Below are 136,922 nucleotides of genomic sequence, written 5' to 3' on the forward strand. Positions count from 1 at the left end.
AACGCCTTGGAAAATCTATTTTTGTTAGGTATCACAACATTGTCTGAGCTAGTTCACGTTATGGGGCGACATCGCATGAGTTGCCGACCAGTGTGAGAAGGCTCCTGGAAGTTACTACAGGAATGTGATTGTGAATGTGACACTTTGAGGCAACAGTGAAGATACTCACAAGTTATAAGTTCATGTAGAGGAGCTTTAACACATGTTCTTCCATAAGGGTGCATTCAAAGACCCACAGAGCTGTATGAGAACCACAAACATCTTCTACACAATGATACAACTTAAATTGATGACAATAATTGGGGATATTTCCTGAATATCATGAAATGTATTAAAATCACCAGTGAATCACTTTAAAACGCTTCTTATGGCACACAATACAACACACAGCATCACAATAATTAAGTAAAAATCGGCCAAAGTAAGTGTGTGTGTGTGCGTGTGGGTATGCGTGTGTGTGTGAAATCAGGGCTGTGCTGCTGTTGGTTAAGTCGTTGGATGTGTCTGGTGTATCATCTGAAGGAACACACTCAGGCTGAGGTAGAAAGCAGAAATCACTGACAAGCCCTCTGATGCTGACAACACAAAACCTGGGACCAGGTGCACAGTGCGTTTAAGGACATCCTCAGAACAAGACAGCATCATAAAACACCTCACATCAGATTTCAGGTGTCAGGAAAAGTAGCCTCAGATAGCATTCTTGTTATTTTAATGTCTGCAGCAGGCAAAGAAGGCACTTCCAATGCGAAAACATTTCAGAATAAAAGCACCATATCTAAAAACTGTCACAAAAGGAGGGAAAAATGAGTGCAACCGTACTCACAATCAATTATCTTTACAAAAATTGTACCTGGAACACAAAGAACTGAATTGGATTTCCTTATGCTACTTTACACACGTAAGCCCTTTAGTTTTGCCGAACTCCAGAAGTGTTTTCTAAATTATTATCATGCAGACACAGGGGCGACCAGAAACCACCGAGACAGTAATTCTGGTATTAGCTGAATAAAAACATCATCTCCACGATAGGAATATAAATATATAAAGTGAATATAAACGTAATAAAGAAATCTGAGAGCAAAATGCGACCTGAGGCTGTTTGTGTTCTGCCTGACACCTGACCACGATTCCTCTCATGCCTGATAGAGATGCTGTTATGTCATAAGAAATAAAGTGTGAACTGTAGTAAGGCTTGATAAATGGAACACACACACACACACACACACACACACACACACACACACACACACACACACACACACACACACACACACACACACACACACACACACACACACACACACACACACACACACACACACACACACACACACACACACACACACACACACACACACACACACACACACACACACACACACACACACACACACACACACCTCTCTCAGGAAATGACTTCTGGACAGCAGCGACAAGTTTCTCCAGAGTGAAAAACACTGATAGAAAGTGTGACTCAGTCTTCAAATTGGCCATTAATCAGCGACGAGGCGCTGATTCTAACTTCTTCCTCCAAGCTTGGCTGTGGAGGCGGCGTGCCCGGGCAGCCTCAACTGGGCGGCACAAGCAGCGTGTAGCCTCTCCCTCCTCATGTTATATACTTGCCGCTCTCCTGGTTCCACGAAGTGTGTGGAGCTAAATTCCTCGACGTGTCTTTGACAAGCACCAAACCGGGGACAGAAGCTCGTCTCCATCCGTCCTCCCTGTGCTCCAGCATTCCAGCACCACAGGGTTCTTGTCTCTTAGTGTGCATCCCCACCCCCGACCTGCTTCCTCTGTCACAAGTCGGTGACCTTGTTCTCCACGGCGGCAGCGATCTGCTGAAGCCTGTATCCCAGCTGCATCTTCTGGGCCGTGGGGTCCTCCTCCAACGCCGTGATGATCTGATGGAGGAAGAGCGTGGATGGAATGGAATGGAGAGAGAGAGAGGTGAAAGGTGAAGAGGAGGGAAAGTTGAGGGGATACAGGATCAAGATACAAGATCAGTTTGCATTCGGCAAGGCGACCAACAACAATCTCCACATGCAGCCTGAGTCACACCTGGTCATAGTATTTGTTGATGTACTTGTACAACTCGTGCAGCGCAACCAGGTAATTCAGCTCTCCAGAGTAATTCTGAAACACAGGCACATCCAGGTCAGACATCTGTGTGTGTGTGTGTGTGTGTGTGTGTGTGTGTGTGTGTGTGTGTGTGTGTGTGTGTGTGTGTGTGTGTGTGTGTGTGTGTGTGTGTGTGTGCGCGCGTGTGTGCTGCTACTAAACGAGTCCACTCACCCTGGACAGTTCAGCCAGGGCAGAGTTCATCTCCTGGTCACTGGCTGAGATGGTCTGCCTGATGTCAGCGTAGTACCTGCAACCACAGCAGCAACCATCACGCTCACACGCAAGCTCATAAAACGCAGATTTTAAAGATGAAAACTTAAAAAGTTGTGATGAGACTGTGGCCGACCTTTCTACCATCTGCTTGTAGCGTGGTATGTCTCTGGCGTACAGCAGCTTGTTGATGGGGGAGTCCTGCGCAAAAGAGAGAGAGAGAGGCCCAGGAGGGCACACAAAGGCTTGCTAGAAGCTCCCTACTGCTGGAAAATGACCCTCGCGTTCCTACCCTAGTGATTGTACACACGCACGCCCACGCACACACACACACTCCTCACCCGTCCCAGTTTATGTTCGGCGATGGTGCAGGAGTCCATGAAGGTCTGAGCAATGACGGACAACACAGCGTCCACGTGGTCCGACGCTTGGACATCAAAGATGAACTGAGGGTTTTTTACGATGTTGATCCAGAAACGCAGGGGGAGGCTGAAGTAAGAAAGAAGATGAAGAACAAGTGATTTAGCGGACAGTATTGGGGTGGGGTAGTTATGGACATTTCTTGCTCGTTCGGATGCTATTACAGTCAAACCTATAGACTGCATTTTGTTCATCAGTAAGGCAGGCTTCTATTTATTTTGGGCCCCGGACATTGACACTTATCTCCTCTAAAAGCCTACCTGTTGGTCTTCCATATGTGGATGGTCTCCGGGTCAGAGATTCCGTGATGCCCCGCCTGGTCGTCCAGCAGGTCAAAGAAGTATTTGACGGCCAGCGGAACAGGACGACTGGTGCTGAGGATCACTGTGAAGAGATCGTCCACAAACTTCTGCAACGTCCCCTGCATCGGCAAGAACAGACAGACGAGTGAGGGAAGGCCACTATCCACACAGGGAAGAATTCATTCTTATCGTGAACCAATAATGCCGTGATGAAGTGTTTGTAGAATGTGTGTTTCCTTTCAGGGTTATAGAAGATGCAGACTACGATTGTGAAACATTCCCTTTAAGTTATATGTGTGCGTGCGTCTCCCCACCTTCATGGACAGTAAGCGGGTCAGGTAAATCTCAGGTATGGCCTTGGCCCTCTCTCGCTCCCTCAGGCTGCCCCGGCGGTGTTTGGGCAGTTCAGGCTCCTCGCTGGCCTTCACCAGATGCCACAGCCTCACGCCGCCCTCGTCCGCATCCTCCAGCATCGGTGTTTCTGTGCGGGTTGAAACAAATTCACCACCAGAAAGGATAAAAAAACACCCACTGATGATGATGTCACGTTTCCCACTTCAGGCCCCAATATTTTCCAATGCTCACAGGGAAGAACACCTTTCGGGCTCCAGACCCAATTATTTCTTGTTTGAAATGCTCAGAACAGTCAGAAATAAGGTTCACAAACCAAAAAGAAATCCATGCCGTGCTGGCAGAAATGACGTCAGTGTGTTCTGTGATTGTACATTTTCTAAAAGGGACTCACTCTCTCCTGCCACGTAGTCATGGTTGTCATGGTGAATGTGTTTGGTGTGGCGAGGGACCAGTGCTACCGTCGCACCATCAGGAACCTAGTGAACAGCAAAACATCCTGAACAGCACATCACCACAGCCGCTTTGTGTGTGTGATGTGTTTGCGTCTCGTCAGAGTGTGTGAGGATGAGAATGAACCTGACCTTGTAGTGCTGCAGCGTGTTGAGGCGTTTCCAGCTGCCTTGGACCACAGATGTCAGGTCTTCGTCTGACAGGATGAGGTGGCCAGCGACACCAGACCTCCACTCTGAGGCAAATGCACAACAGCACACAGTCAACCAGCTGTGTGTGAACCTGCCCACATCTGATCAGTGTGTGTGCGCTCATTAATCAGTATAGTTAAAAGTTGTTAAATTAACACGTTCACAGTACAATCAAAGCTTTAAAGTGCATGTTAAAGTAAGTGGGAGGCAGCAGAGCTAAATGTCCATCACACTGAGTTTTTCTCTCAATTATGTCACATAAACCAGCGATGTGAACAGTGAAAATGTGCAAGTCATTTATCTACAACTAAGCATCAATAATCCATAGACTTCACCAGAGGCCAAAGCGAAGTTTAATAACAGATCGTAGCAAATCTTCCCAGCAACAGTAGATTTAGTATTAATTTGGAACAAATCAACACACAATACAACATTACTATAAACAGATGTTTGAACTTTTTACTTTACAAAACAATTAATTTATTATCATAGATTGATAAGTTCTCTAAATTGACTGAATTTCAGCAACAGCAGACTTGGATTTAAATCTCTGAACCACTTCAGCCCAGAGGGCAAACACAGCTTTTATCCTGACTGCAGATTTCTTGTGAATTAATAAACTGAGATTTCTTGTGAATTAATAAACTGAGCTCATTCAAGCAGTCAGAATTGCATATAATAAGCCTGTATGCCCCAGGAGAGCTGCAGTGATCAATCTGGAACATTCTCAGTGACAAATGTTCCGTCTGCCTCGATTTATCAGCAAAAACTAAGACGCTTTTGTGCTTTTGTGTCGGTATTTGTGTAGATGTGACCTTTTGCTTACCCAGGTCCAGTGAGTCGGCGTGGGGCCGGTGGGAGAAGGAGGTGCCCTTATATACCTGATCCAGCAGCTTCTCTTTCACCTGAGTGATGGTATCACAGTCCAGCACTTTGGAGGGCACCGGCTGGGTCTCATTCGTACCGCCACCCTGCACCAACACGTTCAGCGTCTGGACAACACAAAGAAACCAGCAGTGTGAGTATTTAAATGTACACAGAGCAACGAGTTTCTGCCTGGTGCGGTGCCCTTGGCTTTAGAAAACGTGTTGTGTTCAGGGGCCAAATGTTTGCCAGATGACAACATCATGACGTTAAACCTGTCATGGCCGTGTTCTCCTTACCAGGGTTTTGTACTCAACGTCCTCTCGTAGCAGACGGTTATCATTGAGTGTGTACTTGGCTTTGCCCGTCACGGCATCCACTGGCCCTTTGTCCACCTGGTGCTTTATGGCCCTGAACAGCATGTAGAGAGACTCCCCTGCTGAGTCCTGCAGCAAAACACGCAAGGAAACAAAAACGCGGCCACACACACACAGGGAGGGAGAGGGAGAGGGAGAGGGAGAGGGAGAGGGAGAGGGAGAGGGAGAGAGAGAGAGCTTTTTAACCTCCATTAACATTTTTCAGCAACTTCCACAACTTTTATGAACTTAGAAACCCAGAACCCTTTTGCCAAAAGTCTTTGCCACTTAAAATCTGAAGGTGCTCATTGTAAGTAAAGTTAAATTTTGCCACCATGATTTTCGAACTTTTCAGATGCAAACTTCCTTTGACTATCCTGGATCCTCACACCTGTTTGCCATTTAAAAGTTGCACAAGCTGACAAGTGACTTGTTGTGTGGACTGACCCTGAGAAAGGTGTAGAGGCAGATGGACATCCAGTTGGTTAGCAGCTTCTCAACCACCGTCTCTGTTCTATAAAGAGAAACGAACACAGTGTTATATCAGTGCAATGTAGATTTGAAGGAAGGCAAGAATCTAAATCAATAATAATCAATAGTGACTGAACTGTTCTGGATAGAGCTCTTTAGCTACTGAAGATACATTCAGTGTGTTTGTACTCTACTGAATCAGCAAATTATCTCCTTTAATCAGTCGAAAAAATCAAAACACACACACACACACACACACACACATTCCTTTTCTTACCGTCGCAACATGAGTTTGGGGTTCTTGGCGACGTACTGCTCCACCAGATCATTCAGCAGTGTTTTCAGGATGTCAGTGAAATACTCTAGTTTTCCGTGCAGTGCTACCGTTAGCAGAGAGGCCACATAGGCCCGATCTCTGGGAGAGAAGGTCCTCTGGCTCTCCAGAGTGTGGATGAACTATAAGGAAGAGAAGAGGAAACAAGCGTAAACATATATGCAGCTTTACAACTAGAGACTATTCATCAGATTCAGATTTAGTGATTCTGCCTGTGATTGCATCACTGCTGTAACATTTGCTTGAGCGGGCAGGTGTGTCTGGGGCACATGATGATGATACCTTGGTGAGGAAGAGTTTACTGTTGAGCAGGTTGGACAGCTGCACTAAGCCCTGCTCCACTGTCTGCCTACGACACTCCTGAACGTCCAGATCTCGCCTCAGTGGCGACTCCCTGTGGCCCGGGAAGAAAATGCGCTCAGCGTACATCCGGTAGTCGAGGAAAGGGATGCCGGAGCCCACCAGGTCGCTGGACATGTCCATCATCTCTGTCATTAGGTCTGGATTACAGCAGATACATTGTCAAATTTTTGTTTGGGTACACATCTCCATCTATCTCATCCTGAGCTCCTCAGTCATATCGTGTTGTCCATTCTGTTACCTGTAAACTCCTTTTTGCAGCGGTCTCTCACACTGGTTTCCAGGTTCTCCAGCTGGATCTGGACCTTCTTGTAGTCCCTCAGGGCCTGTTTGCTCTTCCTCCTAATAAAACCACAGGAGAGATGATTGAAGAGAGAGGACAAGTGCTTATCAGGAAACGGTTGACACAAGTCACACCACGACTTGTCTCCCCGATCCTGTCTTCCCCCCAACCTGGACCCCCACCAATTTGCTTACAGCAAGAACAGGAGCACAGAAGATGCAGTCTCCATAGCGCTGCACTCTGTCCTATCACATCTGGACAATAAGGACACATATGCAAGAATGCTGTTCATAGACTTCAGTTCAGCATTTAACACTGTCATCCCTCTAAGCTGATCACCAAACTTGCAGATCTGGGCATCACAGCTCCCACCTGCAACTGGTTACTGGACTTCCTTGTTCGGTCAGACCACCACTGCTCTTCCACCCTCACCATAAACACCGGCGTCCCACAAGGCTGTGTGTTGAGCCTGTTCCTCTACTCCCTCTTCACCCACTACTGCAGACCTGGACATGGTACCAACACCATCATCAAGTTTGTGGACGACACCAGAATGATTCGCCTCATCACAAACAACGATGAGTCAGCCTATAGGGAGGAGGTGGATCGCCTGGCTACGTGGTGCGACGCCAACAACCTTCTGCTCAGCACCACAGAGACCAAGGAGCTCATTGTGAACTTCGGGAAGAATGCTGACACTCATCTACCCATCCAGATCAACGGTGCGCCGGTGGAGCCTGTGACCAGCTTTAAATTCCTGGGGATCTACATCTCACAGGACCTAACCTGGACAACCAACTGCTCCAATCTGGTCAAGAAGGTTCACCAGCGCCTCTTTTTCCTGAGGACTCTGAGGAAAAACCACCTCTCTTCAGAGATCTAGGTTGGCTTGGAGATATGCGCGCTGCGATTGAACACAAAACTGTTGTTGACAGGGGTGCGCTTCAAAATTTGCGATGCGATCTGCCGCTGCGATTGAACACAAAACAGCTGTTGATGGGTGGGGGGGCGGTCCTTTTTAAATCCATCAACAGTTCACAATTAATAAAGAAAACATACATACACACAAACACACACACCTGTAGATCAGCACAATAATGAGGACAATGAGGGCCACTATGGACGCTCCCACTCCAACTCCTATCTGAGCCTCCAGGGGGAAGGTGGACAAGCTGAGGTTATCATACTGGACCTTGCCCAGGGAGAAGTTCAGGTTACCCATCTGGACCTGAAACACAACACAACACACACACACTTAAGCAGCAGATGAAATTAGCCTTTGTGTGGTCATTGGTCTAAAAAGTCCAGCTGACTCACAGTGAATTCAGGCAGGCTGTCAGAGCCCTCGCGCTTCTTGCCGTTGGGCCCCGCCGTGGGCTGCTGCGGCGGCGGCTCGCAGTACAGATGGTTTCTGGTCAGGGTCTTCACAGCACACACACCATCTCCCACCAGCACCACCACCTCGTCCTTAGTGATGGCCAGGTCCAAGTTTTCCCCCTATGAGCAGACAGGAGGAGAGGTCAAAGACAGGACGGTTTAGGTGTTTAGGTGGATACAACTGAGCAACTGAACTCAACAGCGGAAACATTATCTTTTATCATCATCATCATCATACAGCAGCATCCCATGTCTTACCTCTAGCTGAATGAAGCTTCCCGGGTTGTAGCGGTAGGCCTTCAGGGGGTCTTGCTGGTTCAGAGGTCGTAGGATGGGGTTTGGCTCGTAATTGAAGACCTGAGGGTTCAGACTGTTGAAGTCAAAGCGCAGGTTGTCCAGCAGAAACTCCACCATGACCTTTGATCCCCAGACAGAGGAGTCCACCGTGGGAGAGCGGCACAGGATGAGGGAAGAGGAGTTCACCTCGCAGCGCTCTGTGAACTGATGAAGAGGGGGAAAGGCAGCAGAGCGATTTAGCTGCTAGATTTGGAGAGGACATAAATATAAACTATACACCGACACACACACACACACGCGCAGACCTTTTTGATGGAGCATTGTGGGTCTCCAGGACAGTCGGCATTACGCACCATCCTGGTCTGACTCTCCAGCGGCCTCATCCCACCGTACGTTCTCTCTGTGCTGCTTCTCCTCCTCCTCCTCCTCCTCTTCGTCTTGCTGATGGACTCCAGCAGAGAGACAGTCACCACCATGCGGGGCTCCTGCACCACGTCCAGGTTGTGTCCCAACACGGAAATCAATCGGCCACCGCTGCAAAGACGAAATAAAGTTGACAAATTCATATTCATGGCGCCACCTGAGTCTCTAGTAGAAGGTAAAGTAGAGTGAAGATGAAGATTATGGTATTTGTTCTCAGATGTAGATTAAGTCTTAACCCCTTATGCCAAGAGACAAATATGCTACTATTACACTGTCTGCATATTCTTGTTCTATTCTTGTTCAGCATCGCATATCATCCTTTTTCCCAAGAAGACTGTCAGAAATACATTTGGAACATCCACAGTGAAGATTGTTCAGTATGTCTTGATTTAGCAGAAAAAACCGAGACATAAAACTTCATCAGCGGTAACTCAGCATCAATGAAATATAACGACTTTAGTTCTCTTTAAGCAAATCTTGTTGTTATCATTTGGGATCATTTACATTATCAGGCTACAGGTTGGACTCTCAGACTCACTCGAGGAAGCTCTTTGCCGGCGTGGCGTAGGTGATGTTGGGGTTGGGAGTGTAGCAATAGGTTGAGGTGTGGAGGTGTCGCAAGCTGCTGCCGTAATGGACGGTGACCTGCTGATCTCCCATCTTATTACTGCTGCCGGTCACACACAGCACTCTGGACTTCTGCACCTCTGACACACTGGGGGATGAAGAGGACACCCATGAAGGTAGGAAGTGGAATAGGTAGAAAGATATGATGATGCTTCATTGACACCACATAGAATACCACAGGGAGGTCAGAGGTCAGACGGGCAAAGCAAGAACCATAATACAAAGTGAACAAGATATCATTTGTTTTTGTTATCTGTTTTCTGAAGTAGCATAGACATAAGTTGTAGCATAGTTGTGTAGGAATTTAGTGTCTGTTTGCGCATGTGTGCCCCTCTCTCACATGTTGCAGGGGACACCTCCTACAGTGACACTGAGGTCTGTGGGACGGCCCGTCAGCAGGTTGCGGCCGGTGATGGTCAGTGAAGTTCCTCCAGCCTTGGGTCCCCTCTCAGGTGACACGCCCATCACAAACGGGTCCTGGGGGATGAAGAGAGTTCACTTACGTCATTACTCAAAATAGATTTGATCAAAGTCGATACATTTTAACCACTTAATCCAAGAGGAAAATGCTATAGAAGGTCATAGGATTATAATGTCCAATATCAGTGCCGGCTCTACAAATTAAGTGACTTATGATGCAGCTGCTTAGGGCATATATATATATAAACATATATAAAATAAAAAAAGGGAGAGAGAGAGAGAGAGCGAGAGTTTTTGATATGTGATATCTTTAGAATATTGAATTCCTAGGAAATATCTGACAATTTAAAAAATAGCAAATAGCAAGGCCCTCTTTTTTCACCTGGTAGCTGAACATCTGGCTGGACAGACCAAACTCTCCTCTGCTCACTTTGACAGACACCTGGCCCACCTTCTCTCCTCCACTGGCTTTGGTCTTGCACACAATCCTGCAAGACACAAATGAGCCTTTGAAATAGAAACATAATACTGGCGAAACGATGGGAGTTGCGAGTGGAGTTTGTTCACTAGTTGTCTAAGGTGAAGTTGTGTACCTGGAGGAGATCTCGTAGAGGCTAGGAACCACCCAACAGGGAACCCCGGCCACTGACACAGAGTGCAGGATGTCTTCTGCCTTCTGGCCTAAGTTGGAGCCTGAGATAGTCACCAATGTGCCCCCTTCCAGGAGGCCGGAGAGCGGTTCGATCTGAAGGAGATCAGGGCGTGGACATTAATTCATTTGTTGTAGATAATAAGTCAGGATCAATCGGAAATAGTTTAATTCAGTGGTTCCCAAACTTTTTCTGCAGGGCCCCCCTTCTGTAAATAAGAATAACACCGCCCAACACAAACACACACACACACACACTATGACACATGTACACATCTTTCGCTTCCAAACCCCACTTAATTTATTTTAAACATTGTAATTTATAAAACTGCAACTTATCATTTAACAAAATAAATATTGTGACAAATGACCTTTACAGTGGAATTACTAAAAGTCCAACCGTGTAAGACTTTGTAACTTAATTTCAAAATTAAGTTATTCATTGCAAAGATACACTTTTTATCAGCACCTCTTTTCAGTGACTGGTGTGGGCTCGCTTTGTGCTGCAGATCTTTTCAAATCGGGGTTGCAAGCTGTGAGACTGACACTTTTTAATGTCCAGCTCTGACCTATATTTTGTCTTTACTGAGGCTCACATAGGGAGGATGTGGCAAAGGAAGTGTGGCCATGGCTGTCCTTCCTAGCAGCGGGTAATAGCTCATTCTCATGCTGCGTTGTTAATAATAATAATTAGTTAAATCCCTTACAACTGGGCTTGTAACGCTAAACTGGCGGCTAGCCAAGCTAACGAACGTCAGACCAGCTCATCAGCGCAAACTGTGAAGCAGCGCGGATAAAAACAAACAACCAGGGCGAAGAGCCGCAGAAAAAACAGACAGTCAAACCTGCTAACAGAGGATACAAATACATGGAGCAATGTTATCTGGATGCTCATTTTCCTGCTGCGATATGAAAAAGTATCACCTCATTCATTTGCCTGGGGCGATACTTATTCGGATCGCTCCTCTTCCCATCGCGCAGCGCCCTGCCCGCGCCCCCCACTTTGGGAACCACTGGTTTCATTTTTAATCTATTATTCATAAATGTAAATAATAATAAGATAATAAGTCCATCCAAGCAATGCCTTCAACCTGGTTGTTTGTTTGAGCACAACATTAGAATTAAACTTTCAGTGTTGAAAAAGACGATATTTACATTACATTACATTACATTTACAAAACTCAGCTGTAAAACAAACGTTGTGATGTGACATCTAACGTTTCATTTCCAGGTTGGAGGTGACGGATGATTCCAGAGACATGGCGTGTTTAGTTTGGAGTGAAGAGGAGACTGAGCTTATCTTGAGCTTAGTCAAAGAACAAGAGGTTGCAGCTGTCTTGGATGGAAAGCAGCAGTTGAATTTATCAAGAGCTAAAAGTGGAACATTTGTGCCAAAGGCTTTGATACATACGTTCAAAAACAACTCCACTAAAATGAAGACTGAAGACTCCATGCTTTTCTTTGACCAGACAAAGTAAAGTTCCTTCACTCAACTGTGTCATCAACACCTTAGATGGGATTAATGTTTGTCTGGATGCTGTGAGTAGAACATGATGTCATGATGAACCTGCCCGACAGTCATTTCTCTCATTAGAGGTCAAACATTTGGTCTCGGACAAACACCAACAGATGTCAGGACAAAATCATTGTTCATTCGCAGAGAGCTGACCATGTTTACTTCTCATCTCAACATTGTGGGATGGTAAGAACAAACTTTATTTGCATAACGTCATTTAATTTACAACCAGCTCCGTTTTGACCTCAAAAGTTGTTCTGTGTGTTTATACAGTAGTGTGGGGTCACGGGGGTCAGTACTCACGGCGTGTATGACAGGGGCGGGGCATGTCTTCTCTATGGGTTCACTGCAGGAGTCTGAGTACAAGCAGCTGGCTCGAGCCCCTCCACACCACACACAGCCGTACTTTTGGTCTGCTGTGTGGCAGCGGCTGCAATCCAAGCGTCCGACCGAGCAGTTATAGAGCGTCACTGAGGGTAGGAGACAAGGAGACGAGCGCCATCACATACAGCTCTATGTACTCACTAAGTAACACTGAGCTAACATCAATGACAAAAAAAACCCCTTTCATCCAAACAATTTGATAACATAAAATAAAAGAATATATATAATAATAAAATGAGATAAATATGTTGAGGGGAGCCTCATCACTAACACGTTGTTGTAAGGTCATGAATCATGACTCCCCCAAATTTACAACTTGGACGTAGTAATGGAATTGCTGCTGAAGTCATAAACACAGCATTCATGATTGTACATGAGTTTACCAGCTGTGACATATAAGTATAAATCCATAAATAACATAAAACATAATAGTAATGCACATATGATAAAAAATATTTAACAAATTATTTGATTTTGTTTATCATTATGTTGTTTCTTGGCTTTCACATTCAACATTACAAACTTGTGCCCCAGTTTCCCAGCAGCAGATTAGGGCACCGGAAAGGCTGATGTCACTCTCTCATTCCCGTGGCAAATGTTCAGTAGACGTGGAGTGAGAGAGTGAGTCACAGCTGGGTCATGGAGGACTCACTGCCGCAGGAAAGACTTATAAAAAGACTCTCAGGGGAACGTGAACTATCGGTGCAGAAAATCAACAAGTGACTGACCGAGAGCAGAACAACAGTGAGACGATCCTGGACTACACAGACAGGAAGATGCATTAACCCTCACCATACAGATGAGGAGAGCTGTCCACGTGGAAGGTGTCCCTCCTCTTCACGTACACCATGGCATTGTATTCTTCCACTGGGGCCGAGTACGAGTACTGCACATACAACAATGGCAGGTTTACTTTAAATACTTTGCACATGAAGCTGATGCTTGCTCGGTCACAGTAGATCTTATCTAATCCATCAGTTGGAACCAGAGAGAAAAGCTTCTTTTACAATGTCTGCATAGTTCTTGTTCTACTGAGACAATTCTGACAGTCAGCATAGCCTATAACTATATTTTTTCCAAACAGGAGCAATAATAAAAAATATAATAAAGGCATCTGCTCAATGTCTAAATGTAAATAACAACTTTAGAACATTTAGTGCGAAACTGAAACTTTATGTCCAAATTTCAGCACAAAAAGTTTCCTATTTTGTGCTTTTCTGTCAGTGTTTGTGTAAATGGGACCTTTACTGGTGATTTCTAGCAGCCTGGTCCAGAGCAGAGCAGATCTCCAGCCCTGTTTACAGCTCTGCCTGTGAGGCTTTATTTCTGGGTAAGGTAAAGGGAGCTTGATGCTCTACTAAAGGCTTTACAGAGCAACCTCGACCTGATTAGAGAGAGAGAGTCCCACCTGATGCAGTTGACAGGTGATATCGAACAGAGACGGATTAATCTCGTCAATCTCCACGTAAGCGTCCACCACTACCGTCTGCCCCTCGATCACCAACACACACTCGTAGTCCAACTCTTTTTCCTACACATGGTAAACAAGCTAAAATGAATCTCTGTCATACAGATTATATGTCAAACGTGTGTGTGTGTGTGTGTGTGTGTGTGTGTGTGTGTGTGTGTGTGTGTGTGTTGTACCTGGTAGAGGTGCAGGTTGCGGGCCAGTAAGGTGATCTTCCTCTCTACTTTGACAGGTAATAGTGGTGAACCCTGGACCTTCTCTACGCAGGGACAAGCTGAGGACCCCCAGCTGACAAAGGAGCCTTCGTCCCCCTGCATTGCACACATGCACACAAACACACACAATGGCGATGAAGAGTAGGAAGCAGCAAAGCAGCTTAACCAGTCAGTTCCACTCCTTGCCAGTGGATGGCAGTAACGAAACCTTTTGTTGCTTCCAAACATAAAAAAAAATAAAAGCACAGAGGCCCATTTCTATTGATTTCACAGTTTGTGTGAGAAAGATGAAACACAACACATCTGAATGCCGCATGAAAATCATATTATTGTCATTTTAGTGTGGAGAGAAAAACTACTGAAAAATAAAAGCATTAAAAAAAGTCAAGGTTTGGTGAATTTAAGAAAAAAAAAAAAAAAGAAGAAACTAAACTGAAGTGGCTCAAAAACTTTAACTAAATTGAAAAATGGAACTAAAACTTTGTAAGTGACTGGATCAGATGGTTCTCATGCCTGACTCAGTATGACTTTAGTCTTTTAGAGAATGACAATTAACTTTATGGCCTGTTCCTCTCACTGTTAAAGTGAAAATGAACATGAGCCAAGTATTCACTAACAGATCACTAAAATGCTCATGAGGTCACAAGAAACTGAACATTTTACAAGTTAAGATCTTAACTTGTAAAATTAACTTAAGATAAGACAGAGAGACAGACAGTTATAACATTTACAACAATGCAACACCGATCCAGTAAACTCAAACAAACAGGGAGACATGAGGCCTTTTCAGCCTCTGTCTCAGCTGTGGACTTCTGCAGCTAACAAGAACGGCGGAGCGGAAGAAAAAAATGGAAAGGTGACAGATTGTACAGAAAAGAGCAGTGAAATGAAACTCGGGATCCAGCTGCTGTTAGACTTTTCAGAGTCCAGTCAGGAGCGTCCAGAAGAAGAGGAAGACAAGGGACGAGGAGAGAGAGGGAGGCAGCGGGAACTTACCGGGAGGAAGGCGTCTGCCTGGTCATACTGGTAGTCCAGATCAGAGTCAGTGTCAGAGAGACGGGGGTACTCAGGGGGGGTGTGGTCAACCTCACCATCACCTGAAAGCACCGTAGCGGCAGAGAATGTGGCGGTGTCGTTTTCCGTGGACTTGGCGGGTTCAACCCCTTCCTTTTCCGGCCAGAGGAGAGCCTCGACATCGGCAACCGGGCTGTCCGCCTCTGTTAGGGGGACCTGCGGGGGCGGCAGAGAGGGCACCGAGGTCAGGTCAAAGTCGAGGGGGGGCTCGGAGTCCACTGGTTCACCCAGCGGGAAGGGAGTGGGCAGGGGGAAACCGGACGAGGCCTGAGTTGGAGGGTCTGCCAGGCTCTCCACCTCCTCGGCTTCCAGGGTACTGCTGGGGGGAGACTCTGTCACAAGCTCCAGAGGCAAGGACTCGGGGTCAGGGGCCGGTATGAGCGGGGACACCAGGGGGTTCAAATCCTCAATCTGATCATCAAGCATGTTGGTGATGGTTGCCGAGTCGGTCTGCGTGGCAACATCCACGGCACTGAGGGTGACCACATCTTCCTGGGTTGTGGGGATGATCTCTTCTGTGTCGGTCTGCTCTTCCTCCTCTGCTGTGGTGACCTCTGGGGGCCAGGATGTGGTGGGTGGTGGTGTGGTGGGGGGCAGAGTGCTGAGGGGCAGAGGGGGCAGAGGGGGCAGGGTGGCTGGCAGGGCAGTGGGCTTGGAGGTAGTGGTCGTTGGAGAAGTTGTTGGAAAGGGAGTGGTGGTCGGCTCGTGAGTCGTTGCTACGGTGACGGGGGCTTTGGTCGTTGTGGTGGCGGGGGGGAGGGTGGTGGTTGCCAGGGCAGCCGTTGTCGTTGCAGTTGTAGCAGTAGAGGTTGTGGCAAGTTTGACAGTTTTGGTTGTGGGAGGAGCTGAGGTGGGGAGTTTAAACTGAGGGAGGGAGTAAGAGGAGACGACACGAGGAAAAGTGAGAGAAATAAAACAAATGGAAAAATGAAAACCAAAAGTGAATCAACTCAAATGTGAAGTTAAACACAAAACCTGCTATTATTGTGTTAATGTTGCTCATGAAACATGCACAGGTGGAATGGAAGGATATTCTTACAAACAATAACAAAAAAAAGATTTGTAATTCTAAATCAATCAACATGAAAACTTCTTGATGGAAGTATGCTGCATCCAGGTGCATTTCCTCAGTAGGAAGATTCGCTGGCCGCAGAAACGCTGAAAACTCTTGATTTTGTCTGGCATACTCATACTTGCCTTTACTCACAGTAAGATCAAATACTCTAAAGTATTAAGCATCTGTAAACATACTGAGTGACAGCTGCCCACACAATAGTTCGCATTAGAATGTGCTGATTTATCTTGAGCCTGGGTGGTTAAATTAAGTAATAAATATAATGGATCTCTTTCATTTACACCAGAGAGCAGAAGTAACCAAGCGTATACGATTCCTAAGTGGTTGCGAATCAGCTCAAACAAATTCGTGAAAAGACAGAAGATCCTCAGCCACGTCTACTAATAACAACAATAACAACAATAACAATGGTTAAATTCCTGTCGGCAAATATACATATGTACATTTGTGATGTGACAATGTGAAAGCAAACATGCTGTAGTCTGCAATTAAAGAAGATCAGGTGTATTAAACTCACATGTTGGTTGTAGATGATCACACCTTCCTCACAGGTGGGTTTGTGAGTACATGAGTGCTGGTGAACACACCAGTTACAGCCCCACCGACTCAACACACAACCACGGCAACTGGAAAAGGACACACTGTAGATTAGAGGATGTGAAAAACAACTGTCCCTGACTAAAGCACTGAAGACGAAATACAAAAGGAGGAAAGTTTGGAAATACAAGAAGCGAGGTCCAGAGAAACCGATAGAATCAGAAGTACAGCTGTTTTATCTAGAAATAGGAGAGAATGGCAGAGAGCTTAAGATCAAAATAGCTAGGTGGGACGGTGACCAGGGGATAGCAACATGTCAGCCATCAATCGGGCAAACACACAAGGAGTGAAACACAGGACTATACTATATATGAGGCAAGCATGATATTAGAAAAAACGATATTGATTTTAATAAATCATCCTAATTTTGCAAATTAATTGGAACATATGTGCAGCATACTGTACATTCAGATGTATTCTGGGCATCTTTGTAGTTGTGCTGTTGTACTAATTCACCACCAGGTGTCAGTATAAAGTTAGCATGCTTAATTTAAGTTTGCGTATTAAACATGGCATGCCGGCTAAAGGGGTCTTCTTTGAATGAAAAACTGTTCAACTTTGAACATTAAAATGGTAGAAAATGTTCCCACTGAATACATGTAATAATAATAAATAATAAAATTTAGTGGGCAGAAAAAAAACCTCACTGTGCATACAAACTCTCTCTCTTCCTTAATGATGGCAGCAGACGGCACAGAGAGAAATCAAATTCTGGCAGCGGTGGTAAGAAAGGTCAGTGGCGAAATTGAATTGAAGCTCAGTTTCCTATCAGAGCAGTCCAAAGCATGAGCAAGGCAGCAGACCGCATGAGGATCAGAGGAGATACTCAGCAACCAGCTTCATGTAAATGTCCGAACACGACACGACCAGAATGTTCACCGCCGGACCAGATTCGGACATTGTTTAGAAGATTTCTAAGTCAGTGTAGTCTTACCACAACCCAGTAGTGGCGCCAAGTGTCCCTTCTATTTCTTTATCGGTGAAATTACCTGATGTAAAAATGTTGGGTTGTCTGTGTTACTGTTTGGGAACGCGCTATAGTCAGAAATCTCTCCACACAACATGAATCCTTCGGTCGGTATTGTGTCAGGCAGAAAACATTATGGTGTGTGTCGGGCCAGGCTGGAAACTGAATTGGACTCCAGGTTTGGAAGAATATCTCAGGCACGATTGAGTCAAGATTCAGGCAACCTGGAAGTTTTTTAGACACATCATTTACTTTTTTTAGACCGATTAGTCTAGAGGAGCAGGTGGAGTCTTGTGATGGGATGTAAAGGTCATCAAAGAGCAGAGAGGAGGAATCAGGTGTCAGACTCTTATTTTCCTTCTGACTGAAGGATAAGGGGTGTATCTGTCTCTGTTTGGTGTGGAAGACCGCAGACAGAAAACAAGAACAAAGGTGATAAATCATCAGCAGTAACTTACGGCATGCTACCAGACAGCTGCTTAACAGCTGTACAGTCATAGAAGGTGAAATCCCTCTCTGTGACCATGACATCGCCAAAACGAAGAGACAAGGTGACCACCACAAAATCTGAAAAACAATAGGGACACGGAATCAGGAAAAAGCATTGAAACAATCCATCCTAACACACACAGCGAGCAGGGATCTGAAAATATTTGGCCGAGCTTATCTTTTTTAATTCAGGCTGCATTGGTGTCAATCGGCAGTTTTCCATGCTAAGCAATGGGAACTTGGGAGATGAAACGTGGGCTTTGGTTTGAGGCAGCTAAAACAAATACAATCCTAATAGAATCCATGTGAGCCCCTTCATACTCGCCGCACTGCCCCAATACGTAAACAGAGTTTGGCTCAAGGCTCTGTGACTCACCTTTATCCAGCACAACATGCAAGGAAAAGCCAAAGCAGCGCATCGAGGTGTCAGACGACTGCACCATAAATACAGAGAGGCATTCATTCTTTGTATCACAAATAGTAGCCGTATTCCAACTGACTTCTGTTTCGCACAATTGGAAATTGGAAATGTGGAATGGAATCCCTCAAATATCGTGAAAAATGTTGTTATGCTAATTTGAGGTGGTTTCTGTGATGAGTCCATGATGATTTCATTCTCAAAATGGAAATGGAAACTCCGGTCTGAGAGAAACACGGAGGGATTTGAGGACGTAATGGCAATGGATTCCCAGAGAGCTGAAAATATGCTCCATGTTTGCCGGGTTGGTGTTTACCGCGAAATGAGAAGGCAAGCAAGCAAGATAAGGCTGCAACTCCTACAATAGTTCTTTAAAATAACAAAGATCATCATTGGGTAACTTTTTTCAGTAAACATTTGCCTATTTATATACTTGTTGACTTTTATGCCGTCTTCTGCAGAGCGATTCTTTGTTAGGTGGCGCTCGGATCTTCCAGGCCTTCCGCTGTGTCTCATTTTATTAACCAGCGCTACCGCTAACCCTCTTTAAGCTCAGGTAAGCCAAAGCTAGCTTCTGTAATAATGCCTCTGTGTCCTCTCTCTGGAACCCCTCGAGCTGTTTTTGCCTGTTTTGCACAGCCTGAGAACCACAACAAGCCTGGAATTTCAGGGATGCCAGCATGGTAACAAGGTCTTGTGCGATGGTAACTGCGATGGGGAATGTTTGGGTGAGCGCAACGTCAAACACAACCTTTTTTTTACTCACCAGCTGCTCTAATCTTCCTTTTTTCATCAGCACCGACTTATCATAATAATCAAGCTGCAGCACTAAACAATCACACAATCTCAGAACAACACAGTGTGTAATTTCGCCTTACTGAGTGATCCAATTTTAGAAAAACACATGGGGTCAGATCAGGGTTCCTGCACATTCTACATTTCCATATTAACAGACCAACTACAACACGACTTTTCAGATTTTTATGATGGTTTGGAATATTTTGAAATCCAAATGATACAAACTATATAATAACAACAAACAATTATGGAATATTCAAGGTAATAGAACTGGAACTTACTAATCGTGTATGAGAAACAACAAAGAAGATACACGTTACATTATTACTTAAAAGATATGATTTATTTAGCTTTGCCACAATTCTTCAATTAGGTTGGTCAAAAATCAGTTGCTGCATGCTTTAAATACGCTGCTAAACGTGTGTGGACAGTAGCAGGATGCACCAGTGTCTCCTCACACATGCTCCATTCACCCAGGAATTATGGAAGATCGATCTCTGCGCCTTTAGGTCATTGTGACTACAATTAATCTCAGAATGACAAGGTCTCCACGGTGAATCAATATAAAATCAATCAGAATAAATGCCTGGAAACATTACAGAACAACTTTACACAAAGTTAGCATTCAGCTTTCCTTTCAGCTAGTAAAGTAAAGTTTAACCCACATATTCCACTCAAGACTTATTAGCTTTGTGAGGCCTGCAGTTACATGCAGTGACCTGCATAACCTGCTGCCCAGGGAGAGAGACTCTCAATAATAGGACTGCACTGAACAGTGCTTAATCAATCTCTCTCTCACTCGCCCTTTGAGACATTGTATGCGATATTGGGCAATACAAATAAAATTGACTTGACTGACCCTGTCCTGGGGGGACCGCTGGCACTCTGCTGGCATCCGGCGCCTGGCAGGTAACCCCAGATTGGGATACAGTAGCCGGACTCTGGCTGTCCTGAAAGAAGCAGGAATATGACTCGGCCTTCTCCAACACAGGAAGTCCCGGCACTGACAGGGAGATCTAAAGACGAAAAGAAAGGGACAATACAGTGAGAGCTGATTAACACAAGTTGTGAATTGTACAGTACAGTAGCTCAGATATTTCTAAAACATTGTAGCTTCACCGTTAACTTTATATCATTCCTCACAAGTAGATGTGTAGCATGTCGATGCTACAAGGGGGAGTCAATGGTGAATACTGTTCAAGTCAAGTCAAGTTTATTTGTATAGCCCAATATCACATACAATGTCTCAAAGGGCTTTACAGACCCACGACATCAGGACAATTCCGGACCCAGCCCAAAGATCTCAAGGAAGACGAGGAAAATTTTCAGAAAAAAACCTCGATGGATAAGGAAAAAAAGGAAGAAACCTCTGGAGAGGCAATTCCATGAGAGATTCCCTCTCCACTGGGAATGGATTCCATATGACCTGTGCAGATATGTGGGCTCAGTGTGCCACTGTTTTTAGGCATGAACAAGGACAAACTGTACCCACACAATAGTGATTTCATTCCTTTTGTTGAGTTATTCTAATGAAATGGGAGGTTTACATGTAATCAAAATACACCAATACCAATAATAATTAGTATTAAACATAATTAAATATTATCGCCATATTGAACATACTGAGGTCCGGTGTCACTATGTCTCATCCATTAGCAGAACAATAAGTTGGTCACAATTATTTTCTGATATAATTAACTGTGTTCCTTCCCGTCAGTGTTCAGTGAGTTTACTGCGACTGGCAAAGACAAAGCCATACAGAAGAATAAGCTAATTCTGCTTTAGTCCTATAAACACTCTACAATCTAAGACACCACATAAATAAATAATACAGGATTGAAAAAGATGGTCAGTGTCCACCAAATGTACCTATATGGCATTTGACATTGAGTGCGTCTATGGGCGATATTCATCCAAGTTGCCATCAGCTTTAACTTCACATTCCTCTCATTCATACTAGGTATTGGTGTCTTTCCGGTGTTTCCGTTTGTGTTAAATGTAGCATTCACACTCCTTGCTGTGTATTTCCCTCCTCTTCATGTCCCGTGAATGTTACATGTTACAGTGTTAGTGTTATCAACACTGGTTGGTTGAATTGACATAAATGAGGTTCTGGTGACTTAATGAATGAGCTGAAATTACATGGGCTGAGGTTTAGCATGGCACAACCCATTTATACAAACACGTTGACTTTTATGAACGTGCGTATATACATGTAAAAAAACAACAATTGACAAATCTGCCGTAGCGGATTATTGGTTTATTCTTGGATTCATTAGTCTAGGTGGACTCCGTGACTGAATCCTTTGTGTCATAACTATATAATTGTGTTGTCACTTTGTGCTGCATTTGCAGCTGGCTGAAAAGCATTATAAAAATAAAGTGTGATTGTTTGATCGATTGATAGCATATATGTCCCTTACTGTCCTGCTCTCCTCTCGGCTGACGTTGAAGGGGTTGAGGTTGTGTATGGTCAGGCACTGCTGCTCCATGTCGAAGCTCCACAGCCACTGGCCGGGTTGGACCCCACGCGCACACTCTGACTGCAACACACACCTACAGGAAAACACCATGACACCGCATATTGAGACTGAGGAGCTCATTTACCTATGAGGTAAAGCACGAGAAGCAGAATTCAGGCAGGTATTCTCTCAGTATTGTGAACCATATTTTGTTGTTCCACTTGAAATCTAAAACATGTCAATAACCAAAGGAGCTGGTAACAAATATGACGACAGACACACAAACGATTCCAAAGTAAAGAGAACTGAGAGGAGAGGTGGTCTGAAGGGACAAAATGAAAGGAAATGAAAGAAGGAATGAAGCAGAAAATAGAGAGAGACAGGTGAGAGGAAGGAGGGTAAAAAAGAGGGACGGGGGTTTAAAATTTTTGTACCCAATTATTGACTGAAGGCCATTTTCTGATAATTAAATTCTTATTTGCAACAGCCTCACATCTTCCCTCTGAATAAAGAAGAGAAGGTGGCTCAACATAAATGTGTTTGAGCTTTAAATGCAGGGAACAGAGTTGCTTGCGCACTGACACACTTGATTTTATACCAAACAAAGTACCAGAGTGTCTCCAAATTGCAGCTGTGCCCATAAAATATGTAAGGGTTTATTAAAATAGCCCTTGTGTAGCAAAAAGGAGCCAGTGGTTTGCTGTTCTTGGTCTTACCTTCCCTCCAGGACACACCAGCCACAATAGGGGTCGTGGGCCAGGAGACAGGAGTGGCAGTCTGGATGCTGTTGGCATTCGGCCACTGGCCTCTTCTGCAGCTATAAACAGACCCACACAGTCACTTTCAGTCACTTTCAACTAAGTGACTGGATTTTTAAATACAAATCACAGTGCAGTTATTAAGTCAATTCTGCAGGCTTTAATGTGAACAAATTACATAGAGGTTCATGATCTTTTCTTTCTTCTTTTATGCAAACTACAATTAATTCTGCATTTAAGCGGTTTGTAACATTAGTAGATGCAGAATTTACAATTTAGAAATTGTAAACAAACGGCAGCCCAAGTCGTACTTACGTAAGTACGACCTTAAGTCTGAAACTTAATTCTAGGTTAAAGAAGATGTATAACGTGTCTTTTCAACCTTTTGGGCTTTCAAAGAGCACTGATGTTAAATAAAACTGTAAAGATAAATAAATAAATAAACCTGCTGTGTTTCTGTCCTTGTTGTTGCAGAGCAGACGACGCCATCATCATGTAATGTTATTTTATATGCCAATGCAATAACAAAGAAAATAAGCTACCAACGAAACTTTAACCAGTAATGATGTGTGAAAACAAAAAAATTGTATAAATCTTAAATAGCTCATGATCCTTGGAGGGAGCGTTTGGAGAGAATAAAAGATGATGTTCCAAGCTGAGAAATGGAGTCTCAAGTAGTCTCCGGACTTGTTTATTATTCGTTTCTCTTATATACCACTTTATCACTCGGCATTTACCACCTTATGACAAGCGCCTAAATGCATCATGAGGCATAAATGCAAGGAATATGTATGCATGGAGAGTATTAAAAGGTTTCTGCTGTCCTCTGACTTTACATGAAGCATTGTGGAATGAGAGTTGTAGCATTCTGGATATATCTGTTGTTCACTCTCCAGATCTGTGCATTTACTTGACATCCATGTAAATGCACCGATGATTACATTTGAATAATCCAAACGTACACAGCATTAAATCTATCAGCACAGCATCATTGACTCAATTCTCCATTCTACTACCAATAATAGCATTCTTATCTACCCATTCCATTCTATGTGATTTCAGAAGAAGCCTTTTTAGTAAAATGTCTGCCGGCAGCAGATAATGTTCCTGCATTAGCATTATGGCACCAAGTGTGTTCAGTCTATTAGTGCAAGTACCATGCTGGAGGTCATGATGAAGAGATGCTCCTCCCTCTGGTCCAGGATGAGGTCTGAGCTGATGGCTGCGTTTTGCTGAATGGAGGTGACGGAGTACTCCTCCACCTCACCGTTGGGCCCCAGGAACACCTGAGGACACAAGGTACAAATTCAAGAAACACCCTAATAGACATGTAAGTGTTCACCAATTAATATATAACCAAACACGCAGGACAGAGGACAGCGGAATTATAAAGTCTACAGTATATATTATACGTTATACGTGTTCAGACAAAGAGCAGTTCCACAAACTGAATACAGATAAGAGTGTCAATAAACAAGCAAAGACCATTTTAGGGCTGTTTGAGATCCAAAGCTGCTGTAATGTGGGTGAATGTAAGCTACAAAATGCTTCATATCAACCTTTTTGTTATTTATAAGGGGCCTGAACATCAGATCCACTGCACAACAACACCGTTAGTGTGGCATTCCACTGACAGCAATCATCCTAATGGAAAAATCCAGCACAGGTCAGAGGGGAACATGGATTCCCTCATCAGCTCTTCTGGTTTGCGTGTATAAGTATGTGATGAATACAATACGGCGATGTAGGCCAAGGATTCTCCCTGATGCCCGGCTAATCTGTTCCTGGATTTGAGGCCCATCACCCTTTGATCTCGCCGCTCCTCAAAGGCCGACTGTCCCAGGAAATAATAACGCTTCATTTAGCTCAGAACACCTTTACGATAAAAGGAAGACTAAAGACATTCCTCTCTTCAAAGACACAAAGGAAGTGGAAGGTTCTCTTATGTGACACAGACACGATCACATAACGCATGTCTATTACTCTGGGGACAAATAAAGTTAAAACGTACATGCAAACATATTGACTGAACACATCAAGGGATGGAGTGAGTAAGGGATGGATTGTCAGCTGGCGATTGACATGACAGGCAGATCCACACTCTACTGAGTCTTACTTTAAAATGAATTCAGTTCTTGTCATTTTAATTTAATTTGCGACTAGTTACTCTGCTCCAGGTCCACAGTGTCACATCTGTGTCTGCTGTCTGAAACAAACATGCAAAGGCGGTAGAAACACACTAATAGATCCAGCTGAGAGTTATTTAGAGACGTCCAACACAGCAAAAGCTTTCACTTTCACTTCTTTCTGCAGAGCAGTGACACGGAGGTCACCATATGCACTTTCACACCTCATCACACACGCGCCAATCACTGCATTAGGCAAACATGCCAGCCCTTGCCCAGGGGGAGAGGTGTTTCCATCCATGTTCACCATAAAACCAACTGGTGGTCTGGTGGCTAAATACATCACACGTCCAAACACCCTCAACATGTCCCCTCACTCTGCTTCCTTGTTCCCGACATTACGTAAGTAATTTATTTACGTAGCTTCTACATAGTTGACGAGGACTTGGCAGAGAGGACAATACCGGAATATATCGGCTTATGGTGAGAATGAGACACTACAGCATACATACATACTGTATATACTGTATATATATATTATATATATGTATATATATTATTTTGAAACATTAGGGTTCAGGTTACCCAGAAATTTGAAAAAACACTAAACTAACCCCATAACATAAAAAATCCTACACTGTCTAAGTTACTTTTCTTAACTCCCTTATTCTTCTGATACTGAGTCTGTGTGTGTGCGTGCGTCTTGTTGGAGGTCCAATCCGGGGATAGATATTGACATTGTGTCTATTAATGGCAGTGATAGTGACACTGACAGTGTCTGGTGTTATGACTTATTGGTTTCCATAGTGCTGAATGGGTGCCTGTGTTAGGTGGTGCACGTTTGCCAGTCAGCGATGACTGAGCACAACAAAGAGCCAAACTATGGCTCTCTGTGTGACTTAACTATGCAGAAAACACTGATGAAGGTTGTCATTGTGCCAATCATGCAGGGGCCTCGACCACATGCAACCACTGAGGAAAAAAAGATGACACAAAGACACGACTGTGTGTAATCTGTATGACGATCAGTAAAGAGCCCAGTAGCAAGATGCTTCATAACAACGCCACTTTCACTGCAATGCTACGGCTGAATCTGATAAGCAAGACAGTCCAATATATTTTCAAAATGTTACCATAAAGTCCTCCTGTGTTGTGCAGATTTGCTTTGTGTCCAGCATTGGATGGTCAAACACAACTTAATTACAGTGATAAAGCCGAGAAGAAATCCTACACTGTCCTCCAGGGCAGCGACACTGACATATTGGAATTGACAACATAGCGATTGGCGATGCACTGAATCTGCCTATGTAATAGTTTTGAGAGACATTAGAATAATACACATTAGAATACTTTATCAGGAAAACCAGCAAAATACTCAAATCCTTAAAAGAGTCCCCAGGCCTAAATATTACTAAAAGGAGCTTACCAAACTCATTTCATGCAGAGGAACTTGATTCGTTTACATTGCGGTCATTCTGCCTCTCAGTGTAACTTTTGGTTGTGGCTTTAATCACTCACACACAATGTTAAGGTCCACTTAGAGCCCGGTTCTGCCTGAGGTTTCTTCCCATTAAAGCAGAGTTTTGCCTTACCACTGTTGCCAAGTGCTTGTTAATGGGGGAATGTAGGGCTTCTTTAAATGCTCTGAATCTTAAGTGCTTTTAAAAAACCTTTGTTGTGATTTGGTTCTATATAAGTAAAATTAGATTGAATTGAATGGGGTTTGTACCCTCTACCAAACGACTTACTTCCTGGAGATCTTTCCAGTTACAAGATGTAATATTTTTGTAAAAACAGTTTAAAGCACTCATTGAGGAAACATCACCTTATTACTCTTGTCATTATTTCTCCCTGTTTTCAGGGGCGACACCTGGGCTGTCATACTGCGTTAATGTAGAGCAACTTTCTATGTAGTGTAACGCAACCTGCTGGTCTCTTGCACTGCTGCATAGCGCGGGGAAACATTCCCATAATCCAGATAACCAGGCCACATGTTAATGCCAGTAAATGTTTGCAGAATGCATGTGTGTGTGTGTGTGTGTGTGTGTGTCATAATTCACTAGAAAGCAGCAACGACAAGTCATAATGCCTGTCCTCTGTTCTGTCACACATGTTCCTTTGGTATTTTACCTTGTGCAGATTCCCCTTGGAGTCTCCCAGGAAGGCGATGGTATAGCCCAGCCTCACGCTTACGGCCACAGCAGTGAGACGGGCGGACGGGCTGTCCAATATGGTCTCGGCTTCCACGGCGATCCGGCTGGCCATGGGGCTCGGGGTGTGGTCGGAGCCACAGGGGTAAGCGTCCAGGGTGTTCTAAAGGGTGGGGAGAAAAATAACCGCCATTGGGCAGGACACATAAAGACATTAAACTAATGTCTATAACTATTTGAAACATACTTAGAAATGTGAACTGACGTTATAAAAGCCTTATCCACAGAGTTCAAGACAAAGGCTTTTAACACTTCGCCCATCAAGGGCTCTTTCTCTCTCTTGCTCACACACAGCGTGTCTGTGTGACCCACGTCTCTGAGTTAAAACGAAAATCCTTGTTAAACACGCATGCATGGTAATGTGAATTAAACCTCCGAGTTAACTAACTCTAGTTGTAGCTAGTTCAAGAATATGACGAATATGGCTTACTATACACGTTTGTGCCCGACCTAATGGGGACGGGGACGCATGAGAGAATTAGTTATCTGGCCGGTAATGTATTCTTGGGATATGTAAGTATTCTCGGGGCGAGCGAATAACATAATCTTAAAGTAAATAAGAGCGTAAATTTAATACTAAATTCATCCCGAATTCCCGCACTAATAGAGTAACCGAAACTAAGACTTCTTATTCGAAGCAGACAATTGGCAAATCTATTTACGGAATCAACCGATTAGAGATTAAATTATTACTAGCAAACAAATATTTTATCTTATGGAGTGAGATAAACGAGATCATTAAACTACAACAAATAACAGTAACATCATGTTGCCAAGTCTGGAAATTCAACCGCCCTTCCCAGCTACTATTGGCTGCCATCATTGGACCAAAGGGCGGGACTTCCGGGTTTACACATTGTTTGTGAATGTTGTTTGTTTCAGGTGTAAACACAGGTCAGATATAGACCTGATGACCACATCTCACCAGATCAGACCTCAGGTGGTTTATTTAATTTATTTTCTTGTATTTCTGCATATCTTCTGCCTCATTGTAATTGTTTTCTTTTCCCACCTGTGGCTTCTGTCCATTTGAGAAAAGGGAACATATCCTAGAATATCCTCCACAGGTTTCTCCCTTTTCTCCTTCATTCAGGTTTTGACAGACTTTTTCCTTGTTTCCCTCGAGATCTTTGGCTGGGGTGGGAACCATTTGGTGTGACAGATTGTTTGTGATATTGGGCTACAAAATATACCTGACTTGAATCTGAATTGGGCATCAAGACTGGCAGTGATATGTAAATTTGGAGCCTGCTTTGGGCAAAAAACAATAAAAGAGGACATATCAGAGGTTGCCTGTTGTGGTTCTTAAACACCAGCAGGATTTTTAGTGGAGGGTTTTGGACCTGAAATAAAATAGAACTGTTTTACTTGCACAGCTTGGAGACCAAGAACATTTGCTCTGGCAGTAATGCCGTTTTATGATCCATGCAATCAATTTTCCGCCAAGGCTGAGAGACAGCGAGGTCATTGCTTTATCTTTGGCAATCTTAACAAAAGAAAATGGAAGCAATGAACTTGAGAATGTAGTCTCGTTGTTTTGATAGATTTCATGAGATTGATTTTGTTGATGTTATGAGAGCGACTCCTTACTTAGCCAGCTGGAAAAAATGAGACATCACTGCTTAACCGTGAGTGCAAAGTGAAAGAGCCAGCAAGAAATTAAGCAGTGACAACTACATACAGTAAATATGGTATAGAGGACTGGGTGCATCTTTCCGTTCAACAGAACTCATTCTGTCAGTCAGCATCCCATATAATACCTATTTATTTCAGAGAGCTACAGTAATAAATCTGTAACATTTACAGTGACAATTGTTCAGTACATCTTGATTTAATTGCAAAAACTGAGGCTGCTAACAAAACGGATACTACAAAATGTATTTGTCATGTCACAGCACACAAAATTTCCATTTGGTGTTTTGTGCTTTCATGTCAGTGTTTGTGAAGATGTGACATTTACTAGAAATGTTCTGGTCTGTTCCAGTCAGTGGACCGTCCTGGGAGGTTTTCTCTAGAGTTATCCCTTGTCTTTGGGTGGGGACGGGAATTTTCCTGATGTTGTGGGTCTGTAAAGAGACATTGTATGCGATTGGACTATAGAAATAAAGTTGACTTGACAAGTCCTTCTCCTGATCGCAGTGATTATTTGTGTTAGACCCTGTGCGTGTCCACTTAAGTGGTCAAGTAAATGTGTGGAGTGTTGTACAGCTAAAATGGTCAGCTTTGTCCACATCATAACTTAAACATTACAGGACAATAAGTAGGGACGACTGCTTGCTAAGAATAGCAGCAGAATACATTATGACTACTGAAAGAGTTATGAACTTATGATGTCCAGTCTGACAAACATGGCCTGGACGTTTAAAGGCTACCCCTGTCCCGGCTGATGGGAGGCGACGATTAGACTGCATTCACACTGCCAACAACAACAAACTTGTTTACGAGCTTTCTGCACACTGCAATCATCTGGATATTCAGCCAAAAATACTGCCGGGAGTAACGCAAATGAAAGCTTCACAGACACCACAGACTCCTGTACCCACATGGAGACTACTGGGGGGTTACTGGGGGTCATTATACCTTGAAATATCATATTTAAACTACAATCACCCTTCTTAAAACTACAATAGCTGCGAACGCGCCGCCTGTCACAGCTTTGGAATCGCACTACCTAAGTTACAACATCAACTTAACATCTTGTCCCCACGACCATATTACATTTACATTACGGTCATTTAGCAGACGCTTTTATCCAAAGCGACATCCAATAAGTGCGTTCAACATAGGTAGATAAAAGAACTTCAGGTCACAAGAAATCGTAAGTGCATTTCCTTCCAAAACCAACAGCTAAGAGCATAACTAGAGCTAGAGTAGAAGTGCAATAAGTTAGGTACAAGATGAATGAGAAAAAAGGACAAATTAGAAAACAAATAATAACATAACGCAGGGGTCTCCAACCTTTTTGTCTCTGAGAGCTACTTTGACAAAACAAAAGTGTCCGAAAGCTACTCATGTTTTACATTATTAGTAATATTTATCCACATGGCTGATGCTCCACCCAAACTGGCTGAATAAGCGTCTTTTGTGTGAACATTTACAAAATGTTGAAATCCAACACTTCAATTCAGCAACATAAGCTTGTTTTTTTCTGTATACATTTTCAGTGTCAAGCTCACACTAATAAACTCACTCATCATATTCATCTTATAGAAAAACAAAACAATGTTTTAATTTCTTTATATTACTTATTTTACTATTTTACCAATACTGTACCTTTCATTTTTCACATTTTGTCTGTCCACATGTCACAATTTCTCTTCACATTCTCTGTAATTCAGGGAATTCCCTGTAGTTCCCATATCATCTGTACTTCACATGCATTCAGTCTGTTCTGATGTTAGTGAGATGACAGAGAGTGTAGTACTGCTTTCATGAGGAATTAAAATAGTTCTGGAATGTTGTTGCAGTGAAGCAGGTTCTCTGCTGTACAGATTTGGAGTGTTTTCCTGTTTGGAAGAACATACACTGGATTGAGAGTCTGGGTGGAGCAAATTTTTTCTTCCAACTGAACTGGTGGATGCACGGTTCTCATGTCTGTGAAGGGTTTTTGTGGACCCTGCTCAATGTGACGGCTTGATTCTGCCTTTATGTTGTCACAATTGTTAAAATGCATCCAAATGCTGCTTTTTTTCCAGCAGTCACTCATCTCTGTTTCTCTCTGTTCTGCTCTGTACCTGTAGTAGACCGTCAGCACGCCCCGCCCCTCCCTGCTTGATGTTATGATTGTTGTCTGTCTTCATGTGAATTGGTCGAACGGCACAACATCAGTTCAAACATTCAGTCTTCCCCGTGTTCATGGCACGGAGAGACCATCCTATCATTCTGTCTTGTGTGAAGTTGCAAAAAAAATAAAAACGGCTCTCGGACAGGAGCCGGCTTCCATCGTCCTCCTAAAAGCCCCGGCTTTTTAAACCGGCCTGTTCGCGAACGACACATAACGCCCTGCTAGCAGCCGGAAAGTCCTGTGAAAAGTTGCTGTGGACTGTGGTGAGGTGGCGCTCCACAGATGCGTTCACACCCAAATGAGACACGCACACACTTGACATTCGCATTTGTAATTTTTTCCTTAATTCCTCATGAATTCCTTCCTTGTTGCCTTTCATCGGGCTATTTTCGGGGCGGTCATCGTCAAATCCGGCCTGTGCTTGCTAGCCGAATGTTACGGTGTCTCGTAACCAAACTTGACAGCTGCTTCATGTGTTGGACTGACAGCTGAGTGGTTTATAATTGTTTTGTGACAAAAGGGGGTGGAATGATTGTGAATTTGATTGGATAGAAATTTAAACAGCTTTACCAAGTGACATTGTCTTGTCAAATATACGTATTCTTTTACCTTTGGCCAGCTACTCAAAACCGGGTGAGCGACGTGTTGGCGACCCCTGATGAAACGTATTAACATAGAATTTCACCTCTTCTCTTACACTAGCAGGTGTCTTATAGAGGTTGGGGCTCAGTGCAACTTGAATGTGTGCAAGATTTCCATCAAAATCCGCCATTTAAGTAAATTTAAATCTCACAGATTCCACACCAATGAAAATTAGTCAGACTGAGAGAGGGGGTCTTCATATTGCCTGACCATGTGTTTTATAGGCTCCTATAAAACAGTAATGCCTTACGCCGCAAACAACAGATGTTTATGAATAAGGGAAAGTGGATTTTGCCCTTAATGAGACGTTAAATTTGCCATTGTGTTATGAATTACCCCATTATCAACATCTGAGATATAAATCACACTATTAAACACATTTTAGCTCCCTTTCGCTTGCTCATAGCTCTTTCTCTCTCATTACATGCTGTACTGATTTCCCTTTTACACATCTTCACATTTGTCCATTTCACTTTCTAATCCATCTATTCATTTTCTTAGTCTTGATTCCTCTGTATCCAATCATAACCCCCCCCCCCCTTTCTGTACGGACTTTATTTGTCCCTGTCAGTTCTTGTTAAGACATTGTGCCCCCCCCCCACCCCAATTCCACCACGTATGGCCAAGGCTGATAATCAATCCCAACATAACAAGAAACCTATTAGATTAGGCTGCCCGGCATGTACTCGCCCTCCCTTTCAGATCAATCTGCTGTAAAAAGCAGGCAGGTCCAATAGACGATGCTCGCGCCGCAACCTCACAAAACAAAACAACAATCAGTGTGTTTACAAGCACTTTACAAGCTGGTCCCTGTTCTCAAACTTTAAAAAAAATTAAATCTGTAGGTATAATTTTTTATGTCCCCAAGAAGTGATTGGTCAGTGTTGGTCAGACCAGCATGTGTTCCATATGAGAAAAGCTAGCGTAGTGTGGTTTGTTGAAGGACTATTCCAGCTTCAAAATGACGAGTGTGCAAATCTATTCCATAATTGGACAATGTTATGGCTCAGAAATTATATATATATAATTATATATATTATTATAACTATGTCAAAGTATAAAGGGAAGTTTTGTTTGCCTTTGTTTGTCCGGTGCCTCTACTGGCATGTGTGTATGGTGCTAAGCTAAATGCTACTCAGTGTGCTTGGGGAGGTTGGCAACTCGTTTGTTGTGGTGAAATAAGTTGTTAAAACACTTTTATAAAGCACTTAATGGCTGTTTGAAAGTTAGTGCGTTTGTTGTCATAACTTGTGTACGAAGATGACTTATTTATTTCAAGAGAGCCCCAGCTGGTACCAAAGCGCACTTTGTCATGTGTTTTCTTGGTCCTACACTGGTTATTTGATGCAGCTTTGGCAGTGTTGTATGGGTTATTAATATATTGATTGTTAGTCGTTGATGGTTTCACGCCAAGACTGAGGGCCAGAGCAGCGCGTCTGCCACAGGTGGTGGTAAAGACAGGCTGGGTTAATGCATGGACAGAAAATGAACTGAAGTTATAATGAAACATTTGAGTAGTTTTGTCTACTACATTGGTTCAGTCATCGCATGAAAAATAGTCTCCAAAAATTTTGATTTTAGAAAGCCTTACCATCATTTTGGCATTACACAGTTCTATTTGGGAATCAGCATGACTTTTATTGTGGCGTGCATAACCTCTGTTGAGTGGATGGTGCTGGGTTCACTCACAGGCCTGGTAAGTAAACTGGTAACACCAATTATCTCCAAAATGCTCAAACTTACAAAAAAAAAAACCCTGCACTAGAGTAATTGTAGGTTATCCACTGAAATAAGCTGAAACAAACCCATTTACTCACCACTGGCAGGTTGGCACAGTTGGATTTGACTTCATATTCGATGTAAGCTGCCTCTGCCCCGGCTTCTTTACCCATCTGTGTGTAGCAAAGGTCTCTGGTGGAGTTGATCCTGTAGTCCACATCCTCAAGGTTGAACACGCATAAGGCAGAGTCCTCACTGGGGTGAGATGATGAAGTCATGCGAGTAGAGAAGACACCCAGCAAAATCTCCGAGCCTTCACTTATGACACCGTCCTTGGAGAGGCCGAGTTGGACAGCTTGCAGGAGGTTATAGGATTTACCTGTGCTGGAGCGGCACGCCAAAGGCACCTCTACATAAGAGTAATAGGCTTGATCATCCAGACACACACGAGAGACATAGGTGCGGTACTCACGAGACTGTGACTTGAGGTCTCGTCGGTAGAATAGGAAGTATACATGTTGACGGTGCGAAAAGGAAGCCACAAAATGATGGTCATATTCCGAAAGACGCCCAGCAACAGCCAATTTGGCAGTCTCCTCGTAAGAAAAGACTGGTTCCTGGGCAAGGTTTCGTGTGGAAATGGGTGGCTGACTGCTGGTGTAACCCCTCCCGACAAACAGTACAGGCTGTCTGTTAGGGTGAGAGCGTACCACAAGGCCCACAGTGCTAACATTGGGGTGGTTTGCTGCCACGTACTGAGTATCCACTGGCCGCTCCGTGGAAAAAAGTACCACATCCACAGAGTCTAGACTGCGTTTCTGGCAAATCCCTTGGTTGACGCTCCCGCAGGTAATAAGTTCCATAGAGAATGGATCCACCAACAGGAGCTTATTGTGGTTGCTGGTGACCTTGGCCTGTGGGCAGTTGCTCTCGGTCACGGGGGGCAAGCACTCACGGCTGTCTGTGACAGGGCCGGTGTTGTCCTGGATCTCAGGATGGAGGAAACGGTCCAACTGAAACAGGTGGTCTCGGGCGCCGACATAGATCCGACCCACGCTGGGGTCAGGATGCAGAGCCAAGTGTTCGAAATGGGTGTCATTCCGTGTGAAGGTGGGATAAAGGTGGGAGGCGTAGAAAGAGTCAAATCCTTCAACGAGACCACTGGGTAAAGAGGTCAAAGGCCAGTCGACAGCGATTAGCAGTAGAGACAGCAGCATCTGCACTGCTGAAACCGATAGATACGCCATCCCCGGAGGCATGGCAGCAGAGCTGAGAAAACACAAACAGGGTGCTACAAATTAATCATTTGTTAGGGTTAGTTTTAATTTAGAGTTAGTTTACATTTTTACTTTTGTTGAAAATGCTTCCTGATTTCTCAACTTTTTCAGAGATCAATTCATGTCACCGTTTGTGAAGCCGGGTCAGCCATGCATCTCAAACTCGACACATGTTTGAAATCAAAGGTGTCGACATCGGACATTTTCAGAAACAGCCCATATATCACAACAAGCACTTCTGCTTGTGAGTGCAGTGAGTGAGTGAGTGAAGGTGTGCCCCCATAAGGTGAATGTATCTTTTATGGCCACAATTTAGGAGTTTCTGCAGTTCATAGTTTTTGTGCAGTTTTTGTCTGACCCTTCTGCAAGGCCTTTTCCTGTCTTTTTAAAAGCTATTACCAAAAATAAAGTACGAAAAAAACTGAACTTCAAATGGTCAAAAACTCAAAATTGGTCGAAAACTTAACTGAGGGATGAACCAATTTTCAATATTGGAATAGACACTGAGAAATGGAACTAAAATGAATTCGAACCAGACACATGTTGTGCTTAGAACCCCTGAATTATCACTTTAACTCCTATGAATCCATAGTGGTCTGATCTGCTTGTTCATCTTCTATTTATTAAAAGTTTAGAGCAGCGGTCCCCAACCACCGGTACTTGAGTCATGGTACCTTTACTCAGGGCTCCCACTATCAACGTAATCATGAGTTGTAGTTTTTGTGCACTTTATATTTGTTTATATACCAGTCGTATCATTGTATTTCGTCATATTTATCCCCCCACTTTGAATGCCAGTCCGTGAAAATATTGTCTTACATGAAACTGGTCCATGGCCCAAAAAAGGTTGGGGACCACTGGTTTAGAGGAAACACAAGCAATTTTAATATATTCCTTAAATGGGATTAATAAAATCAATTCTATACCTTTTGGCACCCAGAGAACCACTTCAAAAGAATAACAATTAAGTCTTTCACATAAACCAAATGACCCTCCATCTAAATTCTTCTGCACTGTGACTGAGCAGCACAAGAACTTTCACCTCCAGCCTTTAACTTTGGAGGCCTAGGTGAACCATGTAAGGTGGCTGCATTAAACTAAACATAATTTGATAAGAATAATAAAGTTCTCACCATTTGTTTGCAGCGGCGTTTTACAGAGGCATGTCACCTCTCGACCTTGCAGCAGCTCGGGTTTAGAAGACTGGGCGCAACCTGCAACAGAGCGAGAACATAGGGCGAGTTAGAACGACTGTAAACTCAGGCTACTGTTTGACCTTTTGTTATCAGCTTCCACCTTTTTTTTGGTTTGGGTGGTTTTGACGTTGAATTGAAGAGAGCTTGCAAAACTGTGGGTGTGGGTTGTAGCATTTAGACTTTGGAGGAAAAACGCATATTTTTAAAAATAATGCAATAAATAAGCACAGAGATGTAGTTAACACAGTTACAGTCGCAAAGAACTCACTCTAATGACCCGATACTGGAAAAACCCACAAAGCCTATAAATTCCGGTATTTTGCTGTTTTCTTTCATAATTGCTTTTTTCAACTACAATGGAACTCCACTTGCGTTCGCTTGGACCCCGCTCTCACCGAGGAGGTTCATCACCTGTCCAAATGGGCTGCATGGAAGGGGTAAACACACCAGAGTGCGATTCAAATGTCAAAATACGATCAGGTGACAAAATTACAAATCTCCCCCACACATAAGCCTCTGACCAAACACCTTATATAGGTATATTCTTTCCCAGGTCCCAATGTGACAAAGAGTTTACTAGTTCTGATATGAGATTGATTTGATTCAATTATCCTGAATTGAATACAATAAGGTATGATTAATATCCTCCCGAATTAATCAATGTATTTACCCATTGGGGGGTGGTTCCCCAACAACGAGTGCAAATACAGAAGTATAGCTTTCTTTCTACTACAGTATATTTAATGTTTGGATTTAGTTTGTTGTTGGCAGAGTGACCTTATGCGTTTTCAGGCTTCAACAAAGCAGCCACATGACCAAAACAATTTTTTTTAATAATAATTTTGATAAAAAATCCAATGGGATAATTGGGCTGAATCATACAGCCCTACCTGCAGGGTGTCACTCCAACCCCCTCAGAGTACCATGTCAGTCAGGTCCCCGCCATAAATTAACAGGCCAAAGAACAAAATAACAAAAAATATTCTGATCTATAAAAGGGGGCCTAGCAGAAAAAGTTTGGGAACCACTGCATTAATGTTTTCTCTGGAGTTTTTCCTCATCTTCCAAAGGAGCTCTGGACAGGGTTCGTAATTTTCCTGATGTTGTGGGCCTTAAAAGCCATTTCAGACATTGTATGTGATATTGGGCTATAGAAATGAAATTGACTTGAAACAATAGCTTGGTGTATTTAGGAGTGTCATTTAGCATCATGATCAGTGGGTGGTGATCACTGCATGTTGTTCAAAAACTCTTCCAAATGCATCAGAGCTTTGTCTACACAAACTACGTACGAGGTCATTCAACAATTACTCAGATCTAACAGTACAGAGACGATACAAAGAATCTAAACAAAAGTTCAACTATAAATTCACATAATTTTTGGCCAAAAAAATTTGTTGTTTAAATTTTGAGTTTGTCACTTTTTATTGTCACTTTAAACCAGATAAACTTCAAACTCAACATATCTCAAAAGTATGACAGTTGTGGAAACCTAAAGCAGATGAACTGTCGCTGTAGGACCAACCAAACTCACCCTCACCGCAAATGGACGGAAATGGCACAATGGAGCATTCCTGAGAACCACTCATTAAGCCATCATGTGCTTCATTGAGTGCGCCCGTTCATTCACTCTGATTCAGATATCCTAAACTCTGGGGGAGGCAGAGACGGACAACGGCGGGGGATGGGGTGGGGGGTGAAAGAGTGACATAAGCAGAGAGAAATGAGGTTACAGGGGGAGACTAGGGAGCGAGCTGGGAAGCAGCAGTAAACGGCAGAAACAAGTGCTCGCAAGCCTCAGTGCTCTGCAAAAACTGATGGAATGTGACTAACAATGATAAGAAAAAGCAGGGAGGGAGATGAAAGAAGGAGGAAGTGGAGGATGAGTTGGCCATTAATTACAGTGCTTATAATGTCCCATTCAACACCCACTCAGAAGCAGAATGAAGCGGGGGGAAATAAAGCAAGATTGTAATTAGTGACATTACTGTGAGCATAAACACACAGGTTTATAATGAGACGTCCTCCCGTTTCAAACAAACACTTTTTCCCACACACACACACACACACACACACACACACGCACGCACACACACGCACGCACACACACACACACAAGGCCTCGAGTGAATGGAGCCATCTGCAATCAGTCATTGCCTTTGCATCAAAAAGCAGCATTTACAGAGGACGCTTTAGTGGCTGTGGGAGCTGGCAGTGTTCAGTTACACAAACATCAGCCACCAACATCCTGCTGCCGACTTATCCACAGCTCAACATGTTGCTGCCACTCTGTGGCCGTCAACCCCATCAAAGCTCACGAGAAATCCTAAAATCACAAGAGGTATTTTGAGATTCAGATTAGATAGATCCTAAAACACGCAATCACACAAAAATCCAGACCTGTGTCAGTCTGACGGAAAATTATAGCAGTATGAAATGTATTTAAACTGTATTTGGTTCACACAAGTGATGAATGCATCTGATATCCAAGCCCTCACAGTTGATGAATCAGTTTATCTATATGGGAAGCTTTGATATTACGCATTCCAGTGGTGCCAATTCGTCTCTCTTTCTCTGTCCATGTCCCTGTACAGCAAAACAGACACCGACACAAAACACCTCACTTTACTGGCGTTTCCTTTGTTAATTTGAAGAGTTCATTGAGCTTTTACACTGGAGAGAGCAATTTCCATTGTGGCTCTTAAATATGAATCGAGCTCATGGGCATACCAGTTTTCATTGGCTTTCACTTGGTGCACCATGTTAAGCTACTGTGATCATTGTGCCACATTTGTGTGTGGTGTTTGGTTTAAGTATGTGGGAGATCACTCAAAACATTACATACAGTATCTTTGTAACCTGTGTGCCTGTGTTGCAGGTCAACAAAGTTTTGTCAAAACTTTTTTTCTATTTGTTCTTATTGAAGCAAACATTTTACATGACAATGCGCATACAGTTATAGTACATTTTGGAGATAATTTTTCATACAGAAGAAGGGGGAAAGTAGAGAGATAGAGAGAAAGAAAGAAGGTTGTATCATTATTATTATTGTTGTTCAACTTTTTTTGTAGACCCTGAGGTAAAATAGGCAATATGAGATACAAGTAGATTGAAATTGAAACAGCAGGAAGCCACGGCCACGTGCCAATGAACTTTATCGTAGATTTTGTAGTGGAACTGGATCATGTTTATTATATGTTGTGTAAAATAATTTTCCAACCTTTCAGACTGCTTGTCCTGTTCTGTGCTACTGCTGTATGCTGTTGTTTGAGAGAAATGTTCATTGCACATTTTTTTTTCCCACGATGCAAGTCGAGCAAGTTAGTGTAACACAACTGTGCCTTCAACTTTGTTGAGAGCAGTCACACATTTTGTTTTAATGGCATCACATAAATCTCCACCGTCTCCCCCTGTCTGCTGAAAGACTTTGAAAGTGCCGACAGGTGGTGTGTCCATGGTTTTATTGTACACCGCCATGTGCTCCTGTTTAATCCACCCTGCTGCTGGGCCCTTTATAGGGACTATTAATAACCCAGCCAATCATAACATCAGGGCCAGCCATATCGCTCGTCAGCTGTATGCCATCAAATACTGTAGTTTCACACTAGACATTTTATTCACACACAGCACGAAAGAACCTCCATTCTAAATGTTACCCAAAAATTACAAATCTGCGTGATAAAAACACGGCTGTCACACAAGTTCATAGATGATCTTTGACTGAAACAGATGGAAACACCGACTTGTGAATTTCATGTGGCAACTGCTTTCCCTCATTGTAGATGTGGAGCATTAGCCGTTGTCAGTAACACTGCTTACTGTACGTCTGAGAGTACATATATCACCTGTCAGGCGTCTGCTCACAGGCGCTGTAGCTGGACAGTCTGCCTGGCTCACTGACAAGTTATTTATAGCAAAACCTTCCACAACTGCTGCCTATCTGAGAGAACACATTCCCCTCAGCTGATGAACTTCGCAAACAGAGGACAAGGAGGAAGAGGAGGGGGCGTCTGCATATTACTGCCCAGTGCTCTTCTAGAAAAAAAAGCAGCCAAAACATGAAAGTCCCACTGTTTCCATGATGAAGCCCATTTAAGGGATGGAGTCATTCAATGACACAAGGTGACGTGGCTTTTTTCTGGACATGTTTCAGTGCTCAGGCAAGGGGAGCTGGATGTTCCCGTGGCTGTTAAATCTTAAGGGCCTTTTCAGTGGAGCACAAAGCTTTGATTCACAATGAAGCAAAGGGAAACACATGCACACATTTGATCATCTATTCAACTCACTTCAATGAAAATGTAGTGCATTACAGGGGAAGAGCGCATAAACAAAATGCAGTTGCCACTGTACTGATGTTGGAGAAGACTGCATATAAAAAAAGGAGTAAAAATCATAATACACACAGCTGAGTTGATATTGGCAAATAGAGGCACAATTACAATTTGACTGCTCCAGAACTCCAGAATTAATTTCAGTGTTGGCTCCACTGCGTGAGTCTCACTCTGCTTGACACTTATTTGTTCCATAAAATTGTGACAAATTGTTGCACCGAACCGTATTCAAACAAGAGGGCGGGAAGTGTAGTCAATTTGGAAGAACCATGTCACCTATAAATCGTAAGGAAACTCAAAGTTTAGGTCACCTCTGAAAAACTGTGAAACAAAAGCACACTGAAGCCAAAACACAAACCACAGTTAAAACTGCAGTTTAAGTTGGTACACCGAGACAAATAAGCATGTTTGACGTGGAACCAAATGTCAATAAGAGTCAGGAGAATCATAAACAAAAACCCTTTGCTGCCAGAAAGGAAGCTATAAAAGTCCTCCGATTTCATATCTGATGCAGACGCTGCCTTTGGCCGTACACACCCCATGAAGTGACCACAATGGTTGCCAAAACCTTTTGAGTGCAGTACAGCTGAGGAGTTATAATGACATGAATACAATTATTTAGTTCTACTTCGGTGAATGTAGTGTTAGTGTATAATTCCATTGTTTTGGGCAGTTACTTAGGATGACATCTGTCCGATGGTACACTCCTACTGAGACTAGATGGGTTCAGACACACACACACACACACATACACACTCACACAGACGGTCATTACTAACTTAAAATGCTGCTGGACGGCTGTATTTAACTACTTAAGTGCCTGCGCAGCTCAGTGGGAATCAGAGTCCAAAGATGACCAAGCGTCCTTTCTCTTGAGATGCAGTGACGAACACTTGACCCGGCAGACGGCGAGAGGAGCCAAAGTGATCATTAGATGCGTTTGTTTTCACAGGTGAGCCATAAAAGTCAGACAACGGGGCCCTGGCCCTGATCGCCCTGTCCCATCAGCGCCGCAAACAGACGATAACACAAACTCAGTCCCGAGCCCAAATTTACAGTGCTTTACTTCTTCTTCAGTCCAAGTCATGGTCACCATACCATCTTTGATTGCACCTGCAACAGCTGAAAAATAGTTCATTTGGAAGCCAACCAAGACTATCGATCTTGTTTGGTGCATACTGGAACACCAGTAAGGGATCTAACTTGTTGGTTAGCCTGAACCAAACAGGAGTCATGATGCTCTTGAAGCGGCCCCAGTGATCGACCTTTTGTACCATGAAAATAAACCAGAATGCTGCTTTCTTGCCTGTCCAAACAAACCACACCGAGGGGTTAAAGCATCCAGACTAAACGCTGTGAAGGCAACACGGGTTTGGCTTTATATTCCGAGAGATCCTCGCCACCAGAGGATCCCATCCATTACTGAAAACTACAATAAACACTTATCATAACTGCCGGAAACTTGCCTTGTAGCAATAATAAATAGCTTTAATGTTGAACAAATCAACACTGTTTTATGATAAGCAAATATAAATCAGTGCATGGCTTGTACAATGAACCAATGATAACACTTCAATCACTTCAGTGAGGCTGAGGAACAACTAGCAAATCAACACTGGCAGCAGTTAAAGCAAATGATGACTGAGACCTTATGGCAAACAGAAGCTGCAGCGTGTTTCTGATAAAGCTGCTATAACCAGGATGACATCGCAGTCTAGCATGAATGTGCAGTTAAGGGCAAAGTCAAATGTCAATGTGTTTGCGTTTGTGGCACATTTGTGTTTTCATGAGATGCAAAATTACAGTTTGTGTTTTTACATGCTGATTATGGCGAGAAGAACTATGCACGGATTGTGGAGAAGTATGCAGAAACTTTACTGTCAGAGGCTTAAGTGGGATGGACTTTTCCGGTTTGGTCATATTCAGCAGTAGTAACGGGCCGTAGGTGCTGCAGCCGCGAACAGCAGCCGAACACATGTGAGAACAAGCCAACAATGTGGACGTGAGAACATTCTTTTGTGTTGGAAGTGAGACATTGAAGCATGAGAGAAGCTCCACGCCCTGTGAGATGTACCAGCATTTTATCCTATTAATTTTGCAATTAATTGTGATTCAAAGGGTGCAAACATGGGGCTGTGTTGGCTTCCTCTTTCTGCCACATTAAACTCTGGAAAATATGATGGTGTCCATTTTATTTTCCACAATTTGTAGACAAAATGAACAGCAGGTTATTACTGGTTTATTATTCCCAAAATGAAGCTTTAATTGGAGTTGGGGGAGGCACTGGGGGGGAAGGCAAATATTGTGATGACCCTGGAGCAGACGTGACCGGCAGCAGTGCGACACAAAAACAAACTATTATTAGAAGCAGTGGGAGCAGCTTCAAGCCAACAGATGGACGATGTTATGAAGGTTTCACTGCAAAGGAAAGAAGATCCAAAGAGAATATGGAAGAACGAACCGGAAGATCACAGATAGAAAAATATTTACTCACATATTTGCGAGTGAAGTGATTTTTTTTTTTAATTTTCTTTCCTTTGGCCGTGACAATTTTAATTACTGAAATTATCATTGCTCAGGAGAACCACTATGGAACTCCCAAACACACCAACCCAGCAACACGCAACACCGAAGTGTGTGCGCAAGGAAATCTCATGCCACAGCCATTTTGTTGGTAAACAAACAGGAGACCAAAATGTCAGTGGTAAGTAAAACAAATAGCCTGAGAAATGAAAAAGGGACGTGTAGATGAGGTTTGGCTCAAAACAGGAGTTAGGCTAGACTCTACACCGCGTTTCCTATATCACATGAGGTGCAAAGACACCTCTCTGTGCTCGGCAATGTGCAGAGAGAGCGAAGGGTAAATGTTAGTGGGTCTGCTGTGTTGTGTGGTCCTTTCTGCGTGCGTGCGTTCGAAACTCGCTCAGAAACAAAGAGCCTCTTCATGTTGTTGTGCAGCTAATGCCTCTTGTCCATAGTGGTGCCTCGATAAAACATTGGGGTGTGTTGTGCAGCAGCCTTGTGTAATGCACAGAGGTGAAAAGTGAGTGCGACATGGCACAGAAAGAGAAACTGCACTCCTCTGTAGTTACCAAATTATAAATTCTGCCGACTCCATAGGTTAGCGGCAGACTGAAGTGCATCACTACGCGTTGGTGTGAACAAACCAAGTTGAGCCCGGAGACGTCGGACAGTGCTCGAAGCTATGTGAATGTATGATCCCACTCCACCGATATGAACATGAAAATCAGGATTTTAGCCCAGATGAAGGATTTATTGCAACGTAATCAACGGCAGCGATTTCATTTTCAGGAGTTTTCTTCTTCTGTACTTCCGTTTAGAAGCTAAAACAAAACAGGTCAGTCTGATGCCAGGATGTACACAGACAAGCAGGAATCGGCTGCTACATTGATCCTTCTACCTCGTACCTTCGTCCTTTCACTGGACGATGTTAAATGCCAGAGATTCCTCCTGAAGGTGTTTGTGGTCACGCTGCTCCTCTACTATCGCTTTACTGCCACAGGATTTGCTACCAGCTGCTTACAATGCAAATGTAGTGGATGTTTCTGCCGGTGTCTTTGGGGGAGGGGGGTCATACCGATCCATGTGCTCCTTGAGAGAGATAGAGATAGAGCAAGACAGAGGGATGATGGCGGCGTTCATGGTCATGCTTTCACCTCTGCCTGCTTACATTAAAGGTGCTGCCTGGCTGGTTATTTCACCGTTATTGGGTGGTGGTTGTGCAGCAGGATGGAGGTGGAGGTGTAAACAGAACTACCCGTCAACTCATTTCCTTTTGCAAACAATACGCTATTAAAATACTTTGGGTTCATCGCTTCAGACACTGTATTGTCTGAGCAAAGCCACGTTGACCTTTGCCAGGGAGATATATCTATGCACGGGGGTCTGAAATGAACTGCCTAATTCCCTTGCCAACACCTGGAGCATCCCCCTTCCCTATTTGTATAAGGCCTTGGCCTTCTGCGGCTACAAGTTTTGAAAATGTATTGCAATAAATAACCACATATACTTAAACACAAGTAAGTTGTGGGCCGGCTTTGGAACGTTCGGCCCACTCTCACTCCTGGCAGTGAACGCACCGCATTTAATACTGCAGCGCCTGTGAAGCGCTCCTGAGTCTAAATGCTCATGCTGGGAACATTTCACTACGAGGCCAACAGCAGCGGCGTCCAACTGAGCGAATACGCTGAAAATCTGCATTGTGCAGCAATTTCTTTTTTTTTCTTCTTTTAAAAAGGTGAACCAAAGAAAGGGAGGCTCTAAATTATATCTTTTACGTGGCACAATGGGGGAACATAAACATTTTAAAAGGTCTAGCAGATTTATCTACGTCTGCAAAGAGCAGGGATGTCTTTCCTCTGGGACACCTGTGAGCGAGCACAAAGGCACAGCTGCAGGCCAACAAAAAATACCGTACACATGAACGTGTTGGTTGGTATCGTTCATCTGAAAAACGTGAGGCTAAAAACATAACAATTTCACAGACACACTGCCAACCCACAAGTGAACTCTGCACATTAAGTTCCCCTGCATTTTGCACAAAATTGCGAAGAAAAAACAACTACTTCAGACAGCAGAGAAATCCAGCATCACATCTCACACCTCCAACATAACGGCGTCATTCATCACAGAGCTCCAGACAACACAGAGGTCACCAGCAACACACACTCGCCTCATTTACTGGAGAGCCACGCCTCGCTCAAAGCCCCATTCACGTGCAAACAAGGTCTGATTGACCTGACCCGTGCTGGTATGCAAGCGACTGGAGCTCGCCTTTAATCCAGTGGCGCAGAGGCACCGCAGGTACGTCAGCAACCACACTAACCAGAGCTTTGGTCGCGATTTCGCTGATCTCACCCTGGCACTTTTTTAAGCTCAGCCTGGTCTTAGGAAAACCTACTTTTATTTAAAATCTATGACTTGAATTACGTCCGAACTCACAGACGTTATTTTGGATATGTGTGGCGTTCTCTTACACCTCTGTAGGTCTATGTATGGACCCTTATGGGTCCATGAACACGTGTTATAAGCCTTTCAAAGCTCCTCTACATGAGGTTAGAAGCTAATTCAAATATGTTCACCGTTGCACCAGGAAGTGTTTTCCTGTGACCTTTGACCCTGAAACAGTTTGGAAGGAGCACAAACGCTGTGGTTACCAGAGCTTTGGTTTGAAAAAGGTTGCATGTTAGCAAACAGGATCAATAGGGTGACACAGTGTTAGGTAGGCAGTGATAAGCAAGGGGGAGGATTCAAACACACACCCACACACATCCCATTCAGTGTTGTGACAGTCTTCCCACTCCCAGCCCCAGGAGGATACACCCACAGCTCTCTCTCATTAAGGTAGGCCGAGCATCAGTGCAATTCCCAGTGCATCCGGGCCAAACAAAGCCAGGCTAAAGTAAACTTCATTTGTGTGTGTGTGTGTGGGGGGGGTTCAGGTTGAGACATGTCAGCTTTTGATTTATAACTCATCCCAATGGTGGCGGTGTAATCAAAAACGCACCAGTGCTCCAGTGGTCCCATTCTGTATTCATGTCCTCCTCCTCCCCCATTTGCCGGAGGTGTGTGTGTGCGTTGGGGGTGGGTTGTTGAGTGTTTCCAATACAGGGGATGGATAGTCACATTTAAACACAATGGGCACCTTCCCTGCTCTCATCAACCCCCCGCAGCCAGTGAGTGGATGTACTGTATACTGTGAGCAGACTGATGATATATTTCCATACAGAATTTCCATACAGAAGACAGGAAAGAATCCAAAACTCTGTGAAAGCTGCAAGACGCAAGTTTGACTAAGTTAAGCTAAGCTAAGCTAAGCTAAGGCCTCTCCTCAGTGACAGAAGCACACTTTTTCTTCTTTGTTGGTTAGTTCAGCTAAATGCATCAATGATGTACTGCATTGCACACTTGAAGTGAGACAACAACTCTTATTACCTTTTGCAACGCTTTGAGTAGTTAAGGTGAGAATCCCACGCCCACATACTTTCTACCAACCCCTGCTGGAGTGAATATCAGACCTGAAACGACGCTCAGGCTTTTATAACTCAGTTCTTATACAGTGCAGCCATAACATGCCGATAAGCTCCCTGTGCTGCTGCTGCTCTCTTTACTTTCCTCACACTTTTTTGGACAAAATGGTTTACAGTCACAGGTGAATTGTGAGGAGCTCAGCGGCGTTATCGGCCACACAAAGAGCAGCGTTTTGAAACCAGCGCCCGCCTGCACCTTGCTGCCATTTTCAGGCGTTGTGGTGCAGACGGACAGCTTTTCTCGCCTGAACAGAGTTTCTAAAAGAGTCCCCACTGGAGTGAAGGCATTAATACAACCCAATGAGCAGCGGTGACCATGACCAGCTAATCCACTTCATGAGACTGTGTGCGTTTGTCCTACATATCCTAGATATGAGACAATAGACGAGCCAGTGTATGCGACCACGCCCCGACTCTACCACAGACGACAACAAACGTAGGTTTTTCTGTTTGCTCTCAGGGGAGGGTTTCCGTACCCATCAACAGTTAACAGACACACATACTGAAGCTTTAAACTCCTTTAAACTGTGGAACAACCTTACCAGGAGAACTCACACATATGTAAGAAAATAAAAAGAGAAACCCACTTCAGTTAGCTTCTAATTTCACTTTATTATGCCATAAAAATCATTTTGGGATTTCAATTTTGCCTTCATTTTTAAGGAATTGTTGCAAATTGGTTAGCATCTTAATCCGTTTTGCTGTCCATCTTGATCGATGTCTTTACTCTAAATCAAAGTATGCTTACTCTGATCAACAGAGGCAGACGTGTTTGCAAATTCATTTGTTCCGGTATTTAACCTCTAAATTTGAGTGTGACACGGGAAGACTTGCATCCTATTGTAGTTATGCAACGCATATAAGCATGTGCATACTCAGAGTCCAAATATGTTGCTTAATCGCAGTAAGAACAAATACTGTTTGTTTTGTGTTTTGTTGAATATGTTTGCAGTGACTGAACAGCAGATGTGGAAACAGAACATATTCTATTTCACTGAGGACTCCTCTGCCACACTTCTTCTGTGGCTCTGTGGTCTCTTCAGGAGTGAGGTAACAGATGCACACGCTGGCAGCAAAGTAGAGACCAATTACAACCCCTAACACGTATGCACGCCCCAAACGTCTTCCTTACTTTGTCTCATTGCAGTCCGTTCTCTCTGAGCTCTGCAGCTACAACAAAAGCAATGCTGTAACTTCAAAGCAGCCACTGCAAAACAAATTGGTCGTAATAATCAGGTTCCTTTAGACCAGCTGGTTGCTGCTCCATGGGAGGTCCTGATTGGACACCTCAGTTGGGTGTATAAAGCCTCACGGGCCCTCTTTCTCGAAGATAAACTAGAGGCCTCAGTATACGTTTGACTAGATTTGTAGCTTTTCCCGATCTGCGCAATTATGCTCAGTCTTTACAAATAAAGTTTTTTACGATCCCATGAGGTGGACGCTGTGGTGAGGCGATAAAGAAGTAATTCGTAGAACTGCAGCCGAAACAGAGGGAAATTTAACCTGCATGACTGTGGGACCCAGTGCCCGGGGACACGATGCAGCCAGACCAACCAGTGGTCCAATACCGTAACCAAAAAGGTGCAGGCAGGCATCTCCTTCACGTCTCTGATGTGTGACTGATGCTGTGATGTCGCCCCATGACCTGAAGTTGCAAGAGAATGTTGTGGAGATGAACATGCAGGCCGTCATGAAGAAAAAGTAGTAGAAGAAGAAAATAGATGCACAGGGAGTGCATGAGATATGTTTGGGTTTATTGTGTCGTTGCGTAATTTCTATCTTTGTGAAGAAATAACATGGATCCGGAAAGGTCCATTCAAAGATCTAAAGAGCTGTAAGATTACCACAAACATCTCCACAATAAGACTACTTACAGAAACAATGACGATGACTAAGTTCGGACGTAATTTTTCCCAATATCATTACATTTTGTAAAATTGCCGTCGCTTAAATTTGTCTCATAGCAACTGATTTCATCTGTTTGTCCTTTCACAATTTGTTCAGTAGGTATACAATACATGGCCTTAATAAACCCTGCTCCTTTTGGTTCCATGCTCGCGACCGAATTGGATAGTGGTTTATAGCACAGAGGGGCTGAAGGAACAAGCTGTATATTTGTCAAAACACGAGTCCCTTGGCGACTGCTCAGGATCTTCACGGTGTGTAAAAGTGTGTGTAATAGGGTGAGGGGTGGACACAATGGACATGTTGTACTTTCATCCCGAATGCATCTGTGCGTGTGTGTGTGCGTGCGTACTTTATTGATCAAACTGGTGTGTTTAACTGCACCATTGGGTATCATTTGGTCTCTATCCCTCATCTACCCATTGTCCCTTTCAATCTATTATTCTTCATCTTCTACACTCCATCACAGCAGCCTTTGTTCCACCCGCTTGCCCGTCGTCAGATCGCCTTTCTGTGTCTCACCATCCAATTTTGCATTCAGTCTCCGCTGCGTTCGCCTCTCTTGCCTTCTCTATTAATTTTGTCTGCGGAGAAGGGCGGAATGAGAGACGTGAGGGCGTGTTACAAGGTGAAGGATGGAAGAGACACACCATCCGTGTTCACTAATTCCTGGAATTCCTCTTCACTAGAGACATTGTTTCGCTGTAAGGTGTATCATTAATTAGATGTGGACGACATCACACAAGCTACAGACTGATCCGGAATCCATGTGTTCATAGATCCATAAGGGTCCGTTCTATGGACTACAAAAAGCAGTTGGTGACTGAGTTTGGATGTGATCTTCCCAAAAACAATAACGTTTTGTAAAATTGCTGGACTATCACTTAAAAAACGCAATCACACAGCCAGTAAACCCAACAAAGAACAAGCAAATCAAGTAAACTAAACAACACAACCACAGAAGAGTGAAACCCCATAGATGTATTCCTAACAACTAATAACAAAAAGGAAGCACAACAGCTCAGTCCTAGAGGGGACTCTAGCTGGGAACCAGAGGGTCACTTGTTCAAGTCCCCGTGTGGACCGAGAAAGTGGACTGGCAGCTGGAGAGTTGCCAGTACAACCTGACCTGGCTACATTTAAGATGATTAACTTTGGTAGGAAACCAGAAATTATTAGAAATTTAAGATTTTACCAACACTTTTAGGACATTTTATCAATTTGTAAAACATTTTAGGGCCTGGGAAACATATTTTAATGGCAGCCATGTTACATTCATGTAGCTCACCAGAGGACAATGTAGTCAGAAAGAGTGGACCACTGAATGACATCATTCAATTATGTTGTTCTGCATGCTGCGAGCGTTCGTGCTGCCTGGCTGGAGAAAAGGCACCTTGTCTGTCACAGGGTATGAAGATAAGCAAGGTCGACCACACTTTACGTCACTCGTTTGTTAACGCTTTCATACACCGTCGAGCTGAGAGACGACGAACAACAAAATCACCTAAAAATGCTCAACAATTTGGCCATTTCCCAGTGAGATACACAGACAAGAGACCATTAAGTGAGGCGCTTAGTAAGGAGCCAAGATTGGACTCAAACACTCTGCCACTGGATTAGCCTACATTCCCTCGAGGAACGGATTTATGACGACCAGCCACTTTCTGAGATGACCACGTCACTTTGCACACATCCTATTATATACACACTTACTCCATGTGATAAAGGATTCAATATAGATAGCTGCTCATAAAACAGTGTATGTGTTTGTGTTTTCACAAAACTGATTGTCCATAAAGTGAAATATTTGCAGCTGCATTAGTTTAATTGCATGGAGCTCATCTTGAACGACGAGAAAAAGAGAGAAAAGGGGTTTTTATCAGAAGTATGAAGTTGTCTGGAGTTGAAATAAATCCGAAGGCAGCAACTCGTGCCTTCTGAATGGAAATATTTACTGTTCTTTAACGAATTACACCATCAGCCTGGGATTGGTGTTGGACAGCAGCACCACTTTCACATTTCAACTGGGAGCATGAAAAGCAGTATTCATCAGCCTTAGACGTCAGTGGGCGAAACTTATGTCATTTTAAATTGGCAAACATGTGTATTAAACCACATGGAGTGCACAGGTTCATGCAAGCACCTAGGATTCCATATGACTGCTTTTATTTTATAGCAAAAACAGAAGGGGGGGTGAAGAGTAGAGTTTTTTGGTACGAGCAGCTGATGAAATTTAATCAAATGTATGTGTACTTAGTGTACTTAGTGTACTTAGTGTACATACACACAAATCTGCTATTTTGTCCTCCCAAAGTAGTTTATCAGTTTCATCATTTAGCGTTGTAGCTTTGGCTGTAGTATAATTGTAAGTCAAGTCAAGTCAACTGGAGAAGAAGCTGAGACAGGGGAGGGGGGGTGTTGTGGGGAGGGGGGTAAGCAGATGGCAGCGAGATCCACAGAGGCCTGTAAGTGGACACACCCGGCACCCCTCTGGGGAAGAAGCTGTCTATTGTTGAGCAGGCTCAGAGCCACGGAGCTGGAAAACAGCTAACAAGCCAGAGACGTGGTCAGCTGAGTCACAGGATATAATATTTAGGCGTTAGAAGGATAGAGAGAGAAATCAGCTGATGGGCCACATCCTTCCACTACACTCACACCATCACTGACCAAGAGTGGACAGAGTCTAAGACCTGAACTAATCTGGGTTGGCTAATCACTCTCCTGCAAAAAGGAGACTGTGCTTCGTGTTCATTGGTGAGTTAGCAATGGTTAAAGTATCCTGAGAACAGGTGGGGTTTACACATTTCTAGGGAGCCGGCCTCTTTAACGATTGCAGGAAATATGTTCAGTATTTTTGTTGTTTGCGGTTTTTTTTTTCCAACATGTTCTGCCCGTGCGATTGAGCGAATTGATGACTTTGTCGCTGAGGAATCCCCAGGAGATGAAACGTGGACGTCTGCTGCCTCAGTGTTCATTTCTACAGATCAATGACTGGATGTGCCAGAATATTCTTCAATTAAAAAAAGACAAAACTGAGGTGGTTGTTTTTGGAGCGATTAAAAGTCAGTGCCCAGCTTCAATCAGTAATGTTAAAAACCGCAGATCAAGCCAGAAACCTTGGTGTAGTCATGAACTCAGACCTGAATTTCAACAACCACATTAAGACAATTACAAAGTCAGCCTACATCACCTTAAGAATATATCAAGGATTAAAGGATGGAGGATTTATGTCTCAGCAGGATTTAGAAAATCTCATCCATGCATTTATCTTCAGTAGACTCAACTACTGTAACGGGGTCTTGACGCTTTTAATTGTATTAAGTGTCCTTTTCTTTTCCTGATGCTTTTAATATTTCATTGTAAAGCACTTTGAATTGCCTTGCTGCTGAAATGTGCTTTATAAATAAAATTGCCTTGCCTACTCATTCCTCTGTTTTCACCAGTTCATTCAAATTAGCTAGCTAGCACTAACTGCTTACACTAGCTAGCCACCCCATTGCCTATTTCACACATTCTGTGTATCACATACCTGACAGTGTTTCTAGAAGTTCTGGATAAATCGTTGGCAGTGAGTGTGGGTTTGGACAGCCAATGCCAGCACTTTAAACGCGGGTACACAGACCAGGCAAGTGATTTGTGGTACCAGAGTAACTTCACGCTGCCACTTTATCAGGATGCCTCCTTTGAGCGATGCAAACAAATAAATAGAAGGCAGAACTTTCAGACTTTTGCTCTTTGTTGTCTTGCCCCATGTGGGTACACCGCTACCGTCTGTACCATATATAACATTGCGGTCCAGGAGAAACCAGACTTCTGTCCTCTGCTGGGTTAATTTAATCAGGTTTAGTCGCTATCACTCTAGATTCCTTATCAAACCCACCAATAAGATGTCTGATGTTCTTAATGGTGCATTTCGCTGCAGCCTCTCTCTGATCCAAGTCTGCTAGCTGATAACACAGCAGATACAGTATTAGCAGCACATGTGCACACTGAATAGGGCATAGGGCACATTACTCATCCTGAGGCCCTTTTGTGGAAACACGGTTTGTTTTTCACTAGTTTTTATTAGCTGCAGTAGTTTCTGGAAATTCAACCAGTTGTGGAGAAATCAAAACATGAATGTCCATTTTGAGCAAATCCATTAAATTGCATACCCCCATGCTTTCTGAAAGAGACAGTCCAACTTAATACAAAACTCAGTGGAAAGATCAAAAGCACCAAAGCAGACCTACGTTCACTTGAGTCGTTTGCCTGCATTCTCTCTGTTAAACTGTAACATGCGTGTTAAACTCTTGGTTGCGTCTGGTATGAGACTGCACCTGCAAGTGCACACACACACACACACACACACACACACACACACACACACACACACACACACACACACACACACACACACACACACACACACACACACACACACACACACACACACACACACACACACACACACACACACACACACACACACACACACACACACACACACACACACACGAGGTGTGGGTGTCTGTATTTTGTCTGTTTAAGATGTGTGCTGTAAAACATTCTACCTACAGTGTTATGTGTATATGTACATTATCTGAGCATGTCAGTACCAGCAGGTGTGTGTTCTAGCCTTTGTGTTTGTATGTTTTGCATGCAGAGGGCGGTTGAGGTGTTGACCTGCTGAAGCGAATGAGGTGCACAAATGTGTTTAGAGTGGACAGTGTGAGTGTGCCAAGTAAAATCCAGAGAGTTTATTTTTTAGCAAGTATATAAATTGCTTTTCACAGGGTCAAACAATTTAAATGATAAAAACCAAGAGAGTGATCCGACAGATGGAGGGACAGTGCCGTAATAAGCCCTTTGACTTGACATGATGATGTACTACAGCGCCTCTGTCCAAGCTAGTCCGTAGAGACCATTGGACTCTACAGTCCAAGAATGGGTCCCTTATTTAGAATAATTGAAAAGGCTTATCAAGGTCTATTCAAAGACCTACAGACCTGGAAGAGAACCACAAATATCACCAGAAAATGCATCAATTTACAAAGATGTCCAAATTTTAACTGAGAATCATTAGATTATGCAAAATCATTAATAGATTTATGAGGTTATATAATGATGACTCATGAGATAAGCACTAAAAACACACCAGAGCAAGGCGTTGTAGATATAAAATTAATCAAGGTCTATTTCTCATCTCAAATTTATAGGCTGGCGCTGGCTTTGGTGCATTGTTATTGACCGCTAACGTAGAGAAATGTGTGTCCATATGAGGCCCACAGACTCCATTTTGTCCGATTGGAAATCATAACCAAAAAAGGAAGTTGTCCAACGACAAACAGGTGAGTGTTCCTTTCATTCACTCTGACTTTGAGAGGATTAATGTCGACTGCTTAACATTAGACGTGTCTCAACCCAATTCATTCACTGCAGCGCCAAACCACAACAAGCAACATGAGACCTGTGGGAAAAGCATGGGAACTTTAGGGCCGAGATATATCAGGGGGAAAACGGATACAAGGCCATAGCCATGACACAAAAAAGGGATCTGAAATTCACCCCAATAAACTCATCATCTTTACGAAATTGTTATAAATGTTGGTGTACCACAGCATGAGAAACAGATTAAGTGATCTTTTGATCATTGACTCACAAATGTAAATGATCCATTATCTTCCCATCAACATTTCCTCACCTGGGAGGCTATCAAATCCATCTGTGTGTACGTTTAAATCACAGTCAAGACAAAAATGTACAGCCTGCCTGCAGACATACTAAATTAGCTGGGAGGGGTTGGAAAAGCTTTTTTATTCCATAGTGCACAGATATATACAGTGTTACTCCTGACCCCAAAACCATGACTTATACCAAACCTGTGAGATTTCTGAATTTCAACAGCCACAACAGAGGAGAATGGAACAGATGTGAGGAAGGAAAGAATGTGAGGTTAAAAGAAGCTGGTTGTTGGAGCTGGTTCTCACACACACACACACACACACACACACACACACACACACACACACACACACACACACACACACACACACACACACACACACACACACACACACACACACACACACACACACACACACACACACACACACACACACACACACACACACACACAGGCTAGAGGTGGACAGCTCTGTCTGACTGGTCACATCACTCTGGATTTAGGCAGGATTTCAAAGATCCACACCGAGCTCGGGCCAGGTTGAAAATTTCACATTGGGATTCAGCACAGTGGGCCAGATCGGCGCTCTGTGTGTCCCTGCAAGCAGCAAAAAACATTAAGATGTAATATTACCCTCACATCAGTAGGGGAGCACTACCAGATATTCCTCAAGTGGGCGAGTGCGTTTTCGGTTCCAGCTCCATTTTTACAATAGACTATTGAGAGTCAAGTTATTTTAGTGGAAGTTCAATTATTTTCTACCCAACAGTATTGGATTCTTTTTATCATTTATTTTCCTGCGGATATTCACTTTGTTTATGGATCATGCTTGTTGTAAGAATGTCGAGATTGCTCTGTGTCAGTCCGACATGAAAAGAAATTCTTCTGGTCAAGACGTTATTACGAATAAAAACATTAACATCCACCTCCACAGGTTCGGGTTCAAATCAGTTCACCCACCAACACCATCTGCCAGGGTCAACCACAACAGCTTCCTGGCCTCTCTTGCTTATCCTCTATTTATGATCCTTCAAACAGGTCCTGCACACCCTCCTACACTGGACATAAACAGCGCTGGCTCCAGTGTCACAATGTAATCAAAACACAGAACTCTGTGGCAGAACCGCAAGCACAGCGGCCGGGCCTGACGGCAACTCGGACAGAGGGGAGAGTTGAGGTAGGGGGATCGGGCACGAGTTTGTGTAACCAAGGTCAGCTGGAGAGAAAACACAATAATCTTTGGCTGAGGCAAAAAGCAGTGAGGGAGGAGAGCTGACCGAGGGAGGAGAAATATGAAAACAAACAGATAAAAGTCTCAGCAGGAAAGACGCCTTTAGCCAGGCTTTGGCTCAAGCTTCAGCGAGGAGCAACTGGGAGCAGCAATTTTTTTGCAGGGGGAAGTGGATCCGACACCACGGGGGGAGGAAACACAAACGTGTGATGATCAGCCATTGCCTAATTCACATGAATCGAAGGAAGCATAAAAAAAAGGAAAAGAGAAAACGGCCGCTGCTTTGACACGTGTGGCTATTTAAAGTGTACAACAGCAGCAACTTTCACTGCACATAACAAATGGAAGGAAAAAGCACATCTTACGTGAGCAAAACAGCTGTTTTCCCAACATTTGCAATTTTTCCATGGCTCCCATCAAGATTTATCCAAACCTGGAGGAACATTACAACATGTACAGCTTTCTATCTTAAAATCAAGACAAACTGTCACACTGAGATCTCCAAAGAGCCATAACATGACAAAACACCTGACAAGGAGCCGCTTGCTGAAACATTCCGCTCTACAAAGTCAGCGTGAACAACCTGCAATGGCCGATGCGTCTTCTTAATTGGCTGTACCAATTTCAGCCAGGCTTCCCATTGTTACGAAACATAGTGACACAAGTGGTGTGTTCGCTGGCAGGTTCACTCATCACTCTTGGCTCACCTTGGCAGCAGGCCAGGAAACAAATGTACTCTCAAACACTGAACTCACTGCAAATAAACTGAACTGAAATTGAAAGAATCCAGCCAGGCTTGAATCTGGGCAGATTGAGACAGAAAATAAACCCTCATCTTACCAACAAACAACACAGAAAACTACATTGAAGAGGAAGAAGGAAACGCATCTTTGACAAATGTTTCCTTGACTGTTCAACAGTGCCGGCAAATATCAGGCCAACATGGGGTACCGGGCCAGAATATTGCTTTACATTACGGAAAAGTGAGGGTGCCTGAATGCCACGTGAATACAGTGTGAGCAGTCGCAAAGATTGTTTCTGAATGCTTAACAACTCATCTGTAGCATGTTGCAGAAAGGGGGCAAATACATGCTGCAATTTAACAGAAAATCTGTCTACATGTCTAAAGAGGCCCAGTTGAGAACCAACCAGCACAGAAAATCCAGGTTTGGAGACAGCTGGCCTGAAGACATCATGTAACAGTGTATTTAATCTTATAATTATTGCAAACAATAAGCCAGTTCAAAGGATTCAGCTATGCTTTGAAACTTACTTTGTGAGAAACTGATAGAGTTGTGTTGAACTGCTTACCAATTCTGAGCCATCTTTCACAGTTAAACACCTGAATAGGACTCAAAATGCACCCGATGATGCAAAACACACACACACGGGCCAAAATTCTAGGACGATCACCATCTTGTAACTCAAACCATCAACTCGTGAGAACACAGATGGCATTTCCAGCCACATTTTAGTACTGATGCAAGACTTGACTTGTGATGGACATTTTAGCTGGAATCCATAATATTTCCCCAAAACGCCAGCTCCACAGAGGAGGAAATTACACAGCGTCATCAAAACCAACACTGCCACAATTCCTGAGGTTGGTAAGCTGTTGGTCTTCAAACTACCATTGACAGTGTGCCTTTGGCCGCGGCTGCTCTGTAATTAAATGCCAGAAATTTCAGCATCCCCCCCCCCCCTCTTTCTGTTCCCTGGAAATATATACAAGGTCTAAAATACATGTCCCAAATAATATGCCCAGAAGGCCCCGCCCTCTTTCAGCAGATGACATCCTGTTCAATACCACAACATACCGAACACAGCGACAAAGCCCTTCGCAAAAATTGCAGCTTGGTCAATGTTGCTGAATCGTTCCTTAAGTTCCAGCGCTGAAGATAAGTGACTGTATCAAGACAGGGGAACTCTTCCTGGAATACTCAGATAAATGCAGTTTATTTATACCCATTTACCCAATGTATACCAAGCGTGCATAGTCAGGGTCAGAGTCAGGGAAAACCACCTCTGCCTGGCAGCCACACCTAACACTCCAATCAAGCAGACTTCATGTACATACAACCAAAGAATCCTATTAAGTCCAACCACGTATACACATCACTCACATTTAAGCCCTAATCCCAGTACAGACAAACCAAGCCAGTTTATTACAAAGCACAGTATGAGTTTGAACTTGTTCTTTGATCAGCTAGAGATGACCCTCGATAACAAGGCAGCAGCAGCAGCAACAGAGGCCTGGGGGCAATCAATGACAATATCTGCAATACTCAATGAGGCCTACTTACTGTGTGCCAGTTGTTCCAGTTGCACTTTGTCCCGGTTGTTTCCTACACTGCCGTCTGTCAAACAAACATTTTAATGAATCCAACTACCAGGACAGTTGACAAATATGTCAGGCATTTTGTAAGCGAGGGTCTACAACAAGATTATTATGAGGTCAAATGACACATCAAGTATTGTTTGTTGATAGCAGTCAACACTGCTTCACAGTCCAAAAGTAAGTAGTGTGGTGATTTATGAACGCACAGACTAACATGTTTTAGTTTAACCCTTGACTGGGTCACACTACCAACTGGACGTGTGTGAAAATGGAGGTCCTGACACTACCTGCCACCAGATTTACTCCAGCTGCATTCCACTGGCACATCTGTAATGAACTTAACCTACCTCACAGTACAGGTGTGCGTGTGTGTTTGTGTGTGACAGAGAGAGCGCAAGAATCAAATGAAGACACATGCTGTTTTTGGAAATGACAATAATACGCTTCCTTATTGCCAGATCTTTCCATGGATCACACAGAATAAAAATTAAAAAGAATTAAAAGTTGGAACCAGGAAAGTGCTGGAATTGTCACGCTAGTTGATAAATGGATAAACCACTGTTTGATTGCAAGAATTAGCAAATATTTCATCAACTGACCAAAGTAAAAGGTCTTAGTTCTGCTTGAAATATGGACAAATAAACCATTATTCCATGGTTGCACTGGACACAGCAAAACTCCAAGACAGTAAAGTATTCCGTCCTCTAAGTATTTGTCCTTCTCAAAGGCTTATTCATTCAGGTCAGGCTACTCCAGTGGAAACATTGTCTAATGTCCTCATGCAGGAGGGAGAGTTTATGCTATAAAACTTTAACAGCTCCCCTCAATGATCGCTGTTCCTGCTGAGCACTGCATGAGGTAAACAAAAGGCGTAAGCACCCCGCACGCAGATTCTATGTCCAATTACATGACATAGGCTCTAGTAGCTACATTTTATGGCTGCATTAAATATAATATTCAGCAATTTACAACCAACAATTTCCATCGTTATCGCAGCAAATACAGACTTTCATTTCACTGTAGCTGTACTTTGTTTAATTTCCAATAATGGACTGTAGCTGAATGCATTTTGACACTCCAGGAACCAGGAACAGAATGCAGACTGAACTGGCATCACTGCAGTTAGGGATCGTTATAAAAGTGTGTTCCTTGCTGGCAGTCACCTGAGTATATTTAACATAAGAAAATAGATGTGTTTTAAAATACTTGTTAGAACCTTTTTAACGCAACAAGGGCTACTTCACCAAAATACTATACACAAATAATCACAGTTTAAATCACGTAGCAGTAATCGCAAATCATGCCACTCTAACAGTAGCTGCAAGGATTTCATCAAATTCAGATGTCCTACTTAGTGGTCCCATCTCACAACAGTGAAGAAAGTCCAGAGTCCTGCTGCAGATCTGGGATCAACTCCAAGCCAGAGAGCAGAAACACACTCATCTTTATCGATGTTTTGGTATATTCAGTGAAGCTCTGTTATGAAGTCTAAATGCGGTGTTGTGTCCATAAACTGTCAATTAATGCTGAATTTACTAAGCGTTATTCTCATTCTTAATGTGAAGCTTTTTGTTGAGAAATTAATTGTTATCAAATTGTAAAAACAAAACACTTAAGTCGTATATTCATTAAAAGGAAAAGAAAATGTAGAGAAAATCCATCTAAAATAAAACAGAATTAAGAAATTAAAAAAATAGTTTTGGGCCTTTTAGGGAATAACTATGAATGCCAGGACTGAGCCTGTTGGGAGTGTGAAATGGAGAGGAGGTGCGCAACACACACACAAGCACGCGCCTCATAATACCACATGGTGAGGACAATGTCAAAGTGTAAACTATGAGTCTGCGTACCAGCCAAAGTTGAACACGAGTCTTAAACTATCTTGAACGAGGAAAATCCCCTACTGAGGGACGATTATGTCTACACAGGACAACAGAGAGAGAGAGTCATGTGACCTCTGACCCCTGTGGGAGTGTGAACCAATAGGAAGTGTCACATTGAGAAGACCCATGATAGGCAGGTTCTGAACACACATTTTAAATCAGCTTTAGAAAGAAGGAAATATGATGAATCTGCAGCCTCAGAGGTCATAGAATAAAAAAAAGTGATGATCACAAACCAACAACGAAACAATTCACTGACCAAACTATTTGATGAATAAATTGTAAAGTACAAACGCCAAAACATTGCTGATCCCCATTTCTCTCTATTTAATATCAGTACAATGTAGCACCATGAGCTCCATCGCGTTTCTTTGATCGTGGAAATAAAGACCATAACTGACACTGTCTACTGTGTGGCTCTGCAGCACTGGGCAAAGTAAAGGGACAGGATGGGGAGTAGTTACGGTCCTTAACCAGAGAAGATTCAGTTTAGCTTTGTTTTCAGTCTTAGTTTTAGCCTGGTAAATCACGACATACTAAACAATGAATGTTCCAGATGGATTACTGCAGGTTGGCTGAAAAAAACAGGGTTAACCCCATAGTATGAGAATCAGGGGTTTATGTTTTTAATTGTTCTCTTAAAAGCTCTAATGAGCATTTGTTATTACATTTGAGATGTTATCATAATTTATTTATAAGGGGGCGTTATTAAGTAGGACGTGTGCTTGAGACTCTCGTGCAGAATCTCATTTAAAGTGCTATTTATCAGCATTTCCAACATCTTGTCTAGGTAAAGATCCCCCAACAACTTCTGCATACACTAGTGGGATGGAGTGGGAAATCATCACAAGCCCAAAAAAGTAAAAAGCTTCAACTGAAACTTATCTCTCCAATTAATGTTACGGTCTCAGGTTCCGCCCCAGCTCTCCCACCTTGGGGATCTGCCTCCCCGGAGGCAGATGTGCAACTTATGGGAAGGAATGCTGTGAGGCAGGAAATGCAAGCCCATCTCCAATCAATACTGGAGAGTGTTAAGGTAGCTGTTGACAATTCTCTGGTCCCTATCCAAACTGAGCAACAAGCCATAAAAATGTAAAAATTATTTTAAAAAGGAACAAAATTGCTTCATAAAGGTTGGCACCCTGTTATAAATTTATATTATTCACGCCACCAATTTCACTAGAGATTGTAGTTTCTCTGGATACTGAAAAGACCTTTGACAGGGAAGAATGGGAAAACTTTTTTGTCGTATTAAAGCAATTTGGCTTTAGAAAAAACTTCATGAGCTGGGTTAGATTATTATACTCATCACCACAGGCCAAGCAAACAATATCTATTCAGGAGACTTCACACCATAGCGGGGGACCTGCCAGGGAACTCCTCTTTGCTTTGGTCATTGAGCCACTGGCCATTTCATTACAATCTTCTACTCTCTTTAAAAGGTGTTATTCGCCACGGTGTCTAATATTGATTATGGCTGTACACAGACGACTTACTTAAGTCTTTAATTGGATAGATCAATGTCTTCAAAATTAATGTTTTGCCGAGATTTCTCTACTTGTTTCAATCTCTTCCTGTCTACCTACCCAAACATCTCTTCGACAGTTTAGCCAATATTATCAGCACTTTCATTTGGGGTGAAAAGCCTCCAAGGATCCGCAAATCCCTACAAAGATGCAAGTTCGGTGGAGGCCTTGCCTTTTCCAATCGTATTACTGGGCAATTCATACCAATAAATTGCGCTACTGGATTGATTCACTGGACCTAGCCTCGTGCAGGCTGGAAGCCCAATCCTGCTTCTTCTTCAGTCACTGCCTTAATACACTCCTCTCTCATAACCAAGATCTCAAAGTTCCCCCCAAAACTTTGTGGTTCTCAATAAATGACTGATTTGGTACCAATTTAGGAAACACTTTAAATTTGCAAATGCCTCTTCCCTAGGCCTTAATGTGGGATCAAACTAACTTAAAGATAAAATAAGGTCCATCTGTGAGGGTGAGCTTGGACTCGAGATGTACCGGTGGGAGGAGGTTATATGCAAACTACATAGTGTTTCTTCCTGTGCCGTTTCACTCTCATGCAGTTTAAGGTTATACATAGGGTCCACTTCTCAAAAATTGAGACAATCTGTAATGTACCCAGAGGTAAAGGACAACTGTTGTGGAGAAATGCTTCTTCAATAAAAATATCCAGCAAAAATCAAGAAAGAAAAATGTAAAATTAATTCAAACCAAGGTAGTTAGACCCTGAGTGATACCAAAGTAAATACAACAACAATTCCAATCCTAATGTCTAATTTTAATGTTTTTTTTCTCAAATCAAATCATTAAATGATCACACTTTTCAGATTGACAAACGCACACTTAACTGGAGGCCTCCCAGACTTTACTTGTTGAGTTCACCAACAGCAGGCTAAGGTCCTGAACTTTTAACACGCCTGTCCAACATTCAGGCTTGTCTTTCCATAGCAACATACTTTTTCCCAGGAGGTAGCGTCCCTCCCCCTCCAGCATTTGACGGGAGTCTGGGGGGTGGGGGGGTCGATTTAGGGGGAGCTGAAAAGGGCGTTTCTGAGGAAACTGAGGACTCCCTGTTTTCCAAGAGCCTTCATGGTTGCCACTTGGCATTTCAAAATGCTGCTTTTTTTCACGCCTGTCTGCGTGCCAGGAAAAGCCACACACTTGCACGAAAAGGAAAAATGCGGTGAGTTTCACCATGGCAGATGCTTCTCGTATTGTGGCCTAAGGAGTCAAAGCCAACGCGCGGTGCCTAACGTCATGTAGATGATATTCAATTTCAAGCAGGCTTTTAAATCTTTTATTTACAATCATAAGCCAGGATGAACAGCCACCTGTCTAACTGCAGCCAGGCAATATAAAGAACAATTCAGCATGAACAAAAGATTTCACACTGATTATCAGGCGGCAAATCTGCCCACAACCATAAAAGTTTTCAAATTACCTAAAATTTTAAAAGTTCAAAACTGTGAAACATTGCTGTCAAAGAACCTGTGCGGATGTTGGAAGTCGAGCTCCAGTTGGTAGACGCCCTGGGGAGCCTCACCCACTCACCTGTCCTTCCTCTGAGGGGACAGAAAAGGAGTCTGCAGTCCACACCAGCTGTTTTCCAACTGACAGACTGAGAACGAGACACTCATGTCCTCTTCTCCTCTCTCTCTCTCTCCCTCTCTCACGCTCTCCCTCTTTCTCTGTACCGCTCTAATCCCCCTCTCCTTCACAACCCCCCTTCTCTGGTTGGCTGGTCCTTTCAGCATGCAACTCAACAAAAGAAACAAAGCCAGCAGGGCCACTTTCCCTCTCATCCCCCCTGCAGTGAGAAGGAGGAGGAGCGGGTATAAAACCTGCACAGACAAGACCACCCTTTAGCCGCAAAATGACTCCGTATGCACAAGTAACACATGCAAACTGGGTGTAAAAAAACACTCTGGTGTTTCCACAAGCACTTTGAGCAGCAGAGTGTGCACAGGAATGTAGAGGTGAAAACAGGATAAAATTCAAAAGCAGCAACGATCAAGTCCCTAAAGTCAATTTATTTTGTCTACTGCCGCAGTCGCCTACATGTACTTTAAACTTTGAATCTTAAGCCACCTTCAAAAGAGCACAAGTATAAATGTAAACTCGACTTATTTAACATGTAAACGAGTGCGGTTGAGTCTGACAGCTCCTCACGTGCAGCTGTGTTCCAGTGTCTTGCTGTGCCGTGCTGTCAAACTGTGTACACGTTTCCATTACCGGACCGGCTTGGGGTACACCTCTGGGAGCATAAATTAGTCGTAGCTCAGAAGTTGAAAGGTTTCCAGGGAGCAGGAGCTTCGGGATTGAACGAGAAAAGCTACTGAACGGCCTGAAGTCTTTCCTTCACAAACGAACGGTCTTAATCGCACATGTTGACATTTGCTACCAATCTGTTTGTTTGCCTGTTATAACGGCACCTTTTTTTAAAACCTGCACTGCCTCAATGGACAAAAATCAGGTCCAGCTGACATGCACCCGGGAGAGTTAAGGTTGTGTTTCACCTGACGTAGCGTGTCCAAGTCGTAACCGAAGGTAAACACACTTTAACGTCCACACTGGAGTGCACTCAATTACCCAATTATACATACATGGAATCAATAGAATAGTCTGTTGATGTATTTTTGTGCCAATTTCCCTTGCATTACGTGTATAAATGATGTTTGAAAACTTATTATTTTTCGCCTTTGCCTTTTTTGCCTTCCTGTATAAAGTTTTAAAGTGCATGTAAAAGTATGGTGTGTCTTTGTTTGGTAATCTCAACACGATTACTTTACATTACTATATAAACAGTGCAAACTTTCACTTTAGGAGAAGAGGGTTTGCTTTAACAATATCCATATTAAAAATAGAGACATTGACTGGGCTAAAGGCATCCATTTGCTGTTCTGTTCACACACCGTCACATGCAGCCAATCCCCGGGCAAAGTCGGACAGTCACAAAATTGGACATTTGCGGACACCCTGATTCGGCCAATGGAAAGAGGGTTTCCGCCTCCTTCCAACGCTCCAACCGGCGTGTCGGAAGATACACACTGTGGACTTCAGGTTTAAAATAGTGCAGAGGATGGAGAGAGTTCAGATTGAAAGAATGAAGGTATTCATGTGAAGGACGTCATTAGGATACAAGAACAAGGCTCCATGTGTGCCTGTGTGTGTGCCTGTGTGTGTGTGTGTGTGTGTGTGTGTGTGTGTGTGTGTGTGTGTGTGTGTGTGTGTGTGTGTGTGTGTGTGCTCAGTAACTTCTCCACTCTTGCCCTCCTCAGGTAAGAGGTCTCATCTTCTCCTCACAGGTGCAATTACAAAGCCTTTCTCATACATGTCATTCTATCTCTCCAGCCAGGCCACTTTCTCCGAGGGCTTTCCACAAGCCAGCAATTCAACTCAACAGAAAGACACAATGCTATAAGGGAGCGTGGGGGCGCATGCGCGCAACACAGGGTGTTACTTGTTCCAGTCAAAAGTGAGAATTATGAAGGAGAGGTAGAGACAGACTTGTGTGAGGTTTAACACACACTACAACAAAGAAACCTGTTGCGTTGTGCACATCTAAAGACTTCTGCTACCTAACTTTGCGTCAATGAAAAGATTGTTCAACATTAAATGATGGAACATTCTTATGCTTAAAGTCATGTCTACAACGCAAGTGCACACACTAGAAGAGCGTTGTTGGTGTGAAAGCACTGTGAGTTGGCTACAATGTGAGGCTTGTTATCACAGACAGGGGCTAGCTTCTGTCTTGCAGTGCCGAGGCATACGAGAGAGCGACGCATACAGGATCATGATACTGGAAGATGTCCAGACAGAATGGAACAGGAGAGCACCCTGCTAAAAGCCCTCTGGTAGAACTCATATTCACTCAATCCATTGTATAAGTAACTCAATACTTTGGTTTCCATCTCAATTTTATTAGGAAACATCTGATCAAAAAAGAAACACTAAGAACAGGTGTACTTAACAGTTTTCAATGCTTCAATACTTTGAAATTAGTTTAAACATCTCCGTAGCACTAATTTGACATTTGCCGCTCCTGTTTAAGGATTCACACTTACTTTCTTAGTGCTCCTTACTTCAGTTTCAAGTTCAGAATTAGTATTCAGAGTATTTGTTGGTTCTTGTAGAGAAAGACACATTGCCTACAATGTAGCTAGAAGTTTGTAGCAGTAATAAATAAGGCGTAGTTTAGCCTTAGTGTATTGTCACGCATCACTCACTTTTCCTCCTGCGTCTGCGGAAAACTCAGTGATGGTCAAACATCTATAGATTATATTTTTTATTACGCAATATAGCAATTATTTTCCCTAAAATAAATATCTAATTTATCTCATTAATATTTTAATATTTTCTTCAACCATCTTCTCTTGAAAACAAACAAATGTAAACCATTTTGCAATGCATTTTTCCACAAATAGCCACCTTTCACCCGGCAAAGAGCCGCATGCAGCCAGTGAGCCGCGTGTTCGCCACCCCTGTCCTAGTGTACCATGCTTGGTGGGCGGGGACACAAAGTGCTGCCACCTTAACAACGCCCTCCGCGATGCTTTTTATTTAGACCGTGGGCGACTTTTTTCCGCCGCAGCTTGTTCTCCAGTTGCCTGCATACTTCCAGCCTTAAACATTTCTGGTACTTCATTCTTACAGTTGTATGGTTGACCACATAATTTCACCAATGGTAACCTTCCTAAGCTAAAGCGTTCTAGCTTCCGAGTACGTTCAGGTTAAGCTCAGAAGATGAACCATCACGTATTCAGCTGCTCCACATTGACCTAAGACAAACACACACCAACTTCATCCATGGGGGAAATATTGAGGGCACACACACACACAGGCATTGAGCTGCATGTGGTGGAAGTAAAATAAATATGGGCTGTATGGCTTCATGGATTTTATATCCATTATCTTTTACAACGCTGTGGCATCAGGCAGGACTGGCTCAGCATATCAGATCCAGTGTCCATCTCTTGACCCGCCACTCAGTTTGCACACCCAGCGTATATCTGTAATCTTTTTGTTGGCTTACAAAGACCCACGAAACAGCCATGCCACTCTGATGGGGTTACTGATTTAATACCCAGTGACATAATTAAATTGAGTTTTAATCTGGCTCTAGAGGAGGAGCCTGATCCACAGTAAGTCCAACCCAGCATTTACTCCAGCCTCAGCTGCTTTTCCAAATGATTTGTGCTCAGTCTCTGCACCACGACACACAAAAACCAGGCTCTGCTTGCTTAGATGGTTTCTCATCTATACTAAGCACTTATGACAAATCTGAACTGATGCCGATTTCTTGATATGAATGATCGCTATGAGAAAAAAACCGAGGGGACTTACAGGTTCCCTGAAATAAGGGTCATAACCCAGACTGTCCAGTGAGTGGCCCGATTGCACTGTGTTATATATGATGCTATATGTGACTGCTCAGAACAAATATGTATACATTTAAAACTAGAAAGCCCCCGTTTTCACATCTTAAATTCTTTGCCACATAATATCACGAATACACAGTTGGCAAACGAGGATATGCAAAGTGATTTTAAACACAAAGCTGTGTAAGTGTTGAGGGTGATCCTTTATCATGACCTCTGGAGTGCATTTATCAAACGAAGGAGTTGGCTTGGCACCTTGCTGCGACGGCTCGACCCGACAAGGGCGCATTCACAGACTCTTAATCAACAGTTGTTGTGTGATGTAGTGCCATCGGCAGCCAGTCGCAGTTTATCAAACCCTCACACTGTCCTTGAAATCTCACAGCCTGTTACAGGGCAGACTGGCACCGTAAATGACGCAGGCCATGCTAAAAAAGAGAAATCCTGTGAATGCTTGAACGCCTTTGATTAGACAGTAGCTGCCCTCTCAACCTGGCTTTGCAGTTTTTCCCTTTCTGTTCAAAGGCACTACAGGTCACAGGGTCGTCCCTGACCAGAAAACTGCCGTTACAGAAATATGACATGTCATGTGTCCGCATGCAGTGTACATGCAGTGGGAGCCATCAAGATTGGCACACTGACTGTGCAACTGATTACTTAGCATGACGCTGAATGATGCCGAAATATCTGCCAAGTGGACTGATTTGGCCATGTTGATACCAAAGAATCAGAGGAGGCTAGGGGTTTTTGAGAAGGATTCTCTGGATAGCCTACCATCCTTGCTGATCCGAGTGATTCAACTTAGTTTGACTGCTGAGAAGTACATTGACCACTAATGTTAAGTCTCCAACTTCTGCACAAACTGATTGTTTGTCAGTACACAAGCACACAAATGTTATCCTATAACTCTAGCAATTAATAGGCCAGCTAGCAGGGCGCAGCTGCAGCAGCTTTGTTCCTTTGATGTCTGGGGAAATTGATGGTGTTTTATTTTACAGGGTTTCCATTTTTCAATTATATATCGTTATATTCACGTCTACCTTTACCTATAAATAAATACATTTCACCTTCATAGACAAAAAAGTGCACCAAAAGCACCATTTCAGCACCACCACCCCAAACATGTGGACCACTGGGCAAGTGGAAGCATGGGCGAGGATATACTCTTGACTTTAAGTGTGTTATGGACATTTAGTTGGTTGGAATGTGACGTGAGAAAAGCATTTCACACCACAAGCTCACTGTGCTCCCTCCACCTGCCAGACACAAAAAACAAGTGCAAGTGACATCATAACACCCCCCCTCACCTTTTGACCTATGGCACCTTGACACCGATAGAATTTGTTTCTTCTTGTTCATTAGGGGAAAGTGTAAACGCTGCAGTGACAAATCCTCTATTAAATGTTGGCATTTACCAAACCACTTGGCCTTAGTTATGTTCAGGTATCTAAAAACGTTTTTTAGATATACCTTACTGACTTTTACCCTTTAAAATTGCATTTTTGCACTCCTAGGTCTTTGCAGGTCAAGACTTTAAAGGTCAAACTACACTCACCATAATGACTGCCTTTATACACAGGTCAAAGGTCATCTTACAAGTCCAGACAACTCTGGGTCTTGGTGTCTGACTGTAACCAGACACAAGTGCAAGAACATGCTGGCTACGAGATCTGCTAAACAAGAAAGAAACAAGAAAAACATTCACTTCAGCCTCTCAACACGTTCACATTAACTCAGTAGGAGCAGAGAGAGTATTCGTCATTACTGCAGTTTAATGCAAAAAGTCGATTGAGTTGCATACATGCAGGGAATCAGTAAGAGTACAAATAAGGTGCTGTGTGTGACTGCAGTATGAGGCGAGTCCTATGCATACAAGGCTGGTTATTAATATATAACCATATCTAACCAAAGGTACTTCTAGCTCTATGGATTCAAAAGTGCCCTTGAACCCAAAACAAATCATGCTCCGATCGATTTGAATTTTACAACAGGCAGGAGCTCCTGACCTTCCATCAGGACCCATGACTGCACAGACCGCCCAAGGGTCCTGCCACTAACCAGATTTTATCAACTTGAGGACCCTCATTCTGACCTTTGACCTTGAGCAGCAACATTATCAGTCCATGCATGAATCACTTGTTACTTTCACACTTTACACACACTTTACTTTTCACTGCTCTTAGTTAAATGTCACATTTATTTTCAGATTGTATGTGATGCAAAGACTACAAATAAAACTGGGGAATAAACACACAGAACTTTTTGTGTGAACAAGTCAATCATCACCAAATACAAGAGCGACACTGAAAGTTAGAATACACCCGAGTGAAACTGGCACGGTGAGTTAGCGAGAGAGAAGCCCGGTATGGAGCGAAACTTTGTCTAAAGCACTTGGTAAGACTGTATCTTGACCCACTGACTTTCACGGTCGGTTATATCACTTCGAATCAGAATCAGTGCCTTTGTCACTTTACATGTGTATATTTGGGATCTATTGGGAGTTTCTGCAGACTTGTTGTCCAGTGGCCGGCGACGTCCCATCATTTGCTGACGAACCATGCAAAATAAACGTTGCCATAAAGTACTTACCGCGATTAAACATCAAACCAACGCTCAAATCTCAAAGAGAAGAACACAAGCAGAAGCGAAGACGTGATTCCTCAGATTTGACATTGTTACTTGAAAAGTTTCAGTGTGTGTGTGTGTGTGTGTGTGTGTGTGTGGTGGGGGTGGGTTAGAAATACAAATTTCATTTCAATGACTTAACATTAACAAGAGTTCGCTGCCACTCACCTCGTTCTGTAATAAAACTTCAGGCACTTTGAGCTCCAAACGCTGCTTAGTTCCCGCTATTACATTGAAACCAGACGCAGGGTTTCGTCAGTTTGATTGAGAAAAATATAATTCGTCCGAAAATCGGCGTTTGTACGCACAGATTTAGTCAATCGTCCTTATTCCTCCACGCGAATCCGCGAATTCCTCTGGCGTCCAGTCCAGACTTGCAGGTTTCCTCTCAGGCTTCCGACTTTGACTGATTTTACGCGCAGCTTACAGCATCAAAGCGCTTCAAACCCATGCTGTGTGAATTAGAGAACAACGCTAAATTGTCTGTAAGCGTTCTGTTCCGACCGCTTGGTTCAGCACATGTTGCCGGTAAATAGTGGGCCAGCTCAGATTGAGATCAGCTTCCTGCCCTCTGCGGCCGTAGAGAGACGCTTTGGCAATGTTTGAAACGATGCCTTCTGTCCTGCTCGTAATTTGTCCCACTCAGCCAACGTAGAGCCTCCGCCTTGGATAGCGTTGGATGCATCTTCTTTGATTATGTAAATAAAAACTAAATTCTGCAAACAACTGAAATGAAATTGATTACATAAAAATTTGGCATTAATTAACTATACACTCATGTGCAATCATTTGCAGTGTGTGTGTGTGTGTGTGTGTGTGTGTGTGTGTGTGTGCGTGCAAGTTTGAAGAATTGTGTGTGATCCAGGTGTGTGTAGAATGTACAATATTACAAAAACAAGCACAATGCAAAAAAAAAACAAGCGTTACAAAAGAGAGACATACCCCAATATTTCCTACAGTCCATGAAGGCAGCGTAAACTACGAATTAAATAGCCTGGTGTAAGTCCGACCCCTCTTGGTCAAATGGAGGCATTACATCCACAACATGTATCACCGACCTCCTTAGAGACTGACAGGAAAACTGTTCTCTGCTGTCATCAAATCAAAGGGCGAAAGCTTTGAATAAAACATCACCAAATGTGGCTATTTGGTGACATTTATCCAAACATTGACTGACATTTGACGTTATCACGCATTTTGACACTTTACTTTTAAAACAAATTAATTCATAAAGAAACGAAATAGAACAAGACATAAATATTGTTGAACGTGAACTAAAAGACAGCATGTCAAAATTAAGAGGAAAAGGGAGAAAAACACAGTAACATGACTAGTGTAGTGTGCTAACCTAAGTATCTATCTATCTCTCACCCTCTCCACCAGGTGCTGGCCTCATACAAGAGCACCTTCAGTAACAGACTCATTCCTCACAGGCGTACTACTGAACGCCATAGAAAATCCTTCCTCCATGTGGCCATCGGACTTTATGTTGCAATTTGTTTTTATTGAAGCAAACATTGTACATGACATTGCGTATACAGTTGTAGGATATTTTGGAGAGGGGAAAGAGGAGAGAGAGAGATAGAGAGAAAAAAGGAAGGTTGTATTATCACTGCTATTGTTGTTGCTAAACTTAATACGTAGACCCTGAGGTAGAGTACAAGTAGATTGGAATTGCAATGATGTCATAGGGTACATACAGTTTACCCTATGCCATGGGACTTTATAATAAATCTACCTCGGGTCGGGGAGGAACAGTGGGGTCATAGGGATCTGGGCCCCCCCTCACAGTCACTTTATAGTATGTCGCACAACACGCTGCTGTATATCATATATACACACGTGTATGCTGTAGTTATATAGCCAGATGCACATTTGCACTTTGTACCCTTGTCCTCCTTATGTATTAGTACTGTCATGTACTGTTGCCCGATTGTATGTACTTCGTACCCCTTATTGGTTGTACTTATATTCTGCATGCACTCTTGCACGTTTTTCTATATTGCTCTAGTTTTGGTGATGTATGAGATTAAACTGTGATAATTTATCAGAAAAAACAGATTCTTACATGCACAAATATGTACACACACAAAGGTCCCACAATGTATCAAAACCAACACCTGAGTTGCCAGTTTGCCTCCAGGGCACTGCCGAGGTGCCCGTGAGCAAGGCCCCGAACCCCCAACTGCTCCAGGGCGCTGTAGTTTGGCTGCCCTGCACCCCCTCTGTAAGCATGTGTGTGATGTGTAAGAGGGGGTGCAAGAAAAATTTCAATTGCATGGGATTTCATTGTGAATTGCATGTAACATGACAATAAAGAATCTTTATCTTAATCTCAAAGCAACATTGGGGGACACTCAATCTTACTACGTTATGTGTGTTGTGACACTTACACATCCTATAACATACATCGTTGGGTTTGAAACGTGTTAGTATTGCAAAGTAAAATATTACAAAAATATCTTGACATTTATATCGGTGAAAAGGGGATATCCATGTTCCCTGAATTAAAGAAGAATTTAATTAAAACAATTGTCTGTAACTGTATGTCCTGTTTTAAATACATAGTGGATGCATCTTTCTTGAGAGGATAATTCGGCAGACAGAGAGGCCAACTTGTCTTTTACATTTGGTTTTTCAAACACACACAAGGACTAGTGACAATGACAAGAAAAGTGTACCATCTACAGGAACTTCCAAACTCTCAATCAAGTCAAGCCAGTTGAGAAAACGCACGGCAACAAGCACTGCAGGGTGGGTAGAATTTAGAACATGTCAATGTTTTTACTGCTTGCTCTGAAAAAGGAGACATTTATGTGAGTCTTTGCATTTATGGTGCCTCTACTTATTTGTGTAGATTTGTGCATATTTTTCTAAGCACAGGCCTGCATTGATGACACTGTGACACTGAGGTGTGTTGGAAAAGTGGCAAAGCAGAGTATGTGAATGAGCAGGGCTGTCTGAGGCAATGTGTGATCCTCCGAAAACACTGATCCATTCATCCCCAAAGGGTGTGTACACACACACACACACACACACACACACACACACACACACACACACACACACACACACACACACAGTTCCCAGATCAGTGTGAAAGCCTAAGTTGACATTGTTGTTGGAGAGGAGTTGGCAGTCAGCGGAATGGGGGTGGAAGGCTGGTGAGAGGGGGAGGTGTTTGATGGGAGTGGGTAAGGGGGCAACCCCCCACATGATGTGTTTGTTAACGCAAACACGTCAACTTTTTAACTTTAACTTTAGCTTGTTTTATTAAAGGAATGCAGGGTAATATTAATTATTCTTACACACCTACAGTACAATGGGGCTTTTTTAATTTTAGATTTGTCTTTCCAAAGCGTTCTCAAAGTTATGCTTTTGTCAACTGAGACATCATTCATGATGTCATTACGGAGTATGCAGTATATGTTACAGTTGGTAACAACTGCATCACCCTCGGATGTCACAATTGTTAATGAGTCATTAATAATGACATTATGAATGGAACCACCCCCCATAATGACATCATGAATTATTTCACAGTTGACATGATGAATATAACCACCTTAGCAACCATGAACACGTTACTTGTGAACACGGTGGAGAACATCTCTAAAGAGTAAAAGAAGCCCCATTCCTTTCCAAAGATAATCATTGATATCATGCCAAAAAAGAAGCAATGGTCAGTGAATCTCCACAGCAGTCAGGTAGCAATTACTTAATTTTTATGCTACTTCATATGCAACACGTTGTTCAGTTAAACTTGCTCTTTTAAAGTACTATTTTGGAGAGCTGGTATCTGTTTGTTTGTGTGGAGTTGCAACGTTCCTACATTCCTACAATCGCCTCCGAACGGGCCGACTCCATTTACATACAGTGCTTCTCATTTCATTCTTTCATTACATAAAATTTGCAGTTTTGCTTTTTATTTAGTTTTATTTATTTGTATTTATTGAAGCAAACATTTTACATGACATTGCGCATGCAATTATAGGAGGGGGGAAAAGAGAGAGAGAGAGAGAGAGAGAGAGAGAGAGAGAGAGAGAGAGAGAGAGAGAGAGAGAGAGAGAGAGAGAGAGAGAGAGAGAGAGAGAGAGAGAGAGAGAGAGATGGTTGTAGTTATTACTGTTGCTGCTGTTAAACTTTATACGTAGACCCTGAGGTAAAATAGGCAATATGAGGTACACGTAGACATGACGCAGTAGTGTGGGAGCAGAATCAAGGATGGCATCAGTGATGTTGATGCGATGATCTCAATGGTTAAATACAGTTTTTACAGGATGATGTCAAACAGCAGTGTAGGCTACTACAAATCGCATCGTAGGCTGTGGTAAAGAGAAGGAGAGAAGAGAGAAACAAAAAAACAACAAAAACAAAGAGAGGATATCCCACCCAGAGACCCAACCCCGCAGTCACACAACCCCGCATCCATACAACCCCGTCCTGGCCCGCCTGGAATGTAAAATAAAATGAAAAAATATAAAGGAACTGTTCGGTGTTCAGGTTTTCAGTCACTGGTCTGGAATAGCCTGTAGATCTGTGAAGTAAGAGAGAACTTGCCATCTCTGATAGAACTTATCAGTGTGGCCCCTCATAGTGTACTTGATTTTCTTGAGTTTAAGGAATATGTTGTATCCTTAAGCCATTGCGAAATAGAGGGAGGGGTAAGGGATTTCCAATGCAGGAGGTGAACATGACCATTTCCTTTTGTGAGGTGTTAAATTGGCATGAGTCATATGGGGTGCCGAAGATGGCAATATGAGGGGAGGGTTGAACTTGCATTCCCAATATGGTGGACAGTGTGTTGAAGTAACCTGACCAGTAGTTGTGGAGCCTGGGGCAGAGAATAAACATGTGGCTTAGGTTACAGTGGGGCTTCGAACATCTATTACATTTGTCCTCCACGTCTGTGTACATTTCGGCCAATCTGGATTTAGAAAGATGGACCCTGTGTACGACCTTAAACTGAATGAGAGCGAGATGAGCACAGGACGAGACAGTATGTAGATTGCCTACGACTTTGTCCCACCAGTCTATGTCTAGATGGAGTTCAAGCTCAGTCTCCCAGGCAGCCACTGTTTTAGAATTAGATAGGTCCCTGAGGTCCAGAACGCGGCAATAGATCTCAGAGATGGTCCCTCTTAGTGGTGTTTTGAACGTTAGCAGGTCTTCCCACATGTGTTGAGGGGGAGGGGAAGGGAAGTTTTTGAAATTGCTGCAGGCAAAGGGTCTGATTTGGAAATACTCAAATAATTGGTTAGCAGGTAGTCTATATTGAGTTGGCAGATTGGAGAAGCTGTTAAAACTGCCATCGGAGTATAGGTCAAGGAAACATTGTATGCCTTTGTGGTGCCATGCTGAGAAGGAAGAGTCCAAGAATGAGGGGGGGGGGGGGGATGTTGTTGTTGCAGACTGGCCCCAGGGTGGATGCGTTCACGAATTTAAAGTGTTTCCTGAATTGGTACCAAATTATTAGAGTATTAAGAACAACAGGGTTTATGGTGAACTGAGAGGTCTTGGTCAAGAGAGAGGAGTAAATTAGGGCGGTGGCGAAGGAGGAGGAGGAGCAGGATTGGACTTCCAGCCTGCACCAGGGTAGCTCAGGAGAATTCACCCCATAGCGTAATTTTTCCATATGGATTGCGCAGTAATAGGATTGGAGGTTTGGTAGGGCGAGACCCCCACTGAACTTACATCTTTGTAATAGTGGTTTAGAGATCCTTGGGGGCTTTGCACCCCAAATGAAGGTGCTGATCAGGTCTAATGAGTCAAAGAAATGTTTAGGTAGGAATAGAGGAAGAGATTGAAACAGGTAAAGGAATCTAGGCAGAACATTCATTTTGATCACGTTTCTTTTCCCAATTGAGTATTTTCCCAAGAATGGTAAACTGTCCCATCTAAGAAAGTCTAAGTTTTCAGGGTTGTAGTGAGCGCGTTATAGTTGGCGGGCAGGAGATCTGAGAATGTACGAGTCACATTGATGCCGAGATACTTCAGCCTCGAGCTACTGAGGTTAAAGGGGAGGTCTGTTCGGTGGAGTTGCAAACGTATTAATGGGGTAACATTCTTTCTTTGAAATATTAATTTTGTAGCCAGAAAAACTGCTGAATGTATCAAGGATGGACAGGACAGCTGGAAGACTAGATACGGGGTCAGTTAAGTAGAGCAACAAATCATCCGCATATAGCAATAGTCGGTGTTCGATACCATTACGGATAACGCCTTTAAAGAGAGTGGAAGACTGTAATGAGTTGGCCAATGGTTCAATGGCCAGGGCAAAGAGGAGTAGAGATAGGGGGCAACCCTGGCGGGTCCCCTGTTGGAGTGTGAAGTATTCTGAACGAATATCGTTTGTATGGACACTGGCCTGTGGTGATGAGTATAATAATCTAATCCAGCTGCTGAATTTGTTTCCGAAGCCAAATTGCTTCAGTACTGCAAAGGCTTTTTCAGCATCCAGGGAGATTACAATCTCTGGTGAAATTACAGAGTGAGAGGAGTGTATAAGATTTAAGTATTAAAAAATAATTGTCGACCTGATGAAGCCATTTTGCTTGTTCGAGACAATAGTGGGCAAGACTCTTTCCAAGCGAAGAGGGATCCTTTTGGATAAGATCTTAACATCGGCATTTAACATGCCTTTCTCTAGGGATTCATTAAACATCGAAAGGAGTAGGGGTGCAAGTTTAGTACTGAATTTCTTGAAAAACTCCAAAGGAAATCCATCAGGGCCAAGACCTTTGTTGGATTGCATGGCTCTGATTGCGGAGTGTAATTCTTCAAGAGAAATTGAAGAATACAGTGCTGTCTCAATGTCAGATATGATGTTTGGGAAATTGAGGTTGGCAAGGAACTCAACAAATGTTTTGTTCGATAATTTAGTACGGCCCCTGAAGGCTGATGGCAACATCAAAATGGCCCGAGTTAGGAAAAAAGTTCCCCATCCCTGCCCTAAAGTAACAACAGAATGAGCAAGTTGGCATCTGCCTTTCACAGCCTGTGTTTGCTTATGGCCAGCTCTGCAAAGCCTTGTCCAGGGGAAAGGCCAGCAGAGTGAACGTTTTCATTGAAGGTGATGAGGAAAGTGCTTTGCAGTAGTTATAAGTAGTAGTAGTATCATAAATCTGACAGTATCTATAATGTCCACTAGATGACCTGAGCTTACTACAATTTAACAATTAATTGATTTCCTTGTTGGGAGCACCAGCAGCTTCCAATTTGTGTTTACACTAACACTACTTGTTTACTTTATATTACACACAGCACTTAACAGCAATAGTAGAGGGATTGTGGATGACGCTTTGATTTGATGTTGAAGATTCATTCATGACGATACGCTCTCGATGCTGCTTTTCCGGTCAGTGGACCTGGCCTTCAGAATAAAGGATACTACATGTTTTTCGTTTTAGGCTCATGAAATGTATTTATTATTTGTTTATTTGGTCATATCAAGCCGCTCGATAGATTTGTTAGGTCACATTTTTGACCCGTATACTGTATTAATTTTGCATATCAATGTTATAATATATGAATTTATGTGTGGTGCAATCGACGTATTTATTGAGGGTTTCATTCCGAAACCAATCAAGATCAAATAACAAGTAATTAGATAAATAATGTATGCCGTAGTAGTGAGAGTAAGAGCACGCATAGTGACGAATGTTTGCGTTTCCTGCGTTTCTCGGCGGACACGCGCAGGCGAGAGTGAACAGCCTAAGAACGGGCTTCTTTTAATCAGTGACCAAGATGGCGGGCGCCGGCGGATCAGGTAAAGCTTCTCTGCCGATAACGCCGATGGTATCATTACGCTCATTTTCATTTCGGAAGTGCAGTTGCCGTTTACAAGTCACTGCACGGTCGATGTTCAAAGTTAAAGTGACGAAGGGAGATGCGGTTTTGACTGTAAGAGCTCGCTGTTTGACCCTGATAGGTAGCTGATAGCTAGCTGGCCCACAGTCTTTACTAACACTCGCCAAGACGGAACAACATTGCTTTACCGATATGTAGTCAGGCAGCAGGAGTTGTTTGCTGTAATTTGACTTCATCAACATACATTCTCCTTCTGCGATTTTGCCATTTCTCCAGTCAGGGGCTTTAACGATTAGCCCGTTTGATTGGAGATCGCTAGCTGACTGTTCATCCCTCACCACCAACTGCAGAGTCATGGCACTCAGGGAGGAACGCTGCGATATACCTCGTCATTAATGGCCCTTTGCTCTTGTAGTCAACGCGTTGTTTGATGCCTTCAAAACTACGAAGGATTAACTCAGTTACCTAGACACTGACATTGGGTACGTGTTTTCACTGTAAATACTTCGGCAACCAGCTCCTTAAACGGCTAACATCAAGCACTTCCTCATTCTCAGCTACCATCGAGCTTGGAGCGCCACCTACGATACAGCTCTGTCTGTTAGAACTCCAATCCAAGCCTGCTGCTACTAAAGTGATGTTTTATTAATAAACATCAGTATAATAGGTTATTATTGTTTCAAGAGCAACATTTGGGTGCTGTATGTTACTCTGCTTTTACATTATAAAGATTACAAACTAAAAATCTTGAGAATATATCGAGGCTCATATTAAACTCCACTAATTCACGCACACAAATCTGATATTTTATGAGCTAAAACCAAACCAATAATCAGTCTACTGAGCAGTTTGAATCGAATAGCTTCAATGAAACAAGGTCATCAGTCGTCGGTTATTAGATTATAAGGCTGGTGTATGTGGATACGGTGGTATTTTGTTATGCTTTCTCGCGTACTTTGTTTCCCTCCAGTCTAACTTTTTCGATAGTTTGGTCGTCTAAGCAGGTGTGAACATTCACTCGCACTCAGCACTCAACAATTGAACCCTGGTCTAGTTCATTGCAGGTGAAAACCATGGTTAAGAACCAAGTGATAGTCAGACCAGCCGATCGATAGGAGGTATACTATCGATTATGTGTGTGGCAAACAGGATATAAGTTGTCAAGCTAGCCACGATGAGAGACAAAGGCTTTTGGAATGAGGAGGAAAGAAAGTGTTTACTTGAAATGTGGGCTGATTTACAATGTAGAACAATTTGGAACAAACACAGATACACAGTGAAAATGACACATTGGCATATGACATCTGTTCACAGAACAGTTGCTGTATCTTCATCAGTTTCAGCTTACTGTAACGCCTCCAGAAGAGCAGTCACATCACAGGAAAAAAGTTTGTCCTTCATTAATGAATCTCATGTGTTTTCCCATTTGTGTGTGTGTGTAGCGGTCGTAGTTCCCCGCAGCTTTCGGCTCATGGAGGAGCTGGAAGATGGTCAGAAGGGAAGTGGAGACGGTACAGTAAGCTGGGGCCTGGTCAATGATGAAGACATGACACTAACTCACTGGAATGGAATGATCCTTGGCCCGCCGAGGGTGAGACATCCACAACGCATCCACAACGCATCCACAACGCATCCACACGTCATGTTGTCAACGCAAAACAAGGAGACGGGACAGTCACTGTTTTTGGGGGTGGCATTATAAAGAACTTGGTTACCACATGTTCCTTCTAAAGGGGGTTGGGAATGGGTGTGACACTGTTGAAAAGTGGAGCCAAAACTGTTCCTCAACTCTCCTGTAAACTGGAGTTGATCAGTTTAGCTAAGGACATTCCACTGCTGCATGCTCTCGGAGTCAATTCATTTTGGGGACATGACCGTTAAAGTGTGTGAGAACATGAAATATACTTAGAAATAAAATGATGGTTGGCTGATTAATCTTGGTATTATTAGTGTATTTCTTAGTAACCTTTCTATATAGGTGTAAATGCTTGCAGAACATACTGTGATTACAATGCCATCTGATTTGACAACATACATTCACCTACATACACTTCCTTGAATCACTCAGTGTGTAATGGTTCACCGATATTCTCTGTTGTGCTGTCGTCTGATCGGGGCTCACAAAATGTCCTGATGATGACAGTCAGACACTGCCAGAGTCGCTCTCTCTGTGATCTAACCTCCCTTGACCACTTTGTTGTTGTAGACAATCTTTGAAGGCAGAATATACAGTCTGAAAATTCAGTGCGGCCCGTTGTATCCAGACAAACCGCCCGTCGTCTACTTTCTCTCCAAGATCAACCTAAATGGCGTGCACAGCTCCACTGGTCTGGTAAGTCCTACACCTTCACATGTGCTGCGTGTTGATGTTTGTCTTATCCGGTATCATTATAATGTACCAAAGAACATACTGTAAGCTGTGACTTGTTGAATTTCAAACTGCACTTCCACTTTAGTCTCCTTAGCAGCTTTTGCTGGTCAGTAAATAATAGAGCTATTATTTTATTAACTTTGCAACTCCGCATTGTGTGTGTTGCGTTACAGCTAGTCTCAGTTTGCATGTTGCCATTTCCATCGGACTAACCTCTGCTTCAGACTCAATGTCTCTGGCATGAACACGGTTTAAAGTCATGGAAATTAGAAAATCCAATGGTTTTTGTTTTTTTCCAAAAGTGTCCATCCATAAGTAGTTCTTTCCATTCCACTTTGCATTCCACTGTGGGACAGTTGTCTGTCAAGTCCCCACTCAAAAATAGACTGAAGATTGTATGTATAAGGATGTCACAATGGAAGTTTAAAGACATGTTAATCCATTGGTCATAACCTGATTCAATGTGTTTCAGCTGTATTACCAGGTGCAACAGATGTTTCTTTCTATAATAAATGACCTGCTTTATCGCTTCCCTCATCTTCCTCCCCCCCAGGTGGACTTGAAGTCAGTGACGGGTCTGTCCACGTGGCAGAACTCCTACAGCATCCGAACAGTGCTGCAGCAGCTGAGGCGGAACATGGCCACAAAAGACAACATGAAGCTTCCCCAGCCACCGGAGGGCCATGGCTACTGAGGCTCCCTGTCATTACCACACACATCGTACACATGCAATCACGAGCACATACACTGACTCTATACCATTCTCAAACCAACACTCGCCTCATTCTCCAAGACTTTTGCCTCCCCCCACCTCGTCGCCCCTCCCCGTCCGCGGGAGCCTCTCATTGGAGAGAGGGGATGCGTAGGAGAACACACTCTTCACACTCGGTGCCCCATCATCCCTTGAATTTCACCGCGCAGCAGAGCAGGACAGCATTAGGAAACAAAAACACCGTACATTGTACTAACCATTTTATCAATGTTTCTGTTCTGCATCCAGATTGTAAAATAACCAAATACATGATTAAGTGTCTCTTATATGCGTGTGCTGGATTGTTAAAGGGTGATGGTAGATGCTCCATATGTAATGTATGGGTCTTCAATTACCCCCTCTGATGTGGATGTTCAGATCCATCATATGTGCTTTTTCATTAAGATATCTCACCATCTCGCAGTTTGCTGACATGAGTCCCCCACCTCATAAAGAGAAAAATAAGGCTTTGCTTGGCAGCACACTGACGTTGGTTATTTGGTCTGGATCCCAATGATGTGAATTTGACGGGCCTCTCCTTGTAAGAAGTGTGTGTTTGGTACGTAGGGATTAAAGGTTTGAGACGTTTCAGTAGTATATGTATCAACGGCACAGGGCCGTTCTCATTTTTGTCCTCAGACTTATGCCATATGGTTCATTGTGTTTTGTGATTGATTATTTAACAACCAGTGGGAGGAGGAGGTTTGAAAGGCACATTTTGTTTCCAGGATCTCTGCTGTACTGTATGGAGCATGAGAGGCTTTTTAAGAGGACTCCTTGTCCATGTTTATCTGGGAACTTGACCTTTGTGTAACCTTCCCATACGGTCAATTCCCACTCAATGCAATGTACGGCTTTGGATGTTTATTTTATTATGGGTGAATCTAATCAAGGTGATGGTGACCTTGTTTTGTTTTATTTGAATTAAACATTACTTTTGCACATGTTTGTCTCATGATTCCAGTTCATGTTCTATTCCAGCAGCCTCCAATGTGGTGCTGAACTCATTTAAGGAAAAACAAATTCAGCATTGACATCCTGATCACAGTAGACAGGCCGTTTGAACTGTAGGGGAAATTTAAATTCGGTACGGCCCATTTCTAGAGGAAATGAGTTTCACTGGAAAATACAGGATCACCCAGTCTACAGACATTGACTCAAAAATAAAGGATAGATGCATCTAATTCGCTTTGCAGTGCGTCACACCGCCGGGACTGTAATTTAAAACTGAGATTGGGCCAAGATAATGATTATAATATTCAATCGTGGTAATGACAGAACTTAAATTTTGCAAATGAAAATGCTTAAGTCAGCTGCAGTAAGAGCAAGTTCTCCTCTTAGATCTGGGTCAGGGCATCACTGAGTTCTTTGACAAGGTGGTTCTTGGCAGAATCCGATATACCATTACATAATGTCGAATATGGGCTCAATTTGCTTTAGGTTAGGAGTGTGAGGGCCAGTCAATGGCATCAATGCTTTTGCCATCCATAAACTGCAAAGACAGCATTCTGAAGGACATTTTGTAGGGCTCTGGCAGTGCGCCTCCTGTTCCTCCTCACACAAAGGGGCAGATACATGTCCAGCTCTCCTTGAGTAACAGCCCGTCTCCTGGAATCTCTGCAAACCTGAGACAGCGCTGGGAGTCGGAAAACATTGGGACTGCACGGATGAATGTGCTGGACTTGTGCAGGCTGATTGGGCTTGCAGGTACCACCTCATGCTAGCAATAGCGACAAGGATACTAGCAGAACACAAAACTAGATGAGTCAGTGATGTCAAGTGCTCCTTGTTCATTTTTTTACTAAAAAAGTTTAATCAAACTGTAAGGACACTGGAGAGATTGAAACTTGTGTAGTTACATTTAAATGTATATACAGGTACAAGCAAAACATGGACTCCAAGGCACAGCTCTGAGCATTACTCCTTAGTCTCACCTGCTCCAATTAACCAACATAACTTTTTGACTGTAAGCTTCAAGGAAAAATTAAAAAACTGTACAAACTCATGATTCAGTCTCTGACCACACACACACACATCACTCCACAGTCTCCTTTTTCTTTTTCTTCTTCTTTTTCTCAGACACAGGTGTTTCTGGCATCTCCTCTGCAGGCTCGTCATCTGCAGCCACAGACTTCCGTTTCTTCTTCTTGGCTAGGACGCCCTCAGCACCTGCTCCGTTTTCTGCCTCGACCTCGGCCACCTCAGACTTTCGTTTTTTCTTCTTCTTGGCCGAGGTTTCTGTAGGCTCAGCCTCCTGCTCCTCCGCCTGGACCTCTTTCTTCTCTTCCACAACACTGGTATTCGCTTCTCCATTCCCCACCTGGAACAATTATGAAAATCAGAGTGAAACCACATAAATGGAAATCCTTTGTGAAAAACTATAACATGCAGTTTCTTAAATTGCAGATCAAACTGATTGTTGGAAGATTCAGTTCAGCCGTTTCATGAGGGTTATAGTTGTCCCATATTTGCTTTACCTCACTTCCTCTAGAAACTTTAAATTCCAAAGAGTGGAAGTTTTGAAAAAGGCAAAATTTAAATTTGCCGAGGCAATGATTGGCACTAACTGTTTACTTGTAGTTAAGAGTACCAATTTGAACACATTTTTATTAAATATAACAGAAATGGGAGCTGAATTAAGGATTTAATCCTTTTGTTGTAATTGAAAAAATGTGTGAACCAGCAGCTAGGGACATAAGTTAAGTTAGTTGAGGATTGAGTATTGGTTTGGTGAGTTCAAGGGCGTTGTAGTGAAAAGGGAAGAATTCAGTAAAGGGAGTTGACCCAATAAATTATCTAGTTCAAGTTCCCCTCTCAAACCTCAGCAGACTTTTAGGAAATGGACAACTTTAGAACACAGGGTGGTTAAGGAAACTTAGCGTCTCATGTCTGACTCACTTCAGTGATCAAGCCCACCAGTTAGGACAAGCCAATGGTTAGGAGTCAATTTGATGTTGCATGTCGTACACTGAGACAGGACCACAGTATTGGATCAAATCCCAAATCAACATGCTTGGGCCAGTGGGGGAGTTTTGGCTTACCTCAGCTTCTTCACCATTGGTTTCACCATTTGCGTCTTGCAACTTCTTCTCACGCTTCTTGCGTTTCTTTTCCTTCTTGTCCAATTTCCGCTTGATCTCGGACGCTACATCTGTGGCCTGTGGGGTGGCAAGAGAGCAGCCGCATTACTTCCAGCAAAAACCCCGCCTGGCGTTTCAGATGATTTCCCTAGCTGTGTCAGGCTCATTAAATCAGTTTCAACCCTCACAGATGTATCAGGGAAAGATTGTTCATCACTCATAGCAAGATAAACTCCAGACAATGCACAAGAAATAAAAGTCTCACCTCTTTCACAGCCTCTTTCATGACATCCATGTTCTTGCGTGGTGCCTCGCCGGTCTCGTAGAACGAAAGCCGCTCTTCCACCTGTTCGCGGAGTTTGTCGCCATACACACTTGTCGGAATTTCTGTTTGAGAGGGAAATATATTCACAATCAGTCACAGACAGAGGAAATGGCGTTTAGGCTTGATCCTTAAACACACATGGTTTTGCTCAGAAAATTAAGCTTCATCATCAGCCCAGAAGGTTGAATACTGTTGACGAAAAATATAAAACATCACTGCAAGTTACGCCATGTCATTTCATGAAGCAGACAGGACGCAACCACAAGGGAAACCCCACTCACCGGAGAAACAGTCGATGCGAGAGGCAATGGTGCATTTGTTTGCCAAGTATCTGGAAATGCGGCCTTTGTTCTTGGCAGCAGCACGTCCAATGAAGGTGGAGTGGAAGATGAGCCCGTACTTAGGGGTGTTTCCACGAGTTTTTAATGCTCTGAAAAGAAAAAAAAACAGCCTCTATCAAGCACGGAAAGAAATAACAAGCAGCCAACAAGGGGTTGAATCAGGTTTCTACAGCAGAAAACTAATCAAACCACCTTACAAAATTCCAGGTAATTTATATCCAGAGTGACGTGTGCCATGTGAATACAATTATTGCAAATTTAAAAATGTATGGTCTAAAGCTAAAACCAAGTTTAATGTTCTCAATATAACATTGTTTGATTCAACCACACAAATAAGCGTTGGTAATTAGGTATAACTTAAAGTTAATTGTAGTAGTAGTAAGTAACTACTAACTTTAGTAGTTAGTTAACACAACACCCTATTTTGGACATTTTGCTACCTCGGTAATGTGCATGGCTGCTCAGACCGTGGGGGTGCATGAGGGCGAGGGGGATCACTCCAGAGGGGAACGGAAAGCTCTCCTCTAGTCACCCTCCTCTGCTGCCCAGCCCTGCCATCACTGCAGCCACTTCTACCCCCAGCAGGGAGGGGGTGCCCCAGTACCTGAACAGGGCCTTCTCTGCTCCAAGGATCTGCACGGTGGACGCTGGGTACTTGGCCAAGTTGGTCAGGCTGCCAGCGTGGGAAATGAGACGAGCACCCACCTGGAGGTTAAAGGGATAAGAACACACGTTTTAAAATTGGAGGCCAGATACAAGCTACAGGTCATGTGTTCAGTTCAAGCTTGTACAAGGAGAGGACCATCAGCATCCATTGGAGGTTATCATCACAGAAACTCAGGGGATTGACAGATTTTGGTATAACATCATCGGTCCGTGTATGCGGGGTGCAAAGGACAGTAAACATTATCCTAACTCACCACTTCTCCAATCAGCGCAGCCAGGTTGGGGGCCACCTGGCTCATCTTGGACCTCAGGTACTCCTGCAACTCCAGCCGATAGGCAGCCAGAGAAACCACGCGAGTGGAGAACCGCTCGATGTTGATCAGGTCAATAGGAGAGATATCCATACCTAGAGAATGGCAAAAGCGTGCAGTGTCAGAAGGATACCATGACACAACCTTGTCAAAGAGATGCGACAGCTATTGGTGAATTCTACATCCAAATATTCTGCATTTTAGAAAGTTGGAACATGCGAGACATTTGGCATTAGGATGGCCAAGGTAGATGAGAAATACTGCAGACAGGAAAAATTAAAGGAAATTGCTATCAACAAGCAGTTATATCATAACTGTATTTAGGAGCCCAGATGATTTTGGCCTTTACTGTATGTAAAGCTTCATCGAATGCACTGTACAAGAAGCAGATGCATATGGGTCAACAGGCCTTATACTTTCCTGGATTTCGTTTGCAAATAAATGGACTTAAAAAAAACATATTAATTTCTGTAAATTATCATTTTTGTTTAAATCAGGAAATTTTAGTCTGAGCTAGGTTTCATATGATGCAAGAACTGGATTGTTTCTCCCGACAGGATCCGAAGTGAGGAATTGTACCTTCACCACAGGTTTATGAGAGAAGTGCTTTGCCCCCCTGTGTTAGACATCAAGGACAATTGTTAGTCCAGGATGGGCAAAAAAGGGGCGTCTGCATTTTGGCCTCAAAAAATATGTGAGCTTAAGGTCGCATGCAAGACAAACTGCAGATATCAGGGTCCAAGCCACTGCATTTCCATGACTTAAGCTTTGTAAGTATGCTGACCCATGGAGCTGCGTGAAGCATCCAGGATGGCCTGCGCCTTGGCACCATCCATCACCACCTCCTCCATGCTCTCCAGATTCTCCTCCGACAGCTCCTTCCGGTTGCCGATCAGCTGAGCCATGCGGCAGTACATGGAGTTGTCAGCCACTATTTTGATGAGCTCTGGGAAGTGGTAGCCATACCACTCGCTGGAAAAGTGAAAAAGAGGGTCAAGTTGCTGGACCAGTACCAAGCCACAGCCCAACAGCTTTGTTACCAGGACTACGTGTTTAGCAGCAGACGGTGTCTCACCAGACAGCTGCTGGAGCAGACATGTTGGTGTAGATTAATGCACCTCCGTTTTCTATTAAGCCAGCAATGGGTATATAAAACCCCACGTTTTAACCCCAGCGGTATAATGTAAATGCAGCTGATCGCAAAGTTAAAGCCTGAATTCGGAACTGTGTTCCAATTCAGTGAAAGCGAATCCATGATTGCATTTGTGTTTTCACCTCAACATTTACAAGCGGCCCAAAATTTCCACACCACTTGCTTGCAAACCATTATATGTTCCCGGTTTTGGTACAAGGAACCTAAATGGACTATCTGATTTCAGCCTTTAAAAAAATCTAACCTTAGTTCTTTAATTTCAAATGTCTCAGATGTTCAGGTTTATACGGAAGTGTCAGCACAGTAAGTCAGTGGATTGACAGATTTTGACATCATTACAACTGAGAACATTTCTACCTTTGGTTAAAGACTATCAAAAAGTTAACTTGCCTTCAGAGATGGCATTCATGTTCTCCAGCGCAGTATGTAATCATACAACCTCATAACTTACCATGTCAACATAATGTGACGTGGAACTGAGGAAAACATTTTGAAATACAACTACCCAATGACAAAAGTCAAAGTGAACTACACACAATCACAAGGGGATATTGAACAAATAATTTGCATTACTTAAGTTTCAGTCTCCAAAGTGCCAAAGTGTTCATAATGAGGTTTACCTTAGCAAGAACCCACAATTCATTACTCTGAGTTCATTAGGGGGAGCTCTAGGTACACAATACAACAACAAGAAAAAAAATTCTCCCTACCGAACACGCATTGCGAACGTGTTGATGTCCTTGTCCAGCTGGTCAAGCAGGGCAATGGACTGTATGATCATGTTATCGACCCTATTGACGTTGAACTTGACCTTAGCTCTGGAGTAGCTGTGGCCGAGTCCCAGCTGTGCTTTGGAAGCAGCTATGCCGGTCAGACCCTTGACCAGGGAGTGGAAGTGGAGGCGCAAACCTAATGGGGACAGGGAGAGATAAAGTTTATTCCAGTTAGGTGGAATGAGACTGGACCAGAACATTCAGGGGCTGTTCAGCTTTTCAGTATGAACCATCAGGATGTCAGGGTAGATAAGTCACATCACAACATGCCACAGTTTCAGTGTCATGATGACTAGCTTTGACAGAGCTACATTCTCGTACCCCTTGTGATCTCTGCCACAACTCCGCCCGTCTGGATGGAAATGGTGAACTCTTCCTGTAATGCTGCTCCGACCTTTGCATCTGAAACCCCCAACACCACTTTCTTCTTGCCCGAGAGGGGGAGATTTGTCTCAAGGAACAGCTTCAGGTCAGCATGGACAACACCTGCACAGAGGGGGAGGGAGGACACCGTTGGATTCTACAGCGAGGAATTAAACGCAAACCAATAACATCTTAAGTTCATCGTGCGACGTTATAGACGCAATTAGATGTCGCATTAGTTAGGTAGTAAATAGTGAAGGTAGCACTTTGCCACTCATTCAGGGAAAAAATAATCGAAGATTTACGTTTTAACCCCAGCGGTATAATGTAAATGCAGCTGATTGCAAAGTTTAAGCCTGAATTCAGAACTGTGTTCCAATTCAGTGAAAGCGAATCCATGATTGCATTTGTGTTTTCACCTCAACATTTACAAGCGGCCCAAAATTTCCACACCACTTGCTTGCAAACCATTATATGTTCCCGGTTTTGGTACAAGGAACCTAAATGGACTATCTGATTTCAGCCTTTAAAAAAAATCTAACCTTAGTTCTTTTATTTCAAATGTCTCAGATGTTCAGGTTTATACGGAAGTGTCAGCACAGTAACTCAGTGGATTGACAGATTTTGACATCATTACAACTGAGAACATTTCTACCTTTGGTTAAAGACTATCAAAAAGGTAACTTGCCTTCAGAGATGGCATTCATGTTGTCCAGCGCAGCCTGTGCAGACTTGAAAGGGAAGAAGGCTGCCAGGCTCACCATGCTGTTGAACTTTCCGATGCTCATGACGCTCTCCTCCACCTGCAACATTTGCCATTTAATGTACAGCACGTGGAGCGCTCATTTAACTGGCCAGACAAAACAGGACATTAGACCCACCTGAGGCAGCAGCATACCAATCTCCTCCACCTCTTTGATGGCGAACAGCGCGTAGCCAGCTGCATGCTCGAACAGCACGTGTAACAGCACCTACATAAGATAAACATTACATTAATTATAGACAAGCTTAATTACATTCTGCGACCTTTCGTTAGCTGACCCATGAGGACAAAATGAAACGAAACTTCTTTATTTTTAACAACTATTAATGAGATACGTGATCAAAAAAAGTCCTTCGGGTTAAGTTGCTGCAGGCAAAATGTGCAAAATTTAAAAAATGTCAACTAGTGAAACAACGATTCCAACATTCAGCGTGTCCCACGTGCGTTACAAAACGCGTCCGGCAAACATACGTCACAAAAATATGTAAAGCAAATACTTTCAAATAGCCGTTAATGTACGAGTACATTAATGGCATAAAGCTATTGACGTCGATGGCAAATTCAACTTTAAATGCACGCCACGTTATCGACTCGGTGGCCACGTGTGGACGTGGGCCTGTGCGGGGTGCTGCCGTGTAGCCGAGCTAGCATTAGCGTAGCAAGGCCAATTCCTCGCTCAGACATTACAATAAAACAATCACCATCTCTTATAGTCCAACCTAAACGCGCAGTTTGAGGTCAATATCTGCTTCTATTCATAAGTACAAATATTTAAGCTAATTTTGCCTCACGTGCCGCTAACTGTGGGCCAGACGTCACGCCTAGGCCTTTGGGTAAACAGTCAAAAAACACATGAAAAATGTTTTTTGCGCAACAGCAACTCGTGAAGTGTACACCATTAGATTCAAAAGCTAAAATAGTTGTCGTGCCGGTGATATATACGGCTTTGAACTTACCATGACGGGAAACTGTTCGCAGATACTTTCTGCGTGGCGACCCCGTGCTCCTCCTGCGTCAAAGAACACCCCAACTCATTTCAACAGGCTACCACACCAGTCAAACGCCACGATAACAACAAAACATCGCGAGACCTGGCCAGCTAAACTCTCCTCCGCCACCTACCGGGGCGAAACAAAAAAGTCATCAGAAAAAGATAACTTGTCTGTATACGGTAACAGTATTGTTGTTGTGTTGGTATGTGTTGGAGATACATTAAGTTGAATGAGTTCTTTGTCTGTTGATATACATTGAAAATATTTTTTAACCCACTCAGCGATCATCATGAAGCAAACAACTATGTGCATCATCATACATACATTTACATACTGTAGAACAGCAACAAACAATGTACATATTTTACACATGTTGAAAAGGTGGGAACATTTTCTACTTAATTTACTTGCATGGTTTTACAAAAAAAAACCTGTGTGAAAAATTGCATGACGGAAAAATGTAACGAGTGCTTGGCCCCGGCTATATTGCTGTCGTGCGTCAGTGTTGTAGTTTTATGGCGAGTAAAAACACTTCTTTAAATGTACTTGGATACACAAATGCAATATTTCAGGTTGAATATTTTTAATAGTCCACTTCTACCAGGCATTCCAGAAGGCTATAAACCTGACCTGCAGGAACATCCCACCATTACGCAGGAGGAGGTAATGTGTAGAGTCGTTAAAGTTCTTTCCAGTCACAGGGTTTCCAGGGAATGGAAGCATGTGGGATTGTTTGCGCTACATTATAAATCACTCATAGGTCATAAATGTCATGTCGTAGGATGTTACTTTTTAGTTGAGAATTTATGGTTTACTGCTTAGGACACACACACACACACACGCACGCACGCACGCACAAACACACACACGATGAAATAAACCAAATTCTCCGAATCACTGAATGTTAATCAGCGACAGTCGTGCTTGCTCACAGCAAATATGTCTCCGCGCCAGCCCTGCATTCTGTGGGGAGTTCGGTTGTTCTTCTCCAGATTTCCCCCACCATCAAAACGTGTGTGAAGTTTATGCTCCTGCCATCACCCTTGACCATGGCGCTAGAGAGACCTGGAGTTGACTCCGAGGTCCACCAGTTGTTTATCCAAACGGAATTCACTTCCTAAATCCTTTCGAGACTCATTAACAAAACTGGACGTCCAGAGCCAATGGCAGTCATGTGTGATCATATATTCATCACAATGCTATACTGTTTCTGTTTTTTAAATAGAAATTACACAAAGACAGTTTTCCACTATTCCACTATTTGTTTGTTTTGTAGAAGCCTGTCTCATTTCCAGACATAGCAATCCGTGGGAACTCACGGATTTGCAATCAGTGATTTGCAAATAAATAATGGGCGCTTTTTGAAATCACACTAGTTATTCTTGAATTTCACTGCTAAGCAATACAGATTTTAATTTTACTGTAAAGACCTTTTCACACATTTTCATCTTATTTACTTTGAGAGTATATTTCCCATCAAAGTAGCTTAAATGTAGTACTTTTTCTCAGGAACTCGTAGTGTAGCAAACTACTGTATTGAGAGAGAAGCTTAAGTTCTCAGGAGTACCTTTTACCTTGAAAAGTAGCTTGCACTACGCTGGATAATAGAATAGAATATGAAGAAATGAGCAAACAATAATTAACTGCATGAACATTAAGCATAAACCAATTCATAATCTGACAAAAGTACAAACAGACTTAATAACTTTCAGGTTCCTCGATGAAATGTCGTCCAGGCCTGTACAGAGTAAGGACAGTGCACTGGCTTCCTAAAAGATTCTGGAGGAATATCTGCGTTTCCATGGTCGTGCCTGCTGAGGAGCGGATGTGAGATCAGGAGAAGCTTGATATAAAGGCTGAGTGGGACACTGGAACACAGACCAGTGCAGCTCTCAAGGCCTAAAGCACACTGACCAAGGCAGACACAGTATGTGAGTATGACTTCTCTCTCTCTCTCTCTCTCTCTTTCTCTCTATCTCTCTCTCTCTCCTAACTCTCTCTATCATCTCTATCTGTCTGCTGTTTTGTTACTCGCTCTCTTACTTTCTCTCCATTACTCCTGCCTTTTTGCTCACATTTACTCTTGAGTTGTCCTGTTTTTGTAAGCATGGCGGATTGTTTCCTGCCTCTTATCTCCCTTCTCTCTCTCTCTCTCTCTCTCTCTCTCTCTCTCTCTCTCTCTCTCTCTCTCTCTCCTTATCTATTTCTCAACCTCTGCCTTGTTTATTGCAGTGGAATCTTGCCTCTCTCTCTCTCTCTCTCTCTCTCTCTCTCTCTCTCTCTCTCTCTCTCTCTCTCTCTGTCTCTCACTCGCCGCTGTTTTAAACTCCCTCATGGCCTCTGACACACACTAGGTCTGTATTTGTGTCACCTCACATTCCGTACATGGCCTGACCTCGGTGCTATTCTTCATGTAGAAGTATCAGCTCTCGGCTTACAGTGTTTGGGTATGTATTTTACGTGTGCCTCTGTGTGTCCAGCTGGTAGCAGAATGAGCATGCGTGGAGCAGTGGCTGGTTGTATGGTGTTGGCGTGCCTGTTGGTGCTGCTGACGGAGAGGACAGAGGCACATCTGCCCTTCTTCAGCCCAAAGGAGATGATGCTGATGAAAGTAATCAGATTTAGTGGCTTTACTTACACAGTGCACAACACAATACAAAAAACTTTATTAGTCCCTTGTGGTATAATTAATTGAGTAATCAAGTAAGTTTAGTAACAGTGAATGAGAAGAACATTGGCATAAGATTCATGCAATAGCTTACATTTGTTTTCTGACAATAGCAAAAACAAAACTGACGAAAGTGTTGTAAATAGTGTTGTTGATTATGCTGATATGTTCTGTTGTTGTCTTTAAGTTACATCAGAAATCTCATGTTACACACAGAGATGCAGCATTGTGATTGGTCCATTGCGGCTTTCTGTTATTTTCTTAATAATCCTTCTTTTTCAATACATCATATTACAGTGGCTTAATAGTACGATCATCAGATTCATTCTATAGCATGAATGCATATATGTTCGCGTATAGCACATTGACATTTACTATAGAAAACATTTTGTCCGTACCAGCTGACTTTCTAGTCACAGAACAACAGGCAATATTTGTTTGTCTGTTTTGCATATCAAGGATCATACAGATGGACGTAGAATGTGGTAGATGTAATCTATGTAAGGTTTCTGGCTCATTAAGCTCATTTGAAGTCCTGTACAGGCTTATAGAAAAACATCAGGTCATGGAATGAAGACTTTTGTATGTTTGTCTCGTATTTGTGTGACAGGAGCGAGAGGGTAAGAAGGACATGGAGCCGCGGTCAGAGGACGGGCAGTTTGAAGAGCTCACCATACAACAGCTTCCTCAGGTGGAGAGCGGTGGAAACACTGTAAGCACGGCCGACACACACAAGCGCGCGCATACACACACGCGCAAACACACACACACACACACGTGCAAACACACACACACACACACACACACACACACACACACACACACACACACACACACACACAGGTCATCACAAAACGATGTGCGTAATTACAAACTGATGCTGATGCTTCTGCATATCCAGGACAAAACAGTGGAGATCGCCGTCCGTGTGTCAGCCAAACAGTTGGACTATGTGGCTCCGGTGCTCGAGGAGATCATCCATGAAATAGTGGAGGACCGTCAAAAAGGTAGAGGTGTTTCCAGAGCTTCTGCAGTGATTCACATCACCTTTAAGTGGAAGTGATTTGATTGAACATCTTTCATTTTGGTAATCAATGTTCTTTTATATTTCTTCCCTCCATTACTGCAGCCAAAAAGTGAGACTGATGCTACAAAGATGAACGAACACTGTAAAAATTCTTGAAAAAGCACTGGACGCTGAAATGTTTAATGTTTTAATGAATCCATCAATAAAGGGAAGGGATTGTGTGATCAATTTGAGCTTCTGTTGAAACCCAAAAGCTCACATACAGACTGAGAAAGGACGACCTGTGCCAACCGCATCATGTCAACATGTATTACAGGTCACGCTATTTCTAAGTACATTTTACTGACACTGGCACCGTATTGGAAATCACAGAACGTCCTTGAAAAAAGGAAACACATCCACTAATTTCCATAATGTAACTAAACGAACGCCGGCCGTTCTGAAGTAATGAACCACATTCAGTTATTCAGAATTCATCCAAACATAACAAACATCAAGTAACATTACATGACAAAACATACAGATGTATACAAATGGAGTTAAACCAATACAATCAAAATGATATGTCCTTGTTTTTGCTAAATGTATTGATTTTGAGGCCTCTAAATGGACCCTGCCAGATCCCTCTCCCACTTCCACTGCTCATAGACAGAAGTTACATACTCACACAATAAAAGCAAAATGGAACTCATGGATTCCCCGTGGACAATGCCTTGTAAACATTTCTTCTATTTGTCCTCACAACGCTCTGCATGTATATCTCCATAATAAGCTTTAACAACTGTTAATGAATACATAAGGGTGCACAACAGTCCTGGTAAGTGAACGCCAAATTAAAAATAAATGCTATCCAAGGAAAGTTAGGCTGTGTTCAGAGGTGGTTCGTTTGGGGCACTTATGCCGAATCCGGAAGCATTTACCCCCCAGATTGGTCCGTTTGGGTCTGGACCAAATCAACTGATCCAAGACAGCCTCGAGAGGGTGGTCTCTGCCAGCTTGCAATCACTCCAGGGAGCGGTTTGTTTGCAATGAGTAAGCAACCGACTCAATAAACCGATACAACTCACTTGCTGTACTATATATGCAATGCATGCTGGGAAACCTTTGCTTTGAATAACCGGCAGTACATTCTGTTTACCTCATATATGGTAGATACTAGCTGCAGTTGCAATGAGTCGTGGGCAAACGTGGAGAAGCGCCGAGATACAATGCCTCGTAGAGATGAGGGCAGACAGACACATGTGCAGTTGCTGGAGAACAAGAATTCCCGAGGTGTACAAGCTTAATAAATGAATGAGATGAAAGCAAGTTCAGCAACTAGGCACACACGCTGCTGATGTTCCTTTTTTGAGTTTCTTGTGATTTTGTCCGGGCAAAGAAGGAAACTTATTCCGGGTCAACTTCCCAGTCAATTCTGACACTGATCTCAAAACAGTTTGCAAGCACGTGGCATTTGTTTAAAAGTCTCTGAGCGCTTGTAAATGTTACTGTGTGAACACAAATCCAATCAAGGATTATTTGTAAACATTATTCCCCGAATCTGAACAAAGCAAAAGAACCACAGGTCTGAATACAGCCTTAATCTTAGGCAACAGGACCTGCTAGTCAGCTCAAGTCAACTTTATAGCTGTAGCCCAATATCACAAACAATGTCTCGAGGGCTTTACAGGCGCATCAACAAGAACACGTGTTGTTGTTCTGACCACATGATGGCAGTAAGGAACCATTTTGTCCATAGAAAAACAAAGCCAGAGAAGAGATATTTATTTGACGTTTAAAGAAATATCAGCAGATATACATTCCACATTGATGATGGATGAACAAATAGTAAATATTAGAGCGAGAGAGAGAGATGAGAACAAGGTATTAAATAATCGGCTCTGTTGAATGAGACCACTGATAGTGGTGTGCATTGATTAGAAATATTGAACTTTAATGTAGATTGTGTGTGTGCAGTACCGCAGAGTGAAACATCTTCGGTTCTGTTATGTAATGTGTATATCTATATATCTATATGTATATATAACACTGATAAACCATTTTAATATACTAGAGCAAAGCAATTCCCTGATTTCACCCCATCACCCCAGCCTTATTCATCACCCCTAACCCCAACCTCCCCTGACCGTGCATCCTCACTCTTTAAAAGTACCTGTTAGCCGTTTGAACATTTTCTTGATGATCATGCCGTAACATCCTCCCCCTGATATTTCACTCCCTTCAGACCAGCCCTATCCATCATCCATATCCCCAGCCCCCCCTGCCCCTCCTTACTCCCCCACACCCCTCTTGCCCAACCCCGTAATGATCATTAAAGACAACTGATATGTTACAGTGACCACTGCAAATTCAGATGGGAAAAGTGAAAATTCCTGACATGTACAATATGGAGTTGTATGGTATTTCATGGCTCAGTGATACAAACAGTTTACAGTTTGATATTAATGGTGCAGATGCCTTTGATGTCTTTGAAGACAGAGCAGTTGAAGTCAACATGTAGAGTCCTCTCTCCAGTCTTGTAGGGGTACATTGTGACATTGGCACGTAGTCTGTGGGATGGCTTCACATCTGGGAGCCTGTGGGTGACGCACAGGGCAAGAGGAAACAATTGGTCAACATTTACACCACTGGGAACAACTAGCTCCATATATACGGTGTGCACAACATTTACATATCTGCGTAAACCAGTTTCCTTTGTTTCAGTTCTGTTATTCTGAGTAAATGAACATAAATGCATACCAACTTTCAATCCAATTATGGGGTTTTATTGCCTTGCATTAGAAAGGTTTTAACACACATATACTAAATTAGACTAACCACAGAGATCATGATGTCTTTCCCATTATAATTCACACGCAACACTTCTGCTTTATCCACTGTCAAAGCTTTCAACCATGTCAGGGGGCCAAAACTGATATTAAAACTTTGTCCGACACTTTTTGGTACAAGCATACAACCTATCCAGTATTAATATTTAACCCCTTAACATGTGTTCTAGCCAGGTTGTCAGCTTAGAAAATTATTTTTTGTCCATTTTAACACTATTCTATATTTTAAGTGGTAAAATCAGATTTTTTTTCCAAAGTGCTTCCTCTTTCTTCCACGTTCCCTCCTGTAATTCTGGGCAAATGTGCAATATAATCCAATTTATGTGCAAGTATGACCTTTTATGTGCAAGTATGACCTAAAAAATAATAATCAGTAAATACCAGAAGAGTATCACACCACAACAGGTGTCAACCCAACTTATTCAGACACACAATTAACTAAACAATCAAAGCACCAAGATGCAGACAACAGAAGACAGATGATCAGGTTGTTCCATCTTGGAGTGGCTTCAACCACCCTGTGTCAAAATCAGATCACCCCAAAACAGTAGCTGGAATGATGCCTATCATAAATTCTCCAGCACATGACTATGGCACAATTTGGACAGTGTTAAAGAACTGCCACAAAATGACTACCAAACTGGGCCAAAGGTACACAATCAAAACCTTTGATGAGCAGCTCTACTGCAAAGCAAAGATGCTTCAGTGGCACCACCAAAATGAGTGTGAGGATATTATTATTCTCTTGGGTGGCTTTCAAAGGTCATTGGCCAGCATCTTGCTGATTCTGGACTGAGGGACATTCTTGAGGAAAGTGGTGTGTTTGGAAAGAACACAGCTGAAAACATCATGAAGGGAAAGGGATGGAACCATGTAGCCCGTGCACACAAACTTGCCTTTGAAGCACTTTGGAGAATATTGTGGCCAACCTTTCTGCAATGGGTGGATGACAATGATAGCACAATAGACAAAAGTTGCTTTGAGTTGGCAGATGCACTCTCAGAACACATACAATGTGGAGAAATTGAGGCAGCTGCAGCATGCTGTGAAGATCTTGTTCTGAAAGTTGGAGAGCTTCAGGATCTCCTAACCGAGTTTGACAAGGCTAATGAAGATAAACCAACATTTACCTTCTGGCAACAATACATGGACCTTGTGTCTATTCTCCTGGCATTCGCAAGGGCACTGATATGTGGTGACTGGAAGCTTGACATGTTGGCCTTCAAGAGCATGATGCCCTGGTTTGCTGCATATGATCACACCCACTACACAAGATGGGGTGCTGTATTCATAGCAGACATGGAACATCTGGCACAGCACCACGGGCCTACCAGGGCTTCCTAGATGGTAATTTTCAAGCCAAAGAGGCCAAACACAGCTTCGACGATGTGCCTTTTGATCTTTGCCTTGAGCACATCAACAAAACCAGAAAGGTTGCTGGAGGATTAGGGTTAGGGTTAGGGTTAGGGTCCCTGTTTGGACTGACACATGATGGAGAAGATGATGAAGACAACCACAAAGACTGCCTTCCATCAAGACTCAGAAGGGATAATTATGATGTCATTCAACTTGTAGACCAATTCCAGAGATACCATGTCTTCCAACTACATAGGCAGTAGCTCAGTCGGTAGAGCTTCCGCTTGGGAACCGGAGGGTCGCAGGTTCGAGTCCCTGCCGAGGTGCCCCTGAGCAAGGCACCAAACCCTCTATTGCTCCCCCCTCTGGGAAGGGTGGTAGTGTAATGCAATGTAAGTCGCTTTGGATAAAAGCGTCTGCCAAATGATCGTAATGTAATGAGAATATGTATGAGTTGGTGTCTTTGACAACTGGTGATGTTGCTTCAGAAGATATACTGAATGACCTAACACATGCTGCAGAGTCTGGGAAACAAATGGTAACCGAGCTGGTGAAAAAAAGAATGAGCACAATGAACACGAACTAGCATAACAGCCTCATTAAGAGAAAACTTAAAACATTCTCAAATCTTTACAGAAGAGACAGCAAACTTGGAAAACTCAAATCCAAGTGTGTGAAGCCTGACAGGGATATTTTCCGTCGCTTCATTGTATCCATGGACAGTGGCAGAGAGGTTAACATAGATGGGCTTCTCCAAAAGGAACTGTGTGCAGTCCCCCTGTCACTTGCCACAACAGAGTCAGTGCTCAGACCAACTAGCAAAGCTGACTTAGCCACCTTACTACAAGCTGCTGCAAAGGTGACAGGGCTAAGTCCATCTGTTGTGAGAACATGCACTATCATTGATGGGATGGCTTTAGTAAGAGCTATAGGAAAACCTCTAAATGCATCAACCTTTGGGGATTAGCACCATTGTAAGTAATGATGTAAAGATGCCAGCTAACTGGAATAGTTTCATTGAAATGGATGAAAACAAGGCCAACCCTACACAATTCCTTGCAATTGAACTTGAAAGGCACGTCATTCAGTATGGTCTTAAATTGTAATAAGTGGGGGATTGACAGCTGGGATTGATGTTTCCCACCTACGGGCTGCACATGAAGAAGCAGATACCCGCATATTGGTACATGCTGTTGATGCCACAACCAGGGGGTATGAGAGGCTTATCCCTGGGTGCCTTCTGTTGACTGAGGCGGGGTAGTTGGCTGCCAGTGCTTGGATGGGGAAAAACATACCTTTGCCATATGACTATTACATAGTTTTTACTACTAACTAGTTACTAACCCCTCACCCTAAAGTGAGAGAGCAGTTATATTAGGATGGAATTAATAACTGTAGTGATATGTGAATTAAATATAATTTCTGTTACAACCTGGTACATTAATGAAGTCAAATAGCATAGACCACCATCTAGATTTCTACATTTTCGCCTGGACATTTAAGTATTATAACTTGTGCAGCATTGCACTGTCTCTCCCTACAAGCTTTAAACTTGGCCTGACTCATTCCCATAGATAGGGGTACTGATTGATAGAGGTTTTAAGATACTATGTTATGTTTCCAAGCTGATATAATAATAATAATAATATGTTCATTCTGACACTTCAGCAGACAACCCATGAGGGTTAGCTTTCATTTGACACAAGTTTTATGTATATGGTCCTTGTAGTTGTGGAGATATTCAACATTTATTGTTGGCTTGTCGTGTGAGCAGGCAACCTAAAAATTGGCCTAAAACTGCTTGTAAAAGTCACAAAAATATTTTTTCAGCTTGACAACCACCCTAATATCTTGCCTATGGGTGTCCTCTAACTATCTAAATAGGTTGACAGCTTGTGCCAAAACATGTCCACAAAAGTCTTAACGGAAGCCCTTTTCAGAATTGGCCCCCTGACTGTATGCTCCTCAATTGCATACAGACAAACCTGTGAATTGAAGTGTCAGTGATCATTGGCCACAGACATCAAAGCGGAAATACCATCTCCTCCTTACTAAGCTATGATTACGTTGCAGACCTTGATGAATTCTTCAGAAAGCAGTATTTTGGTGTCATTTGTGTCTATTTTTGCAATTTCTTTATTTTCATCAAAGAAATTTGCTCATGAAAGTTGTTTCTGGTCTAAATGGTGTAAACACAGGTACTGGATATTGGCAAAAGAACAAAAAACAAATACACACAATACTTTTCACAATATCGTTATTAAATTAAAACTTAAATCTAATGTTTTCAATTCATTTATAATATATTTTAACTGTAAAGAAATTGAATTAGAATATAAAATGATGTATATGTAAGTATGAAGCGATGATTGGTGTAATAGTACCAGTAATAACTTCAATCTACTTTCAACCCGAGGGGATGCGAAATTAGACCCACATGCACACAAATGCACACATGCACACACACACACACACACACACACACTGACTTGAATTCCTCATCTTTTCTGAAAATGCCACTTCCAGAAAGGGTCAGGCTGCAGTCTTTCAGGGTGTCGTTGATCGGGTTCATAAAAATCACCTCCATTGCAAATGGACGATGGAGTCTGACAAGACCGATAACCTGCAACACAAAGTCAAAGTCCTGTAGTAATAACTGCTACATTTAGAGAAGTAAAACATAAATAAAATAAAAGTAAACATTCAAAGAATTGTTCCTGCATAGAATTGCACTTCTAGGATGGAGTATTGTAATTCATCATTATCAGGCTGCCTAATGAGTCTCTAAAGACTCTCCAGTTGGTCAAGAATGCAGCTGCACCTGTCCTGACCAAAACTATGAAAAGAGATCATGTTACTCCCATTTTAGCTTCACTGCACTGAATTTAAAATCTTCCTGCACACTCCCAAAGCATTTAATGGTCTGGGTTCCATTATACCTTAAAGAGCTCATAGTACCCCATTACCCCACTAGAACACTGCACTCCCAGAATGCAGGTGTAAGGGGAAAATGAAGAGGCCAGTGAGAAATGAAATGAAGATTGTGGTGTCAAATTAAGGTTTGCATTTACAACCATGATTATGGCTCCTACTGTTAATTAATTCTGTTTATATTGTTTTACAACATCCTCCAAAGACCAGGGGGCTGATAGCACTCCTCACCATTTGGGGGTCTGTTAATCTATTAACTTGTGACCAAACATGGGGGGAGCATTATTTGGTTCTGAAGGCTTAATTCTTCGTCTTCCTCTCTTGAATCTTGATACCGGTGCCAAAGCTGTATTCTGAAAAACTAAAAAGGCTTCATGATGACGTTTATTGACGATGGACTCACAGTAATGGAGATGGGAGGGTTCTGCAGCACCACGTTATCCTCAGCTAGGTAGGTGAAGTCTGGCTTCTCTTTGTCTGTCACAAGGGCTGAAACTTTCATACTGTTCCAATGCATCATCTGTGCACCGTAAACTGTGAATGGGACCAGGACTGGGATAAACAGAACTGCAGACAGAAGAGAGATAAGGGGGAGAGAAAGAATGTTCTTTACTGTTTGTTGTATTACTCTATTTTATTTTGCCTTGGTGAGAACAACTATGTTTATTCATTCAATATTTAGCTTTATTCAAAACCAGAAAATGTGGAGAAACAGCAAAAAACAAGTGATTTTGGTGGAGGGAGATCACTCTTCATCTCTGGAAGTTCAGAGAAGCACAAAATGAAGTCTGTGATGACTGTGCATATTCATGTGATTCTTAATATGTTATTAATGGAAGTAACCAAGTATATTTACTTAGATTGAATATTTCAATTTATTCCTTTCATTCTTTAAATGGAGCAGATTTCTACTATTGAACTCGAAGTAAGGATTTGAGTACGTGTGCACTGGAAACAATGATTATGTCCATTCATGATTAAAGATATTAACTTACATGTGTAATGATGAGCGATAAACTTGTGTATTTACCTTTACCAGGCTGCAGCGTTTCGTCCTTCACTTCAGACTGGATGTTCGCAGCTGATGAGCCATTGTATGTCATTGCCTGGACACTGATGTTAAAAGACAGTGTTCTGGTGACACGGTCCTTACTGTTCACAAGCAGTTTCAGGCTCACATCTTGACCATTCCGTGGCTTAGACACCTACATTAAAACACAATGTGAGAAATGATTTTCCGACAATCACCGTTGTCTTGATGTTGACTTATTTCGGTATTTGAAATTTGCGTTGTGATTGAACACAACACTTCTGTTGAGGGGGGCGGGGGGAGTGGGCGCTTCGAAATTAGCCGGTCTGTCTTGCGGGCCGGATCACCGGATCAGCTCGCAGACTAATTAAGTGAAGTTGGATAATTTCCCACAGCACACTAGTGTGCCGTCGCACACCGGTTGAAAAACACTGGACTAGTGATTCCATCACAATGCTGTGGAAAGTGGTCTCCGTTTTCCTCATTATTGGGACACTTCTCCTCAACCGCATTGCCGTCTTCGCTCAGCATTACGGCGAAGTCTTTGTTTACACACAGGTTTCCTCTTGGACCCCCACCAGTCCGGCTTCAAGGTGGGCCACTCAACTGAGACTGCCCTCCTGGCATTGACCGAGTCACTCCAAACTGCTAGAGCGAACTCTCTCTCCTCTGTCCTGATTCTCCTGGACCTGTCTGCAGCATTCGACATGGTGAACCACCAGATCCTTCTCTCTACCCTGGAGGGAATGGGTGTCTCGGGCTCTGCCCTCTCCATGTTTGCATCCTACCTGACAGGTCGCTCCTACCAGGTAACACTGAGAGGTTCTGTTTCGAAGCCACGTAGGCTCACCACTGGTGTTCCGCAAGGTTCGGTTTTGGGCCCTCTTCCTTTCTCCCTCTACACCACATCTCTTGGTTCTGTTATCCACTCCCATAACTCACACAATACTTTTCACAATATCGCTATTAAATTAATACTTAAATCTAATGTTTTCAATTCATTTATAATATCATTTTATACTTTACATTTTATCCACTGGGAAGGTCTGACCATAACCTGATCAACCTGCAGCCCCTGTACAAGCCTCTCGTCTAGCGGCAGCCTGTGACTACAAGGACAGTGAGGAGATGGGACGTGGGACTGGGACGTGCTCTGTGACTTGCATGGAGAGGACATTGATGATCTCACGGACTGTGCAACAGGGTACATCAACTTCTGTGTGGACAGTATTGTTCCCACAGAGACTGTACGCTGCTTCCCCAACAACAAACCTTGGGTGACCAGAAATATCATGGCCCTCTTGAATGAGAAGAAGAGAGCGTTCCGTGTCGGTGATAGAGAGGAGATGAAGCGCGTCCAGAGGCTGCTGAAGGAGAAGATCCAACAGGGCAAGGACACTTACAGGAGGGGGCTGGAGCAAAAGCTTCAGCAAAACAACCTTAGGGAGGTGGGGAGCGGCCAGACAGCAGGAGGGGACTAGACTGGGCCAACGCGTTAAACCAGCCCAAGTGCTGACGCGATGCGCTGCCCAGCTGTGTGGAGTCCTGCAGTATATTTTCAACCTGAGCCTCAGTTTGGAGAAGGTCCCAGTGCTGTGGAAGACATCCTGTCTGGTTCCAGTCCTGAAAAAGTCATGTCCCAGCACCATCAATGACTACAGACCGGTGGTGCTGACGTCCCACCTGATTAAGTCCTTGGAGAGACTAGTCCTGTCACTCCTTCGGTCGCTGGTCAAACTGTCACTGGACCCTCTCCAGTTTGCCTATTAGCCAAAACTGGGAGTAGAGGACACCGTCATCTTCCTGCTTCACCGTGCCTATGCCCATCTGGAAAGACCCAGCAGTATTGTGAGAGTCATGTTCTTTGACTTCTCCAGTGCATTCAACCCCGTCCGGCCTGCCCTACTCGGGAGTAAGCTGTTGACTCTCCCCTGGTTTCCTGGATAGTGGACGATCTGACTGGCCGGCCACAGTTTGTCAGACCGCAGGGATGTGTGTCTGACACTGTGGTGTGCAACACTGGGGCCCCACAGGGTACAGTCTTATCACCATTCCTGTTCACCCTGTACACCTCCGACTTCCAATCCTCCTCGGAGTCCTGCCACCTGCAAAAGTTCTCAGATGACTATGCAATAGTGCATAGCTGCATCACCGAGGGGAAGGATGAGGAGTACAGGTGCGTCGTGGACTCCTTTGTCGAGTGGTGTAAGCTGCAGCTCCACACTGACAAAACTAAGGAGCTGGTGGTGGACCGCCGCAAGAAGAAGTCATGCACCTGTGTCCATCAATGGGGGTGTCTGTGGACTCAGTGCAGGTATACAAATACCTGGGAGTCCATCTGGACGACAAACGGGACTGGTCTAAGGACGCTGAGGCAGTGTACAAGAAGGGACAGAGTCAACTCTACTTCCTGAGGAGGCTCCGGTCCTTCAATGTATGCAACACCATGCTGAGGATGTTCTACCAGTCTGTGGTAGCCAGTGCCATCTTCTTTGCTGTGGTGTGCTGGGGCAGTAGGGCGAGGTCAGCAGACGCCAATAGGATCAATAAGATCGTCAGGAAGGCTGGTTCCGTCCTAGGTTTTCCTAATTTTTTGGACGCATTTATCGCAATATCTGGAGTTTTCAACCACGTCTCTCTGGCTGCGACACTCTCCACATTCAAGCAGTTTGTGGACTGTCCAACCAGAGAAAGCGAAACACTGGACCTGCTGTATGCCAATGTTAAGGAGGCATACAGCTCCATTGCTCAGTGCAGACCGTTTTTCTCAGCGCCCATATTAATAAGTTGCAGCATTCATGGCAAATTGTAGATAAGGTGTAGATGGGTAGGTCATGGGAGATTTTGGCATCTATTTGGCATCTATTTTCTCTGATGCCATACATAACGTCATCTATTTACAGGAAAAAGCAGGGTTCCTGATTCTAGTTCAGTAGCAGAGAGCCCGGGGGTGCCAGGAGACCAGGTCTACATTAAGGTCTACCGGAGAAAGTGACGAGAAGGGCCGTACACAGGGCAACGCCAACTGCTGTCCAGGTTGAGGGAAGAACTACGTGGTACCATCCAAACCACTGCACCAAGGCCCGAGCAGAAAGTCAAATCAGAAAGCCAGTAAATCGGAGGAGCAAAATGAACAAAAAGTCTCTGAGCCAAGTACTAAAGATGATGACTTGCCTAATGGTGGGAGGCAGTAGTCGAGTGGGTAGAGCTTCTGCTTAAGAACCGGAGGGTTGCCGGTTCAAGTCCCTGCCGAGGTGCCCCTGAGCAAGGCACCGAACCCTCAATTGCTCCCCCCTCTGCGAAGGGTGGTAATATAATGTAATGTAAGTCGCTTTGGATAAAAGCATCTGCCAAATGATCGTTACTTATTTATTTATTTATTTAATGGGGATAGTGACAGGAAACCAAGCCCTGGAGGAACAAGTGTTGGAGAGATCTGTGTTGACAAAGGACCTGAAAGGTGCACTCCAGACACAGACCCAGCCGCGTTGGAGTGAAGCCAAAAGACAGGAAGCAGATGAGTATGATGCAATTATGAACCCGTCGAACATTGTGTTAGACCAAAATCCAACCCATGACTTAGATAAGAGTGAGACAACCTTGACTCTAAGTAGAAAGAATAAAAATCATCACTTTTATCAACCTGTTGCATGATACTTAACAAGGAAAGAGAGAACAACTAACAAAAATGTTGTTTAGCTTAATTATATCTATTATAACCAACAGCGTTACATGAATTATACTGATGAAGCCCTTATGGCAATGGGTGTACAACTACGAGAAACTAACTGGAAGTCTTGGCAAAATAGGCAGGCCTTAGGTTGGATCCTAGCTGGAGAAGGAGGGGTGGATCAAATGTTTGGAGAATTGTGTTGCACTTACATCCCAGATAACACTGCCCCCGACAGAACGTTCTCCATAGCCATGTCCAAACTCATCAAATTAAGACAGGAATTAGGAAGATAATGCTGGTAAGGAAGGAACGTCATGGGATTGGCTCGGCCTAAAAGCTCATAAAATGGGGCGCTAGTTTGGCAGAAATAGGCTAACCGTGTTGATGATTTTAGTTATAGTCGCTCTGCTGATGTGTTGCATCGTACCCATTCTGAGACGTGTTCTTGCAAAGACTCTTGTTAACCAGATGAGCGTGCTGACAGTTTCAAGGTTGGCAGAGATGCAAATGGCACAGATGGTAATTGGACAACCAGACTTGTTCCCCATTCCCAGACTACATGCAGGATACAGATGCTGACTCAACGGAGTCAATGGAGACCGACGGTCAGACGTCTGTCTAAACACGAGTTGTGAGCTCTGAACTTTGGAGGTCACTGAAGTGAGTGGTTTGAACAACATCCCCCGTGATAGTGCTTGTAACCTCTATGGGGTGATGGCTCTGAAGGTGTAAAAATGTACATAGAGCTGAAGTCGACATCTAGCATTGCCACGCATGAGGACATCTTTATCACCATATATGAACTTTGCACTTCCTGTATCAGTATTGGGTTGATATCATAATAGGTTATGTATCCTATATACTGTATATGTATACTCTGTATCAGCATATTAACATGCAGTTGTTACTCATGGTGTTTGCATCTGTATTGGTAAATGCAGGAACTACAATATTCCTATAGGATGAAGTCTTGAGTGTGTAAGTTTATGCCAATCTCATTTTGATATTATTTTCAGTTAAATAGGTAATTAATTTACTCAGTAAATACATTGTTGGTTTATATTTTTGATCTACACACAACTGCGCACCGCAGGCAAAACGCTGAAGATCTGCCAGGCTTACATTCCATTTATAACCTATTTATGTATGTAACCTATTTTTATTTATGTATTGTTGTGGAACCACAACCAGCGCAAAAGCAGGATCGCCCATGATTAAGTTGAGAGGCAAGGGAATTTTTCCAGCATATTGATGCTAGTTTTTGCCCGTCTCTGGTTGTTTGGTTCCAGCTAAAATATGTATAAAATCATGTTGGCGATATTGTAATCGCCAAAGGGGGGAATATGTGGAAGAAAATGTACTATATTCATGACAATATTATGCAAGTTAATCCTGTGTTCTTGGCAATCACTTAATATTATGTAACTGTTCAATATTAGAAAGGAAGTACACAATTTCTTCTTAACCTTGAGTGTTTTACCAGAATCGTTCATCCTACATCAGCGAGGAAGCAACATTATGTCTTGCCAGGTCACCGTGACATGGTTACCAAGGTAGCCAGGGCCAACAATAGAACAATGGAAAGGCCCCCACCCTGTAACTCTTTGATATAAAATGATGTTGGCTCTAGGAAGAGCCCAGTACTTGTACTCACCATGACGTGTGAATGAATATAGATACGCAGCCTCAACCGTCTCCGCAAATTGATATATAGAATTATACTATAACAGTGATTGATAATATACCTTCAATTAAATGGTCTCAGATCTCTTTTTATTCCTAAAGGTAAAGAGAAAAGATTTGAGAAATCTCAGAGAAAAGTCAGAATTTAAAAAAAAAAATCTGTCTGAGATGAGATGCAACTAAAATGTCAAATTTCACACAAGATGTCCTCCAGGGAAGGGCTGCCATCTTAATGTACTGTACCTCTTCAAACTGCATGGACAGTTCTTGTGGCGGATGGACGTCATCTGATCCATCTGGGTCAGCTCCATTTTCCTCATCAAGCCCCATCTTTTTGTTGCCAGACTTAAGCAGTTTTCTGGTGGTGGCGTATTTAAAGATAGACCTCTCCTTCTTTGAGCCTACATGACAAATAGTTTAGTGCCCAGAGGTGGAAACAAACAAAGTGTTCTATCACAAACCGTCACAAATGTATGTGTCACAAATGTATGTGTCACAAATGTATGTGTCACAAATATATGTGTCACAAATGTATGTATCACATTTTCTTTTTGTACATGACACAATGATTGACAGCAACCCTCACAAATATTAAAATGACCAATGAAAGCTCTTTACACACTGTTGTGTTCAAATATTTTGTAATTAAGTTACTACATTTTTATTCTTGAGAGTATTGCTTTTTTGTTTTTGGGAGTTTATTTGTGTAGTTTGACCTTCAATGGACTTAGAGAGGGCATTGATGCCATTGACTGGCCCTCACGTTCCCCTGAACTAAATCCAATTGAGCACCTATGGGACATCATGCATTCGATGCCGCCAAGTATTCGATGGCCCTGTTTATCAACAGCCACTCGGCTGTTGATGCCAGTGAGGCAGGTGCAGGTGCTGTTCTCGTTCAAGAGGGGGATGATGGAGTGGAGCACCCGGTGTCTTACTTTTCTAAAAAGTTTCATCGGCATCAACGGGCGTATTCGACAATAGAAAAGGAAGCCATTGCCCTGATCTTGGCGCTCCAACACTTTGAGGTTTACGTGGGCTCTGTGGTCGCCCCGACTGTGGTGTACATGGATCATAATCCATGTGCACCACAGATGCAGATAAAAGGAGGTAGCAGCGGGGCGTCTCTGTCTCTCACTACAGGTGCGTGGCTGGAGGAGGAAGGCAGCACCGGATGCCATGGCTTTATTGTTTTAATTTGGTCTGGAGCTCCCGGTAGTCCCATTTTCAATGGCTTTGGTTCTGTGTTAGGTTAGTTCTTTTTATCAGGTAGTTTTAGTTGAGGGGGAACGCCGGATCCGACGGTCCATGCTGGCTGGTCTGGCGTTCCTTCCAATTTTTCTGTTCAGTTTGGCTGGGAACTCCAGTCCTTCTTTTTGTTTGCTTTTTACTTGTTGATCAATAAATAAAACATTGTGCATTGTTAAAGCTGTGTTGGCGTCCTTCATATATGCTGCAGTCCTTTAACAATAGGAGTTTGTAATGTTACCACTCAGTAGCTAGCGTCCTAGGTATCCCCAAGACATAATGCTATCCACCTTAGCGATTGTTTCAGTTTTGGTGGCTGAATATGCATATGTTCATTAGAAAATCAGCAAAATGCTACTTTGGATTAGCCGTCTTTTGATGTTAGACTTTACTAAGGTTAAAGTTGTGGTTGAAACTCCTATATGTGTAAATGCGCTCCGGACCCACCCTCTCTATGTTTGTAATTGTCAGTGATGTTCCACCTCTTGTTGGAGCCCACGGACTTGGTGGAAATGTTCTGACCAATTTTTCCCGTATCAGAGAAAATTTTCTTTTTCAACCCATTCGCAAAGATCTGACAGATACACAGAGAAAAGAAATGTTACTGAGGACAATCATTCTTGAAATCCCTTTTGTCTGTGGTCTCAGAATATACCAAACTTTCATTTAGGCTGCCAAAGCTAAATCTTTCACAATGAAATTCAAAGGCAATATCCTTGATATCCACCCTCTCCACTGAATATGACGCTAATGTTGTTGAATGCTCACTGACCAGCCAGTCAATACAGTCGGCATTAACTTCAGCAAAGACAAACTTGAGGTCGTATTTGAGGTCCACATCTCCATTAAGGATGGCAGTAACAGAGGCTGGGCCACAGCAGTACACACCTGCAGGAGGAAAAGCAAGTCAAACTATCACAAAGTCATGAAAAAAAAGCTGATTTCAAGTTACAAATTACCACACAAATGTAGTTGATGCAGTTCTTTCTGTTCTTATTTTTTATAATTAACCAATGAAGTTAGGTCTCCAATCTTGCTTCTTTGTTGGCAAGATATGTCAAAACCTACTTCACATATTTCAGCTAAATTACATAGAAAGTTTGGCTACAACCAAAGTATTTATCTGTTTAGAATAGGACTGGCAAATAGCACAAGCACGTGGCCAATTGTCAAGCCCTTTTTTCTTTCTGTCCCCAATTTTTAGTTTTTGTCCAGTCTTCTCCAATTTAGGTTTTAGTGTGAAAAAAAAGTTTAGTTATTATTTCATGTCAAAAAGCCCCTTTGATATAAACCACCATAACTCTTGCATTCATTGAGGTGCATCCACATTTACTCTAGATTAAACAGGCATACATCAACATTGAGCATTCTAGTAAACTTGATGCATTTGACCAATAGATGGCATCTGCAACACAATAATGATTTTGCACATACATTGTTGTAGAAACTTTTTTCTTAATACATTATATTATATCCTCCAAAAACATACACTGTACCATTGCTTCGCTCCTGTGGTGTTGGATCAAAAACCTGCCAGCCATCATACTTGTTATCTTCAGTCAAATCTGGTCGTCTCATCCAACCCTCCACCCACACATGGAAGTTCCTAAAACAAAGCACAACATTCAGATTTAAGGGTTTCAGATTGAACAATTTCTTAACAATGCTCACACAAAATAGTATTGTACACAAAAAACTTATTACTATTTCAGCAAATATTGTATTACTTACTACACTTTTTATATAAATTAATATCCTCTTGTGTACACTTCTTTGTCAGAGATTTCTTAAATCATGTTTGACACTTCCATTCTATCTACAATTACATAGAGCTGTGTTGTTTTCATATTTGAGCCATGGGGGTAAGATTATTATTGAGGGTCTCATTCCCCTTCTGAGATCCCTTTTAGACAACATAACTATCACATACCCCTGTCAGAGTTTGTATAGACACATGTTAACGAACTCTTAGACTCTAAGAGTTCGTTAACATGTGTCTATACAGGACAATAGGGGACTTAGTTTACTGCCTCTAAGACTTAGAGGCACAGGTCACTGGGGAGAGTAGCATTCCTGTGCGCTTCCCCTATTGTCCTGTTCAAAATTCCCATAACAAAGCATCCCAACACACTTGTTTGCGGACACAGGAAGAGTTTACATAGATGGTGGCCACGTTGGCAATCATCTCATCTACCCTGATTACCCTCTATCCTTCCGTGTACTGTTTGGGGGTGGAACCAAACCAAGCTATGATGGATGATGATAAGAGAATAAGCTGCTCCTTTGCTAGGTTGCATTTCCTATGCTAACGTTATGATAGAAATGTTCAGTTCTCACTTCAAGCCCATGGAAATTGTATTCCCTAGGAGCTACCACAGTGCTGTTGTGTAAAAAGAAAAGCCATAGAAAAAGAAAAGCGATATTTCACAGTCTCACCAGATACTGTCCGGGCTTTCTCTTTCCATGACTCCATAGTCTGCATGGTACACATCAATGCTCAGATTCCCATTAGTGTCATGAGCTGATTCATAGTTAGTGACTACGCGGCAGGGGATGCCGAGAAGACGCATCACTGCAAAAAAAAAAAATTAATTAAGTTCAAATAGGTAAAGGAGTGATGCTACGCCTCAACTGCACCTTCAATCAACTGCGCAACATTAAATCACCTGTACAGCCTATATTCATCTGGAATACTTATATTCTATCTGTCTCTGTTTCACACACACCTTCTCTTCATCCCATTACCCTCTCATTAATTCTGCTACCTTATTCATCCCATCATCCTTTCATTCCCCCATTCCTCTCCCTATCCTTGCCTTACTCACCCAACCATCCTCTTTTCCATACACAGTCAGTCCTCTCTTCATCCACTTATATCTATCCAAAAAACTGAGGAAACCTTTTTGACGAAACATTTGTGATCCATTTAATTTCCTTAATACATTCCCCCCTCCCTCTGACTCATCCCAATAATGCTTTCTTCCTGTCATACTATTTCATCGATACTGCTTCTATCTCTCTTGTCTCTCCTTCAGGAATTTTCTGTGAGTTCTGAGCCAGATGTTACCTGTGCACATCACCCCAGCGAAGACCCAGCATTGTCCGTATCTGACTGGTTGGCAGTGTCCCTGATACCAGCGGCGAAGTATTTCAACACTGCCACTCCAGTGAGTGGGTGGAACTCCGAATGGGAAGGTACTTGCCCAGCTTCCCTTCAGGACACCACTGTCATCATTACTGTTGATCTGTAGGGAAAGATGGAAGAACAGAGATATGAATTAACAAAAAAAGGAGAGTGTATGTGCAGTCCCACCACATGTTCTTCAATTGCAATTTCTTTAGTGTAAACAAGATCTACGTTAAATGGGTATTGCCACAAGTAAGCATATTTTTACCCCTGAAATACAAGCAGGATTAAATAGTTGCTCAGCATGGCAGATGCTGAGACGAGCTCACGTGTACATTATTTCAAGACTTCAACACTGTAACAGTAAATGAGATTTAAAAGCCAGTGTTGGGTGAATGTTGACCAGTGATATTGTTGAGTGGATTACTGTTTCCAATCTAGATGCAAGTGCCTTGGCAATAATTTTAATGTCAGTGTTAATAAATGACATAGGCCAGTAGCCAAAAGGAAGAGCAGGGTCTTTGTATAGTTGTATAGCTGTCTTATTCATGTTGAAAGCAATCTAGCCATTGTTTTAGTTTTTTTGTTTTGTTTGTCGTTGTATATTGAAGCAAGAATTTGACATGCCAGTGCGCATAGAGTCATGGGACATTTTGTAGATAGTTTTTGATACAGAAAGAGGGGGAAAGGGAGGAAGAGATAGAGAAAGGGAAAGAAGGTTGTATAATTGTCATTGTTGTTGTTGTTTAACTTTTTTTGAAGGGGAGCAAAGAGCCAGAGGGAGAGAGAGAAAGGAGAACTAAGACCTTGAGGTAAAAAAGGCCATATGAAGTACAAGTAAATTGAAACAAAAAGAACATGAAGCCACGGCCGCCAAAGGTTGTGAGAACATGGCACACTGGTGTGGACACAGTGTCCAGGATGGACACACAATCGCTCAAAGAGTTATCAGAGATGGATCAAAGTTTACAATAGCCAATTTATTCACTAGGTACATTTATGAGCCAATCACAAAAGTATGAGTCACAACGACAAAAGGTCAAAAAAAATTGTTTACTGTACTGACAATTTTGTACTCTCACTGTGTATTATACAATGTGTATCTTACGCTGGCCTTTGTTTTGTTTCTCCTGTCCAGCAGGACCAGTTGTATCTGGTTTTGGTGTCTGGTTTTGCCTTAAGGTCATAAGGTCACAATTTGCCCAGCAACAGTGTTGTTCTGCCCAGAGACTTCTATGGACATATAGGTTGCCGACCTACCTGAAACTGCTGATATACGACCTGTTTTTCATTCCCTGGTCAGAGAGAGCAAGGTGGGCATTCTGTGCACACGTATCTTTCCTCTCAATTTGCAAATGTGAATAAACTTTGCTTACTTCGTCAAACTCTGACTGGTAAAATGTGAATAAACTTTGCTTATTTCCACAAACTCTCACTGGTCTCTGCTCAACACCAAAGTTACTCCAGAAATTGCCACTGCATTAGCATAAGGCTATAATTGCAATGCACCATTCCAGACGAAGTCTTAACTGTGATTGGTTAAGAATCCTATGTTATCAGTCCCAAAGGTAATTTTTGACCTGTAAGGTGCAACTGGTCAACTGTCTAAACAACAACAGCAATTGCTCCTCTTGGTACTTGAATGTCTGTTTTTACAGTGCACACACATACACGCACGCAAACACACACACACATGCAGAGCTTATCCTACCATGGCGCTGACCAGACGCCCCACATAGATGGGGTTACAGCGAGCAGAATTGTCCTCAGCTGGATTATTTAGATGTTTAGGGTTGATGTCCAAAATCTTCAGACAAACATCAATTAAGTCCGCCTCAAACTGGAAGGACATAAACAGACAGACATTGCTCTTAACCTGCGATTCCACGGTCAAAACGGTGTGCGTGTGTTTCTGTGTGTGTGTATACCTGTCCAAAGTTCCAATGTAAGGATGAGATGTAATCTCCACTTCCGATGTAGATGACGCCTTGTTCAGTCATTACATATTCCTTTCGTTCAGCCTCATGAGGAAGAAACACCCAGTCATCTGCATAGAAAGACACACAGAGAAATTGGAAGTGTTTTACAAAACTATCACCCTCTATCCCATTTGCTCTCTGTACCTGAACACCAAGTGTTGAAGAGCACAACCAGTACTGCCAGCACTGTTTCCTCATGGCTGTACTTTGCCCGCAGTGTGTATTGTCCTATAGGGGTGTCAGCAGGTGGGGTTATGGTCAGCGACATATGGCCTGTCAGAGGGGTGGCACTCCAGTGAGGCTCCGCCTTCCACACCGCTTTTGCTGATGCAGAACGGTTTGTTGCATCTTCTGGAATACTGAACAATGACAGAGTCCCTTGCTCCTCTGAAGCTTCCTCTCCTGTGGAGGGAAGGCAGTCATTCATGCATTAATTCAGTGATGGAACAGTGCTCTCCCATCCACCCGCCAGACTCACACCAAAATTAGCTTGGCATTCTCATGGCTCTCACCTACATGAGTTTTATCTGTCCAGCACCAATGGCAGTCAATGCAAAAATTTCCAGCTCATTTAAAATGAAAGCAATGTAGCTCCAAACAGACTGGAGATTATAATTGACTGCCTGAGCCTGGCGAGTACCTCGTTGTTCACATTGGGACTGTCAGATTCGGAGATCGTTTCGAAGATACACATTGGGTTTAGGGTTAAAACTTAACATACATGCTATTTGACATGTATCAAGGGAATGACTTGACTCAGGTGAATATATTTTAGTAGAGTCAAATGTAAAATCAAACTTATGGATGTTATTTGCCACAGTGTACAAACAACCTAATGGGTTTGTTCAGTGCAAACGGTGGAAGAAGCTGTTGAAATAAAATGTAAAGTTTTCTCCAGTATTAGGCCAGGTCAGACTCAGGCACAAATTTAGTTTGATCGTGTTAGGATTCAAAAAATCATAGTATGCAATGGATTCAGCTAAAGTATAACAGCACTCGTTAGCTACAGGTACCTTTCTGATTCTAAATCTCAGGCTCATATCAAGAGATTGGTAAGCATTAGGACCTTTTATTATATTTGTTTTATCTTACTAATTTCAGTTCAAATGTAAAAATGTGTCACAAAGCTGCATTAAATGTACAGTGTAAATACTTGTAAGATCAGTGAGACTCTTACCAGTAGTGGCAGTGATGCAGAGAGGGCCCAGCGCGGGGATGAAAGGACGAGACAGATTGATTGTGAGTTTGAAGGGCTGGCCTCGCCTCACGATCAGCCGATCCACTGAGATTTCACTGGTGCGATGTTCAGCGTTATTGAGCGGAGTGTGGAGGACAACGCTCTGAAAAACTGAAATGATTTACAAAAACATATGCCATTTAAAAGTAATAAAAAAGAAATGTATACCTGAATACTTGAATTTAAAAAGAGACATTAAACTTTACCACTTCATTAGATCACTAAAGATAAATCCTCATTGCTTATGGTCATGGAGCACCATGAATTTGCTCTGTAGACTAAATCAATTCAATATTTATTTTATTAATATGGTGAAAGATACCATGTGCCATTTCAAAAACATCCAAATCATCATGTATTATGATATTTGATTGTTAGATATGGACAAAAGCAGTAACAGATGTGATAATGAAGCAATGGTTCAGCAAGATGAGCTTAAGGTTTGGTTAAACTTACGCTAGGTGTGTGCCAAGCAGCATGCACACTTCCACAGTAAGTCTGACCATTTATAGTTGTCTCGTTCTCCATTGCAATATTCTGACTATGACTTGACAGAGGTAAAATCCTGGGAATCCCCACCAGTCTGTCAGAACTGAAAAAGCCTTTTAGATGAGAGGTGAAACATCTTCAAGCTTTTACATGCAAGTCCTTGACTGAGAACTTTTACAGACATCCCACAGTTCCAGATGTTAAAGGTCCCTTATTAATTAATATCAGACAGTCATTCTGAAGTCTAAACTTTGGGAGAACCTTTTCAGTTACAGTTGTGTCAGATTGGTAACCTCTCCATATATTGTGTGTTTTCTGAGTGTAATAGCTTACCCAATGCATTTTAAATGATATTTTGCAACAGTGAGACATCTACATTTGTTTGCCCTTTCCCTTGATTTCTTGAGGGCACCTTTATCGTTCCTTAAAAATTGTTCCACTGTCAAAGGAAACAATGTGCACTTCACAGGCCCAACAACTGCAATTTTATGTCATTAACTCTTGATTTCTGATAGGTGTGTGGCAACTGCTACTATCAAGTCATGTCAACTTTATTTGCATAGCCCAGAGAGAGAGAGAGAATGATATAAGCACACTACAGGAGCCACAGAGCTGAAAAATAGCTGACCTGTGGGGCCCATAAGCCAGAGAAGTGGTCAGTCGAGTCACAGGGTGGATAGAGAGAATAACCTTGTGTTTGAAATGTGCTATACAAATAAAACAGTCTTGCCTTATGGTTCAAACGATATAGGCCAAGGTGGAACGTTTTTGGTTTTTTTTCACAGCGCCACCATTCGTCTGACAAGGTAGGCAACAAATGGTGCCAAAAACACTGACAAAGCACTGCCCTGAACATGTCTCAATGTCTGACGACATTTAACTGTCATCTTATTATTGCCAAGCAGCATTGAAAGGCAAAGACAACAAACTACAACTGTGAGAAGTCTAAACTGATAGGTGTGTGGCAGTGGCTCAGTGGGTAGTGCTTCCGCTCGGGAACCGGAGGGTTGCCGGTTCGAGCCCCTGCCAAAGTGCTCCTGAGCAAGGCATCAAACCCTCAATTGCTCCCCCCTGCGAAGGGTGGTAATGTAATGTAAGTCGCTTTGGATAAAAGCGTCTGCCAAATGATCGTAATGTAAAGTAATGAGAAACTGTTGAAGTTGGACAACATAAAGTTGATCCCGGATGTAGAGAAGTACAGGGAGTCTAATTGTCAAGCTACAGGTTGAGCTACTAAACACTGGTATCATATACTCTGCTAAACTGTGGCCATTTATTTAGTGTAAAATGGATAAATATTCATTGCTATAGCTGCCAAAGAAGTGGGCAAACACTTACAGTCGTCAGGATCACATCATGATATACTATATATGTATAAGGTTATTAAGTTATTAAGGGAGAAGAGAGATTCACAAATCTAAGATTTTAAGATTTAAGATACTTTATTATTCGTCATTTTGCATGCAATTCACAGCAAATCGCGTGCAATTGAAATTTATCTTGCACCCCCTCATACACACAAACACATGCATTACAGAGGGGGTGCAGGGCTGCGTGTGCAACAAGGAATTTCCAGTGGGATTACACATTACACAAAGGTACAAAAGGGAATGCGAAACAGTACACACAAACAGTCAAGAGAGAGAGAGAGAGAGAGAGAGAGAGAGAGAGAGAGAGAGAGAGCGAGAGAGAGAGAGAGAGAGAGAGAGAGAGAGAGAGAATGATTAAAGCACAGTATGGTGCAGTCCTATTATTGAGAGTCTCTCTCCTGGGGAAGCAGTTCATGTAGGTAGTTAGGGGAGCAGTCCATGTATGCAGGTAAGCTGATGATGTTGCAGGGTGGGGGGCAGCTCGGCAATTTGAATGGTGGGAGGATAGTTGGGGATTACACACCATTCACTGCTACTACTTCACAGTCTGTAGATGCCCCATCAAGTGGAGCATCCCCTGAAGCACATGAGTCCACCTATAGGTCCTGCTGACTTGCCTGTCCTGTCTGATATGGCAAGGACGAGTAAGTCACCAAAGAGCCAAATCAGGTCAAATCAGATTTTACATTTCAAGAAGAGAGAATGGGTTGCTATCACAACCACTATTACAGAATATTAGTGAATGGAGTCTTCTGTGCCTCAATATGGCCCAAACTTTTGCACTGAACCTGTTGTGATATAATCTGATTGTGATTCGATCGTCGATTAGTTGCAGCTAGAGGCGGATGGGGGCCAGAGAAAATGGATTTAGACGTCCAGGAAAACTGGAACCATGAAAAGCCACTTACATAACAGTGCATATCCTGCAAGGAGCCAAACACAAGTACCATGTAATTGACAGAACAATCTGACGGAGACCTGTAGCTTACGTACTACAGCGGACGAGTAATGAGCATCAGATGTGTGGATAAGATGTGGATCAGGAACCAGGTAACCACACCCAAACTGTCTTCATTTTATTTTTTGTTCAATGTATTTTTGCACGTTAAAATAAAGTAAAGGTTTCCATATAAAATTATTATTATGTGCAGGGAGCTAAGAAAGTTGAAAATGTCATCTTGACTTCTTAGGTGATACAATATGTCTGCTTTCATCATGACAGACAGAAATGTTGATAAAGCCACAACTTTGACGTTGCTGGGTGCTTCACGCTTTATGCTGCTAATTCCTCATTCATATTCCTCATTCCTAGCTTGCCCTATTTGTAAATGGTAGGCACAAAATATTAGATTGTGATTTGGTAGGTTTAATCATGCAATTCATGAAGTGGGCTCCAAGTCTCGTAAGATTAGCTGAGAGCGTTTTTTTCAGACTGAGCAGTGAGCAAGAAGCTACCCAGTGATTTTATACACTACAAGGCAGACAAGGCCACATCTGTTCAAGACAGATATCACATAGTGCTTAGACTAAATGAATTGTACATGCTTGCTTACTTATGTTCAGTCAGGTTATAGTGACACAATTTTAAATTACAGTCATTTAGCAGACGCTTTTATCCAAAGCGACTTCCAACACACAATTACAATTGAAATTTATCTTGCACCCCCTCATATCACACACACACAAACATGCACACATGCATTACAGAAGGGGTGCAGTGCCCTGGTGGCAAACTGGCTACTCACAAGCTACCAGTCCACTTACATGGTCCAAACAGGACTCAAACCGGCGACCCTCTAGTTCCCAAGCTGAGTCCCTATGGAGGTCAGTATCAAAAGGTTCACTAGATACAGCTATCAAATGGACACAAAACAGTCACAGCAGTCAGATGCCTTCTATCAGAGGGGAAATGTGATTTTTGCCATGACAACGGCCATGACACACCTCTGAATTGATGTTAAGTACACCACTACAACATATGGCCAAAAGAATGACCTTCAAATCAAAACCCTTGTAAAATTGTCAACAAAAAAGCACACATTTGAACATTTGCTTCATGGTGGTCGGATTTACTGTGAAATGTTACATTTCATTGTGCTTTTTCCGTTGCTAACTGTAGTATCAGACATAATTAACAGGACTGTAAAGCCAATTCACTGCTCAGTTCACTTACTGGATTGTCTGCCCTCATCTGTCACGTCTCCTGCTTCATCTGGGCCCCCGTTTGCCATGCTGCCAGCTTCATTTCTGCCGTCATTTGCCACATTTGCCATGTTTCCCTGACGGTGCAGAGAAGTTACCTGTAGTACCTGCTCTGATGGCTAACGTGCAATGATATTCTGACAGCGCCGCCCTGCCCATTTCTAATCCACACAGAGCATGACTCACAGTCAGAGAACTTAACTATTTACTTACTATCAACCAAACTGCTACTCAGTCTCCTCAAGTAAAACCTTTAGTTTCTTTTTCAAACAAGTAAGCTCTTGTCTTGTTTTGAATAATTCATCAACACTGTATTTGGGGCAAGTATGCAGACACACCCAAATGAATGAGCACTCAGCCCTACATATTACCCTCACATTTATCTTATGTCAACACTTATGACATACTCATTGTTAAAGATGCGATCCAATTGTGCAATGGACTCACCACACCATGTGTACAAACACTCTGGAACACAGCAAAATCATGCAAAAACTTGTGCAATTAATGTACATTATCTCCAGGTTTCTTCACTATGGAAATGTTTTACAGCATGCAAGAGAGCATCAACAGATAGACATCGGTGATATGAGGAGCTTGAATTTCCCTGAACATATTTCTAAGGTGACCCGGACTGTCATTGAGATTAGGGAACAGCTGTGTGGTGTTGATTGGGTTTTCTATGGTCTTTTCAACCCGGCTGATCATCTATAGAGGTGTGGAAAAAGACTTTGATTAACATTCTCTGTTTAATTTTGTAATAGCTAGTGTTTTTGTGTTTCTGTCAATTTACTTCCTTTTGTTGCCTACAATCAATTTGAATCACCTGTTTCCAACTCTGGCGTGCTCATTACTCCCTTAACATAAACACTCCTAGCAGTTTCATTCACATCTTGCGGTATTCTTTCTGTATGTTTTCTGTATGAAGGTGAAGGAAAGACAAGCAGGCAGCAGGGGGAGGGCAAATGAGCTAAACTGTTTCTTCAACAGGTTTACTTCACAGCCATCTGCTGCACCATCCACCCCACACCCTGGCCTCCACACTCCTCCACTGCTCCCAATGCTCATGCCGCCCCCCAACACTAATTATGAAACCTTAACCTTTACAAACCAATTCTATGAATAATGCCTAAATGCTTAGCTGAAGCTATGAATAAACTAGTTCTCCTTTTAAGGAGAGAGAAAGAGATAGGATGCCTGACCGGTATAACCTGTTTTTTTGTGCCAGTGACAGGGCCCCGTTGAGCAATCGACTCCTTATAAAGTACCTAAATGGTCCTCAAAGTCCTGTGTCCAAAGAATCTTCTTAGAATTCAAAGCGTGATCACAGCTGATTGGGAATAGTGGTCAGTCCCCTGGTTCTTGGGTCATCTTGCGGTTCAGCTAGAAAATCTTATCAGTCCTTTTCTTGAGATGTTATCTGCTCATGAACTCCGTCTCTGGGTCATTGAACTTGCTAGGATGGTGACCAGCAGGGAATTAGCCCTGTTCTGCTGTAGAACTCTCTATCTTAAACCCTTCCCTCACTTGTTTTTTGTGTGTCTCTTCTCATAATCAGAATCAGAATCATCAGAGCACTTACACACACACTTGCAGTGCCTACATTAACACATATAAATCCCCTCTCGCCTGTCCCTCCTAGGGCCTTTCGAATATTGCAACATGTTCAGACTTGTGCGGATAAGCAGCAGAGCTGAGTATGTGGGTTGTGCCCATGACAAATTTGCCAAATCTTCTCAAGCAGCTTTTTTTGCTGTTGAGTCTTGTTTGGTGGATTGGATGATTGAAATCTGATGAAACAAGACATGATAGCAATTTAACAATTTATTCATTCATCAAACAGGAGCCTCAGTAGCATAGAGTAGCACAGCAACAATAGCCTGGCACCTCCTCCTCATGCTGGTCCCCAGCCTGGTCATACACTGCTGTGGGATGGCATCCCATTCTTCAACCAGCATTTGTCGCAAGTCAGCCAACATGGTTGTGTTGGTTACTCTGGCACGAGCAGCACACTCAAGCTGATCCCACAAGTGTTCAATGGGGTTGAGGTCAGGACTGGTGGCAGGCCATTCCAACCCCTCCACTCCCAAATTCTGGAGGTAGTCCAGAATTTGGACAGAATAGTCTATGATAAACCCCGCTCTGTGGGGGTGAGCGTTTTCATCTTGGAGGATAGATGTTGGTCCCAGACTGTAGAGATATGGGATTGCCACTGGTTGCAGAATTTCATCTCGATATCTCTCTGCATCGAGATTGCCTCCAATGATGACAAGCCTGTTTTTTTTTTCAGTGAGGGAGATGCCGCCCCACACCATTACACTGCCTCCACCAAAAAATGTTACTCTATCGGTGCATTGAACACTTGGGATCAGCTTGGACGTGCTGTTCGTGCCAGAGTGACCAACACAACCATGTTGGCCGACTTGGGACAAATTCTGGTTGAAGAATGGGATGCCAGCATGACCAACATTAACAGGGGCTGATCTGACTTGCCAAGTGGTGGTAAAGCTGAAGCCCTATAAGCCTCCTTGATGTTTGCATAAAGCAGATTCAGTGTCCCTTTGTCAACACACTGTGTAAAGCCAGTCAGGTGGGAGTTGAGGGTGACGCAATTAAAATACCCTGATATTACAATGCAAAGGGTGTCACAGGTACGTTAGTACCACAGTAGGTTCGAATGGAGCAACACAAACATCGAGTGACCTGAAGTAAGTATGGGTACATTTTCTGCTTCAGCTTCTTACATGAGACAGAATGTTATCTCAAAATATCTTAAAGACAGATAATACCTTGTGAATTTGCTTTATGCTTTCATGTTCTTTTAAACAAGGAACAACAACAACCACACCAATGCACTGACTATAGCAAAGTGAGAGATTTTATGCTTAACAACTCACGTATGCACTGTGTATGGAGTAGCATGTGAGTGTGTTTTGCCCTTCTAACCTTTGCAAAGGATACACATGAATGAAAAGCAAAGGTAGGCGGACTTGCCCAACAACATTTCTTTACAAGGAGGAGCTCAGAAATGGAAATGTTGTTCTTTATTATTTCCCAAAGTAAGTACAGAGATACCCCTCACACACACACACACACACACACACACACACACACACACACACACACACACACACACACACACACACACACACACACACACACACACACACACACACACACACACACACACACACACACACACACACACACACTAGCTGTCCTGCTGGATGAGGTCTTTAGCTTTCTGCAGGTTGTGGCAGATAGCTCCATCTAAGAAGAGAACCCAGCTTAGCTCTGCCTCCCCACACACATGGGTGGACCTGAGGGGAAGAGGGTAGGGAGGAGGGGCATCATGTCATTCAAATTTCGTATTTGTTCTCACCCTTTTCTAATAGAGCGTGTGTTTTAACGAATTGTGAGTAACTACAGTATATTGGGATTATGGCTATTTATTTACATTTTTTTAAATTGTGAAGCAATCAACCCGCTAAAACTCAATTAACACTCAATTTATATTAGTTGGGTTTTTAGTGGGCAGGGGCATACTGCCCACTAAACTGGAACTTAAAACATGTCAAAATGGTTGATCTTACCTGATCATCTCCAGCACTTTCTTTAACAGTGCAGCCACTTCAGACACCTGTAGAGAAGTGATTTGTGAAATGATGAACCCATGGAAAGATAATCCTGCATTTATGTAACACAGTATATCAGAGCTCTACCATATGTTTCTATCATGCAGGTCTTTGTTATAAGGAACTGAGATCAGTGAGAATATTTTCTGTTGAGGTAAACACTCAACCAAAAGTATAATGGAAATGTGAAATTCACACCAGGGGCCACACTTATAACCACTGCATACACACAAAAGAGGTCTTGGAACTTGCGTACGCCATCTACTCAAACGTTTGGATTTATAAAAGACTAAACATGAGACTATGTGCAAAAGTTTGGAAACTCTGACCCATGCACATGCACAATTAGGTGATTGGAGGATCTGTGAACAAAGATGGACAGGCAAGTATATGAAGCAAGAACTCACAGTGATTCTTTCCACAGTGTCAACACTTCCAACACAGAGCCTCAGCACAAACATCCACATACATTTACACAATTTAAACACGTTTGTGTGTGTCTGAAGTTTAACACACTTGCTCCCAAACAACACCTCCCAAAGTCGATCGATTAAAGGTTCAAATGTTTTATTCCTGTGGCTCAAACTATTTCAATTCAAAGGAGCAAATGTATTGTAAGGATTCCTGCATATAGGCGTGTATACACGAGTTATAATTGTGCGTAAATGTCCTCTAAAAAAAAAGGTAAGGTAAGGTAAATGTTCTGCCACCATTTTTCCAGAAGTCACAACATTTAAATCTCTGATTCACTGTTTGTATTGATAACTTGTAGATTGTCTCAGTTAAATCCCATTGTGACTGCGCTCCTCTTTCCACTTCTAAACCGTCAGAGTGCAGATGAGGCACAGAGGTGGTGTGAGCACAAGAGATGGCGACAGGCTACCGTCCTGTGCGAGAAAATACAAACTCTCCTGAATCTAAAGAGATCCTCCAGATCCTCCAATGTACAATTGTTTTATACTAAATGAAAAAAGGTGCATGTGTTTGTGTGTCTTACATTGTTCTCAACTCCGCTGTAGTCCATCGGGGGGTAGAGACAGAGAGCCAGATCATCAACACTGAAAACAAACAAAAAGACAAATTTTCATTATTTTGGGTGTTTGAAGGTCCGGCCGCAAGTACCATTTTAAGGACTTGGGTATTTCTAGATTTAATGGATATTTGTTGTTACAATCACAGCTAATTCCACAACCAACTATATATTTCTAATACTCAACATTTCTAGATATAGTGATAGAGAGCATAATCACAAGCTGCAGTGCATAGGGTAATAATAAAGAGTGTACATACCTAGGGCTGATGTCCTTGCTGATTTCCACTAGCTTATCCAGTTGAGCGACGTTTTGAGCTGTGGTAACGTCACCATTGGCTTTAATGGCAGATATCAGCTTCCTCAGGCACGCAGCTGAAGCCTTCATCAGCCCCTGGCATGGACTAATCACAAGCCGGTCTTTTTCTGACCAATATGTGTCCTGGTTGCCTAGAGGCTCCTCCTCATCGTTATGATCGATGAGCATGTTGCTGAAGGGGTCATGGGCCTCGGACAACGCCTGGAATAGATGGCGTGTAACTGCATTTTAATTTTCACTCTACTTCCATGATATAGTAGGTAAAAGAGGTGTTTTTTTCTTTTGACTGAACCATTGGTATTTGTGGTCCTAACAAATCCATTGCATTTTCTTGTTGACTACCCACAGCTTTTTCTTCCCACTGATCTCCCTGTGGGTCATTACTGCTGGGACTCAAGTCAGGGTCTGACCCACCATGTGTACTATGTAAGGAGACCCAAAACAACCATAGACCCCAGGTTACATTACTGATGATACATCTTGTTCCCCCCAATCCTGGGGAACAGCATCCTCAAAATCTTCACAATAAACTTCAGCACATCATGCTCATGCTTCCCATCCATCAGATTCACTACTGGCTCCCTGTCCACCAGAGAACTCCAATGAAATTTGCCGTTTTCATCTGGCTCCTTCCTACCTCAGTGACTTCATCAATACATTCATTAAGGTAATGCCAACCTCCCTTGAGGATCCATCACTGAGCCTGGGGTGCCAAATTTAGTTTTTGCTGTTATTGATTAATATCAATTAATTTTAAAATTCCTGTGTGAGTATGTACCTGTTCAATTTCATCTGTAGCATCTTTCACAACTCCTATTTGAGACGACAGAACAACCAGCACTGCTGCCTTATTATCTGTGGATGAAACACATATTTTATTTGATCAAATACATATAAGTATATGTTTATATTTATTATATGTATTTAGTATCAATGTTTAACTCAGTAAAGCACACTGACCTCTGGGCAGCTGTGCAAAATGGTCACAGGTAGACCACACACTTCCTGTTGATGTCAGCTGCTCTTGGGACAGACTGAAGGAGAAAGGAGGGAAGAGGAGATGGATAGGAAACTGTGAGTGAGTGAGTGAGTGAGTGAGTGAGTGAGTGAGTGGGAGAGAGAGAGAGAGAGAGAGAGAGAGAGAGAGAGAGAGAGAGAGAGAGAGAGAGAGAGAGAGAGAGAGAGAGAGAGAGAGAGAGATTTAAGTTGTGTAAGATTTGTCTTGTGCTTGTCTAAGTGTGTGGGAAAGAAGATGTAGTAAAGAAAGTGAACATGTACTGCACGTACATGCACCTCTCTCTTGTAGTTGTCAAGGAGCTTGCCAGAAAAATAAGTAGACTTTGTGGGTTGGGGAAAGGTGTGACTCAACATTTGGCATGTGCGCCCGCGTGTGTGTACCTCTGTAGTGGTGAGCTCAGTATGACCTCAAGCAGTTGTGCCACTCCCTCCAGAACTTCAACTGTGGCATCTCTGATGTGTCTGCGCAGACTGACACCTGGGACACAGAGAGGACCGATACTAACACATTGTGGCTGCTAAAACTGACATAGTGAGAGACATGCAAAAGACTTCAGTTACAAAAAATTTAATATGCGTGAAATTTTTAATGATCATACCAAATGCCAGATCATGGCATGAAATGAGAATACATTGAACTTGAATGATCCGAGCATGGAACACCACCTACTACCGCAGCAAATAAAGGTACAACAAAAGGCAGACATGAATTCTGCAATGATGCACCACAAGCTAGTATAAACTCAAGAGTTCAAAAATATCTCTGAGTAACAGGGGGTTACCTTGACTCTCTGGTAGCCAGTAAAACACTGTGGACAGACTCAATACACTCTTCATGATGGACCCTGCTAACTTCTCTCCATCCTGTAAGGAGCAGGGGTTACAGAGAGAGAAAAAAGTTCAAAATCTTCAATCACACAAAATGTGAGATGAGATCCTGATTACAATAACAGTCTGACCTCTTGTGACGGCAGTGGGGGTCTAGAGAAGGCCAGGCTGAGTATAGTGACTTCCTGAGAGACAGTCTTCACCGCCTGGTCTTAGAACAGAACAAAAAAGGTTTTTAGACATCAGTTTTTCAAAGATTGTTCTAGTGCGTTTGATATGAAACGATGCAGCTGGATCTTACATTATGATCCGAATCCTGCACAGACCACATTTGTAGGCCGAATATATGCCTATGAGGATGTACAAGGGGGTTGTGTGAAGGTAAAACATATACTCAACTCAGCGTATCCCAGAAGTTGGAGAGGTTGAACGTTCCATCCGATTTGTTGGACTCTCCATCTGTTGTTACAAATGTAGAATTTAGTCAACCTTTTCCTCAACCAAACATATTGGGCCAGATGTGCGTACGTGAACCACAAAGTACAAATTGCGGCCCATTGAGAATACTATTGCCCAACATCAAAGCAAAACTTATTTTTTTTTTACTCACATTCTGTCCAAAATTACTTTGAGAACACTCTGGAGACACTCTTAAAAACAAAACACCAGCAGACCAATTCTAATTCCAAAGAGAAAACACTTGCACCTTGCTGAAGAAGAAGTTTTTTGAGGGATATAATCTCCAAAATAAACAGGTTGACTAAGGTTAAGAAGAGGACCAAGTCACTGGAGTCACTCCCAGGTTTCTTACATTGCAACCACCTGAGGTCACATGTCAGCCCTTGTGGGATGGGTGTCATACAGGAACGACACCTTGGCAAATTCAACGGATTATTTGATTAACCAAACTTGTAATATACCCGCCGGTCCTACCTTAAAACCCATGCGTAACGGAGAGAAGCGCACCCTGACATGACTCTGCATGACTGCGCCTTTTTGAGACACAACAGGCATCTCTGCGTCTTAGACTTGGTACATCTGACCCTTAGTGTTTACAATGTTGTCACAAACCCAAGTGTTTGGGAGATCAGCTTTATTCGACAAGAAGGACAATTTAATTAAAATGTGTAAGTTTGTTTGACACCTTACGATTATTAAACTTAAATGAAAGACCTCTAAGACTTAATCGAGAACAGCGCTAATTTCTGAGGGTGGTACGGTTTTTGTAGCCTCGCGTAAACAAGCGTGGTCTTCAATTTACGTGGAATTTCTTGCACCAGGTACGGAACGAAACCATAACGAATCTGATCAAAACACATGAGTGACACGTGAGCGAGGAAAAGTTCCACTCTTCTCTCTCGGAAAGATCACAACAAACATCACAAGTGTACATGTGATGACCTTGTGTGAATTGCATCATTTGACAGCGCCTAGCCTTAACTCGGAACTCTATAACAAGATACGGGATATATATACGTGATACATTTATTTTCATGCCAATGTTGTGAGGTACAGCTAGCTAGCATGTGGCTTCCCTGTTTATTTGTGCTGTGATAGCCATTATGGTTCCGTCGTGTTTACCTCTGATTCGATCTCTGATACACTGGATGGAGTTGAGCAGGCTTCGTAAAGGAACAGAGGCGTTTCCAACGGAATTGTCTGCGCTCATCCCGGCGAGGTTTTAGAAAGCAGATTGGAAAAGTGCGTGTTGTGGAACTAAGACAAGCAGCAGTTTGCTTCCCTGGGTACAATGATGAAGGTGACACATACCGACCTGTGGTCGAGGTTCGCTATTACATGCTAAACTGTTAGTTTCCGGAAGAGTTCCAAGCAATTGTTGTATCTGTGTAATGTCTAACTATCTGTATAGGTCCAAGTTGTGGTTTTTTAAATAATGGATCCCGCCTTTTAATTTCCATCTACTTTTCTATGTTATCTATGTATATGTATATACCGTATACTGTGTGTGTGTGTGTATATACAGTATATAAATATATATATATATTTATTTCAGTCAGCTATTTAATCTCAGTAATCTGGAATTGTCATTGTCATGATTTGTCATGTGAAGGGTTTTACCAGACAAATCTCTCAACACCAGAATATACAGTATATTGTGTATATATTTTTGAAATGGAAAAATTTCCTTTACAGAAATGTAACTTCTGTGATTCTTGTGAAGATTTGCTTAAGCTCTCTTCTATTGTCCAGTTACTTTAATTTTAGAAATCTCAAACTTTATTGTTAATGTAAACATTAGGACTTTTTTTTTTTTTTTTTATTGTTGTTTTATGTTCTTGTCTGCTGTTTATACTTGCAATTGTATACCCAAGTTTGTCTTATACATTTCTTCCTAAAAACTGAATTTTCACCACTGCAAAATGGAAAAATCTGCTAAAATCAGTTATTTCGTGATTATGACAAACGTTTTTTTACCCATTTTTTGAAACCCAGTCACATAGCCTGAAACAAACACATTCACGTGGTCATTTCCAGTTAGTTAAAGTTAGTTCTGATGACAAAACTGAAACTTCCAATGTGGTGCAGAAAACCAGAAGAAGCTGATTTCCAGGTCGTAGGAAGTGACTTTCCCGCAGACTAATTTTCTTTCCAATGAACAGGTTATTATCGATTGATTAAAAATAAATAAATGATCAATCTATGAGATAATGGGTTTCAGGTTCAAGCAAAGTGCCCCTAAAGTGTGTTTATTTGTCAGACACAAGATGGCGCTCTAATCAAGAACAAATATCGTTCATTGTTCTTGAGGTCATTATTTGTTCATTTGGTCATTATAAGTTTCATTACAGTTTTTCATGCAGATGTTGCATGATAACCTATTATAACATATAATTTTTGACTGATTTTCAACCTCAAATTAATAATAATTGAATCATTCAACAATAGTGAGCTCCCATAGCAGGGCAACACTGAAAGTAATCCTCAATCACACATAGTACAGATGATAGTGTATTCTTAGCTCTCTCTGCTGATGCTCTCACCAATAAAGATCACATATATGGCCTTTATTTCATTTAGTATAGGAGTGGCAGTTAACCATCTAGAGTAGTTTTCATAGACATATTGCCACTGAATCTGAAAAATATCCCCTTATACACTGCTACTAAACCTGCAAACATAAAACTGGTGCATGGAAACAGTGAGTCATCTTGTTTCCTTATCTTCAAATATAATTTTACTTTTATAGACGAGACGAGAGCAGCCAGGTGGCTTGGTTGTGAAATCCAACCCAGAGTCTTTCTGTGATGAGCCTGCATGTTCTCCACGTGTGTGTGTTTCCTCTGCGTACTGAGGTTATATCCATGCACATGCACCTTAGATGATACCATAGGCTGCACCCCATCCCACAGGAACCAAAATTATTCAACAATTGTAAGGAAGTGAAATTTTAATGTCTGCTTTATATATGTATTATTTCATCTACATATTTTGTGCCGCCGATTGTAAAAGCAGTAATGTCTGCACTATTACGAATTGTTTGAGCAAGCAGTTCAATGGATAACTTGAAGATTAGGGGAGAAAGGGGGCAACCCTATAGTACCCTATTTAACATTGTTGGGATATTTAAAGTTTCATCAACATGCAATCCACTTGTACCTCGTATTGCCTATTTTACCTCAGGGTCTATGTATAAAGTTTAACAACAACAATAGTAATAATAATACAACCTTCCTTCTGTCGCTCACTCTCTCTCTCTCTCTCTCTCTCTCTCTCTCTCTCTCTCTCTCTCTCTCTCTTCTTTTCCCCCTCTTTTTGTATAAAAAATTATCTCCAAAATATCCTATAATTGTATGCGCAATGTCATGTAAAATGTTTGCTTCAATAAAAACAAATAGCAAATAAATAAATAAATAAATAAAGTTTCATCAACCTAATCTTAACTATAGTCTCCCCGCCTTGTACAATCTCTATGTCTTATCTCTCTGAAGCAGTAACAATAAACATAAAAAGTTTGTTCTTTCAGGTAACTGTTAACCTGAATTTCATCATTCATTAAGGAGTAATTCCACATGTGAGTAGAGAACTACACCACATAACTGTGTTTCCTCATTCATAAACATCTATTACAGGTGCTTTACTCAGCACTCTTATCTGGGTTTTGTGTGTTTTTTTCTTTTTACCATAAACTTTACATATGGCAGGTAAAATGATCTCTAGAGACTGCATATGCTACATTTAACAACTTGTTTAGTAAACATGTATAAACACAACAGGCCTTCAACATATTCAAACTTTTTGTGTTGACCTTTTGTACACTTGTTCACACTTCTCTATGCATGATGCTCGGTATCACAGCTTTCCGAAAACAAAGAGACTATGCCCTCTGATGGAAATGTACTGTAAGTGCTGTGGGGAATCCAAGATAAATAAGAAAAATATTCCACATCCCGTCACAGAACCACTTTACTCTCACACTCATATAAAGGTCAGCAAATCTTATGAGGGTTTCAGGCTAACACTGACCAAGGATTGACCGTGGCACCAGCACTAACACCTTGTTTTTCACCAAGTGCCCCCAAGTACATCCGAATGTGGTGGTTGAAGGATGAAGGATTTACCTGTCTCCATATAGGTTATAAAAACAGTCCTGAAACACATTGTCATCACTCTTAAAACAACGCTCCTTTCGTCTTCTTTTGTTACACTAAGGTGTTCTCTGTTCTCTTTTTACACGTCTCCCTAGAGAGCTTTGGGCAGGGTTGGGAATTTTCCTGATGTGGGCCTGTAAAGCTTTGAGACATTGTATGTGATACTGGGCTATAGAAATTAAGTTGACTTGACTTGTTACTAAAATGTTTGCAATTGGAGATTAAAGGTGGCTGTTTGTATTATTTTGATTAAATCATGATCAGCTCCCACTCCAGTTTTAGCGACTGCTAATGCATTAAACTGGCAAGTCTTAGCATCACTGATTGTCGGACAAAAGCTTTTACAAGCAATCAGGAACTAAGCAAAACAGTAGCAGTGAGTTTTCAAGACTGATTATTATTATTATTATTATTATTTTACTTTTTTCTTTTATAAACATACAGGAGGGAAGAGAGGCAGAGCGTTAGAAAGAGAGAGAGAGAAAGAAGAACTGAAACCCTGAAGAGAACTAGGCAATGTAATGTCCACGTCAATTAGAGTTTTCAAGACTGATGAACAAGATGGAAAACCACCTGAAATGGACTGACGAGGGGGTTTAAGAACTTCTATTTATGAGGCTGACGATATCAACAACTTTCTGCATTGCTTCTATTGATTTGATTTTTGGCAAATGCTGCAGATTAAGTATAGAAGTCACTCTAATTTCTGTGATATTCTAGGTATTTGAAGCATGGTGGAAATTCGAGCAAGGAGCTTTTTAGGAAGAGGAAAATAGAGGACCATCTGACCCAAATTAACCCTGGGGCAGCAGATCACAAACTACATTAGCCGGAACACTGCAAATCAAAGAAACACAACGGCAGCAAGCCACAACACAACAGAAATGTATGACATAATGGTATGGTATGGTATAATTTTAACAGGGAACGTTATTAGCGGGATACAGCACAGGAAAAGAAAACATGTCAAGAAAGTATGGCTCAGCTTTAAAGGGGAAGTATTTGTGTTTTCCAATGTAAATGAAGTTTGTGCTCAGACCCCTAAAAAAAGTGTAGAAGAGAAGAGTAAAATCTTTACTACCCCTGTTTAATTTAGCAGCAATCCTCATAGTAACATTTAAAAAATGTCCTTGTTGCTTTCCACTTGGTATGACACAAATGTGAATGTTTTATCAGACCTGTAGTTAATGTGTGTGAGAAAATGCTGATGTGTCACTTTAACGAAAGTACAGATAGCGTATCTCTATATGCCACTTTAACACAAAACCCTGGCTTATATTTGACACTGGATGTATCCAATATTCGTATATGCTTGGGTTACACAAATTGTATACACACACATTCCAACAGAGGGCTGCTGGTCCCAAACTGTCAGCTCTAATTTTAATAACTCAGTTATGGTGCTACATCTAATGAGCATTGGTGGTAGATATACTGTATGTTAATTACTTAGTTTATTTGTGAGTGAGTGAGTGAATGTGAATGAGTTACCAAACTCCACTCAATCTCCTGAGTCTCTCACTGTCTTCAAAAAACGGCTAAAGACGCTGTTATGATCGACAGGCGATCAAGTTATTTTAATGTCGGACCCAGTTATGCGGAACACAGACACCAGTACATCAGGTAGTAAACAGATATTTTAATTTTATTGGAAAAACTCAAACCAGGATGAAGCTGGGAACATGGATGATGGGTGCTGCTGCTGGAGACACTGAACACGGAACACTTGACAAAGCGAGAGTGAGTGGATCCCGAACACAGTATACTGGAGTACCCAATGAGTGGCAGGTGTGTGCAATCAAAAAGCGGGAACAGGGATCAGGTAGCCACACCCAGCCAGGAACAAAAACACAAGCATGAAAACAAACCAATACAAAAACAGAGCGCAATCACTCACAGATCCTAACAGATCCGACTCTTTCATGAACATCTTGTCTACAGAAATCAAAAAAACATCTATCACCTCCACCATGCTTTGCACTTAAGGTCTTGGTTCTTACTCTTGTTGTTCTTGTAGATATTTTCTTGAGTTGTATCAAAGGCTTGTATGGTTTGTATGTACGTAGGTTTGGATAAAAGAGTCTGGTAATGACTAAATGTAAATATAAAACAAAAAAATCAGTGTGTTAGATGACTGCATTATATAAGAACTATATATTTTAATATCTATACATTGCATTTTTATATTTATGTGAGACCAAAGACAAATTTTCAGTCCTTGCCCTTGTAACAAGCTATTAGTAGGAGGAGTAAAATATCCATTGTAAAATATTACACAATATGCATTACTTGTCAATGCTATCAGAGGAGGACAAATTCGGTGATACATTGAGACCAGGGCCTTTCTATGTGGAGTTTGTATGTATGTTCTCCCCGTGTCTCTCCGGGTACTTGGGCTGCCTCTCGGTTATTCCAAATTGTCCGTAGGTGTGAATGTGAGAGTAAGCGGTTATTTGTGTCTATGTGTAAACTGCGATAGACTGGCAACCAATCGCAGGCCCGTTGACAGCTGGGATTGGTTGAAGAGAGGGCATAGCAGCAGCAACCCTGCCGTGGTGCCCATCCTTTTTTGGGCCGCGGACCGGTTTGATGTAAGACAATGTTTTCACAGACCGGCATTCAACAGGGGGGATTGATAGATAGATAAATAAATGCACACACCGCCATAAAAACAAATGCAAAATACAACTCACAATTGAATGAATTAGTGGGAGCCCTGAGCTTGTGTCATTTGCCATCTTCTTCTGGCACGGACAGCCTCGAATCTCCTGGTTTGTCACGCATTTTTCAAAATAAAAATATAGATTATGATCAGTCTTTCTGTGGGGCCAGGTGCCAGATGACCCGCGGACTGGTAGGTGGGGACAGCGGCTTTACAGAGCGCACACACATACATGCACACACACACACACATACGCACACACATACGCACACACATACGCACGCACACACAACGTTCTAAATTACTGTTATCAGTAACAGTTGTTGTTGAGCAAGCTTGTGTCGATGAAAGCTGTTCAGTCAGCGTTACTTTATCAGTATTTTTGTTCTAAAGAGCTTGTTAACACACACACACACACACACACACACACACACACACACACACACACACACACACACACCCGCCTGCACACACACACACACAAGTTCTCCTTTGTGTTAAAATGGTGGAATAATTAGAATTGGACTAGTGTATGAAGTACATGTTTGTTCACATGTAGTGAATACAATCTTGTTAGTTGATCTACTCTCATTTAGATTAGATTAGATTAGATTAAATTAGATTAGACTTTATTGTCATTGAGCAGAGTACAGGTAGGTACAAGCCAATGAAATGCAGTTAGTATCTAACCAGAAGTGCGAAAATTTACTATATTATCTCTCTCCCTCCCTCATCCCTGTCCTGCATGCTATTCCCCAATGGAATTGCCTTTCCCCAGGTTTCTTCCTTTTTTCCTTATCCACCTAGGTTTTCTCTGAAGTTTTTCCTCGTCTTCCTTGAGAGCTTTGGGCTCGGTCAGTAATTTTCCTGATGTTGTGGGTCTGTAAAGCCCTTTGAGAGATTGTATGTGATATTGGGCTATACAAATAAACTTGACTTGACTTGACTACGGACTATTATATACAGATATATATATAGGTAATAATTTAAATCTGTGTTTTATTACACTACCTTCGTTGAAATATATGGACGTTGTCAGATTTGTCCGATTACTGTAAACTTCAATAATAACTTCAGGAAATCACAGGTACCTTTTACTGAGATGGGCCTAGTTTATATTGAACTATTTATATTGAAAACATACTTTTATTCCACTACATGTCATGTAGTTGTAATATATAGAAATAACTTAGAAACTAGAAATATTTCAGTGGTCATATGTAAACGTGCTTTCATTATCTCGTATTTTAGGATAACAAAATAAAACACTCAACCACAGAAATTACATCAACACTCAATACAGTAGTGTACTCAAAAGAGGACAGTGCCCTGACTGCCTGTATTGATCAAAGCCAACACAGGTATATGGATGATATACCCATGCACACATACAGTACACACATGTGCACGCAGGCCTATCTAGTTTTAAGTACGGCACAATATAGAATTAATCACAAAGCACTGAGACTAACTGTGTTATGCAACCTTAGGTGTAAATGTTTTCTAAAGGGGCTCTGTAGCACTGAGGTCAAGCACTGAGGTCAAGGCAAGGAAACACATGCTAGCTTCAATGTGCTCACCATTTAAATGCAAAACCACTCGAAAAAACATTGACATGTTTTCTTAAAGGGCCAGTTCACACAATGTGACCGCAGAAGGTTTTATTTTTCGGATTTCTTTTGGACAGACACGTTACTGTTGTTTTCAAATTCCGTTCCCCATAGACTTTAAGACAAAGACCCATTTACCTCTGTTGTATTGTGGTAATGCATATACAATGAATATCTGCTCACACTTTGCTTTGTTTTACTGTTGTATTATGTTTTGATCTGTTGTTTTTATGTATAAATATTATGTATAAATAATGCATTCTATGTAAAGCACTCTGTAACCCTGAGCTATAAACATTCACATACTGATTTTGAAAGAGAAATGTTATTCCTAAATTGGGTGACTTGGCCCTATAAATTCAAGACTCTACTCAGACTAAGGTGACAAGGTGCTGCTGCTGCTACTATTAGCACAGTATCGGTACTGCTGCTAATACTGTTGCCTCCACAGCAGAATAAAAGTACACATTAAAGGTTCGGGTACTTTTAAGTAGTTCTTTTTTAAGAAATGATCTATTGTCCATCAAACACTCAGCAAAACTATGTAGTTTTCGATAGTTGTCTGATAACTGTAGATAAAAGTTTCTTACAGATTACTTGCTTCTCTGTTGGTTTACCTTTTCTCCCTTTCTTGGCTGTATGACTTTCTCTCTTTTCTACCGGTCTTTGTCCTTCTGTCTTCAACTAAGTCTCTTTCTTTTCAAGCTATGCTTCATTTTTTTCCTCTTCTGCATTCAGTTTCCATTCTCAACTGATCTAACAACAGAAACTGTGCACTACTTACTTAGAAAATACTCAAGTACTGTATGCATGCTAGTTTAATTATCCTTAAGCAAAAGTACGAAATACATGAAACTGCTTTTTCAGTTATTGATGCTTTTCAAAACTTCACTAAAACTTTAATTTAACTGAATTACATCCACTAACACTTTGAACTCATAAGTCAAAAGGTGCTGATGTTGCTCAGATTCCTTTTAATTGCCACATACACCCACATTCTTCAGGACTGGCCTTTGACCAAGTGAGGGTGAGCCCCCAGCAATCAGCCAATAGAAAGAAGGTGAGCAAGGCCATGCCCACGTCACAAACTGGTCTGATGCTGCTGAACTCTGACTTTACGTCACGTAGTTATGTGGGACAAAGTTCAACAGCAGCTGCTGAAAGAGAACAATGAAGTTTCCACACAGGCAGATAACCACTTCTGTAATCCAGGTTACACTCCATTTGTTGATGAAATTAGGAAGAAAATGAAACATAGAAGATAATCTATCCACAAGTGTAAAAAAGAAATAAATGAAAATATATAGAAAGAAATCTGAACACAATGAATTACTGCTTTATTACCCGCTCAAAATTAGGGTGTGTTTGCAATATGTACATGTACATAGAATGTATTTTGATGCAGATGCATATTAGGAAATTCCACACAATTATTATCTCTATATTGTCAGTGACAATCTGAGATAACTATGCAGTCTTGACAGAGCATTGCTGCTTATTATGCTCTATGAGTCCTTCCTACTTTTTGTAATATTAAAATAAGGTAATTAATTCAAATAATGTCAGTTTATTGTGCTCATAAAAAGAACGCAAACTAAAAGAGAGCCAGATATAATGCTGAGGACAGAACTGTGTGCTAGCTTTTAGCTGACAAGACAAATGGTTTCATGGAGACATGTTGTCCTCCCGATTATTAATCATTCACAGGTGTGTCTTGCAATGTATTTTTCAGACTTGCAATTTATGCAAATGAAGGAACTTCCTCCTCCTCCCTGTCCCTCCTCCATATGGGACATCCCATAACATAAAAAGGCAAACCTTCTCCACATCAAAAACAAGCAACTCAACTCTTGAACTCTCCTGAAAAACAACCAAGGAAGACGGTTCAGCTAATGAGGCCGAGCTAAAGCCTCCCTGCTGCAAACCTACAACCACAGGTAACCTGGCCAGCCTTTTCTTTCAGCTGCAAACTGAGTAACTTGAGGTTTTATATAGGTATAAAATATAGGGAGAACCAGACAGGGATGCTGTTGCATCACCCAGAGTCTGATCGACCTGGAGGTTGCAGCAGAGGCTTTGAGGTTTGAGCCTCCAGATTTTAGAAACAGATGAGAATTGATGGTACATGCTGTTAATGATTTGACTATTTTGTTAATGTCTTACCTAAAAGTACTGGAAAAATATTAATAATTAATAATAATTGAGTATGTAAAATCTCTAAATTAGTGATGATGTATCAAGTTAATGCATTAATATTGAAAAGCTCCAAAATTAGAAACACCAAGTTGATCCGACAAGCTAAAAATTTTAAGAGTTTGGTAATGTTGGCAAAAACAAACAAATACAAAGATAAAGTGTCTCCTTTGTTTATCTCTCCTCTTCTTCCATTTCCTTTCACATTTCCTATTTGTTTTCCTCTTTCTGGTCATTCTTGGTCACATGACCACATTTTCTCCATATCCTTACTATAATTTTGCCATCTGCTTGTCTCTTCTTTTCCCCTTTCTTCTCATCTCCACTCCAGGCTTATCAACTCTAACACCTCTTCTCATCTTTCTACCTCCATCGCTTGCGCTCTCTCTGTCCACACTCCTCCACACAATGCCTCCTCAGCTGCAGGTCCAAACACAAGTCCTGCAGGGTGACCTGAGCTCCCTCAGCCCAGCTGTCAGAGAGTTTGTGGAGGCCAACGTGACTCTGTGCCAGCCCAATGCTCTCCACATCTGCGATGGCTCTGAGGAAGAGAACCATACCATCCTCACCCAGCTGCAGGATCAGGGCATGATAAAAAAACTCACCAAATTTGAGAACTGGTAGGTTTTATCTTTTTTGAGAGGAAGGTTTAAAAATGTTTTGGTTGGTGTTGGTTGGAGCAAGGGACCCAAACTCTCCTCAACCCAATGTGAGCCTGGTTGAAATGGCATTAACCAGGAATTAGCACTTGCTTATGGAATAAACTGGTTTATCGCATATTCAGTCCAAGTTAAATTAAGAAATTATTATTATTATTCTTAGATGATTTTGCACATTTTAAAGATGAAATCTTTAAAATGCTTAAATCTGCTCTTATCATTCCATGATTGTTGGAACGTTAGGCAAGCCTACATTGACTATGTGCAATCAGCAGGCTGCTGCGTGCGTAATGCAGGCATCAGCTTCTTCAAAAATAACATACCTGTGAAAGGTCACAAAAACCAGTCAATCGAGTTTGATCCTAGTCAGTAATACTTTAACAGACTTACAAATGGTGAAGAGCCACTGTGGTGAGCCTTGGATGAGGCTGAAAAGCAAAGAAACTTTTCAAAGAATAATACATATACAGCAAGAGCAATAAATCCGGTTGTAAATGCAAACCTTAAGTTGAACCCACAACCTTCATTCACCTCTTACAACTCTATCCCTCCATACTCTTCCAGTTGGTTGGCCAGAACCGACCCCAGAGATGTGGCTCGTGTGGAAAGTAAGACAGTGATTGTGACGCAAGAACAGAAGGACACGGTGCCAACGCCACTGGGGGGTGGAGTCAGCCAGCTCGGGCGTTGGATGTCACCAGAAGAGTTTGACGGAGCTATGGCACAGCGATTTCCTGGATGCATGAAAGGTGACAGGACTAATGTTGTTCAATATGTCTTCTAGTACAAGTTCACACAGCTACTAAGTTCAAGAAGTAGTGGTATGTGTAACCAGTGAGTATGTGTCTCTCTCACAGGTCGTACCATGTATGTGATCCCCTTCAGCATGGGTCCTGTTGGGTCCCCCCTCTCTAAGATTGGGATAGAGCTCACAGACTCTCCATATGTGGTGGTCAGCATGAGAGTCATGACCCATATGGGAAAGTCTGTCCTGTCTGCACTTGGGAACGGAGACTTTGTCCAGTGTCTGCACTCTGTTGGTTGTCCTCTGCCACTCAAAGGTATGCAAACAAACTTTACCCCATACTTAATTTTATGTACAATTGCTATTACTTTTACTTATTCTATGCCTTCTACTCCTAACACCACTATTACTATTGCCACTGCTTCTACTACTGCTTCTACCACCACTGCTGCCTGGAC

General features: G+C 42.5%; 7 protein-coding genes, 1 long non-coding RNA gene and 2 other non-coding genes across 13 annotated transcripts in view; 3 read left to right on the forward strand and 7 right to left on the reverse strand.

Moving 5' to 3' along the window:
- Positions 1 to 1,644: 1,644 nt before the first annotated feature.
- plxnb1b (plexin b1b) lies at positions 1,645 to 69,194 on the reverse strand. 2 transcript variants are annotated; one of them, XM_076156477.1, is made up of 38 exons: positions 68,779 to 69,194; positions 35,622 to 35,702; positions 33,310 to 34,480; positions 26,987 to 27,169; positions 23,888 to 24,016; positions 22,689 to 22,789; positions 21,934 to 22,066; positions 20,370 to 20,526; positions 18,264 to 18,372; positions 16,759 to 16,867; positions 15,089 to 16,030; positions 14,054 to 14,188; positions 13,818 to 13,940; positions 13,202 to 13,295; positions 12,329 to 12,495; positions 10,454 to 10,605; positions 10,243 to 10,348; positions 9,781 to 9,917; positions 9,352 to 9,528; positions 8,744 to 8,924; positions 8,352 to 8,594; positions 8,034 to 8,213; positions 7,796 to 7,944; positions 6,675 to 6,775; positions 6,356 to 6,573; positions 6,017 to 6,195; positions 5,716 to 5,782; positions 5,212 to 5,358; positions 4,875 to 5,040; positions 3,989 to 4,092; positions 3,799 to 3,883; positions 3,368 to 3,534; positions 3,012 to 3,172; positions 2,673 to 2,820; positions 2,468 to 2,532; positions 2,293 to 2,368; positions 2,059 to 2,133; positions 1,645 to 1,901 (listed from the first exon to the last, which is right to left on the reverse strand). In XM_076156477.1, the coding sequence occupies exons 3-38, from the start codon at positions 34,468 to 34,470 to the stop codon at positions 1,797 to 1,799; spliced, it is 6,732 nt and encodes a 2,243-aa protein (XP_076012592.1). In that variant the 5' UTR covers positions 34,471 to 34,480; positions 35,622 to 35,702; positions 68,779 to 69,194; the 3' UTR covers positions 1,645 to 1,796. The 2 variants fall into 2 exon arrangements, with proteins under 2 accessions (XP_076012592.1, XP_076012591.1); XM_076156476.1 differs by having other exon boundaries at positions 8,696 to 8,924.
- Positions 69,195 to 76,292: 7,098 nt separating this feature from the next.
- Positions 76,293 to 80,485, forward strand: LOC143005202 (ubiquitin-conjugating enzyme E2 variant 1-like). Its single transcript, XM_076156443.1, has 4 exons — positions 76,293 to 76,378; positions 77,862 to 78,010; positions 78,626 to 78,751; positions 79,344 to 80,485. The coding sequence occupies exons 1-4, from the start codon at positions 76,357 to 76,359 to the stop codon at positions 79,482 to 79,484; spliced, it is 438 nt and encodes a 145-aa protein (XP_076012558.1). The 5' UTR covers positions 76,293 to 76,356; the 3' UTR covers positions 79,485 to 80,485.
- Positions 80,318 to 88,365, reverse strand: nop56 (NOP56 ribonucleoprotein homolog). The gene is made up of 12 exons (XM_076156442.1): positions 88,273 to 88,365; positions 87,435 to 87,524; positions 87,242 to 87,356; positions 86,512 to 86,676; positions 86,128 to 86,326; positions 85,049 to 85,236; positions 84,208 to 84,359; positions 83,892 to 83,992; positions 83,228 to 83,376; positions 82,887 to 83,008; positions 82,583 to 82,699; positions 80,318 to 81,861 (listed from the first exon to the last, which is right to left on the reverse strand). The coding sequence occupies exons 1-12, from the start codon at positions 88,273 to 88,275 to the stop codon at positions 81,577 to 81,579; spliced, it is 1,686 nt and encodes a 561-aa protein (XP_076012557.1). The 5' UTR covers positions 88,276 to 88,365; the 3' UTR covers positions 80,318 to 81,576.
- On the reverse strand, positions 82,776 to 82,843 carry LOC143005580 (small nucleolar RNA SNORD57). The gene has a single exon (XR_012964075.1). It is a non-coding gene; the product is annotated as a small nucleolar RNA SNORD57 (small nucleolar RNA).
- LOC143005582 (small nucleolar RNA SNORA26) lies at positions 84,804 to 84,923 on the reverse strand. The gene has a single exon (XR_012964077.1). It is a non-coding gene; the product is annotated as a small nucleolar RNA SNORA26 (small nucleolar RNA).
- Positions 88,366 to 90,168: 1,803 nt separating the features above from the next.
- mlnl (motilin-like) lies at positions 90,169 to 94,249 on the forward strand. 2 transcript variants are annotated; one of them, XM_076156992.1, is made up of 5 exons: positions 90,169 to 90,239; positions 90,789 to 90,919; positions 91,587 to 91,688; positions 91,878 to 91,983; positions 92,106 to 94,249. In XM_076156992.1, exons 2-5 carry the CDS (start codon positions 90,800 to 90,802, stop codon positions 92,114 to 92,116), a joined length of 339 nt encoding a protein of 112 aa, XP_076013107.1. In that variant the 5' UTR covers positions 90,169 to 90,239; positions 90,789 to 90,799; the 3' UTR covers positions 92,117 to 94,249. The 2 variants fall into 2 exon arrangements, with proteins under 2 accessions (XP_076013107.1, XP_076013108.1); XM_076156993.1 differs by having other exon boundaries at positions 90,201 to 90,235.
- Positions 94,250 to 94,345: 96 nt separating this feature from the next.
- Positions 94,346 to 117,307, reverse strand: tgm8 (transglutaminase 8). Its single transcript, XM_076156990.1, has 15 exons — positions 117,128 to 117,307; positions 113,036 to 113,206; positions 112,003 to 112,260; positions 111,808 to 111,926; positions 111,591 to 111,719; positions 109,820 to 109,997; positions 109,189 to 109,324; positions 108,249 to 108,358; positions 107,525 to 107,640; positions 107,200 to 107,326; positions 105,748 to 105,905; positions 100,149 to 100,323; positions 99,522 to 99,685; positions 98,677 to 98,810; positions 94,346 to 94,579 (listed from the first exon to the last, which is right to left on the reverse strand). The coding sequence occupies exons 1-15, from the start codon at positions 117,225 to 117,227 to the stop codon at positions 94,432 to 94,434; spliced, it is 2,223 nt and encodes a 740-aa protein (XP_076013105.1). The 5' UTR covers positions 117,228 to 117,307; the 3' UTR covers positions 94,346 to 94,431.
- Positions 102,751 to 104,430, reverse strand: LOC143005524 (uncharacterized). Its single transcript, XR_012964037.1, has 2 exons — positions 104,043 to 104,430; positions 102,751 to 103,791 (listed from the first exon to the last, which is right to left on the reverse strand). It is a non-coding gene; the product is annotated as an uncharacterized LOC143005524 (long non-coding RNA).
- A 2,159-nt stretch (positions 117,308 to 119,466) lies between the features above and the next one.
- On the reverse strand, positions 119,467 to 125,762 carry ccndbp1 (cyclin D-type binding-protein 1). Its single transcript, XM_076156991.1, has 11 exons — positions 125,567 to 125,762; positions 124,385 to 124,444; positions 124,117 to 124,196; positions 123,940 to 124,021; positions 123,539 to 123,635; positions 123,101 to 123,174; positions 122,919 to 122,995; positions 122,082 to 122,341; positions 121,789 to 121,849; positions 120,750 to 120,796; positions 119,467 to 120,476 (listed from the first exon to the last, which is right to left on the reverse strand). Exons 1-11 carry the CDS (start codon positions 125,652 to 125,654, stop codon positions 120,368 to 120,370), a joined length of 1,035 nt encoding a protein of 344 aa, XP_076013106.1. The 5' UTR covers positions 125,655 to 125,762; the 3' UTR covers positions 119,467 to 120,367.
- An 8,680-nt stretch (positions 125,763 to 134,442) lies between these two features.
- The window catches only part of pck1 (phosphoenolpyruvate carboxykinase 1 (soluble)), a 5,448-nt gene continuing 2,968 nt past the window's right edge, over positions 134,443 to 136,922 (forward strand). The window contains exons 1-4 of one of the 2 annotated variants that reach the window (XM_076156981.1): positions 134,443 to 134,804; positions 135,392 to 135,680; positions 136,284 to 136,468; positions 136,577 to 136,780. In XM_076156981.1, the coding sequence (XP_076013096.1) occupies positions 135,469 to 135,680; positions 136,284 to 136,468; positions 136,577 to 136,780 (601 nt within the window). In that variant the 5' untranslated portion in view covers positions 134,443 to 134,804; positions 135,392 to 135,468. The other variant, XM_076156980.1, reaches the window with a different exon arrangement.

The sequence above is a fragment of the Genypterus blacodes genome, unplaced genomic scaffold (genome assembly GCF_046128005.1).
Source record: "Genypterus blacodes isolate CSIRO-AG114 ecotype Tasmania unplaced genomic scaffold, CSIRO-AGI_Gbla_v1 ptg000070l_1, whole genome shotgun sequence".
Lineage (NCBI taxonomy): Eukaryota > Metazoa > Chordata > Actinopteri > Ophidiiformes > Ophidiidae > Genypterus > Genypterus blacodes.

What these genes read in the sequence shown, in the direction of transcription:
- plxnb1b (XM_076156476.1), bottom strand. Translation starts at nt 34,470, where the DNA reads ATGCCTCCGGGGATGGCGTATCTATCGGTTTCAGCAGTGCAGATGCTG. An exon ending in ACTGTGCCAACCTGCCAGTG is followed by an intron (nt 27,170 to 33,309) that starts GTGAGTAAATGG and finishes CCCACCCTTTAG; the next exon opens with AACACCCTGGACGCTTACCC. An exon ending in AGGCAGACGCCTTCCTCCCG is followed by an intron (nt 14,189 to 15,088) that starts GTAAGTTCCCGC and finishes TGTGCAATGCAG; the next exon opens with GGGGACGAAGGCTCCTTTGT.
- LOC143005202 (XM_076156443.1), top strand. Translation starts at nt 76,357, where the DNA reads ATGGCGGGCGCCGGCGGATCAG. An exon ending in GGCGGGCGCCGGCGGATCAG is followed by an intron (nt 76,379 to 77,861) that starts GTAAAGCTTCTC and finishes GTGTGTGTGTAG; the next exon opens with CGGTCGTAGTTCCCCGCAGC. An exon ending in TGCACAGCTCCACTGGTCTG is followed by an intron (nt 78,752 to 79,343) that starts GTAAGTCCTACA and finishes CCTCCCCCCCAG; the next exon opens with GTGGACTTGAAGTCAGTGAC.
- nop56 (XM_076156442.1), bottom strand. An exon ending in TGCTTCACGCAGCTCCATGG is followed by an intron (nt 84,360 to 85,048) that starts GTCAGCATACTT and finishes GCCATTCTCTAG; the next exon opens with GTATGGATATCTCTCCTATT. An exon ending in CCAATGGTGAAGAAGCTGAG is followed by an intron (nt 81,862 to 82,582) that starts GTAAGCCAAAAC and finishes TAATTGTTCCAG; the next exon opens with GTGGGGAATGGAGAAGCGAA.
- mlnl (XM_076156992.1), top strand. Translation starts at nt 90,800, where the DNA reads ATGAGCATGCGTGGAGCAGTGGCTGGTTGTATGGTGTTGGCGTGCCTG. An exon ending in AGGAGATGATGCTGATGAAA is followed by an intron (nt 90,920 to 91,586) that starts GTAATCAGATTT and finishes TTTGTGTGACAG; the next exon opens with GAGCGAGAGGGTAAGAAGGA. An exon ending in TGGAGAGCGGTGGAAACACT is followed by an intron (nt 91,689 to 91,877) that starts GTAAGCACGGCC and finishes CTGCATATCCAG; the next exon opens with GACAAAACAGTGGAGATCGC.
- tgm8 (XM_076156990.1), bottom strand. Translation starts at nt 117,227, where the DNA reads ATGGCAAATGTGGCAAATGACGGCAGAAATGAAGCTGGCAGCATGGCA. An exon ending in CGCTGGGGTGATGTGCACAG is followed by an intron (nt 109,325 to 109,819) that starts GTAACATCTGGC and finishes TTTTTTTTGCAG; the next exon opens with TGATGCGTCTTCTCGGCATC. An exon ending in AACGCTGCAGCCTGGTAAAG is followed by an intron (nt 99,686 to 100,148) that starts GTAAATACACAA and finishes TTCTGTCTGCAG; the next exon opens with TTCTGTTTATCCCAGTCCTG.
- ccndbp1 (XM_076156991.1), bottom strand. Translation starts at nt 125,654, where the DNA reads ATGAGCGCAGACAATTCCGTTGGAAACGCCTCTGTTCCTTTACGAAGC. An exon ending in TATCAGAGATCGAATCAGAG is followed by an intron (nt 124,445 to 125,566) that starts GTAAACACGACG and finishes TTGTAACAACAG; the next exon opens with ATGGAGAGTCCAACAAATCG. An exon ending in CTACAGATGAAATTGAACAG is followed by an intron (nt 122,342 to 122,918) that starts GTACATACTCAC and finishes CATCTATTCCAG; the next exon opens with GCGTTGTCCGAGGCCCATGA.